A 144,179-nucleotide genomic window follows, 5' to 3' on the forward strand; every position below is an offset into this window, starting at 1 on the left:
TCAACAGTTACTTAGGGAAAGCCACTGATGAAAAGAAAAGATCCCCAATGGGATAGGTAGCCCAATGATAGAAGCACATGCTTAGCATGAGGTTCAATCCCTCGAACATCAAATTACAAGAGTAAGGTAGCAGTTAATATGGAAGATCTCTGCCTGAGATCCCAGAGATCCGTTGCTAGTCAGAAATAGACAATACTAGGCTAGATGGACAAATAATGACTGTCTAAAAGAAGTTTCCTATGATATTACATGCCACTTGTAATCCTTAGGCAAGAAATGGAGATAACAATATATGTGTACAGTGGTACCTCGGGTTACATACGCTTCAGGTTACAGACTCCGCTAACTCAGAAATAGTGCTTCAGGTTAAGAACTTTGCTTCAGGGTGAGAACAGAAATCGTGCTCCGACAGCATGGCGGCAGCAGGAAGCCCCATTAGCTAAAGTGGTGCTTCAGGTTAAGAACAGTTTCAGGTTAAGAATGGATCTCCGGAACGAATTACGTACTTAACTCGAGGTACCACTGTATCATAATTTGTTCTTGTTTCACACATCCTCTTCCATATTAGAATTACAGCTGAAATAACAACTTTCCATTACTTTGTAACTGACATGATTCATTCTTTACCTGTAGGCCTCCCTTTTCATATGCAAGCTTTTTAGTTCAATTCTTCATGTTAATGCAGAATATCTCTCTAGATACTGTCAACACAGAAACCAATTAGAGTCAATCATTATTAACTTTCTGTTATTTCCCTTTTCTGACAATGGGAAGGTCTAGCTTACACTTATCTTGTAAGCTTCACAGAAAAGCCAAGAGCAATCTTTAAGTTGTCATTGAGCTTGCCTTCCTCAAACATTGCTAGAGATGCAAATTATCCCACCCACCCATTTCCAAAAAAGTGGGAGGTGGGAGGGTTTTCCAAACCTAAAGGTAGGCCAAAAAGTCTCGATGTGAAAAATAAAATTGCCTTCTTTATTTTCCTTGTTTTAAGATTGCTACCCTATTACACTCAGCAACCTACCATTATTGGGAAAAAGGTTTGCTGTTTTGCCTACTTAAACCAAGGTTATCCAAACAATAAGCATGAACATTACTGAAAATCAGCATGCTGAACAATGCTGTTGACCTCATGAGGACACAGTGGCTTTCCTTCTCTTGTGCATCTGGAAAGAGCATCACAGGAATGTTCACCTCCTCACAGGAGAGCTATGCTGAGCTCATTCATTTGGAAATCAGTGCACACTGTTAGTTGTTCTTGTCTTGATTGGCTTTTTTAGTTGTCTTTAATCATTTTGGCTTGGAATTTCATAATAGAGTTTAATATAGCTTTGAAATTCTTCCTATTGAAGGCAATGGCAGAACTCCTACTGGCTAAGAACACAGAAACAGGAAAGAGAACTGCAAGCATATTACTGAAAGTTGAAGAAGTGTTATCCCGATTAAAATCTTTTTTGAGTGCTTTCACACAGACAACACTGGCTCTAGTGCAACTCAACTTTGACATCATGCGCTATATGGTTGGGAAAACAGATGTCGTGGACTTCCTTGCCCAGAACAAAATTGAATTTAGGCATTGATATGGAGATTTGGTGAGCGCCATTTTCAAAGGGAAACTGACGGTAACTTTATTCCAAAATGTAGGTGATGTTTGGGCCTCATCCACTTAGTTAAAAAAGATATCACCTGGAGCAAGTTACCTCCTATAAATATTGAGGTATACAGTGGTACCTCGGGTTACATACACTTCAGGTTACAGACTCCGCTAACCCAGAAATAGTGCTTCAGGTTAAGAACTTTGCTTCAGGATGAGAACAGAAATCGTGCTCCGGCGGCGTGGCAGCAGCAGGAGGCCCCATTAGCTAAAGTGGTGCTTCAGGTTAAGAACAGATTCAGGTTAAGAACAGATCTCCGGAATGAATTAAGTACTTAACCCGAAGTACCACTGTACACTTTACAGAGAAGAGAAGCTGGAGAGCCTACACTGAACACATCAAGCTATAAGATGAAGAATGCCTCTAAACAATAATTAAATTTTCCAGTAGCAAAAGACAGAATTTGATTAATGCTGCATTGCATTGCCTTCATTCTGAACTTCCACAACTGCAGACAGGAGTGACAGTGGATCCATATAGATTGCAAAATACTCCATCCTGCACTTGAATTAGAAGAAAGTAGCAGGGCAACTAGTGTCTGGGAAGGTAGCTTCAGTATTATAAATATTCACAGAGTTTCACTCCCCCACACTATTCAGACCACTCACTGGCTGCATTCCTATGTGATGATAAATTAGAGGTTTGGAACCTGGGGCCCCCAGATATAAAACACCCATTATCTCTAAGGATTGGCTATGCCAGCTGAGGCTGAAGGAAATTATAGAGCCCAACAATATCTGAAGAGCTGAACGATGTTTGTTGGGGGACGTGGGTGGTGCTGTGGTCTAAACCACTGAGCTCCCGTTGCTCTGTCCCAGCACCTGCCTTACCTAGCAGTTTGAAGTAGTAAGTAGATATATAGGCACTGCTGTGGTGGGAAGGTAAGCGGCGTTTCTGTTCACTCTGGCTTATGTCACAGTGTTCCATTGCACCAAAAGTGGTTTCGTCATGCTGGCCACATGACCTGGAAAGCTATCTGTGGACAAACACCGGCTCCCTTGGCCTGAAAGCAAGATAAGTGCCACAACCCCATAGTCGCCTTTGACTGTCCTTTACCTTTCAGTGTTTGTATAAAAGCAGTTAAAATTGCATAAAGAAAAATATGGGTAGTTTGGAAGGTTTCTCTCTGTTGTCTGTTGTTTTGTCCTAAACAACAAACAGTGACTCTTTCAAGCTTATTCATGTCGTGCTAAACTATTTTTTGGAATGTGTGAACGTAGCAACTGATAAAGTGAACTGCAAGCCCATTAAAATTATTGTTGCCTGCAAAGTGTAAAGGAAATATTTCTGGTACATCACCTTCTCGCTTACTCATATGTATTCCCAGCAATAGCATGTGCTAACTTGCTTCAAAATCTAAAGGGTTTTTTTTGTTTTACATACGCTATGGCATGTTACACTACTACCATCTGCTGGACACGCTTTAAAATACGCTTTCATAAATAAGGCCTTCTCATTTAATTGTATCGAAACAAGAGCTTTTCACTGTAATTAGTAATACAACAAATATCCATAGTTTTCCATTCTCAAACAAAAATGCAATATTCCCAGCTACATATAAGTATTCTGCGCGAAACAACAAATTTCTGAACAGTTATTGTAGATAATCAAAAAGCCCAAGAAAAGCAGTGACTTCTGCAAAGGGTTCCAGTTAAGCCAACTACAAATAATAGAGATGGGTGTATAATGATCTGTGACTTATGATCAGATGATGAAATATCAAGCTGGTCTGAACTTTGATGGGAAAATAATAAAACATAGCCTAGGGGCATAGCTAACTGTGAACAAGTCAGCGCTTTGAATAGCGAACAATCCATGTAGTTATGTGAAGGTTGTTGGCATCCGTCTGTCTTGAGAGACAATGGAGTGTGCCTCCTGGGGCACAAGCCTGGGCAATGTGTATCCAGATCCTGAGCTGCCTTTATCTGGCTGTACCAAGTGTCCAGAAAGGTGGAGTCTCTGTGATATTGTTATGTACTGAGCTTGGATCCTAGAACAATAGGCACACTCCATTAGAGTAGAATCGTAGAATGCAACAACTGAATGGCTTGCAGGAAAAGACCAATCAGGCTCCAGGAGGAAGTTAATCAGCCTATTAGGCTGGTAGGATCGTAGAATGCAACAACTGACTGGCTTGCAGGAAAAGACCAATCAGGCTCCAGGAGGGAAGCAGAATCAGCCAATCAGACGGGACTCATTGTGTAAATAATGTATATAAAAGCCTGAGGTTTGGTGGCAATTCAATCACTGTTTCACAAGCTGCAATAAAGAGCATGAAATTACTACAGGACTCCGAGTATATTTCAGATATACAGTGGTACCTCGGATTACATATGCTTCAGGTTACAGACTCCGCTAACCCAGAAATAGTACCTCAGGTTAAGAACTTTGCTTCAGGATGAGAACAGAAACTGTGCTCCGGCGGCGCGACAGCAGCAGGAGGCCCCATTAGCTAAAGTGGTGCTACAGGTTAAGAACAGTTTCAGGTTAAGAACAGACCTCCGGAACGAATTAAGTACTTAACTCGAGGTACCACTCTACAGGCAACCCACGATTTGTGTGGGGATTGTGTATGTATGATGGAGGTGCATGTATAAGCCTGCCCACTTTGCCCTTTTTCCCTGCTACTTCCAGGTTCTTGGCGATGTCCGCGTGCAGAGTTGCATGTGCTTTGAACACAGACAAAATGCTCATTGCCTGTATTTGTTAATGTTACAATTTTGGTTCTCTCCCTTTGCTACTTTGAAATTGGTGTGGGAGACAGACCCTATAGGCAAACGGAAAGATTCTCAATGGCTTAAGATTTGGTCCACCCATCAGGTCCAGGTCAGAATTCCTCATCCAGAGATTCCCCCCACCCCCAATGGGAAACTCAGTGCTTCAGACAAGGAGGAGTACAGCACATACTTTGCATTCGTGATAAACCAGGCTCTCCAGTTTAAAAGGATCGCAAATCAAAATCTGGGTATCAGTTGTTGACAGTCCTGTTCTACATGAATTGTCTGATCTGCTCCTGAAGATGCCTTAAACTAAAAAAGAAAAAGAAAAAAAGCCTTAGCAAATAGTTTAGTATATCTTTCAGAATAAACACAAATAGAAATTTTGAGGACAGGAGCCAAAAATAATTGCTAACTGGATTAAACAAAGCAGAAAACCAATGGGCAGATATACAATGGTGCCTCGCAAGACGAAAATAATCCGTTCTGCGAGTCTCTTCATCTAGCGGTTTTTTCGTCTTGCGAAGCAACCCTATTAGCGGCTTAGCGCTATTAGCGGTTTAGCGGCTATTAAAGGCTTAGCGGCTTAAAGGCTATTAGCGGCTTAGCAGCTTAGAAAAAGGGGGGAGCGAAAAAACTCGCAAGACTCGCAAGACGTTTTCGTCTTGCGAAGCAAGCCCATAGGGAAATTCGTCTTGCGAAGCGCATCGAAAAACGGAAAACCCTTTCGTCTAGTGGGTTTTTCGTCTTGCGAGGCATTCGTCTTGCGGGGCACCACTGTAGTGGCATAAGATTGCTGGACTTAAAAGTAGGTCTTGTGGTTGGTTGGTTGGCTGATTGATGGCTGGTTTTCAGCATATTGTATTAGACCTACACTGAATAATTGGATAATCCCTATAAAATGCAATGATTTTTCCAAAAGGTTTGTAAAGTTAACACCAAACAGTAGAATGGAAACAGGAATCTGGTTGCAGAAATTATTGGCAGAAATGTATAATGAGCAGGTTTCAGTTAACAGAAGCTTGTAGGAGAAATATATGGAGGACATAAAAAGAAAGGAAATTAAAAATACTGCTGAAATAGCAGAGTTTCTGATCTCATGCCAAGCTTTGTGACTGTTGATTTCGTAGTGCATGATTCAACATCCTTTTTTATGGGCATAAAATTTGGAACCGAGTATCTTTATGACACCCGTTAAATCCAACAAAATTTAAGGCTGCATCAATTTTTTTTACAAGTTTCAATACTTCCCTGCATCACTGAAACCTTATTTAAAAATATCTGGGTATGATCCAGGTTGAGTTAAGCACTTCCACATCCCATTGATTTCAAAAGAGGATGGATATACTGTAAAATCATGGGCATAAACTCTTTTGGATAATGTTTTCAGAACACATTAAGGTCCTTTGCTTTTTTGATTGAAAGATGACGATCGTAAAACAAATTTAACATCAAGTTCAATAGTACTTATCACTAAACCATGTATTTAGAATTGCATTTCAAAATGGGCACGTAGGAGATACTGTCTTTAAAATATCCATCATAAATTCACAAACTGTGAACATTAAAGAAAATCCATAATTTACTGTTTATTATTATTTTCTATAAAACCACTTAATTTTACAATTGAAACCTAACATTTTAAAATTTAAATTCAAAAGGAAAAACTTTACAAAAATTATCTAATTAAATCTAGAAACAAAAAATAAATATTAAAAAGGCATTATAGTTTGCATGGATGACTTAGTATGTTATATGGAACCTCACAGTTCTGTTGTTTATTTTTGTAATATGTGTCAATAGTTTATATGCTGTCTATTATTATGTTTGTGTGTAATACATACTACACACTACATCCAAATACTATATATAGTATATATGCTGGGCTGGATCCAGAGTTCCACCCATGAAAGTGGGTGTGTGGAGGGGTTATAAGATGCTCTGGGTTGCCCTGGGCAAGATAAAGTGACCAACCAATTTAATAAACAATAGAATAATAGAAAGGTGATCTTCCTGCATCCTCTCCCTCACAGATCTACACGCCTCGCCCTCCCCCCTGCATCTCCCAAAAGTCAGGGAACCCTGCTGAATGGACTGGACTGTGGCAGGGAAGATGACAGAACATTGAGTGGAGGCAGTTACTGTGAGTGGGTAAAGAGCAGAGGTCGGCAACCTAAATCCCACCTATGGCCCACGGGGGTCGTTTAACTGGCCCCCAAGCCACCCCTGAACCCTGCCACCCGCTCGCAAGTCCCGGCGCGCTGTGCTAAAGCGGCACAGTACGGCTCAGGGACTCACTTCTGCAGCACTGGCGGGGCGGAGCCAGTGTGGTGTAGTGGTTAAGAGTGGTAGACTCGTAATCTGGGGAACTGGGTTCGCTTCCCCGCTCCTCCACATGCAGCTGCTGGGTGACCTTGGGCTAGTCACACTTCTCTGAAGTCTCTCAGCCCCACTCACCTCACAGAGTGTTTGTTGTGGGGGAGGAAGTGAAAGGAGAATGTTAGCCGCTTTTGAGACTCCTTCGGGTAGTGATAAAGCGGGATATCAAATCCAAACTCCTCCTCCTCCTCCTCCTCCTCTTCTTCTTCTTCCTCCGCACCGGAAATATTGTCTGCGCATGCGCATGTCTCCTCTGCACTGTAACGCAAGTATACGCGTGTGTGATCCAGCCCAGAGAGAGATCTCTGAGGGAGTGAAGCGGCCCAGGCTGCTTAAGCCTTGCTGACCCCTGGTATAGAGCATGCAGTATCCTGGCTCCCAGTTATCAGGGTAAAGTTGCCTTTTAAAGAAGAAAGTAGTGAGGCATAAGTGTGAACTGAAGTCGCAACGTACAACTGAGATGCTTTTACAATTTCTAAAGCAAAGTCAGAATTTTGTTTTATGAAATCAGATGCAGTACTCCTGTGTATTAAGTTCACAAGCTTCTCAACCTGGCAATGTCCCACATTTGTTATCTCCCCCCACGCAAAAGAAACTGAACTCAGATCCCCCAAAACCAAATTGTTATTGTATCAATTAAGACCAACAAATCCCCCCCCCCCCGCTCCAACAGTCTACGCAAATAAATAATAGGAATAAAACTTTACATTTTGTGGAAATCACAAAAGCTGTTTGTAATTTGTTGTTGGGTCAGTTCCATGGGTGCAAGAAAACAGTTGGAAGTTCTTTGAGACAAATCATGAAAGAATGTATTAAACAAATAAATTATAATACATTGCATAATGCAATCAAGTTTCACAGTCCTGAAACAGCTCTCAGATATGCCCTGCCCAAAGACAATTTGCGATGAAAGGCTAGTTGATATTTCCTTAGTAATCGCTGTAACTTTTGATTAGATTAAATATAATAGTTTCCATTGACCTAATTGTATCCAAGATCTTTGAATGTCCCTATAGAAAAATCCTATTAAACTTACTCCGTGCAAACAGGAGAGGAAAGAAAAACATTTATGTTGAAATGGTTTGAAAGTTTAACCTTTGGGAACAGTGATCAAGGACAAACCTCGTCTTTTGCAGTAAAAACAATTTTCTGGCATATCCCTTAGCCTCAGACTGAATATTTTGCTATATTATCCCTTGGTAGACACATAATAGCTTGTTGTTTAAGCAGCTGCAGCTGATTCTCCTGCAGATAAGCGGGGAGAAACACTATCAACAGGACAGAGGTCCCAATGTGATTCCTAGTCCCTCTTCACCCCAACCCGAGAATCAGCAGAGACAGAATTCCTGTCCACTATAGCTAGCAGGATGGGACACAGGTGGCGCTGTGGTCTAAACCACTGAGCCTACTAGGGCTTGCTGATCAAAAGGTCAGCGGTTTGAATCCCTGTGATGTCATTACATGTATCTGAATCAGAATTGTTTCTGGAAAATATTTTTATTTTTATTTGCTACCTTGTAGAAATATGTGCATAAAAACCACAGCATGTGTACATCCTAAAAATGTGGCATGTTCAATAGGACAAGCTTTTTGTGTGTGTTTGTGGAATTAAGAGCTTTTAGTAAGCGGGATTTTTTTTCTTTTTGTAACGTGAGTTTAAATTATTTAAATCATCAGCTAAGGCTTGACACCATTTGACTGTGAATTATATCTGAGTTGTTTTTTCCTTTTCTAATGCTTTATTATGACAATCACATTTTGTAAGACTTACGCTGTAACACACATCTAGATTATGCATTTTAATGTTCCACAAATAAACTGAATGAATTTGAAATTAGAATTTGACTTTTTTCTAAATCAAAATGTAAACACATTTTTTATGAATGATGAAATGTTATTGAAATGTTTAGATTACTAGAAATGAAATATTTATTAAGTGATGAAAACAGAAGCTTCAAGGAAGTTGTAGAAATTCCCTAAGTTTGGTAATAATAATACCCCACCCATCTGGCTGTTTCCCTAGCTACTTTGGCTGGCTCCCAACAGAATATTAAAAACACGATAAAACATCAAACACTAAAAACTTCCCTAAGAAGTTACTAAGCATTTAACCGTCCCCACCTTTCAGTTCAATGAAGCCCACTACAGAAATAGCATACCTCAATATTATCTTAAAACATACTGCTTTGCTAAGTGAATGCCTGCAAAGAGATCACATTCTGTCTTGCTGCACATCTCTGTGATGAAACAGAATCGCCCTCTTCAAGCACTTCTGCTTAAGAGATCTTCACTGTGCTAGAGTCCTTTGTTTCTGTCCTTCTTCAGCAGTGCTCCATACATTCCTTTGAAATAATTCCCTCACTAGGTTCGTCACGCAGCCTGAACCTGCTTGAGTACTGCTGGAAGTAAGCCCCACTGAGTTCCATGCAATAAGCTTGCAGCCTTGGTTCAGAACTTGTGGTCCCTGTCATATTTCCAGTAGTTTGTTTTACATTTCACTTCTATCTGTAAAGTACTGATAAACGTTTATTTCATACAGGCATCCAAAACATTGTGAGCCACTGCACAAAGAGTAACTGCAGTCATTAATTAATAAGGAAAAGCATGTTTAGCTCTATAAGAAAAAAACCCCACTGGGTGCTCTGTCATTCTAAGCAGCTCACTATATTACTGAATTCACTTACTTTGGGCACAATCAATCTGAAGTTGGAAAACTTGAGCATATATTTAACAATCAGTCCCACTGAAATCAAAGGGACTTAATAATCCTGTTTAACGTCAGCTGAAATGCAACCATTATTTAATTCTGCATTCCCTACTTCCAACTGTTTACATGAAAACGGCTTTGAGAGCTGTTTTTATTAGAGTTCCAGCCGTAGCCTTAGCTCTGTGCTTCATTATTTCAAAAGATTTATTTAATTTTATAACACATGTCCCAATCAATGTTAATACATGCTTTAAGCATTTATGTTTATTGTCCTTTAAGCAGTTAGACACACATTTTCATTAATTCAGTTACAAATACAATGCATTTGCACACGTGAGAGATTTTAGCTTGCAAACTTTCTGACAAGTTACTGGAAAAGTTTCTTAGTGGTATGCTACGACATTGTATATCTGTAGTAAATGTTATTTTAAAATTGTAGCACAGTTCCCATAAAATTGGTGTGGTTGGTTTATTCGCAAGGATTTTGGATAACGATCAGAAGATATTCCTTATCTGTGGAAAAAGATAATAAACAACTTGTTACAGCTTGTTCTATTTTGGCTATTCCTTATTTTTACAATATACATTTCAAAATAGTTCTATAAGCCAAATATTTTCATAGTTATAATGTTTTGTTGTATTTGGTGAATCCTTTTCCCAATATTGATTGTTAACTATTTTGGGGGATTGATCTTGGGCAAAATAATAAAGACCACTGCCTGTGCCCACTCAGTAGACAACATGAAACACTTCAAAAAATAGTAACAGCCATTGTTTATCAAATACCATCTTGATGTACAAACGCAAGTACTAAAAGCTAAAATCAAATCTGTCTTATGTTAGATTGGTGGTTTGGGAGTCATTTGTCACCAACAGTAAGTAGCTGCAGTTTTATGTGCTTATTGGCCAAATCCAGCTTTGGAAAAATGGTTGTTCCTCACATCTAGGAAATAGTCTTATACCAGGATCTAACAATTTTCTCGTCTAGTCAGGCACAGCAATCAGCTATAGTCTGGCCTTGCCACACAACATGATAGATGGATAAATGCTGGGCCCTCCCTATTTAAGCCCGGGGTGCCCATACTTTTTTCAAAGAGGGCCAGATTTGATGAAGTGAGGGCCAACCAAAGTTGTTTTTAGGATTGAAGTTGCTGAGCTTTTTTTTAACCCCAGGACATATATACTGCCACGGGGGCTGGATTGGGCCCCGAAACGGACTTTGGACATGCCTGATTTAAGCAATTAAAGGATCTGAAGGCAAGCACATCCCTTATGCTTTTATCTTCCTAGCTGAAACAGGAAGACGGATATTTAACATCAGCATTGGAGCAATGAAAGGGACCTCAAAAGCTACCCACACAGCAGTAAGAGCAATATTTTCTTTTGGAAGACAAAATATATTACCTGGGGCAACCATGATTTCATGTTTCTTTGATCTAATCCTGAGAAAGGTCAGATCATTCTGAGGATCGATATCTCTCACTGTGCTTTTTGCTTTCATCGTGAGCTGATGAAGGAGACCTGCGTATTGTACTGTAGTTGAGTTGTCGAGAGTGGTTCTGATTGGGATGCCTGAAAAGGAAGTCATTTGCTGCTTTAGGATTAAACAGGGCAACATCAGAACCAAACTGCATCTAAGGTTAAGGACACTTCTAAAAAACCATTTTTACTCTGGGGAAAGAACAGCCAATCAGCAACTGTTACAGGTGAGGAGAGACACTTAAACCAAAAAGAAGGGACGCCTAGTTGGGAAGTAAGCTGCCAGACCCTACTACATGCATTTTAATGAGATTTCAGTAGCCTAGGAGACAAAGGTTGTAGACCAAGATTGTCAGGCTGTAAGCAAAATTACTTGGGCAAACCCTATGAAAAATAGTTTTCAACAACCTTCTCCATGCAGCTTGATATCCACTACTGCTTAAACTGAATAACTATTACCAATGGTTACTAGCCAAAATAAGTATGTTTTACCTCCACTGTCAGAGGAATTATGCTTTTAAATATTAGTTTCTGAGAATCACAACCAGAGTGTGTGATATTGTACTCAGGTCCTGCTTACAAGCTTCCCACAGGCATCTAGTTGGCCACTGTGAAAAGGATGCTGGTCTAGAAGGGTTATTTGCCTGATCCAGAAGGTTGCTCTTACAGACCTTCCAGGTGTCCATATTTTCCAGGGCAGTCCAAGATTTTCAGAAGCCATCCAGGTTTCTGATCTGATCCCAGAATGCCCCACTTTTCCTTAGGATGTCCCTATTTTCATCGGAGAAATGTTGGAGGGTATGAAGTTATGCAACTCCTGAGCCAAGGAAATAACTATATAACCTCTATAAGACATCTGAAGGAAGTTATTTAATGTTTAATTGGTGGTGTATGTATGTATAAATAAATAAATAAATAAATAAAGGAATAGGACATCCCTATTTTCATTGGAGAAATGTTGGAGGGTATGCCCTTATGTTCATTGGGGAGAGACATCTGGAGATACTGTAAAACCTACTACTGGAGTAGGCATGTGAATCTTTCCTCAAGAATCTCAGTATTTTGGTTAACTAGACAAATAGCTACAAAAATAATAAATGCTCACAGACACTTGAGATCATTAGAGTAGTTACATACTGGGTGAAACCCCAACTTCCAGTAAATGGGAATGCTGCCACCAATTTAAAAAAAAACATAATTTTATCCAGTGCTTTTAAATATGTGTGTGTGTGTGTGTGTGCTGGTACTCCCCATGAAGTTGTTAAAGTAAGTGCCACACTTTTAACATTGGTGGAAAGGGAAGTGCCGGTACTGTGTACCCTTTAGTACCCCCAGAAAAAAGCACTGGTTTTATCCACTGTGTTAAAGTGGCAAAAGTATCTTACAAAACAGCATTTGTGAACTTGAAGAAAATGCTGAGGCCTCACACACAAATCACAAAGTCCCCATCAGCCTCTTGATATCAAATAAACTATTCACACTGATGACTTCTGCAGATTAAAAGAAACCAGTCCTCAGCTTTAGATTCAAATTGTAAATTAGAATAACCAACTTAGCTTAAAGTAGATTTCAAATAGCAAAAGAAAAATTCCAAAAAGCATCTTTTTGTACAAAGCGTTGAATGAACTTCTGAGAACACCCAAAAGGCAGATCTTTACCTTCTGCATTTACGACAATAGTTCCAATAACTCCTTTATGTGACTGGATCCTCTTTAAAGTTTCTTCTACCTCTGCCTGCAAAAGAAGCAAAATCACTGTAACAAAATGTGAGCACTAGCCCGTAAAATTTGGGCAGCAGCCAATATTTCTAACCAATTTGGTCTCCAGCTCCAGAACATGGGATAGTATCCCACTAAATCAAAATCAGAGCAGACTCACTGAAATTAATAAAGTTAGTCATAACCATTAATTTCATTGGGTCTCCTCTAACATTGGATCCAGCCCACTGAACTAGCTACTAAATTAACAGCAATGGAGCACTTGTGGAGGGAGCCCTGTTGCAGATTATGGCATCCTGCTGAAGGCACTAGGGAACGAGGCTGCTCTGCATTAGTGGGGCAAGTCAGAAGGGACATGCTAATAGTGAAGCAAGAGAGGTGCTATGTTAAAGGGTAGGTGGTAAAATGGAGGCTTAAAATGCCATCTATATTTTTCTTTAAAACTCAACATTAAGACAGCCACCTGCAGCACCCTCTACTCCCACATATAGTAGTCTGCTCATGTGGGGTTTCCTGCTACCAACACCCTGATAGCAGCAATACTGAGAGCAGAAAGCCGCACTCACAAGTTGATAAGAAACCAGATGGGTTGACTCCTTAAAATCCAAGTTAAACTCAAGCTTTGGTTGATTTACCCAGGCAAGAACCAGCATACAGTGGTACCTCGGGTTACATACGCTTCAGGTTACATACACTTCAGGTTACAGACTCCGCTAATCCAGAAATATTACCTCGGGTTAAGAACTTTGCTTCAGGATGAGAACAGAAATCGTGCAGTGGTGGCGCAGCGGCAGCGGGAGGGCCCATTAGCTAAAGTGATGCTTCAGGTTAAGAACAAGTTCAGGTTAAGAACAGACCTCCAGAACGAATTAAGTTCTTAACCCGAGGTACCACTGTACCTGCTTACACAAATAACTTGTGTTCAGTTTGCTCCTGGATGCAAAAAAATTACATGACTCATAAATAGAAGGATGGAACCCGCCCCCCCCCCCAAAAAAAATTAAGCAATGGTTCCACAAGATTTGAGAGAGAGTAGTCCTATAATAAGTAATCCATCAGTGATGGCACTGTTCTTATTTATAATTTTCTGAAAGACTGAATATCAACTGAGAAAAGTGCCAGCACATTATAAAGCAGGCTTCCTCAAACTTGGCCCTCCAGATGTGTTGAGACTACAATTCCCATCATCCCTGACCACTGGTCCTGCTAGCTAGGGATCCTGGGAGTTGTAGGCCAAAAACATCTGGAGGGCTGAGTTTGAGGAAGCCTGTTATAAAGCAATGGTAATAACTGTAAAAGTCTAATCCAGTTTACAGGAAAGGTGTGTGTGTGTGGGGGGGGGTGTTATCTATCTCTTATACAGTGGTGCCTCGCAAGACGAAATTAATTCGTTCCGCAAGTCTCTTCGTCTTGCGGTTTTTTCGTCTTGCGATGCACGGTTTCCCATAGGAATGCATTGAAAATCAATTAATGCGTTCCTAGGGAAACCGCCTTCGGACCAGGTCCGGGGACAGTCTGCCCCCGGACCTCTTCTGAAGGCTTGGGGGGGGACAAGGGCTTTTCTTCCCACCCCCAGCATTTTAAAAAACCCTGGGACAGCGGAGGACTTCTCCGCTGTCCGGGGCGATCTTAAAATGCTGGCGGGCGGCATTTTAAAATCGCCCCGGGACAGCGGAGGACTTCTCCGCTGTCCGGGGCGATTTAAAAGCCCCTGGGAAGGCAGGCAGGGGGGACAAAGACTTTCGCCCCCTGCCCGCCTTCAGAAGGTGTTCCCGCCCCCCGCCCCACTTCGGAACAGCTTTTTCAGAAGAGGTCCTCTTCTGAAGGCCGGCTGTGGGCGAAAGTCTTTGCTCCCGACCGCCAGCATTTCCCTATGGGCTTTCGTCTTGCGATGCAAGCCCATAGGGAAATTCGTCTTGCGAAGCGCCTCCAAAACAGAAAACCCTTTCGTCTTGCGGGTTTTCCGTCTTGCGAGGCATTCGTCTTGCGGGGTACCACTGTATCTGTAAGTCCCAAAGTAGCTTACAAGTTAAAGGCAATAAAAACAGCAAGTATCAAAACAATTATGTCAATAATGTCTTTAATATTTTTTCATCTTCCCTCCCAATCCCTCTTTCTTTTTAGTGAGCCTCAGAGCAGGGACTGTCTTATGGCTGTTATCTGCAAGCCATGTTGAAAGCCTCATTTGTCCTTCTACACAACTATTAAAAAGCTGGAGAAGCCCCGCCCTCGTTGTTTGCACTTCGCCATCCTAACAGTTGAGCTCAAGAAGACCTACCTGCCCTGTTCTTCACTCTACATCAGGTCACAGGCCACCGGTCCATCTAATACAGTGTGGTTCACCCCCACCCCACCCCACCCCGTTTCCAGGCGGGGGACCAACAACCTTTCCCCACCTGGAGATGCCAGAGGCTAAACCTAGAGCGTTCTGCATGCTAAGCTGATGCTGTACCAGAGAGCTCAGGCCTTTCCCCTATATAGGAACCCAGGTACCGAGTCAGACCATGGATCCACGTCAGCTCGGTGTTACCTGCACTGATCGGCAGCGGCTCTCCAAGGTTTCTGACAGGAGCCTCTCCCAACCCTCCTTGGAGATGTGGGGAGGGGGCAGGTGCCCTTCTCCTCCCACTCGCTCGAAATCTCCAGATCTGCCTTGGCTCCCCCCACCCCCCCTTTTCCCCTACATATACAAACCCGGCAAGATCGCCGCCTCTCCCCTGAACCCCATCGCAGCATAAGCTCCCCCTTCCCTCACCATGGCTCCGCTGGGAAGGCTCAAAGGCGGCAGCGCTCCAGCAGGCCTCCGTTGCTATGGGGCTCTGCCTGCAAGCGCAGGGCTGGGCGAGAGGAAGGGCCCGGAAGTGAGGGGGCGGGTCCTACAGAGCCGTCATTCTCAGAGTTCTGCTGCGCCTGCCTGTTTCCAGCCTCCCCATCGGGGCGCTTTCGCTTGCTTTGCAAGGAGGGAGGGAGGGAAAACTGTGCTTATTTAGGGAGCAGCGGAGCTTCTTTGTTGCAGTTTGCCTTTTCCCTTAAAGGGGGTCCACTCCCCTTTTTTCTTTTTGGAAAGGGAAATGTTTTCGCGCGCTGTTCTATTTCCCCCCTTCCTTCCTTCTTTCCCTCCCTTGCCTGCTTTCTCCTTTCCCTTACAGGGAGGAAAAACAGCCTAGAAAATGGACTTGTTCTCCTTTCTCGCGCGATAAAGCCAACTTCCTTGTTAGGAAGCCTCCGTGTAAAACAAAAAAAAAAAGCACCTACAGTGGTTCCTCTAGGGCTCCTCCGTGGAGCTGCCTTGAGACTTCCCTTCCCTCTCCCGGACAGAGACGCTTGCTTAGAAGTTAAGAGAGGGTGGAAATTGCCATGCCTTTAAAGCCCCGTTTGCTCCATTCTCTGTGTTTGTCCTCCCTTCCCTTCCTCCCTTCTCTCTGTGTTCTCTGTCTCTACTATTTTCTCCTCCTCACCCTTGAACTCTCCTCAAGTCTCCCCTTGTCCCTTTGCTTTATCACACATCTGTTCCCTCAACCCTAAACATCATTATTTGCTGCTGTTTCATTTTTCTTCCCTCGCACCCACCCCACTGGCAGAAAAGAAAAGGGGGGGGGAGTGTTTTTGTTTTTATTTACTGATGTTGTTTATATTGTTGGTTTCCCCTAAATAGCTTCCCTGTTCCCTCCATGTTAAAAATGAAAAATAAAATAAAGGAGGCTAGCTCTTTGCTTGTTTGTCCCCCCCCCTTCAGTAAAAAAGTAGGACTGGGGCTTTCAAGGGGCATCGTCTGTGTTGCAATAGGGGTTAATGGAGGAGGAAGATTTAACTGGCTGCCTTATACTTTCTTAACTTGAGGCTGCTTGAGTTGAGGTACCTCCATTGCAGGGGGTTGGACTAGATGACCCTCTGAGGTTTCTTCCAAATCTGTGATTCTGTGATAATCTCACAGTAGTAGTCTCAAACTCCGCTTCCAACTCTGCCCTCAGCTTTCTATCTCTCTTTCTCTCCTCTTCTTGACTTCTCAAGACAGCAAAACAGTTTTTCTGCACTGCTAGGATGCTTCCCATTTCCCCTTTAAAGCAGCTCCTTGGGCAAAAAACTACACACTTTCAAAAGTTAGGATTGCCTCAAAAATGGGAGACAGCTCTGCCAACGTTTGAGGCAAAACACTGGATGGGATAGATGGGATGGGATGGAGGGGGAGCTTCTGACAGGACACTGCAACCCTCGCCCAATCTACTCAGAAGTGAATCCCATTCACTTCAGTGGGACTCACTGCCACTAGGATTGTAGGTTTTGCAAAGAAGATAGGAAGTGGGGAAAGCAAACCAGGGAGGCAGTGAAGAAAGAAAAATGGGGGAGACACGAAGACTGAAGTAGCCCGTGTGTGTGTGTGTGTGTGTGTGTGTGTGTGTGTTTGTTGGCTCTTGTGGATTCATGACAACTGAAACTGCCATCCTGAGTGAAAGTGGAAGATGCCGGGGACCAAACAGCTAGTGAAGGGTGAGTATTAGACATCTGAAGTCACAGTGCAAGCCTAGCCATGTTTACTAGGAAGCCGGGGGGGGGGGGTACGGGACCTCGGGTAACTGAGTTACTTTACCTTAAAAAATTTTAATTATATACAGGGTGAGTCCTTTAAAAGAGGCCCTGTGAGTACACATGTTCCATGGGGCCTCTTCTAAAAGACTCACCCTGTATATTGTATGGAACAGATATACACCCAATGCCCAAGGCAAAAATCCACCTGTATCTCTAATCAATAAAGTTGTTGGCCAGATCATTGTCTGCTTGTGTTTATTAATCACATCTTATATTTAGCCACTGCCCGGAGTGTGGGTTTGTGACACTACAACTGGGCCCAGAATCAATCAGTATCTGTCTATCTATCTATCACCTTGTGGTAGAAGAAGAAGAAGAAGAGTTTGGATTTGATATCCCGCCTTTCACTCCCTTTAAGGAGTCTCAAAACGGCTAACATTCTCCTTTCCCTTCCTCCCCCACAACAAACACTCTGTGAGGTGAGTGGGGCTGAGAAGTGTGACTGGCCCAAGGTCACCCAGCAGCTGCAGGTGGAGGAGCGGAGACGCGAACCCGGTTCCCCAGATTATGAGAGTACCGCTCTTAACCACTACACCACACTGGCTCTCAAGTTTCCCCATCTTTTTTTCCAGAAAAAAAGCACTGCTCAGAACTCGCCTTGAAGCCTGCCCATATCTCCAGCAACCATCTTTTCCAGCAACCATTTTTTGGTATTGCTAGCCTTAGCAAGAATATCCATCTCTCTCTGTGTTTGTCAGCCTACCTTTCTTTAAAAAATATATAAAATAGCAATCCAATTCAAAACATAAAACCCAAAATATACTTAAAAGCTGTTATGTAAATCATTGCTGATGGCAACTTAAGAGTCAACGTGACTTTGGTGATAAATGGTTAAGTTTCTTTTGAGAATATTGGTCTTGAGGTAATTTTAAGCTGTCAGATTCAAGAGCAGATCCAGCCCAGTCTCTGAGTTGTGGCTTGGCCTAGCAGCACTGAAAGGTGCTCCACATTGCAGTGGTGTAGGTAGGGGGGGAAGCAGCCCAGGAGCACGGGGCAATGGCCCACCGCCCATGACTCCCAAGCCTCCCCTGAGCTGTGAAAACATCTGGAAGAGCTTTCTAGCAGGCAGAGCTGTTCGACAGTGGAAATAACTCCCTCAGCAGGTGGTGGCTTCTCCTTTATTGGAGGTCTTAAACAGAGGCTGGATGGCCATTGGTCAGGGATGGTCTAGTTGAGATTCCTGCATTGCCCCAGAGGGTTGGCTAGATGACCCTCAGGGGTCCCTTCTAACTCTACAATTCTCTGGTGCAGGTTTGTGCAGATTTTTAGGTGAAAGTTGGTTGCAAGGGGTGCATAGGATTGCAGCCAGTCTTATGTACCGTCAACTCAGGAATAAGTCCAACTGATCATTATGAGACTCTCGGGCAAGTAGATTGCTGCTGTGCAGTCCTGCTTTTTAAATAAATGTTTTCTTTTTCAGATAATACAGAGCATGGTGAAATCACAATAAATAAAACCTTCCCTTCAGTAGTTTCAAACACTATTACAGGTTTCACATAATGTCTGTACTGCATTGTTTAGTGTGGCAGCGCCTGCACTTTGGAACTCCCAGCCTATTCCAATAAAGCACGTGGCTTTGCTATACTCTTTTCAGACACCTGCTAAAAGCATTGTTTAGGCAAGCATATCCAGATGCTTAGGAAGTTGAAGTAATATTAATCTGTTTTTAATATTTTAGCTTTTGTATGTTTTAAAGTAGAGTTGTTATTTTTTCTTGATTTTACTGCTATGGTGTTCCTTTGTTTTTGTAAACCACTTTGCAGGTTGGTTTTTTTAAAATAAATTTTATTAAATAAATAAACAATCAAAATAAATAAAATAACAAGCCAAAACACAATCCACCCTGTAGATTTAAGTATCTGTCCAGTCGCCCACTTGTTATCAGAGGCCCAGAATCCACATTCCTTTGTAAGAGAATATGAAATAAAGTCAAACCATTTTTGCAGGCAAATAAAATAAAATTTCAATGGTGACAAGGAATTTTCTGCACCCGGTACCACCTGACCTTGCTACGCCACTGGCTGAAACGCTGAGCCAGGGAGGCAGATAGAGCCATGTTGAGTCGGCGTCACCCAGGCCTTGTCTCATTTCCCAAGAGATCTTCATTATAGGGATTTTTAAAAAGAGGGTTCCCAGTAATGAAGGGCAGCTCCTTGGTTAGGGAACTGCAGTAGTATGAACAGGTCTAAGTTGCAATCTACAATTCCCCTACCTCTTGAGCTGCTCCTTCTCTTTTGAATAGGGTTACTCGTGAGAAAGCAGCTCCTGTCTCTGGAGTGCTCAGGGCTTTAGAATTGGGTCTTAGCTGTTTGCCTTTGGGAGTAAATTCAACCCCAAAGGAATGGGCTGTGCGGTTCCCAGTCTCTGCGTTAACTTCACACTTCTTTCCTAAGCTCATTTAGGGAGAAGTTCTTTGAGTGAAATTCTTAGTAAATTTTAAAAGGGTGGAATGGGGCAGAACCAGGGTGACAGTCTGCTATCTAAACCTAAAGACTATTTTTTGTTGTGGATTTTTAATAATGCTGCAGTATATATATGAGCGCTGACCATTCATATTTTTTTCAAACTATAGTCCGGCCCCCAACAGTGTCTGAGGGACAGTGAACCGGCCCCCTGTTTAAAAAGTTTGAGGACCCCTGGTTTAGGCATTTCATATTATTTATTTTGTTTACTTTCTCTCCTATTCTTGCTTATCTGTTCAAAATATTATATTGCATTGGATCATTTGCTGGGTTTGATTATGGAAAAATGCAGCAGCTTGGAGCCCATAAATGGTAAGTAGGAAAAAAAGCAATCTCTGGTTATAAAGGTGCTGCTTTGGCCTGCCTTGACAAGGTGCTTTCTGGTGGCGGATTGCTAGAAATCAAGTCTGCTCGCAAAACTGAGCAGAGTTCAAGGGGGTTTAGTGGCAGAGATGCACCCACAAGGGAAACTAATCAGGTATGGGGTACTGGAGGTGTGGATGTGACCGAGTCACCCTCATCAGCAGAAGCTGTGGTGCCACCCATTCATTCAGTAACATTCACCAGCTATGGGGAGACAGGAAGGGGAGCAGGCGAGTCCACATTATCAGTGCTGCCCCACCCTGATCCATTGGGTGCAATTTAGAGGGATGCCATCCCATTTTCAGAGCCATCAGCCCCACTGGGTTTTCATCTTCTCCCAGCTACGAAGGAGAGGATTTGGAAAGGAGAATATGTTTATGTGTTTTCAACGAGAAAATCCTTCAGAGGACCAAAACGTGGCAAATATCTGGAACTCAAAGCTAAGGTTCTTTCCTACGTGCAAGATACGAGAAAAGTCGGGATGTCTATTTCATGAGATGTAATCCAACTGAAGGCCTTGGAAATTGCAAGGACTGTAAACATACAGCAGAGGGTATTCCAGGTAAGTATTAGTTGGTGCTGTCGGTTTATGCGGAGAAATGGTCTCACTCTTTGACGAAGCACTGCATTAGCACAGAGACTGCCAGCACATTTTGAGGAGATACGGACTAATTTCCAGCGGTACGTCATCAAAATGCAGCAGCATCACTCATACCCATTACACCAATCAGTAATGCTGAAAAGATGCCCGTATTTTTCGACATGCCAAGCAATACAACAGTAGGCTTTGGTTACCAGACATCCCCGTTTCCTGGGGACAGTCCCTGGATTTGCAAATCTGTCCCCGGACAAATTCAATCCCTGGAATGTCCCCGTATTTCATTAAATGCCCCGGGAAACATGGGAGCAGCAGCGGCAGCAGTCTCAGCAGCCTGGTAGTGCACTTGGCTCTGGAGTCTGGCTGGCTTCAGGAGCTGCTTGGGGTGCCCACCATTTTTCCTCGCCGGAAGTCCCCACATCATGTGTCTTGTGCGCAACACATCATATGGGGACTTCCAGCGAGGAAAAATGGTGGGCGCCGCAAGCGGCTCCTGAAGCCAGCCAGACTCCAGAGCCAAGTGCACTACCAGGCTGGCTACGGGCTGCTGAGATTGCCGCTGCTACTGCCACGTTTCCCAGGCACATTTAATGAAATCCGGGGACATTCTGGGGATGGAATTTGTCCGAGGACAGATTTGCAAATTCGGGGGCTGTCCCCGGGAAACAGGGACGTCTGGTATCCCTATTTCTAATCTAAAATGTATATAGATTAAAGCACATCAAAACTTTGAGGAGAGAAGAGATGAATTGTAAATGAACTTCTAGATTAAGGATAAGAAACCTCCAGTTTGATTACTCTCAGTTGAGATGCTCCCCTTCTTAAATTTGCACACTTACGGGATATTCCCCACATCACTTTTGCACATGTCAGCTTTGGGGGGCTTGGCCCTCCCCCCCCCGCACCTATTTACCAGGTTAGACAGTTGCCTTACTCTCTTCCTGTGGCATTGGCAACCTTTCTGTATGTTTTTTTAGTTTGGAATTAAGACGGTGCTTGAAACGGAGGAGGGGACCCTGCTTTTGACAAGAGCAGTTGACCCAAGTCCCATCCATGATGATTGATGCTATCACGCTACTGTTTGCCCTCTGTATTCTGCCTCAGCCTGTGGATAGGTAAGTGATTTATCTTTTGGTTTAGTTGTATTTCATAGATGGGCAGTCTAGCACTTGGGATGCTTTTAAAAATACATTAAAAACTGGAAGGCTACATCTAAATTGCAAGCTTTAATGTGCATGTAATCTGCACAATGGCCTGAAGCCGAAGAAGCACAAGCTGAACAAAGCTTGTGTAAGGTTTGGGGTCATCCCCGCTTTGAAGCACCACATCTTACTCCATATTGCTTAGGAGGGTTTTTGGTCCCCTGGATCCAAGGCAACATTGGTTCTTAACAGTTTTTAGTACAATTGATCAAACTCTTACATAGTTTCCTGTTGCGAGCGTATGAAAGTCAGACTGCCATCTTTAAGGCACCTGGGAGTGCATCTCATTGAACTCATTGGGACTAGCAAGTAGACATGGATAGCACTGCACTGTCAGATAATCTGTTACTGATTTGTTTTCCTTACTCTTACATAGGCATGAGCAGGTTCTGGCAGCATTGACACAACTAGCAGAAATGGATGAAATGGAATGATTCAAACCCATCTTGGATGGCCTGAAGAGTGACACTCAGTGCCATTAAAGGTAACAAGTAGGGCCTGCAGCAAAAAAAGGCTTTTATGTACTTCTGCAGACCTCAAGGTTCTGCTGATACCACTTTATTATTTCTCAGTCCTCATTTTGTCCATATAGCCACCGGTACTTATATCTTGAATTTGCTACTTATTATACCAGCTTCTTGAATTTTTTTGTACAGCTTTGGTATGAGTTAAGGAGTGAGTGTGTTTGTTTGTTTGTTAACACACACACACACACACACACCGCAGACAGTCTTAATTGGCAAACTTCTTTGTCAGGTTTACTGCAAGGGCTTAGCCTGCTATTTCTGAGAATGCTTGGCTAGATCTGACATGGAATCTCTCTTCAGTATTTCTTAGGTTGCCTACCTACAGTTGATCAATGCCCTAATCATTCCATGAGATGAACTTGACTTCAGAGTTCGCATCCGCAGTGAACTCATGCGTTCTGGACTCCAGCAGATCCTCAAGGTGGGGCACATCTTTCTTTTCTGCTGCCAGGTGTTGCTGTTTTTAGGGACATCTGATGTCTCAGTGCTTTGTTTGAAGTGTGAAAGAAGTGAGAGCAGCTGTGGGTTGTCTTGAATATGCTGAAGATATTTTTGCAAGAATTTGCAAGAATTTTTAACACCACCTTGTTTACAGTCCCCCAATTGAGTTTGCTTCAGCAGTTGCAGAGCCTTTTATTTCTTAAGGGATAACGGATCCCTTAATGGTAAACTGGCACGGTGTGGGTGGCAAATTAGCTCCACTTGGGGACTGACTTCCAGCAAGCAGCCACGGCTTCCTATTAGGAATAGGAAGCCAATAGGAAGCCGCAAACGCCGGCTCCCCCCCCCCCATGGCTCCGAAAGCCAGTGGGGAAAGAACAGGTTTTGGAGCCATGGGGAGGGGGGAGATGTCTGCAGCTTCCTATTGGCTGCAGGAGCTTCCTGAAACCAATAGGAAGCTGCAAACGCCGCCTCCCCACCCATGGCTCTGAAAGCCAGCATATAAAGAGCGGTGTGTGTCCGCGCACACTCCTGCCTGCTGGCAGAAAAGTTGTCGATCCCTGCTTTATAGGCTTGGTCTCAGGATGACTCAAGCAAACCTGCACTCTTGCACATCAGCACCAACACTCTTTTCCGTTTCCTTTCTCCTGCCTTATGCCTCAGTATTTTAAGCTGATTGATGAATGTATTTCTCAGATAGTCCTGCACAAGAATGGTGCTGATCCAGATTTCAAGTGCAAGCACCTTGACCTTAATATTAAAAGGTCTGGTAGGTGGACCAGGGGCCAGCAAACTTTTTCAGCAGGGGGCCAGTCCACAGTCCCTCAGACCTTGTGGGGGGCCAGACTATATATGGGGGGGGGGTGAACGAATGCCTATGCCACACAAATAACCCAGAGGTGCATTTTAAATAAAAGGACACATTCTACTCATGTAAAAAACACACTGATTCCCAGACCGTCCGCAGGCTGGATTTAGAAGGCGATTGGGCAAACTAAGGCCCGGGAGCCAGATCTGGTCCAATCACCTTCTAAATCTGCCCTGCAGACAGTCCGGGAATCAGCGTAGAATGTGGGGCAGATGGCATTGCACAAAGTAACACTGCATGTAAGTTAAATCTTCTTAAATTAGGCAGACCAGTCCCAGACCAGACACACATCAGAATTGATGGAATGGAAGGAGCCTTCAAACCCAAACCCCAGTGCTTTGGGATAAATCACACATTCACATACATAAACGTGATCTCTCATCACTTGGTAATTCACAGCTATCCGTGCAAACTGGATGCATTTGAAAGTACTGCATTTGAGTTAATGTCAGGTGATATGAAAGTCTGTATTGTAATGTTTGATCTGGGATGGTTATCTTAAACTTACAGGTCATTACTTGATGATGCATTGCAGTCATCAAATGATGAATGTGCATGCATGAAAATGTCTACACACAGGATTTAAAATATCCTTCACAGATCTCTTAAAGACCCTCTTGTGATGTATTTTTAAACTATCTCATCCTGGCAAATCCTTCTGCCAACAACGTCTGGAATTCAACTCTCTCTAGGAAAGCTAGGAAAGTTTATTAGAGGTGTCTTTGCAACAGTTATATTTGAAACATTTTCTGTTTCATGTAAAGAACGCAATCTCCTTTTTCAGAGAGAGACTTTCAAGATACAGCAGCCTGTCTGTGGCAAATCACTCCTCAAATGCCTGGAGAGTGTATTTGATAACTCAGAGTCCCAACTGTCTATAGAAATGGAGAAAAATGAAAGGCAACTAACAACTAGGGAAGACCTGATGATTTGAGAAGTCTGCTAAATATCAAATTAAGTTTAGGAAGATATTCCAGCATTGTTGTGACTGAGAACTTTTGCATGTATATCCTTTGCATCTTTTGTAGACAGGATAAAGGAAACAAACTAATCCTGATGTAAATAGTTAAAACTTCATGTGTTGTGGTGAAATCGTTCAATTCATTGAGGTTTGAAATAACATTTTTTGGAGTTAATAGATTTGAGAAATTTTAAAATGCTGCTCCCTGTTCTAAGTTTCTAATATGAGGCACTAACTAGAGCAAAGCTTTCTAAACTGTGGGTCATGACACTTTAGTGTGTTAGTTACAGTGTGTAGGTGTGTTGCACAAATGCTCCCTGCACTCCTCCCAGGGCAGGCAAAGGGTTAGTTTAACTTCTGGTTTGCTAGTAAAACTGAATTACCATGTCATGAAATGATGCATGTCTATAAACTGTGTCACTAATACGAAAAGTTTGGAAAGCTCTGCACTAGAGCTTATGTACTGTGTATGCAATCTTTCCCTCATCTGCCTATGTGGAAGCTAGCTGTGGCTGCTCAAGGATAAGGGAAAGACACATGACAGATGTTCTATGTGCAGAGGACAGTGTCACTTCAACTGAACACCAACCAGGCAACTATTTTTCTATTTGCTACTACTTGCTTATGTGTCACTTATGAGCATTGGCGTAGCGTGGGGGGTGCAGGGGGGGCCCGGCTGTAACATCTGGGGGGGCGCGCTCGCACTCGCAGCTCTCTGCCCCTACCTGACTCACTCACTCTCTCTCAGCGCTGTCACAGATTTCGCAAAAATTTCACTATTGTCACACGGATCCTCCTCCTAGCCAATCAGGAAGTGGGATCCACTTCCTCATTGGCCGAAAGGCGAATGCATGCAATTGGCTGAGCTGCTGAGCAGGAGGCAGGAGGACTCGAGGAGATGCGGGGAACTGAGTAGAAGCCGCTGCTGCAGGTAAGTCTCTCTACATTGAAAGAGGGCACACTGGTCATTCTGCAATGAAAGGGGGCACGCTGGTCATTCTGCATGTTGAGCTGACCAGATGGATTGAAGTTTGGTTGGTTCAACAGTGACGAGACAGATTTCGATCCATATGTAGCTGCTCCAGCTCAACATAAGTTGATGTAAGCCATTGGGTCTAGCAACCTTTAATTTATTTTTATTTTTTTGCTGAAAGAGTAAGGCAATAGGCATGAAGGTGAATAAACATTATGTTAAGAGCAAAGAAATGGTTATACAATGAAGGGGTGCTAAAACTGCAGCAATGCAAGAAAGTTGATTTTCTTTTTTTTTTCCAAAGAAGATGGATGGTGCGAAGAGTTGCGATGCTGGCTTGACCTTAATACAGGAAACAGGCAGAGAACAACTGGAAGCAATTGATCAGCTTCAGGCAAAAATTCAAAAAACGTACTACGCAGATGAATACGCTTCACCAGCGATTTGCTTTTTTGCAAATCCAAACATTGTTGGATACTGGAAAAGATGATTTTATTAAGAAACAAATTCAGCACACGTGTGCTCAGTACACAGAATTGAATGCTGCATCTATGCTCACTGAAATAACTCGACTTCGGCACCACATTATCTTGTATAAGGAGGTCAATCCTGATGAGCAGGTTGCAAACTGGTCAGCTTTAGATTTGCTTCGCTGGGTGTATAAGTGGAAGCTGCAAGAAAGTTTAACTAACTTTGTTGTCACATTAAAAATCTTTCTTACTATCACTGTTTTTACAGTGAGTTGTGAAAGAAGTTTCTCAAAACTTAAACTAATTAAAACATATCAGAGATCTACAATGAGCCAAGAAAGACTGAGTAATCTAGCAATACTGTCCATTGAGACTTTAATGTAGATTTCAATTCCGTTGTTGAAAAATTTGCGCCAATTAAAAGCAGGCGAATTTAAATTAATCTGTATATACAGATTGATATCTTGCACTTCTATTAAAGAATTGCAATTAGAGGTACAGGATTGAGGAAGTTGGCTCCATCTAGCCCAGTCTTGGATCATCTCCAGGGTATGGTTCCATTTTGCTGTTTAGTTTTTGTTCTTGATATTTTTTGTCGTTTACGATGGTTGTGAGACAACATATAATAGCATGGCCCATGCTAGGTTACTACATTTGTAGATTTGTATTCATAGATGTCAGAGCTGCCCGAGGTCCCAGCTCACAAAGGACCAACGCCACTTCGTTGTTATATACAAAAGTCTTTATTGAAGTTCATTTCGCTTTCACAGCCGCAGCGTGCAGCTCTACGTCTGAAACTCTAGACCGCTGAAGCTCTGTCTGAATCTCCTCCCCCCAGACACCAGTTTAAGACTCTAGCCTTGCTCCACCTCTTCCTTTGCTCTTTCCTCCTCTGGGTCCGCCTGTCAGCTGGGGTCTCGCCCTTCCTAGACTCTTCTGACGCTGAGTCCCCTGAGTCTTCCCCCTGCTTCCAGCGGGCTTTAGGACCTGGTTCCCAATCCGGGTTTTCTGCTGTCCCGCGCGCCTGTACATTCGAACTTGGCACGCGCGCCCAGCCGGTAACCTTCCTCCTGACCGTTACACTGCTCCCGTCACTGCTCCCCCCTTCGGGGAGGCTAGCTGGACCTGACCTCCCCTCCGTTCCCCCACTCTCCGATAGAGGCGTGGTCAGCCCTGACTCATATTCTCTCCCTGCTGGAGGAGACGCTGGCCCTGACACATGTGACTCTTCCCCCCCCCCACTACGCTCTGGTGGGGAAGCTGGTCCTGATCTCCAGCTGCTGCTTTGGGAGTCCCCGCTGCCCGCTTGTTTCTGGTGCGTTCCCCCTGGGACCCCCCTTGCCCTGACCATCGGCGCCTCCTTCTGGGAATCTTCTGATTCGCTGGAGAAGCTCATGGAATCTCTCGGGTCACTGTCATACTCCCCTACGCTGCCCTCAGATCCTTCCCCTTCACTCTCCATTTCCTCTCTCCCCTGTGCCTCTGTTCCTGAGCCCCTGACAATAGACCTGCTGAAAATGTGGAGAATGTGTAATGCATGTTCGCACTCAATAAAGTGTTTGAAAATAAACTTGTATTTAGATGCATTTTACTTTAATTACATCAGTATCTTCATAACAAACAATACATGTGCTTAGGGGGTAAGGGTTTCTTTAACTAATCTAGTGGAAGAGACTCGAGTGCTAAAATCCACGGGTTAGGTGGTGCAAATTACTTGCCTTGCCCCGGGTGCTGACAACCCACGCTACGCCACTGCTTATGAGCATGGCTGCTGTTATGTACTGAGCTGAATCCTAGAATAGGATCCAGAATGCAGCAGTCTGATTGGTCCGCAGGAGCCACCCAATCCAGCTCCAGGTAGAAGTGAATCAGTGACCTGATTGGCCTGCAGGAGCAGCCAATCAGGCTTCTGGAGGAGGTGAATCTGCAACCTGACTGGCCTACAGGAGCAGCCCGGAATCAGCCAATCACGCGGGGCTCATTGTGTAAATAATGTATATATAGCTAGACGTTTTGGGGAAAATTTCATTCATTGCTACTATGAGCTGAATATAGAGCATGAAATTCACACTCGACTCTGAGTATATTTCCACTGCCTACTTGGCTACTTCAGCCTGTCTCCCCTCCAGATGTCTCAGGCACATTTAAATCCAGTAACATAGGCCAAATGGTTCACAGCAACCATACATGCATGTGTGTTCAACCACCCCTTGAGGGTGCCCAGAAACCAGTACAGCCCAGAAATCCAATTAAGCAGTTTATTCAAAAGGTGTATAGAAAACAGAGTAAGGGGCAGAGATCAAAATGAAAATAAAACACTACCAGAATGTTGGAGAAGCAACACATGGTTTTTAGAATGCCCTTGTGTTGTTAATTTATCCATTATTTGCCAGTTTGTGGCTGAGAATCAATAGTACTTTCTTTACTTTCCAATCTCTGTAAACAATAGCCTGTTGGTTTCCATCATCCTTTCCCACTGACTCAGGTCATTTTTTCTGGGATGTCTCAAAATTAGACATTCAAGTCATATTGTCCTGGTTTATACCAAATGAGGATGAGGCCTTGAGTTTTCACCTGGCCATTAGAAGAAAATGGGATTCCTTTTTGAGGGGAATGGGGCTGTGCTACTAACACTTTTAATGCTGTTCTCAAGGGATCAGTGAATTGGAAATGTGCTCTTAATGAAAAGTTTCTCAGCCACTGATTCAATACATTTCAGACACACTTATTATCTGAACCAATGCACACAGGAGCACCTAATGTAGTTCCTTTCATGGGAAATAGAAATTTTGATGTGTCTTTCATGTTGCACAATTCCATCAAAGTCATATATTTTGAAGCCATTATACTCCTGAAAATAATTGAACTTATCATTACTATAGAGAGATGTTGAACCAGTTCATAAAATCTCAGGAAGAGAAGCAGCAGTTTACATGCCGTGTCTACTATATATGTTGGAAAATGGTTTGCCCTGTGTTTTTCGGAGGCCTCTTGAACTGTTGTTACCAAACTTGGCATGAGGGTTCCCAAGGTAGGCACAGTGGTTTTCGCCAATGCTAGGATACCAGGATGTTAGGATATTTCCGTTCCACCTTAAAAGGGAGCAGGCTTTGTAAGTAACAGAGTCTGCGCATGTCCTAGTCACAGGATGTTTATGTTCTGCTATTGTTCCTTTCGGTTTTGCCAGTTGGTCAGAGATGCTGACTGAGAACGGACGTGTTTTCTTTGTTCTGTTCATGTCCTAAATAAAGTCTGTAAATATGCTCTTCTGCTCTTCTGCGGTGCAAGCTTTTGGCTGAGTTTCTGCTGATAAAAAGTGTACACAAGCCTGGAATGTGGCAATCCGTTTCCAGAACGGCTTTGTGTCGCTAACTGCTGGATCTGCCTGTCTACGGGAGATCAATGGATCGTCCGGCAGCCGGCTTGGGGGCTCAGATGGACACTATCTCCCTGGCAGTTTCCCAACAAGGTTATGGGCCCAGATTCACGGCACCTACAGGAGAGTAAAGCTGCAACAGACTGCGTTTGAGAGGTATGAAGTGGGGAAAGCGAAAGGAAGGGACGCTTTTCTGTTTTACCTCGGCAAGGAGCCTTTGATCTCCGGCAAGGCTTAATTGGCCTGGGAGCTGCGCCAAAAAGGCTTCGTGATTAATGGCTGCCAAGATAAGGAGTCTCTGAAGTTAAAAAAAGACTCACGGCTAAAGCAAAAGCTGGAAATGGAGTTTTTCCAAGCTTCTGGAAATGCTGACTGTCCTAAGTTAGATGGGCAGAATTATGAAACCTGGGCAAAATGGTGTGAAAGTTTGCTGCGTCAGTTTCGGGTATGGCATACCGTGAGTGAGGCCCCCCCCCAGTTCCTCTGACAGAGAGATGGAAAGCCCATGATTCGAAAGCGATAGACGTAATAGTCCTATCCGTATCTCTTGAGGAAATTAAGACGCTGGCTGGCAACACCACTGCACGTGGAATGTGGAATGCTTTGGAAAAATCTCACAAGGCAAAAATCCCAGCCCAGAGTTTGACTGCATCGGAGGTCCTAGCTGTTTCCCAGAATGCGAGTGATTGCAGGGATGCTGAGGGCACCGGTTGCAAGCTGCAGGGGGAGCTGACCGTCACGTCATCCCAGGCAGCATACCAGCCTCCAGGGGGAGCCAAGGAGTCGGCAGCTGAGAGCTCTGTTTCTCGTGAGAACCAAGGTCAACACCTTTGCAGAGGCCGGAAAGGCAAAGGTAAACAGACGCAGCCGCCTGCAGATGGCCAGGAGCAGAGGGAGGGTGAAGAGCCCACGCCAGGGAAAAACAAAGCGTTGTTTGCTGGCACAGCTTCACCAAAGGCTAAAGGCACGTCTGCTGACCAGAAGCAGGGGGGCAAGCTGCAAAAGCCTACGCCAGTGGAAAGCAAGGTTTTGCTTGCTGGCACAGCTTCACCAAAGGCTAAAGGCAAGTCTGCTGGCCAGGAGCAGCAGGGGGGCAAGCTGCAAAAGCCCACAAACAAGGGTTTGCTTGCTGTAAAGACTGCTCCAACAGCCAAAGGCAGCTTTGTTGTTGATTCAGGCTGCACGCGCCACATCTCGAAGGATCGCCATCTCTTTATCTCCTTCAAGCCTCAGGAAGGTGAGATCCACCTGGCTGATGGAAGGACGTTGCAAATTGCAGGAGAAGGGACTGTGAAACTTGCAAGTCTGCACACTACCATCAGTAATGTACTTTATGTTCCAGGAGCGGCGAGCAACTTGTTGAGTGTCCCACAGCTTACTGGGCGTGGTTTTCAGATTTCCTTCAAGAGGAGCGTCTGTGTCATCAGTAAAGGCAAAGAGGACTATTTGCATGCAAAGTTTATGGATGGTTTGTTCCATATAACTTATGATGACACTGCTGTTGTATCTAAAGCTGATTCTTGTTGTGTTGCACAAACTAACAAAGTTCTTCATGCAGGTTGCATTCACGATGCACATCGAAGGTTTTGTCACCTCTCTTGGAAGGCACTGGCCAAGATGCCAGAGGTGGTTGAAGGTTTGAACATCAAACCCTGTAAATTTCACATGAAATGTGTATCTTGTGCAGAGAACAAGGTGAAGGTTGCTCCAAAAGGCAAGGAGTCTAGCAGGCAGGCTTCCAAGCCCTACCAGCTAGTGCATGCGGACCTGGTTGGGCCACTTGCGCCCTCTATAGGAGGAGCAAGGTACTTCATGATTCTGATTGATTCTTTTTCGAGGTACATTCATGTGTTTTTGCTCGAACAGAAATCGCAAGCGTTTCCAAAGTTTAAGGCATTCTGTGCTTGGTTGGAGAATGTGCACGGTAAACGTATTTCTTGTTTTTTTACTGATCGGGGCGGGGAGTTTACTTCTCAGCAGTTTGAAGCTTTCCTGACTGAGAAGGGAATCCAGCATGACATGTCAACGCCCAGATCGCCATGGATGAATGGTCTTGCGGAGAGAGCAAATCAGACATTGCTGCAAGGAATAAAAACCTTGTTGCATGATGCCAATCTCCCTGATAAGTTTTGGGGGGAGGCTCTGGGGAATTTGGTTTATACCGTTAATCGCAGATTGTCATCACCCATTGGCTGTACCCCCTATGAGAAGATGTTTGGCAAGAAACCCAACACCAAACACATGAAAATCTTCGGTTCTGACATGTGGGTACATTCCCCACAAACCAACAAGCTTGGGAAGCGTGGGGCACATGGTTTGTTCATGGGGTACGAAAAAGGTGCATACAGGGTATAGATGACTAACTCTAAGTCCATTAAGTTCACAAGGAGTGTTGAGTACAATCCTAAGTGGGGGGAAAATGTGGGAATTTTCCAGAGTTACCCAGAGGAGGATGAAGGTGATGTCAAGCAAGCAGCTAAAGCTGAGGCTGCTGCTGCTGATGATGATGAGGATGATGATGATGATGGGACTTCCGGTCGGCGCCAGTGCTTAATGGCGGTCCTTGCCTCGAGCTCCGAGGGAGGACTGCTCCGCAAGTTCGGGTCTGACCCGCTACGGCGAGCGGGGGACCCCTAAAATCTCAGGCGCTGAAGCCTGAGAACAAGGAGACTCGGCGGGCACCCTTCGCGCCCCCCGGTACTGCGAAAGAGCCTTTTTAAAGGCTACGGAACGGCATCGGGTGTGAGCGCGGTGCTGAGAGTCGCTACCCAGCCTGCGGAGTGAAGCCGCGTCGCCATTGAGCAGAGAGCGCCGATTTCTTCCCGAAACTGAATTTGGACTGTAAAACCCGTGAGTAAGACCGACAGAAGGAACGGGACATTTAAATTGTTTTTGAGAAATTTGGCTGAAAACGGGGAAGGCATAAAGTAAGGAAGTCTGCCTCCTCGGACTGCATGATAAACAAAGCAACGAAACAGCAAAGCTGCATTTAAATGAAGGTTAACCTTTAAGCTGTCAAAACCTGACATCGGACTTAAACTTCCCCCCAGTAAGCAGGAGAAGGGGGGAAGTAAAATTGGGAATTTACAAACCTGTTTGAAAGAAGTGGAAGGAAAAAGATCTTCCATTGTCAAAAACCCTGAGACGGGCTGCCGGAGCAAGGCACCGGGGAACTGAACTGTCAAGTTAAAATGGATACAAAGCCAGATGGAGAGGTCGAAATTAGAAACAGAATTGTTAGAATCCAATACTAAGAACTTGTCGAGAATGTACAATTTGCTGCTGAAGTGGAATACACAAGAGGTAACTGTAAAACCAGCTATGATCAAATGGGCAAAAGACATAGGTCATGATATAATGCTTGATGACTGGGAACAACTATGGAATATAGGTGTTAAGTTTACGGCTTGTAATGCATTGAGAGAGAATATAATGAAAATGACCTATAGGTGGTATATGACCCCAGTCAAACTTGCAAAAATTTATCATTTGCCCAGTAATAAATGTTGGAAATGTAATGAGACTGAAGGAACCTTCTACCACCTTTGGTGGACCTGCCCGAGGGTAAAGGCCTACTGGGAAATGATCTATAATGAAATTAAAAAAGTCCTTAAAGGGACATTTTTGAAAAAACCAGAGGCCTTTCTCCTGGGCATGGTGGGCCAATTGGTGTCAAGGAGGGATAAAACATTTTTTATGTATGCTACTACAGCGGCAAGAATTCTTCTGGCAAAGTATTGGAAGACGCAGCAGCTACCCACTCTGGAAGAATGGCAAGCGAAGGTGATCGAGTACATGGGAATGGCAGAGATGACCGGCAGAATCCGTGACCAGGGGAGTGAGACGGTGGAAGAAGATTGGAAGAAATTCAAAAAATATCTTAAAGACTGTTGTAAGATTGATGATGGATGAGATGTTATGGTCATAAGAAATAGAGAATTGCAGCTGTAAATAATAACCTTAAAGAATGGAAAATGAAAATAGCGAATTAATTGAACGAAGGGTTGCTGAAAAAGGGATAACAGAAGGATGCAGAAGGAGGGAGGTATGAGGAAGTCCGGGAAATAAGATGTATGAAAATAAGTTTAAGAAATTATACATGTTTATTTGTTTGTATGTTTGGTATGGTTTTGTCTTTTTTTTTTTTGTTTTATTATATGTTTGGAAAATCAATAAAAATTATTATTAAAAAAAAAAAAGATGATGATGATCAGAGTTCAGATTCCAGTTCAGTGGGCGGCGCTGCTGCTGCTGCTGGTGTCAGTGACAGTGATGACACAGCAGACTGCAAGAGCGCACAGGCCTCAGTCAGACCATCTGATGCGTCTGACAATGAACTGGAAGAACCACTGTTCACCATTGGTCATTTTTCTCCAAAGAAAGAGGAGATGAGTCCAGAAGACTTGCGTCTAGTACGTAGATCTGAAAGAGCGACCAAGGGCAGACCTCCAAAGAGGTATGCTGATGAGTTTGCTAAGACAGCAACTGCTGTTCTTAGTAGCTCAGAGAAGGTGTGGGAACCTTCAAGCTTCAAAGAGGTTCAGGAGTTAACCTCTAAAGATGCTGAGCCTTGGCTTAATGCCATGAAGGCTGAAGTTGATTCCTTGAACAGGAACCAAACTTGGGAACTGGTACCGGTAGTCCCAGGAATGAGACTGGTTGGCAGCAAATGGGTCTTCAAGGCCAAGACAGACCAGAATGGCAAGGTAGTCAGACACAAAGCCAGATTGGTTGCCAGAGGTTTTTCACAGGTACCAGGACAGGATTACCACGAGACCTACTCACCCACAGTCAAATATGAGAGCATTCGGCTGATGCTCAAGATTGCTGCGGAGGAGAAACTGCATGTTTCCCACCATGACATTAATACAGCTTTTTTGTACAGGGTTTTGGGGGAGGAGCTGTACATGCTTCCACCTGATGGGATGCAGATACAGCAGGGAATGGTCTGTAAACTGCGGAAATCCTTATATGGTCTCAAGCAGAGTGCCAGGTGTTGGAACACAAAACTCACTGAGACATTGCTTTCTCTAGGTTTTCACCAGGGCAAAGCTGATCCATGTGTGTTTGTCAAGGAGGAGGGGCAAAACAAACTGTATTGTTTATGTTTTGTTGATGATCTTCTGATGTTTTGGAAGAATCAGGCTTTTTATCAAAGCACCCTAGCTCAGCTGAAGGAGCACTTTGACATGAAGGATCTTGGTGAGGTATCCAACTATCTTTCTCTGCAGGTGGAGAAGGACCATGCAGGTAATTTTCTGGTACACCAAACACAGAAAATTGCTGATGTATTAACCAGGTTGAATTTGGTTGATGCAAACCCAGCAGACACACCGATGGTGACAGGTTACCAGGTAGACAGTACTGCTGAAGCGTTTTCTGACACAACGCTATACAGATGCATTCTAGGCAAGCTGAATTTCATTGCCAGATGTTCAAGACCTGACATAGCTGTAAGCTGTAATTTGCTTAGCAGACATGCCAACAATCCTACGGTTCAGGATTGGAAAGCTCTGAAGCGCATAGCCCGCTATTTGAAAGGGACTATGCACTACAGGCTGAGGTTCACCAGTCAGAAGACTGGAGGTCTTGAAATCTTTGCTGATGCAAGTTTTGGAAGTGACACCACGGATGGTACAAGCACTTCTGGAGTATGCTACATGTACAACCACTGCCTGTTTGACTGGTTGTGCAAGAAGCAAACAACAGTGAGCCTAAGTTCCTGTGAAGCAGAACTCAATGCTCTGTCATTTTCACTCATGGATTGTGAATGGTTGGTGCAACTATTTAAGGACATCGGGGTTTCTGTGAAAATGTCCTATACAAGTGTATCAAGACAATAGATCTTGTTTGGCTTTGCTGAACTCGGAGAGTTGCAAGCAGAGAACCAAGTACTTGCAGATTAAGCTACATCGTGCAAGAGAGTGTATTCAGAAAGGACTGATTCGGGTGTCCTATATGCCAGGAAATGAAATTCCTGCTGATCTGTTGTCTAAGGTTGTTAACAGAGAACAACATAAGGTTTATGTACAAAGGTTGCAATTGGGTGAACCACAGGTACAACAGGTTACACGGAAAGGGGGAGGATGTTAGGATATTTCCGTTCCACCTTAAAAGGGAGCAGGCTTTGTAAGTAACAGAGTCTGCGCATGTCCTAGTCACAGGATGTTTATGTTCTGCTATTGTTCCTTTCGGTTTTGCCAGTTGGTCAGAGATGCTGACTGAGAATGGACGTGTTTTCTTTGTTCTGTTCATGTCCTAAATAAAGTCTGTAAATATGCTCTTCTGCTCTTCAAGCTTTTGGCTGAGTTTCTGCTGATAAAAAGTGTACACAAGCCTGGAATGTGGCAATCCGTTTCCAGAACGGCTTCGTGTCGCTAACTGCTGGATCTGCCTGTCTACGGGAGATCAATGGATCGTCCGGCAGCCGGCTTGGGGGCTCAGATGGACACTATCTCCCTGGCAGTTTCCCAACACAGCTGCCATTCTGAATCAAGATGGCAGTTCAATATATGGCCTGGAGTGACTTTGCCCATATTTCGACATGGCATGATAGGTCCAAACTGCACCAATTGCAAACTTGGCATGAGATGGAGGCAGGGTTTTTTTTGTCAATATTGGGCTGCTGGGTGCCATTTTAAATTAAGATGGTGGACGAAAACATACTTTGGCAAGACTTTGCCCGACTTTTGGCATGACAGGTCCACATTGCATTGATTTGGTTACCTCTGACGATACTGTCGCATCTGAAGGGACACTGCCAAATTTTGTGTGACAGGCCCAACCTGTGCCAATTTTGATACCCCTTAAGATATTGTCACTCAACTCAACATGAGGTTTCCTGTGTGGGAGGTGGTGATCTTCATCTAAATTTGGATGCAGAGCACCCATTCTGAAACAAGGTGTTTGACTGAAATATGACTTTGCTCAATTTTTGGTGTGATGGGTCCTAACTGTGGTGTGGGTGCCCCTTATGTAGATATAATCCCCTTAATAACCCCAGTTTTTTTCCTGCCTCTTGTGGTGCAGTCCATCTCATGACCAAGCCTAATAAACCCCTTTACAATGAGGTTTTGAAGCCTTCCGAGGGAACCGGCGGCAGCAAAGAACTTAAAGAAACAAGACACAGCTACTTCAGACAAGTGAAGCTGAGGGACCAGGTCCCTGACACTGTAGTAGAGACAGGATTTCTCCATTAAGATTTTACATTCTTATAAAAGACCCTTTTGGGTTAATGTCCTTTCAGCCACAATAACAAAAAGCAATTTTTTTCATGGCAATTTAAAGTTATGTTGTCTTATGCATACCTCTAAAACCTGTGGGTATTTTCTGAAGTGTAATAAATGGATAACCTTTTTTAAAAATAAGACCACTAGCTATGGTATTCTTTCTCAGTTATCTATATTGAATTTATCTCATTGTAATACATTTTAATTTATTGCTTTGCTTCCTACTCATCTGTAATTTTTTTCAACTGGTTCTCCACTTCTTGCACAAATGCTGGGAAGCTCTGATCCAAGAGACACAATCGAATGAAACTGCCTAGATCTTCAGCATTCCACTGGGAGTGTTGATATGCAAGAGGAAGCTCTATGTTTGATGTCAACACATACTGCAGAAGCAAGAAGATATGGTCAACTGCTTACAAATAAAATAACAATGCTTTCTACCAATTTTGCTCTGTCTAATTAAGTCTTTCTCTTGATGAAATGCAAAGGCATTGGAACAACTTATGTACTCTTTCAGAATTATCCTTTCCCTATTTACTCAGAATGGCCGTTTACCATCCTCCCGGTGAGCACTAGTTGTGGCACCTCCTCTTTCACCTGAATGTGACACAACATCTTAGTTGATCTTCCCCCTTGGCCCTTCTTGTGCTTAAGGGCTGCAATACATAGCCTGCTGCAGCTAATTCCTATATAGATTATAGACATGTATATACAGTGTGCATAAAGGGTTTGCATCACTTGAACATTAAGGCACTTGCTGCAGTTATAGAGATGTTGGGCTGCCTTAATATGCAGGAACATTAAATCAGATAGGTCAGTGGTTGGAGCTTGAGACTCTTAATCTCAGGGTCATGGATATATATCTATATCTATATATCTATTTCTCTATATCTGTATCACTGTGTTCTGCAGTGTTTACTTCCAAATAAGCATGCACAGGATTGAAGATTTTGTCTTCTAAATATGCCATTAAAAATAATAAACTGCTTAAAATGCAGAAAACAAGAGCAGAGAAACTCTGCATTATGGTCTTATTATATTGTTTGCTTGTTTGTAATTGTATTTTTTATATTGTCTTCTTCTTGGGTGTTTTTTTGAGGGGGTTTAGTTGGTCTAGCCCTTTTGTCTCTAGGGGAGTTAATAAGAACATGTAGCTCTCTTTTTTGCCTTTTACTAGGGTTTCTGGTTCCTCTGAGCTGGCAGTTTTGTCTCCCCCCCCCTCCCACTGCTCCATTTACAGAGAGCACCAGGTTAACTTAACATAAGATAGGGCAGGGCAATGGCCATCCATAGCTGTAATGGGAATTGGGCGTTGCTCGTGGGTAAGTTGCCGCCACTCTTGGTGAGGTTGCCTGGATAAACCTTTCCCTGGCTGGACAGTCCTGATTCCGCGTCTGTCTCAGTCACTGGCAGAATCCGTCAGTGGGCGTTTCCTGAACTTATTCCAACATAAAAGTTCCTTGACGGATAGTCTCCGCCTAGCCTCCCTGCGCGGAAGTCTTCTGCGCAGGGTGGGTGTGGGCAGTGGAGGACCAATGCTCTCCCCGCTGGTCTCTGGCGAAGAGTCCTGGAGCCATCCCTCCGAAGCCCGCCTCTGCCCGCCTTTCTCCCTGGTGTAACGCCGATTTCCTTCCCCGGTGAGTCCCCTCTTTTCCTGCTGGGACCTTCTCCGGCATCGCTCGGGAGCCCTTCCTCCACTCCTGACTGCGATGGCAGTTCCCTGACAATAGCCAATCATAATAAAATCTGTGAGCATGTCTAATGTTGTCTTTCTCTTTTCAGTGCACCATGTTCTCAAAGCGAGGCAGACAGGTATCTTGCTCACAGTCAGGAGGGGGTTCTGAAGATGGAGGGGTGATTCTTGCCCTTTTGGCTGCCGCCAGTGTTTTGATTTTCCCCTTACTTATTAGGGGGTATGTTGTTATTATATGTGTCCTTAGATGAATGTCTGTGTTGTTATCATCAGTTTCATTATTCTGCTCTGTCAGAGACATTATATGTCCTGTGCTCAACTATTTACCTGTGCTAGCTCTGCTACAGATGCTCTTTCTTGTGCTGGAGGTTGATTTACAATCTAAAAAGTATTGAAGATAAATTCAATGAAATGTATATTGCCAAAGAACGAAAATAACAGAAAAATGGAATGAGCATTTTTTCCAGTTTGTGTGATCCAAAATATTTAGAATTTGTGTGCTCTAAAAATTACTAAAATCAGAAGAGCCTTCTAAAGCATCACTCCAGTAGCATGTTTGTATTTCACAGCAAACAGCTGGTGTCAATGTGATCTGAAAATGATCAGAATCCCATGACATTTGATACCTAAGGGCAATAAAAGTATAAAAAGGTAATCAAAAGAATAGGCAAACATGCATTCCTGGCTGAAGCCCATGGGACAACAGTTGGCTATTCCTGCAGGGCCAGCCCTTACATTAGGCACGCTGAGACAACCCCATGAGGCGAGGGTGGGGGCGGCGGCAATCTATTTTGCTAACCCTGTATTCCTTTTTTATATAAGAAATGTAAACAATACACAAAAGTGACAGCAGTACTTTTCCGTTCCTTCTGTCAATCCACCCCCTACTTACACCCCATCACCTTACAATGTGCTCCATTAGTGAATTTTGCTCAGCATCTTTCATCTGACGCTCATTATCTAGCAGCAGGCTGTGAACTGGTTGCAATTCCTGTCTTGCTGCATCCATTACTTGAACGGGAACATAATCAGCAAGCTTCTGCACACAGTTATTGCAGTTCTCCTCTGCCTGTGTTTTGGAGTCTCCAATAAACTGAACACGAAACATACGGTGTTTGCTCTACAAAGAGAAAATGAAACTAACTTTCCAGCTCCTTAATTTAATTCATGCTGCCTGCCTGTTCTAGGTGTTTAAAGATGTAGTGCTAAAACCATCAACCTAGGTATATACATACCTCTACAGTTGTGATATATTACTATCATTATCTAATGAAAACTAAGGAGTAGCTAGCAATAGCTTGCACATCTAATACTAGCTTTTTCGGACCAATAGCTCATTTTTTTAAAAGAAAAGCTTTTCTTTTAGATCTTACTGAATTGGTGCACAAGTGACAACACAACTCACAATGGCCACTTACTTTAAGACCCCTGGGAGTAGTGGTTTGTTGCCTGGCACAACTGTGGCTCAGCTAGGCGCCCTCTTCCCATCCTGTGCAGTTGTTGGGGGACAAAATCCTCCTGTGGCTGCACAAGTGGATGGGAGCCTGCCTGTTTCAACAGGCCAATGACGGGCAGGCTAGTGGGTATGGCTGCATCATTCATAAAGGAGAGCTCCCAGTGCATTCGGTGGTGGGCAAGGCATTGGGTTGGATCCTGGGGGGGGGGGGCAGTGTTGGGAATCCCATCCCTGCCACTAAAAATATTTAGTACCCCAATAAAGGGGTCCAGGAGGCAGTGCCTGTCCTGATACCCAGACGGGAGCTAACTAGCCATGGCACACCTCCTGAGTGGAAGTTCTGGATGGAATGCTCTGATCTGATGTATGTCATAAGGTGACCCTTAATCCAAGGTTGACCCAGCAAAAACAATCAATCACCAGTTGGGCTACCAAAACCTAGTTACAATGAAGTTGTGGCCTATTCAAACCCAAGACCTCGTTCTGTGTCCATTCATCTTTCACTCTTCCGGTGGTCGTTGGGTACTGGCAGTATGCACCCAGTGCCTGAGCCTACAATCCCCAACTCCCCCAAGAGCCTTTCGCAAACCATTCAAATTTAACGAGGTATTGTAATTGTGTATCTCATGTGAGCCTGTGTTGTTTATTAACAGGCAATGCTGCTTTTTCTTGTCTACCTTACAGCTGCATAGGCATTATCTGCTTAAATCCCAGCTAGGTCATCCTTTTTTCAATTTGGATCAAAGCTGGTTTGAGGAAAAACACATCAAAACACAGTATTTCATAAGAAACAACAGACTCTCGGGTGTGGAGAGACTTTTTGGCTCACATTCTGATGGGTGGGATAGTGATAAAACTTATCGCATTTATTTGAATAGAACTTAAATGTAACTTGCTTTTTCCAACCTCAGAGCTTCTTTTTCAGGTATTTATTATTTAAAAATCAGTGTTGTATTTAATGTGACTATATTAAGACCTTTATTGAAAACACTGTAGGCTGCTTCATCTGGTCATTTTTTGCCATACAAATAATTACCAGTCACACAACTTTATGAAGCAAAGTATTTTGTGAATGGTGATTGTTGCGACAGTATTCACAGCTGGCACAATTCTTTAGCAAGGTCTTCAGATATATAAAAAAAGAGGACTTGAATATATAAATAAATATGACACCTGAATAAGTACATCAAAATATGACATCTAAGTAAATGATTTCTTCTTGAGTGTACCAGATTGCACATAGGAACTCCAAATTGTATTTTTAATAAAATAAAATAAAACCACTTCTAATAGTTGTGATGAACTATTATAAACCTTTTCCAAAGCATGTAATCCTATTATTTCCATGTTTCTTTGGCATAAAGTTGTCAGGAAGGTAGATTTATAATCAGGCAGCAGAAAACCAAAGAGCACAGAAATTATGGAGGGTTTTTCCCCCCATATAGCATCTGATAGCATTCTTCAGCAAGAAATGCAGTAGTTCCAGATCTGTGCAAGCTGTCAAATTTTCTGTGGTACTGTGGATGGTAAGGAAGGAGGGGGCTACCAGGCAACATACAGCGCAAAACAGAAGGGTTTTCTTTAAATTGGATTTTGTGTGCACATAATCTTAAAATGCCAACAAAATAGATGTGTAAGAAGCACACACATACCTGGAACTATACAAGGTTTATTAAGTGAAAATAATTAAAGTATAGAATAACGAGGGGAAAGTAATCTAGACAACTGTGTCAGAGAACACCAAAGAAAGATATATATAAAAACATGCTAAGAAAATAATTTTGAAGCATGAAACAGCATACCTTTGTTTTTGAACCAAACAAAATGCAATCTGCATTTCTAACTATCTTCAGCCATTGAGAAGCATCAATTAATGAAAAACCTTCCTGGGGGGAAGAAACATGGCTCAATTTATCTACAGAAAAGCTCTGAAGCAGGAATACGTCTTACAGTCTATTTCAAGGGCTATCTGATCCAAGTCCAGTCTAAAGATAAAGAACCATAAGAAGGAAGAGCAGGGGCCTTGAAGTTGCTCATAAACAATTAACAGTTTGACAGGTGTATTAGCATATATACAGTAATGATTAGGATTGTTCTGCAGGGACGTTGGATTTTTTTAAAAGTGTATTAGAGGGGAGTAAGCAGAAAACACCCTCCTCAAAAGAAAGAAAAAAACCCAAATAGCAGAAACAAACTCCATTGTTCCATTTTGGAATTATTGTTCAATCACAGTGGTGTTGTTGTTTTTCTCAGTGGAGAAAACAGGAGCTTGCAAGGTGAGCCTGTGAGCCACTTTGCACACGTAGAAGACATCTAAATGTTAAATATTTTTATTTCATTGGCAAACTACTGAGATCAAAGCCATCAATGAAGGATTCATTTTTAAAGGGAAAGGGAAATATTTCAAACAAGGAGTTTCCTGCACAATGTGGGGAAAGTAGGCTGCAAGTTATGTTTGACTTAAATAATTTCATATTCCTCCCCAGTTTATTCTCATCTTTATATTACATTTTGGATGGTAAGCTCTTTAGGGCAGGGACCTGTTATCTTATACTTGATAATGCACAGTGCACACTGATGGTACAATAATACTACTGACAAGCACAGCAATCACTATCATTAGCATGGGTCTGGAGATCAAAGTGTATTCAGAGCAGTCAAGAGCCCTTAAATGGTTACAGCATCCTGGGGTGGGTGGCTAGGGCATTATTCTGTTTTATTTTGTATTCCAGCTAACATTTAGTCCATCCAGATCAGGACCATGGCATTGGGGAGACTTTCTGTAAATTCTATTTTACAGCTGGATCTAAATTACAAACTCTATGGCTAAAATATCCAGCCAACTTTGTTTTTTCTCCTGCACCCCCTAAACTGCTGGGCACCCTTTCTGAGTGCTTGAAAGCTTTCTCACTGTTTTGTGATACTGGGTTTGTCCTAATAAATTATTGCCCAACTGTGAACTTTTAACTGGACCATATGACTTTCTTTGCATTTTGTGCAAATTTGAAAGCATCTAGCAAAGTTCTTACACTTGCAAACCATTTAAGCAGTGCTTAGTAAAACCAATATAACATTCCTACAATGGACACTGTGAAACTGAAGGGACACAATTACTTATGAAAATGAATACTCACCATTACTTCCTTTCCTCTGGAAATGAAGAAATGGCCGGAAATAACTATGGTAAGAACAAGGAAGCCGGATTCCTTGTTTGATTCCAAAACCTTATTTATAACGACAATGAAAAAGACAATGTGTATGAGGAATTTATCTTTTGCTTCAAAGCAGCTATTTTTACAACATATACAAATTACTTAAATCTATTGGTGCCTATTGTAAAAAAAACCATAGTTTTATTCCTTTTGTGTGTAGAAGCAAGAAATAAATAAATAGATAGATAGATAGATAGATAGATAGATAGATAGATAGATAGATAGATAGATAAATGGAAAGCTTCTCTTATTTAGGTCTGACAGCCTTTCGTAAATCATGAGAGGTACTTAGAGATGAAAGTCTGGTCCAAAATCATGCTGGAAGCCTGCACTTCAATGCTAGAGATTTCACTGAATGGTGTAAGGATCAAAACTCTGAAACTAAAAACAAGTTTAAATCTAATTTAAGAACATAAAGCTTGCTGTATCAGGACCAAGGTCCACTTTCTGCATCCCAATTTCTGTGGCCAATCATATGTCTCTGGGTTAGGTCACAAATAGCATATAATGGTAAACCTATCAAGCCCTAAGCAGTAGCACATCTAGGACCTTCAACCAATGCTATTTTTCTAGAAAAAGAGTTGCCGGAACTCACCATGAACACCTCCCTCTTTCTCTTACAATGGCAATGGCGCTCACCTGAGAGGTGCTGGAACTGAGTTCCTATGAGTTCCCCATGAAAAAAGCCCTGCCTACAATAAAAGTAGATTATAGACACTGGCAGTAGCCCAGTAGGTACAACATCGATTTCCGTAACAGCGATGATCTCGCTTCCCATCACAGCATACAGACAAGGTTGAAGTTTTATAGGTGCAGAATTTTCTTGAACTTTCTAGATTTCTCAAAAACACATTCTGCAGCTATTGTTTACTTATGTTAAGTCTCTCAGACTCAAGATCAATGCTCAGGGGCAGACAGTTTATTGTTACAAAAGTCTGGTACCTGCCCAGTGCCCCTCTCTCGGCCGAGCAGTGGCAAAAGCCCATGGAGTTCCAATCACACAATCTCTGTGTCTTTTTGGAGAATGAAATACACGGAGACTGCCATGCATGGATGGCATATTTTATTGACATACAGGGTCCTCCATATAGGCTCAGCTAAATTCAGCTTACCTTCCAAGAGCCTGAGGAACTGCCTGATGTTCCAGGTATGAATGTGCCATAACGTCTCAGCATCCATTCTGCAGCGTTAAGGCAGGAAGCAGCATCCCGTGACTGTTCTGTTTCGGGAATTTGGCCTGTCAGTGGTTGCTCTACTTCAGAGCATGAAGCTGGCTCACAACTGACCCACCCAATTTTGGGGAAACAATCCGCAGGGTGAACAATATGGAAATAAAACAAAACGGGAGTGTGGGGGAAGTCCAGGGGAGGAGGGTGGAAATATGAAAAATGGTTAAAGGCATGTTGTTAGAAAACTCAGTAAGAAATATTTAAAAAACAAACAAACAAACAACTGACCCACCCATGGCTGTTACTGCTGCCTGTCGCCATCTTCTAGGCTACAGTCACTTGAGAGGAAAGCACAAAATGGGGGAACCTAGCAAAATCAACACGATCATAAGATTTAGGCAATGGTCCGATGAAGCCTGTCCATCTTAATACTGGAGGGGCCACAAAAGTGGCTTTAGTCCACATTGCTTAAAAAATCTGGGACTAGTAGACCCAGTTTGAGTTGCACAACTCAAACTGATTAAATTTTTTTGGCATATATTTCAACAATCCCAAAGTTTGAGACATACGTTGTAATTTGCCTGTAAGGTTTCAATACCTATCCCCTTTGGATTAAAGAAATAAAATGATTACAGAACTGAGGAAAGCTGGAAGTTTGTGGAGCTAAAACTGAAGTTTGGAACACTGGAAAATATTGATGAGAACAGGATGGAATAATATCAGGAAAAAGCAGATTTATCCATATAGTGGTGAACTTTTAAAATTCAGTGACTGGATGCATTGGTTTGAGTATGCCTGTTTTAAGGGGACAGCAACTAAGATTCATTTGTCAATGTTCTCAAGGAAATATGTTCTGCCTTTTTATGACGTAATGGGATGTTTGCTATGAAGACAGCTGTGGGGAAATACCTTAAGCCAGATGATCAGCCTTGAAATTCCTGTTTTAAAATGTTCAAATTGGAGATACATGGATTGAAAATTAAAGAGGATTTTGAATGGGAGAATTCTGGAAATAGTGGACTGTGCTGTTAAGAAGTAAAAGGAAAACATCTAGTGAAAGAGAACTATTGGGTTCTACTGTACATTAGATGTCAAATCCACCTATTTTTAATCTAAGGATGAGCAAGCTAGTAACTAACTGTAGATCACCTGGCACATGACAAAATTTATGTATAATATTTTGACAGCATGGATAAAACAGAAAACTATACTTGATTGATTTGCATTAAATTATGCCTCAGTGCTCACTGTCGCTCTCTCCTTTTGATGCTACTTTCTATAAGAAAATGAAATGAAAGTATCATTTTGAAATGCGTATTAAGTCAACAAGCTACTATTACAGAACTTTATTTTGGTGTTCTCTAACACAAACAATTTACGTAACCACAGCAATCTTTAAAATTCTCTTAAAACCTTCTCGAATGTTTTTCTTGTTAAGGGTCACGTCATTTTTGTTTAGCCAACTTGTTATAATTTTGAGAGACTTCAAGTACAAAAAAGGAGGTAATAAAAGTTATTGTTGTCCATGTAAGCCCCACCCCCGAAAGTCACTTCTCTCTCCTCTTCCCACCCTATTTTGTTCAAAAGTCTGTCATGGCAGAAATTCTGTGCAAGGTACTACCAAACTCTGTGAATACCCTTTGCGATGTTCAAATTGTAGGATCAAGGCCCAAATTCAGTTTGAAGAAAAGAGCACAAGGGCAGCGTGCCCAAATACGTACAGCAGGTCTTCAGTGCAACTGTTTGTTTGAACAATTATTTCACAAGTGCAACTGCATTGCCTCATGGGCGGTGGGGGTGTTTCAATTTTTGACTATTATTTACAAACATACACCACAATTCTATTGTCAGATCAAAGTTGTACGCTGCTTTCTTAGTCCAAAAATAGGCTTCTCAGTGGGTTTAGAAAACAATAATGGCAAAACAGATTAACAACAGAAATCATAATTATAGACGAGCTGCCTCATAAAAAGGAAAAAAGCAGTCAGGAACTGAGGCACTTGGTTAGGCATTGGGGGGGGGACTCTTTAGAAAATATGCCTCCTCCAAATTAAAAATCCCAGTGATTTGGATGCCTACCCCAGCCGTTTCCCATATTTTGTCTCACAGGCCTGAACTAACATCCATTTACAGAACCTGTGCAATTTCCTCAGCTGAGGAGGCCTAAGAGATGAGGGCCTGCATCCAGTCAAAAAGCCTGCTGAAAATATGAACAGTGGCTTGACAAGACAGGCTCTTGAAGGAGCAAAGCGAAGTCACCTCAAAAAGCAACCCCTCTATTCTGTCTGAGGGTTAGATACTGTTGAGAACTCAGAAGGGATGGTGTTAAGATATTGATTTTTAAGATTTTCCACAACAACCGTTTGAAAAAGCAGTCTGGAATCCTTTCTATTTCCTCACTTCTTATAGTGCTTAGCTTCCCCAAGACATCCCAACTGTTTCATTCTTGTCCTTAACACAGATTATTTATGTTCTATTTCTATGCCTTTCGCCTTTCAAATATTTCTTCAGTCATGTAAATTTTTGGTTTGTCTGTAGTAGATGTAGGGGAGTGTTATGGTGTTTCCAGATAGGGAGTTAATATTGCATAAAGCGTAGTTGAGGCATCACAAATACGAAATCTAGGAGTATGGAATTGTTAACCATTTTTAAAGAAGGGTAATTTGACCTTTGTTATAAAGAATTAATTTCTGTAATAGTGGCATGAATTGGAAAAGATTGGAAACAGCAGGCAGAAAAACTGGGATGGACTGTCCTGAGTGGTAAGGAGGGAGGAAATATGGTGTGTACAGGAGATGGGGATATGAGTTTATGATTTAGTGTCACCCAGTCGTGTAGCTGGGGGGGGGTGTGCATTGGGTGGCATTTACGTTGGGGGCAACATGCCAGAGCCCAAAGTGACGCCCAAGTCCAGGACACCCCAGAGCACGGTGCGCCACTCCCCAAAGCAGTGCAGCCTGGGGCTGTGCTTGCAGGGCACTCAACTGCTGAGGGCGGCTAAGAAGGACACAACTGGGACGTGCTGGCCCTGTAGCACATCTGAGCCATGGTGTCTCCCCTGGGAGTGATGCACTAGCTTGGACACCTGCAAGTACTGTATGGCCAGAAAAAGCAGCGTGGGGCTGGCCCTGCTGCTCAAGCTGCTGTGCTATGCTCAGGCACTTTGATTTCAGTAGTGCGCCCTGCCCCACAGGTGGCTTGCCTTGCTCCCTAGCAGCTAGCTATGCCGCTGGTGTCCCCAGAAATTACTGGGTTTTGCTTCTTTTGTTATCTTTCCTTCCCCCTCTTCCCACAACTTCACTGCTTTTGAGGCTTCCCTATCTGTGCCCAATCCTATGCATGTTTACTCAGAAGTGTATCCCATTGCAATTAATAATAATATTCAGTGAGGTTATGTATAGAGGATTTGCCACCTCAGTTGGGGGTAAGGGCTCGCCTCCTAATTTTCTGCTATGTACTCATTTGTGTTAGCCTTTAGCATTCCTCCCAAGGAGTTCAGGGTTCTCCCCCTCTTCAACTTACCCTCACAACAATCAGGTATATAAGTTGAGAGCCAGCTAGCAAGGGGATTCTGCAAGCTGGTGGGAGCCCAAAGTCTGAAGATATCATGGGAGCACCCGGACAAATTCAAATATTTCACCATAATTAGAGTAGGTGTATTACACAAAATATGCACTTTTTGGGCCTCCACTAGTGCATGGTTTCAGGACCAGGATTGCATGGTTTATGCATTGAATAGACAAAATTGCAGATGTTTCAGTAGCAGGAGTAATGTAATGGATGGTCACAAGAATAACCATGCAGTGAGACTGACATGCATGCAGAAGACATTGTATGTTTGGATGACACAATGAACAGCATAAGCAACCTGTCAACATATATGCACTTTCGTAACCTAAGAAAATCTTTAATAAAAACTTATTTTTTAAAATAGCAATCCTTTTGAAGAATAAAAAAGCTCTTTGACGAGTACCATTAAAGCAAGGAAAGGGGGGCCACCCTTATGCTATTCATATAATCAGTTATCAGTAATCAATATATTCACATATGCTCACACATAATCAGGGCTTACAGTATTTTTATAATCCATTTTGAATCAAGAAAGCTTTTTGCCTTAGCTAACTGCAAACTGCTTGGAACTGCAAGTCTAGAACCAACCTTTCACCTAGTAACATCCTGTACCCTATAGGAAAGGGGAAGCCATGAATCACAAGGCGCTGGTAAAACCCCTCAACTACAGGCTAAAATGGTCCACAAAACAGGAAGGGCCTAACCGCAAAAATCCCTACAGAGCAGATGCGTAAGGGGGAGGTAGCACCAGGAGATTCCCTCCCTAAGCCTTATTTCCCTGTTCTGTCAGAAGTAGGGAAAAGGTCAAACTGTACATCATTGTGCATCATTGTACACACAATGGAAAGCAGAAGTTAGGAGTAAAACTCTGCGTAGGATCAGGAGCATGGCAAGAAGCACGCTAATTGGCTATTTTTCGCTGGCGTTCGTGACTGTCTCATGATCTGTGATTTGCTCAGGTATATAACCTCAGGACCTGTATCTCTCTGGGTCCCAGTCCTTTTGGAAAAGATTCCAACTGGGTCCTTATTGCTCAGCAATAAAACCTCACCTTCTTTTTCTCCAAAAGCTGTGTCTGTCTGATCCTTGTTTCACTCTAAGTGGGTACCACTCTACTTTCACGTGCTTCATTATAACTACCCAAGATGTTAGACATGGTGGAAATTATCATGAGAAAGTGATTGGTTGTTTCACCTGACATGCTGCATCCAAGGAATGACAGACTAGTATTGTCAAGGACTGGACAGAGGAGGAATGGTGGAGACCACCTCCCCAGCTTGAACCTTCCAGAGAAGAGGAAGACAGGTTTTAGTCTGTCTAACCAGTTTTTCTTTGTGCCTCCTGATCTTGCTATGCTTGTTGTATTTGGAGCCAGGAAGGTATTTGCTTGTAGACAAATTGGCCAGTCTAGAGGTTTTGCCTTCCCTATAGCAAAATATCACAACTTTTGGCCATTAAGACACTGAGTGGAATCCTAGTCTTCAAGCTTTGGGTGAAGAGGGTTTATCTGCTTAAAATAATTTTAAGTCGCAGGTTTCTGTGGCAAAAAAGCAATTAACAAATTCAATAAATAAAGTAATAGCCCTATTCAATTATGTATTCTGGGAAATTGACAGGGAAAGGCAATGTAGCAACGTGCTCAGTGAAGCCATTTTGAGAGTTAAAATGTTAAGCAAGGAAGCCATTTTGTTGATCTAGGCCAGGCCCCCATATCCAGTAAATACACTCAGACACCCACTACCCAGAGACACACAGAGATAGGCTGATAAGGATTACCAAACAAAGACATGGAACGGTAATGTCCTACTCCTCATGCCCTGTCTCTAGGCAGAACCTATTGTATCTATCAGAGTATATGTAATTAGATTGGATAAAGACCTGATTCAAGAATGTATAAAGGGAAGCCTCCCCTGTTGGGGAGGGCCGGACTTCGGAACTTATTCCTCCGTGCCATTCCTTGCTGCTGGCAAGCAATTAAAACTTTCTTGCTTTATTTTTCTGTTGCTGTGTGGTCATTTGACTAGCCTGACCGTTTGCTACATGCTATCCTTTGATATGCCATTTAATAGGACTGTTGATCTGAAAGGTGCCAAAACTATCAACATGAAAATCTCCGGACATGAGAAAACCCATTACACAGCTGTGTTGTCTTGCTGTGCAGACGGCACCAAATTGCCACCCATGTTAATTTTCATAAGGAAAACATTTCCAAAAGAAGTGATTCCAAGAGGAATTGTTGTACATGTTCAGTGAAAGCATGGATGGATGAAAATGGAATGAGAGTATGGCTTCGAAAAGTGTGGTCCAAACGTCCTGGAGGGCCTCTGAAAAAACCTGCCTTATTAGTACTTGACCACTTTAGAGCACATATTAGCGAAACTACAAAAAAAGTGCTTTAAAGAAGTGAAGACTCACCTAGCTGTAATTCCTGGAGGTCTTACCAACCAGTTTCAACCTCTCGACATTTCCATCAACAAGCCATTTAAGTTCTTTATGCGAGAAGAATGGAACAAATGGATGGCTGCTGGTAATCATTATCTGGCACCTACTGGACAAATGAAGAGGCCCACTATCACTCAAGTTTGTGAATGGGTGAAAACATCAGATGTCCTCCAGATATACCAGGAGAGTTCACCCACCTGGGGTTAAAATCAAACAGTGTTCTCGATTATGTATTGGTTTCCCGGGATCTTTTTTTGAATGTCATCTCTTTTAAAATTGATAATGCCCAGTTTAGTGATCATCTTCCCTTGACAACCAAGTTATGTGTTGACTGGCAGTTGCTCGAGCGCTCCCACCCAATCCCGGTGATTGTAGAGTCGTCCACTAAAATAAAGGGGACTAGATGGTCCCCTGCCCTCGCCCATAAATATATGGATTTTATCCGAGAAAAGTTTTCTGGCGAGCTGCCGGACATAGGAATAGTCCGCGTGATCCTATTACTTGTATGAATTTTTTTTCTTGCCTGATAGAAGTTTTAACCTGCTTTTTTACTTCTCCAACCTATGGAGTTAAAAACGATTCTTGGTTTAACTCTGCTTGTAAACTAGCCAGACTCCATCTACATACAATATATAATGATTACAAACTTTCCGGCGCTCCGGCCTTACCTCCATCTTATTCCCTGGCTAAAAAAGCATACAAACAGGCCCAGAAATCGGCCAAACGGGAATGGCATTTAAATCGCTGGCAGACTATAATTTCTGCCTCAAAATCTCATAACTCCCGGAAATTTTGGTCCTTAAAAAAGGGAAGAAACACGAAATATCCCTTAACGGTGATCCCGGCCCCTACATGGGAGCAGTTCCTGAGAAAATATTTCTCAGTGGCAGAAGCTCCGGACACTCACTGGAGACCTTCTAATCCCCTTCCCATCTGGCCCAATACTGACCCTGCTGAAATCCTAGAATTGATAGCTGAGCTGAAAACTGGTAAGGCCCCTGGGCCAGATTTGGTCCCTGTTGAGGCTATAAAGCTACATTCTGCATGGTGGGCAGGGATTTTAGCTAAAACATTCGATGCAATAAATGCCACGGGCTTAATACCAGGAACGTGGAAGGAGGCCATTATAATTCCTATCTACAAAAAAGGTCCTCCCGGTGACACAGGGAATTACCGGAATATCAGTCTGCTCTCGTCCATTAGGAAAATATATGCCCGTTTTTTGCTGGCAAGGTTGATGAAGCGGTCAGTTGAGGCTGACCTGATTGGGCATGAGCAAGCTGGATTTAGATTAAACCGATCCACAACAGACCAGGCAATTATTCTTTTTCACTTAGCCCGGAAATACTCGACACCTCGACGGGGCCAACTTTGCGCAGCTTTCATAGATTTGAAAGCTGTGTTTGATAGTATTCCGAGGAAATTACTATGGGATAAACTTGCCTGCTGGGGAATAGATAGAAGGCTCCTGTGGCTTTATCTCCCAACTTCATGCCGGGTCCATGGCCAGGGTGAGATTATCCCCTGCTGGAGACCTAACTAACCCAGTGCCAGTAAATAAGGGTGTTCGCCAGGGTTGTATTTTAGTGCCACTTCTTTTTAACCTATTTATTAGTGATATGAGGAACCCATTAGTCGACTCACAAAAATTTATCCACACCCCTCGTATAGCAGATTATCGTTGTCCTTTACTTCTCTACGCAGATGATGCGGTACTACTCTCTTACTCCAGAGTGGGTTTAAGGAGGGCACTAAAGATTTTTTGCGACATATTGCCATTCTAATCATCTGTCTATCAACCACACCAAGTCTAAAGTATTGATATTCTCAAGGAGTCGAAAACTTTATTCATGGAAATTGGAGGGCACGAAAATCGAACAAGTACATAAATTTAAATATTTAGGTATTTACTTTCAATATAATTTAGGGTGGAAAGCGCACGTTGAATACCTTCAAAACAAGGCAAAAGCCCTAACACACTCTCTCCTCCGTTTTTTCTACTCTGAGGGGGCCTTATTCATCCCTGCGGCCTTGAAGGTGTATAGCATCAAAGTGATGGCCACAATGGCCTATGCTGCACCTTTATGGGCTGCCTTTGCAAACCTCTCACCTTTAGAGTCGCTTCAAAGCCAATTCTTACGCCGAATTCTAAAATTACCAACATGCGTAAGTAATGCGGCTATTCGTTTAGAAATGAAGATCCCTTCAGTGGAGTTAGTTCTATGGAGGAGAGTTTTGATTTATTGGATATCCCTATGGCACAAACTCCCGAACCACTATCTCATTCAATGCATGTGGCAGGATGATTTCACAAATTTGTGGTCAGGAAAAATCCATGCCAAATTGCTGTCCTATGAGATCTCGTCCCACTGAATTGCTCAAACTGGATCTAAATGTGGCAAAAAGGTGTATAAATCAAAGGCTGGATGATGCGGAGCTATACCAAAATTTCCTAGCTGCTGGTGGAGTCTGCTCGCCGTTAAATTTCGGCATAATCCCTATCTACCGTGCTCCGTCCTACTTAACATCGCTTATGACCACGTCTCACCGATATGCCTTCATTAGAGCTAGGTTCAATGTTTTTCCAACAAATGTCCTGAGACATAGATTCACTAAGGGCCAAGTCCCTTCAAAGTGTGCTTGTGATATGAAAACATCTGAATCTCTACAGCATGTCATGTTTATCTGCCCTATGTACAGTTCAGTTTGTGCTGGTATACTAAACTCTGTAATTCAGCCTATGGCTGACAAACCAGTAGACCTACAGCTTGCCTGGGTTCTTCAAGATGTGGATCCTTATATTACCTACAGGTTGCTAAATTCCTAACAGCCGTCCTCTCGTATAAGAGACGGAATGGAATGTTAGCCGATTATTGATAGTTATAAGAATTTTCTATAATGACATCAGATATTGATTTTAGTGTAGTGTCGAAATCTTAATCTTAAATTTTTCTTTTGATTTGCTAATATCTGTCCTTGTGAGCTGTGAATTGTGTTATATTATTGGTGGCCTGTACGAGTCCAGTGTTTTATTTGTTTTGCTTTGTTTTGTTGTGTTGTGCTTCATGATGGGCGTAAAGCCAAATAAACATTTTCGTTTGTTCGTTCCTGAAGCAAAGTTCTTAACCTGAAGCAGTATTTCTGGGTTAGCAGAGTCTGTAACCTGAAGAGTATGTAACCTGAAGCGTATGTAATCCGAGGTACCACTGTATCCACATTGGCTGAAAGCGTCCTGAAGAAGTTTACTCAAGCCTGAGAACTGGGGAAAGGATCTGGAGTGGAAGCATTTTTGGTTCCCCCATTCCCTGTAGTGAGATGGGCCTCTTGATAAATTCTAGATTGCACGTTTAAAAGTCAGTATAAGATACAGAGACCACTAACTTTAAGACTGCCTCATAAAATAAGGGGCTCCAATGCCTCTCTCTATTCCACAAGGCCTTCCTCATCATCTGTGTTTGCTCTTATTGTGTACATACTTCCTGATAAAGTTCAGTAGAAAAGCCATTTCTTTCCTGCAGTTGCACCTTGTTAGGTCATGTTTGTCACATCTAGTTTCCAATTGCTTTTTATCTGGAATACTAACTTTCATTGGCATAGGTATCTGAGTTGGTTTTGTCATGATGCTTGTACTCTTCTCATGCGTTTATGTTCATTCCCCCACCCCTTGCTAATAAGATGCTGACCTTTGCCAGACATTCCTCTTTGATTTATAGAGCTTCAATCTTCCCATTCCCAAGAGCAATTTTTCTGCTTTTTACTAAATTATTTAATATTATTTAAATGATCTTACTAGATTTTGGCTGAAGAACCCTATTTTCCCTAATGGAGGGAAGTGAGCTTGAGAGCATTGTGTTTCTTTCCCTTGTTATAAACCTTGTCCAGATTGAGAACTTCTCATCACAAGGGTATTTAGAATGATTGGGGGGAAGTGGGACTGCTCAGTGATTGGCACAACCCTATTTTGCTTCAATACATCTGGCTCATCTCAATCTTATTATTATTCAGAATAAAATCTCTGTATTTTTCTCATCAACTTTGTTTCTGCAATAATGAAGTTTGAAAGGAAGTGAAAGTCCCAAGCCCATCGTCTTTAAGATAGGAAGCTGCCTTGTAACAAGCCAGAACAAGGAGCAGTGTGGTGGGACAGTACAACATCTGGCCTGTGTGCATGGGGATGTAGTCTGGACATGGATATAAGAAGCATCTACTGGATCAGGCCAATGGGCCATCTAACCCAACACCTATCCTGTTCTCAGACACTTGTAGAAAACGTGCAGGCAGGACCAAGCAGAAGAGTGATCTCCCCTCCTGAGGTTTCCCGCAACTGGTAAAAAAATCTCCATCCACTTTCTTCATGCCTTGCTTAATTTAATACATCTTGTTGGCTCTTTCTTGCCTTTTTTATACGTACACTCCAGGAAAAAATGTTTAAGACTAGGTAAGACATACATTAATGAGAAAGCAGCAAAACAGTTTGTGCATTTCATTCTTTGTGTGCCTCCTTCCACAACAGGTCCGGAGGGTGGCAGCATGAAACAGGCCATTTCTGCAGTTGCTCCCCGTTTGTGGAATGCTCACCCCCAGGGAGGTTTGACTGAAGCCTTCATTATACACGTTTAGGAGCCAGGCAAAAATGTTCCTCTTTAACCAATAATAATAATAATAATATTGCAGAAAGTCTGTGTCTAAGTCAAGGACAAACTGAGTAAAGCAAATTTCTTTGAGTGAATATGAAAGAGGATTCTCTCAGGTAAATCTTATACTAACTTTCATCGCCTCTGCTTATAAGGACAATTTATTCATGGATGTTCATCAGGATGGTAGGACCCTCCCTTACTCAGTTCAACCCTACCCAATATGTGGAATCATGGTCGCCACATGAACGACATTCTGCAGTTGATACAAAAAGCAGGAAGCTATCTAAAGACGAAGTACATTGCAGGATGTTTAAAATGTGACACTTACTAAAAGAACTTCATGGTAATGATACCTTTTTTTCTTACAAAAAAAGCACTATTAGGGTGGTTACCCTCAGAGGTGGATGGATCCAATGGGTTTCCAAACAGTTCTGGGGGATTTTCTGGCTGATATAACTGGTGCTCCTGTCTAAGATGTGGCCGACCTCTGGGACATCCAAATGGCTCAGGTTGTTGAGCACCATCTCCCACTTTATGGAGCCCGTTTAGGCTCCTTGGTATACTCCTGACCTTTAGGCACAGAAACAAGCTGGGGGATAGCTTGAATACAAGCAGATGAAAATCCATTCAAATACAATCAAACACGGGTGAGGGCTCATCACTTTATCTTGTGGCAGTGCAGTGAAGTCAGCAAAGACTGTGTTGACTTGCTTCAAGAATCCAAGTCTAATAAGCAACACTACTAGTGTTATTTCTCTATGAAATGGTATTTGGATATAATAATGTAGGAACAATATGTAACTAGAAACAGCTCAGAAATTACAGAAAAGCATCTCATAATATTGAGGGAACATGGTAGACAAGAACTTCTAGGTAAACACTGCCATCTTGTGGGTAATTCAAAGGGGAAGCTACCAAAAAATCATACTAATTCAAATGGCAAATATTTTTGGATAAATCACTTTGTGACTGTGTTTGATTAATGACTTAACTGTAATAATATTAATGACTTAACTGTAATACTAATTCAGATAATTCTGCAGTTACTATTCTTTCTATTCACTATGTAGAGGAAAAAATCCTTCAGGAAAAATACAGAATTTCCCCCGCTTCACAGTATGTTCTCAATCTTCCACCAGGACCATTGAGATAAAGCAGAAAACAAACAGACTCCTTGTGATTTCTATATCGATTAAAGGTAAAGGGACCCCTGACCATTAGGTCTAGTCGTGACCGACTCTGGGGTTGCGGCGCTCATCTCGCTTTATTGGCCGAGGGAGCCAGCGTACAGCTTCCGGGTCATGTGGCCAGCATGACTAAGCCACTTCTGGCAAACCAGAGCAGCGCACGGAAACACCGTTTACCTTCCCACCGTAGCGGTACCTATTTATCTACTTGCACTTTGACGTGCTTTCGAACTGCTAGGTTGGCAGGAGCAGGGACTGAGGAATGGGAGCTCACCCTGTCGCGGGGATTCGAACCGCCGACCTTCTGATCGGCAGTGGTTTAACCCACAGCGCCACCCGCATCCCATCTATATTGATTAGTGTGGTCTAAATGTCCATGACCATTAAAAGTTTATTTTCTTCAATATATTTCAAGACCACTGCCCAAACTGTCAATGGGCAGCCATGTTAGATACCCTTGCAGCAAACAATGAGCCTCATAGTACCTTACAGACTCGATTTCTTTTATCAAAGGTGGACTTTTTGTTGATTAAAGCCCACATCATTATATCCTGTTATTAGATATACACTTAAGTCCCGAAGAAAATAAACTGTGGCACCAAACAACCTTGATATAAAAGGCTATTACCATTTGTTTACTGGGGTGTGAAAAGGATGTATCACAATTCTTGCACTGAATACTAAGCAATGCATTATTGTTGTTAAATGGCAAGAACTCTCTTCCCAGAGCATTAGTTATGCCTTCCAAATGCACCCAATATGCACTCTTACTTGAAGAATGTAAAACCCCTTGGTGGACTACAAATACTCTAATATTTTTATCTAGAAATCTATTAAACACAACTCTGGAACCCATTGAAGAGCTTTAAAAAAATATTTTAAATAAACATTCTGCTACTCCACATGAGGCTCTCAAGCCTAGTTTCCTTTTTATTCTATGTTACTGCATTTTGAACATATAGAGAAGTATCGCCTGTTTTCATTTTATATTTTTAATCAACCCACTAAGTATTCCTGGGGCATTTTTAATTCCTGAGATTTTAGGGGCTGTGGCTGAATACCTGCCTTACTATGACAACCCAGTCAGATGGGTGTGGTACAAATTTGTTGTTGTTGTTGCTAATGCAGTGTTTCCCAAACTTAAAATAACCATATACTCCTTTTGAAAGTTTAGACTTAATGGTGTACCTCTTCTTGGAAGGTTAATTGGAAGGTTATCCAGCCTAAATTCTGCCACATATCCTTTTGAAACCCTTTTGTGTACCCCTGTAGGTACAGCATTTCCCCCAAAAGACTTCATGAAGCCCCAAAATACTTCAGCAGCCTTACAACCTCTAAATAAAAAGTGGCAAATAATATAATTGTTGTTAATAATAATAAAAAGCTGACCTTTATGTTTATTAGTTACCCACCCTTAACGATAAGGTCCCAGGTGGGATCCAACGACAAAAGAAGACCCCATGTTGCAAATGATTTAACACAGAAGAATAAAGCGGGCTCCTAAAATACACATCTCCAGTAGCAAAAGCAAGGATAAAGAGGTGCGCTGAAGGTGCAGGATTGAGACCCACCTCGCTCCTAGAACAATGCCTAGTTCAAAAAGTAGGCTTTTTAAAAATCGTAAAATATATTAAGGGAATTTAATTGAAATCTAAAAAGGGGAAGTGGCAATCACACTGCACAGAAGTTTACATTGATTTTATTTGCTAATAAGCCTCAGCGTACAGTATTTTCTTTTTTTTGCCACGTGCTCCAGCGCTCTAACTTTTAAAGCTGAAACGCCTGCATGTTTCAAGTAAGGTTTGAGTTTGCACCAACCCCTTCCCTAGAGAGAAAAAAAAATACACCCCAAACAATAAAAACCTCTCCTTATGAGAAACAAGAATGGATCCCCGCTTCTCCCCGTTATTAACAAAAACCCACGGAGCTCCCTAATCAACCACCATGAAGGGACGTGGGGGCGGAATAGCTCAAAGATTTCACGCATGCGCGTTTCCATAGGCTAGAGGCACCAGAACGCTTTATCGGGGATAACGACGCTTGCATTGCTGTTGGCCCCACCCCCTTTCCTGCTGCGCACGCGCAACGGGGGTGCGCCCTCTGTTGCCTTGTACTCTCGCGCGACGCGAAGGAGGCGGAACTGGATTTTGAATCAGGTGGCGGGAAGATCGCCCGGAGTCCGAGCTCAACCCCCGTCGCCTCGTCCTCTTCGAATGGCGAAGCAGCAGAGCCGGGAGCAGGGCATCACCTTGCGGGGCAGCGCCGAGATCGTCGCCGAGTTTTTCTGTGAGTTAGCCGGGAAAGGAGAGAGGAGGGACTCGGCTGAGCGGGCTGCTCCCAGGGGAGCCGCTTACTCTGGAGTAAGCCCCGCCGAATCCAAGGGGCTTTACTTCCGAGTAGGGACGCCCGCTTAGGATCGGGAGGAGGAGATGCTGCTGCGAGGGAATGAGGGCGCCCGAGCTGGAGGGGAAGGAGCGGGACGCAGCATAGGCCAGCCATCCTTTCTTCTCTTTTCCTTTACTTCCCCCCACGTTAATTCATTTGCTTTACACAAACATCCTGTCGCTGAGGGTATAGCGCCCCACAGCGTGCCAGCAAAAGTTTGCATCGCAATATAAAAGAGAGAGAAAAACCTTAGTGGCTATGCGTGGAGTAGCTTTCCAAGGTAAGGAGCTCCAGGCTGCAATCCTGCACTCGTTTGCCCGGGAGTAAGCGCCCTTGAAAAGAACGTGCTTCTGAGCAGGCACCTGTAGTATGGCGCCGTCAACCTCCTTGGTTGTGTAGTTCACAGAAGCTTATAGCTGTAATAAATATAAGGTACCACAAGACTTTGTTGTTTTAGATGTTGATAGTCACACACATGTCTGTAGCACCGCGCTGGTGAGTTTTCCCAGCTTTGTGGACAAAGCACTGGATTGCACTGCCTGTTCTCCTTAGAGTCCTTATCTGCTTTCATTTTAAACTTTATATCGGAAAAAGGGTAACTCTTTAAAATAAGCATGCTTATTCCAATTTGTCCACTCTTGGGCCAGTTATGAGCATTTGTGGTTTGGCTTAAGCTTCCCTTCAAGTTAGTATCCCTCAGCCATAAGCCCTTGTAGACATTGATTTACAAACGCTTGCCACATTACTTCATCTAATTGAGGTATTATGAGAGAGCAGCATTACCTGTTTCACATTTTGCATAAGTCCACCTGATATCATTTAATCAAGTATTCTATGAGCTGTGCAATTTCAGTTCTAGGTGTTAGGAAAAATTATGATACAGATAGCAAACATAAAGTTGGAGGTGTACAAATAACCTTCGACACAAACTTAGGTCTAAAGATGATTGCTTTCATTAAAAAATAAACAATGTGAAGTTACGTTTTAAAGGTAACAATGTAAGATTTTTGGCAAGTGTAGCTTTAACCTACCCACTGTAGTATTAAATTAGAAGTTGCCCTGACCAAAATAAAAGCACATGTGCAATTATTAGAGTCCTTATCTGCTTTCATTTTGAACTTTTAAACTGTATGTCGAAAAAAGGGTGACTCTTTAAAGTAAGCATGCTATGTGTGTTACTGGTTTGTAGCCAGAATAAAATAATAGACTGCTAATTCCAATTTTGTCGGCCAATAGCTTTGGCACCTGGCATGAACTCTGCCCCTTGAGCCATTATCTCTGCCCTGCAGAGAAGATTGCCACTTATAAAAACAGGCACATGCTATGCTTTCTGCTGGAAGCAACTGAAGGAATTTAAAAGTAAGGTGATGGTCCTTGTATTGTTAACACTTGAATATTTTTTCCCTTCTAGCATATGGTATCAACAGTATCTTATACCAGCGTGGGATCTATCCTGCTGAAACATTTACACGTGTTCAGAAATATGGACTTACTATGCTTGTAACTGCAGACTCTGAACTTAAAAATTATCTGAACAATGTGGTGGGACAGCTAAAAGGTATTTTTTATTATTTCCTGACAGTTTTCTTATTACTGCATAGAGATTAAGAAAACAACACAGTCCCTGTCCTCAGACTTACAATAATTTAAAATGACCCTAGTAGCTCAACAAATTGGCCAAAACGTAGTTTTAAAACTTTCAGCAGTTTCCCTTAAAGAAAATATTGTTGTCAAAATTGCACAAAGTAGATGAATACAAGATCTTTCTTTGGATGACAGGGCCTATGTGCTCTCAGCAAAATCTTATGCCACCTCTTGTTTCTTTTCTATTCAATCACTTAAAGGGCAGGCATCAGAAAAGCAGGATTACTAACCTTTAAAATCATAACAGAAGAAAAATGTATTGTCTGCCTGCCTAAAAACCATAAAATATAGGTTCAGTTAGACTTACGTAGGAGAGGGTTCCACAACTAGGGTCCTGCCAGTGAAAAAACCTGTTAGCTTTTACGGCCAAACATTCCCTCCTTGGTTGTGGAGCTCAGAACAGGCCTTCTGGTGGTTCATTTATTAAATTTATATTCCTTCCAAAGGAACCCAGGGTGACTGATTACTACAACTGAGGTCCTGGTTCATATGGGAGCAGGAGGCCCTGCAGATACCCTGCCCTCAAACCAGGACTTTACAGGTAATAGCCAGCACCTTGAATTAGACCTAGAAACAAACTGGAAGCAGTGCTGATGGAATAAGACTGGTAACATGATCTGAATAGTGAGCACCAGAAGGCATTCTGGCCACCAAATTTTGCACTGACTGTAGTTTCTAAATGCTCTTATAAGGGCAGCTCCTTTCAGTAATCTAACCTGGATGCAGCAATTGGCCAGATTTGTGTTCTTTAGGAAGGGACATAATTGGAGAATCAGTTGAAGCTGAGCAGACACTTCCTTTTTAAAGAAATGGAAAGGTAGATAAACTCATCTTTACTGGGCTTTTGCATCAGTGAAGTGCTGTTTCTGCAGTCTCCAGAAGATAGTACAAAGGTAAACACTCCTTTATTCTTAGAGTCCTTTTTCATGATGGGAGCAGTTAGCAGCAACCTCAATAATGGGTGTTGGTAATACATTTGTATTACCTTTCTAATTTGTATATACCTTGCATATATGTTCCAGAACTCTGAAATCACTACTGCTAGATGGGAACAACTGGTAAAGCCTGAAGCCATATAAGGAGATAAGTTTGTGTGGCAAAACATACTGTGGACTCCCAAGCAATTTAGAAAAACAGGTCCACTACCAAGAATACAGAAGTTGGCCATTCCTCGTGTATAAAATTAAGTCACCTCATTTATGTCCAGTCAAACCTCAGTTGTTGAACGTAATCTGTTCCGGAAGACCTTTCGACTTCCAAAACATTTGACAACCAAGGATCAAAGGGCAAAGTCAATGGAGAAAACCGGAGCAGTTACTTCCGGGTTTTTGGCATTTGGGAGCCAAGTATTGACTATATAGGAATACTGTTTGAAATTTTTATTTAGTTGAAGTTCTGGCATAATTCTTGCACATCAGGCTTCCTACATCAAATGTACCATGTGTATCCTATAAACTGCAGGTTGCCTGTATGGTTAATAGTTTGCAGAAAGACAGTAGTAGTGTTTATTTCAGGTGGTTTAAAATGTTTTAAGGGTGTGTAACACTGGGACTTCTGGGAAGCTATTTTTCGTCTTGGTTTTTTCCCCAGAATGGCTCTATGAATGCCTAGTTCAGCGGCTAGTAGTGGTGATCTCCAGTAAAGAAACCAGTGAAGTTCTGGAAAGGTGGCAGTTTGACATTGAATGTGACAAAGCTGCAAAGGATGAAAGGTAAGTGCATTCAAACACCATTGTTTCAAACAACGCAAAATGTAGGCATTTATTCAGCTTTGTATTCAAAATATGCTCTTCCCTCACCCCAGGTCCAAAAAAGCATATGGTAAATTGTGGTGACAACTTAATTCTCTTGTAGAGATGGATGATATGGATATGCTTGTGGATATAGAGATATGTAGCTGCCTCCTTCACAATGGGGACTTCCAAAGGGGGAGACGTGGCTTGCAAATGAGTAAAGCAAGGGTTGTCGTTGCAAAGTGGTCAGCTACTGCATTCTAAGGCCTAGGGTGTCAGTAGCAAATGCACATAAGTAAAATGCTATAGATGTAGGCCAGGAGTGGGGAAAAAGATTTGACGGGCAGACCAGCTCCTGACCTCCGCCACCCTACCCCACCCTCGTGGATCATTCTGACAGATGGGTATGTCCTGTCAATTGCATGACATCAAGTGCATGACCCAAAGTAAGCTTTTCCCTTTCATCACTGCTCTGAATTCACCAAGCCACAATTTTTAGTCAGGTATTGACTGCGCTTGGAGTAAAAAGCCCAAAATTCTATAGCCTAGCACATACCTGCCTGAAGTGGGCTTGCCAGAAGTGTAACTGTAAGGCTGCTAATTGTTCCTGTCCCACCTCTGGTGTTGCATAGGACATCAGATGTGGAGTAGGTTTAGGGTCTGCCAGGCCTAACTTGGCCTGTAAGCCAATGGTTCTGCCTCCCTGTCATAGGCAATGGAAACCTGCAAAGCAACCACACCAAACATGGCATATAATTTGGACCAGTAGATATTTACTATGTAAAATACTAATGGCTTTGTTAATTTATGATGTCAGACTTGTTTAATGACAGCTTTTGATTGCTATTTTAGTGCACCGAGAGAGAAATCTCAGAAAGCTATACAGGATGAAATAAAATCTGTTATCAGACAGATAACAGCCACAGTAACTTTCCTTCCTTTACTAGAAACAACATGTAAGTATCTTGTCACTTGATGCTCTTGACAGAATGCAGCAAATCTATTTGGGGGCTTATTCATAGTATAGGCTACAGAGCAAGGAAATGAGTACTGCAACTTGATACATTTTCACATACAACCTAATTTCTGTAAAGAAGTGCATTGCCAAACGTTTAAGGGATGTAAACAATTTATCTGGCATAAGGTAAACAATGAGTTAATGTCAGGGGTACAGGGACAGAGGCACAGGGAAGGCAGGGAATGGAGAGCGATGGAGATGAATCCTAGGACAGCGAGGAAGAGGATGGCAATGACGCAAGGGATTCTATGAGTCTCTCCAGCGAATCAGAGGATTCCCAGAAGGGGGCGCCTGTGGTCAGGAGAAGGGGAGTCCCAGGGGGGACGCATCAGGAGCAGGGGGCCAGCAGGGGACCCCAAAGTGGCAGCTGGGAATCAGGGCCAGCTTCCCCACCAGAGCGCAGCGAAGGGGGGGGAGGTTCCAGTGTGTCAGGGGGAAACAGCTCCGGCAGCAGAGAAGGAGGAGGGGTCAGAACAAGCCATCATCCCGGAAGGGGAGGAGGGCAGTGAAGGGAGTAATGTAACTGTCAAAAGGAAGGTTGGAGGTTGGGTGCGCGCGCCAAGTTCAAATGTGGAGGCGCGCGGAAGAACAGGGAGCCCGGAGGAGGAGCCAGGTCCCAAAGCCCGCAGGAGGGGGGAAGAGCAGTCTGGGGATTCCGCGTCAGGGGAATCCAGGAGGGGCGGAACCCCAGCGGGCAAAAAGACCCTGCGGAAAAGGAAGGAGAGGAAGAGGTGGAGCAGCGTAAGCCTCTTAAACTGGTGTAGGGGAGGGACTGATTCAGAGGGGACTTCAACGGTCTAAGCGTAACAGACGTGGGGGCTGCGCGCCTCGGCTGTGGAGCGGAAAATGAACTGCAATAAACTTCTTTGTATATAAAGGAAACCTGGCGTTGGTCCTTTGTGAGCTAGGACCTGAGGCAGCCCTGACAGTTAATTTTCAGATGATGCCATATTATTTTATAAAATCTGAGTGGGCTGAACAGCTGCAAAATAGTGTCTTCAAACTGGATGGTGCTGTATCTTTCCCTGCCCATGCTCTCCCCAGCCTTTTCTCAGTGGTGCTCTGAGATCAGGTGTAACACCTGTTGGAAAGAAAATAGGGTGGGATAGCAGGAACAGTTATAGGGTGGAAGGGAAGAGGTTTATCACCCTCATCCCGCCCACTTACACTTCACAGCAATTCAAACAAGCAGACTGCTGCTGTTTGCAGAAAATGCTGTCAAAGGTTCAATGAAAGTGATTCACATTAATAATAATTTTATTATTTATACCCCACCCATCTGGCTGAGTTTCCCCAGCCACTCTGGGCGGCTTCCAATCAAATGTTAAAAACAATACAGCATTAAATATTAAAAACTTCCCTAAACAGGGCTGCCTTCAGATGTCTTTTAAAAAGAAGATAGCTGCTTATTTCCTTCACATCTGAAGGAAGGGCGTTCCACAGGGCGGGCGCCACAACCGAGAAGGCCCTCTGTCTGGTTCCTTGTAACCTCACTTTAAGTTGACATAACATAGATGGGGTCTTTCATGGGAAGGAAGGCTGTAAGTGTAGCGGGCTACATCAGTAAAATTGTTTGGAGGCATTAAAACTAGTAGTATGACAATGACCCTAAATCTGGTTAACACTCGTTCAGTAAACTGCAGTTCTGATAATCCAATTTCAACATATTGTAGTTAGCCATCAAGTGATGGATATGAATGAATGATCCAGTCCTAATTTGGTTCAATTAATGTATTATTGCAGCATTAATACAGAAAAAGTATGAATGTGCTTGAATTTTAAATACAAGCATACAATTTTATTCTACCCTTAAAAATGAATTTAGAATACAGGCATGCAATATAAATCTAGTAACACTGGGTTTTTCCTTGCAGGTGCATTTGACCTGCTGATTTTCACAGACAAAGACTTAGCTGTTCCAGAAAAATGGGAAGAGTCTGGTCCACAGTTCATTGCTAACTCTGAAGAAGTTCGTCTTCGTTCCTTCACAACTACAATACACAAAGTCAACAGTATGGTGGCCTACAAAAAGGACAGCTTCCCCTGACTCTGCAAATAAGACTGTACATAAGCTTCCTCTTAACTTCTTTAGCAAATAGTAATTACATTCTGCATAGATCCTTTGTGTCCCAGTAAAACTAACAGGGAAAACATACTTTGTACATAGCTTAAATATACTGTGGATATATTTCTAAGAATGAATGCTGAAATTCTGTTCTTTGATATGCGACTGAATTTCCTCACTCTGGTTATTACAGGAGTGTGGACTGAATGTTTTTAATTGTATTTTGTAGGATAAAAAAATAAAGTAGAACTTCAACTGATCTTTGTATCATAAGTGTCCTGTATAACTGCCTATATTTACTTAAAGGTGAGTCTACTGCCAATAAACTACTTAATTTTGTCTGTGTTGTGGTTGTGGCGAAGGTTAGCAAGAATATCACAAGACCTCAGGGACTGGAAACGTCAGCTTGATCTGGCTCACAGCCCTGCACATAGCTGTTAGGCTTAAGACACCTAGGATTGGCACCAATGAAAGTTTTTCCTACTGATTTTAATTGCTGTGGAGTGTTTTCACTAGAATATTGGCATCTATATATACACAGCCATACCTTGGTTCTTGAACTGAATCTGTTCGACTTTCGAAAACGAAGGCGTGGCTTCGGATTGGATGCAAGAGCTTCCTGCACTCAATCGGAAGCAGCATCAGACATTCGAATTCCAAAGAATGTTTGCAAACCGGAACACTCACTTCCAGGTTTGCAGCATTCGGAAGCCAAAACATTCGCCTCACAAGGCATTTGACAACCCAGGTACGACTACTGCCATCCTGACAAATTGTCTCTAGCTTAATGTTTCCCTCTGCAGCTCTACTAATGGCTAATGAAAAAATTGTTTTTCCCCCCCAAGTTTATTTATGTCAGGAGGGTGGACAAGGGGAGATAGTTGATAGTATATAAGCAAGCCCCACAAAGCAAAAATTTAATAAATCTTTTTATTCGAGACTTTACATACAAAAGAAGTTCGAGAACTATGTTCAAAGTGGCTATTTTAGGCATGGGTTGACCAAAGGGTTTGACAGGAGAATTTAAGGCATCAACTACTTGCCAGCCAATTCAAGCAATCTGGGAAGAGGATCCCAATGTCAGGGAAGAGTTAGAGTTAGGAGATTCCAGTTTCCCAGGGGAAGAAAGCATTCCCCAAGGGGGGGAGGAGAGCAGTGAATTGAAGAGAAGAGAGCAACAGGGAGGGACCGGCTGTTCCCAGGAAAGGCAAGGGTTAAGTTCTAGCTCAGATTCGGAGGAGGGGAGATACAGGCCAGCTCTGGCCAGGAGGTTAGAAAAAAGAGCGGGAAAACGAAGGGAAGGGCGCCTTCGCCATTTTGAGAGTGGCTGGTCATGGAGAAGCAGAGCTCAGAAGGTATCTGAAAGAAGTGACTCTGAGGAATAATATTTAAGAACAGTTTATAAGATTGTTTTGTTAATACACAATAAAAAGTTATAAAAGAACAAGAAGCGTTTGTGTGGTGAACTGAAGAGGGCAACGACCAGTCCTGACAGAATACCTTCTGCTCTGCGCCTCTTCACTATAAGTAAAGAAGGAGAAGCCAAAATGGAGGGAGCTGTGGCGCCAGTTGGGCAAGGAGAAACCCCAGCACTCCAGCTAACATTGCAGGACTTATGGCAACAGAACTTACAGTTGAAAAGTCAAGTCGACATACTATCAGCAGCATTGGGAGAACATAGAGCCATGTTGCAAGCGACGCAGGGAGATAGAGTGAGTAAAACATTTACTGTACGTCCGCGTAGCTTCAAGGGAGAAAGCTCTGAATACATGGCTTTCAAGACAGAAATTTCTTACATAATAGAGATAAAGGATAAAGAATTTCAATCTGAGCAAGAGAAGGTTGCTTATGTGATTAATTTCTTGGAAGGGAGGGCTAAGGACTGTGTTATACCCCTAATATCTCGAAGGGATGCCGCCCTAGGAAATCTACAAATGTTTCTGCAGTATCTAGACACGATTTTCTTAGACCCTGCACATGAAACAACCACAGCTAGGCAGCTGTTGAGAATGAGACAAGGAAAGGACACTGTGGGAGTTTATTGGTCCAACTTTAGTTTGCTGGTGCAGAAATTAAAATGGGATCTGAATTCCCCAACAGTTGCAGCCCTTTTTAGGGAAGGACTGAATAATGAGATTTTAGACCAATTGGCCCAAATGCCAGAACCTAGTTCCTTGGACTCTCTGGTCCGAACATGCCTGCAATTGAGCCTACGCGTGGAACGGAGGGCTAGTGAAAAGAAGGAACAATGGCGAGCACGGTGGCGGGAAAACAATATTATTGAAGGTACAGAGAGCAGAGCGGGCAACGTGCCAGGACGAGAGTGGCCAGAGCCCATGGAATTAGGAGCAGCCAGACCCCTCCCAGTGACTACCACTTCCATAGTAAGAGGAAATGCAGGGAGAGGAAGAGACACAAGACGTTGCTTTGTCTGTGGAAAACCAGGGCATCTGGCACGACAATGTCGCAATCGTAAAGGATGGGAGTCTCTATCTGGAGCAGACATGAGAGAAGAAAATTGCCCAAAGGAACTGCATCAGGGAAACGAATGTCCCCGGCTGGAAATGGGAGCTTGCAGCCGGGTGGAGAAGCAATAGAAGGCTCTCACGCGGAACCACCTATCCCAGGGCTAACAGTGAAGGTGCAACTACAACTAACCAATGGACATAGGGTCCAGGTAGAGGCGCTGTTAGACTCAGGAGCATCAGCAGATTTCATAGACCAGAAATTGGTACAGGAACACAAAATCGCTTTGTTACCTTTGAATTTCCCACTGCGAGTGAAAACAATCGACGGCAGACCGCTATTGTCAGGAGAAGTGACTCACGAGACTCCCCCAATGAGAATGGATATGGGTCATCACTCAGAGACCAGGGCATTTCATGTGACCAAACTAGCTGGGTACCCAATGGTGCTGGGCATGAGTTGGCTCAATCGTCACAATCCGGTGATTGCCTGGCATCAAAGGTCTTTGGTTTTTGGTTCAATCTATTGTATGACACATTGTTTGGGGCAAAAGGGAAAAATCTCAGTGGAAGTAATGGGAACAGAGGTGGAAGGGAAGTTGATGGGGAATGAAAGTGAGATTCCGTCACAATATATTGCTTATCGGGATGTTTTTTGTGAAAAAGAAGCGGATAAACTTCCGCCACATAGGCCCTATGATTGCAAGATAGATCTTGTCCCTGGGGCACAGTTGCCACCAAGCAAGATATATGCCATGTCGGAAGTAGAATCTGCAGCATTGAGGGAGTTCCTGCAAAAGAATTTGCAGAGAGGTTTTATTAGAGAGTCCACGGCCTCGGGGGGTGCTCCTGTCTTTTTTGTCAAAAAGAAAGGGGAGGAAGGGGCACCGAGATTAGTATGTGACTTCAGAATCCTTAACAGCCAAATGAAGCCTCGCGTGTGCCCACTGCCACGTATAGATGACCTCTTAGAAAGAGTAAGGTCAGCCAAAGTCTTTACCAAGCTTGATCTACGAGGAGCATATAATCTGATAAGGGTCAGAGAAGGGGATGAGTGGAAAACCAGTTTTTGTACTAAGTATGGTGCATTTGAATTCTTGGTAATGCCTTTCGGCTTACAAAATGGCTCAGGGGTATTTCAAACCTTCATCAATCACGTCTTAGCAGGTATACTGGATCAGTTCTGTGTCTCTTATTTAGATGACCTCTTAATATATAGTGAAAGTATGGAGGAACACGTAAAACATGTCACGCAGGTGTTAGAGAGATTGAGGACCAACAGGTTATATGTGAAGTTAGAGAAGTGTAAGTTCCACACACAAAAGGTGGAGTTCCTGGGATATTGCATTTCCCACAAAGGGGTGCACATGGACCCCAGTAAAGTTCAGGCAGTGGTGGAATGGGAGGCACCTAAAACTAAGAAAGATCTACAGAGGTTTTTAGGATTTGCTAATTTCTATCGTAAATTCATAGGTAATTACTCCAAAATCACAACGCCACTGACTGACTGTCTAAGAGGCAAGGGCCCATTCAGATGGTCTGAGGAAGCACAGAAGGCCTTTGATAAATTAAAGGCGGTGTTTGCTTCAGAAAAATATCTTATGCACCTAGATCCAAGTAAACGTATGAAGGTAGAAACTGATGCCTCTGATAGAGCTATTGGGGCCATTCTGCTGCAACAGGACAAGGAAGGGGACTGGAGACCCTGTGCATTCTACTCTAGAAAATTAAATCAATCAGAACAAAACTACACCATATTTGATAAGGAACTTTTAGCTGTGCATGCTGCCTTTAAAGTGTGGAGGCATTTTTTGGAAGGGGCGTCACATCAGGTGGTGGTACAAACAGATCATAAGAATTTAGAGTATTGGAGAACTGCTAGACAGCTAAACCAAAGGCAAATTAGGTGGGCGGAGTTTTTTGCTGGGTTTAATTTTAGGATTGAGTACATACCTGGGCATCAAAATGTTCGTGCAGATGCGCTATCGCGCAAACCTGAGTATATGGAAGGGGAAGCACCTCCCAAGTTGCGAGAAATGCTGAGATCGGATCAGTGGGGATGTGCAGCCGCAGTAGTGGACGGCAGGGAATTCCAGCAATTGACAGTAACAGATGAGTTTGCACAAAAGAAAATGGAGGAACTGAGAAAAGGTAGAGGGGAAGAGGAAGGTTTCAAGGAAAAAGGTGGATTGTTGTACAGGAGAGGGATGCTGTATGTACCTGCAGGTGAATTAAGAGGTAAAGTGTTGAGGCAACATCATGATAACCCGACTGCAGGACATTTTGGTAGAGAAAAAACCCTGTATCAGATAACACGGCAGTTCTGGTGGCCAAAGTTGAGGGAGGAGGTAACGCAATATGTAAGAGGCTGTGAAGTATGTCAACGAGCTAAGGCACCTAGAGCAGCTCCCGCAGGGTTGTTGCAACCTATGCCCACGCCGGGAAGGCCTTGGGATATGGTGTCTATGGATTTTATAACGGATCTACCATCATCGCATAGGCAAACAGTGATCTTTGTGGTGGTTGACATGCTAACCAAGATGGCGCATTTCATACCATGTGCCAAAATTCCGACCGCGCAGGAAACTGCAAAGATGTTTTTAGATAATATTTTTAGGTTGCATGGTATGCCATCACAAATCATTTCAGATAGAGGGGCCCAATTTACATCACAATTTTGGAGAAGGTTAATGCAGTTACTAGATGTGGAGCTAAGCCTCACATCGGCGAGACACCCGCAAACCAATGGGGAAGCTGAAAGAACGAATGCAACACTACAACAATATCTGAGGTGTTATGCTGGTTGTCAGCAAAGCGGGTGGTTAGAGAAGTTGAGTCTAGCAGAGTTTGCGTATAATAATGCACTGCATGTGTCTACGGGCAGAGCCCCATTTGTGGCAAACTATGGCTTGCACCCAAGGGCATTCCCAGGTCAAGAGGAGCAGTTAGCAGTACCAGCAGCAGAACAAATGATAGAGGAGTTGAGGTGCATTCATGAGATATTAAAAGAGGATTTGGAAGAAGCTAAAGAGGCTTACAAGAGAGCTGTAGACAAGCACCGGCGCGTTGGGGAAGAAATACAAGTAGGGAGCTGGGTATGGCTGTCTACCAAGGGACTACCAATACGAGGGAGGTGTAAAAAGCTAGAACCAAGGAGATTGGGACCTTTCCAAGTAAAGGCTCAAATTAACCCAGTTGCTTTCAAGCTTCATTTACCTGAAAATATGAGAATACACCCTGTATTTCATAGATCTTTATTGTCAGTGTTTGTACCAGCGCATAAGTATCAAATTTCAAGGGAACCACCTCCTTTTCCCACCATGATGGGGGAAGAGGAGGCTGAAGTGGAAGAGATATTAGACTCGAGAAAAAGTAGGAGGAAATTACAGTATTTGGTTGCATGGAAAGGGTTAGATGAGTCTGAGAACTCATGGGAACCAGCAGAAAAAATTAACGTTCTGGAATTGCAGAGAGAATTTCATAGAAAATATCCCCACAAGCCAAAACCCCATAACTGGCATATTCAAGAAAATTTTGAAGAGACAGATAGCGAGGAAGAGGAGTTCATAGGGTTCGGTCCTTCAGAAACAGAGGAGAGCGAGGAGGAGGAAGGGGGGCTTAGGGGAGGGGGTGATGTCAGGGAAGAGTTAGAGTTAGGAGATTCCAGTTTCCCAGGGGAAGAAAGCATTCCCCAAGGGGGGGAGGAGAGCAGTGAATTGAAGAGAAGAGAGCAACAGGGAGGGACCGGCTGTTCCCAGGAAAGGCAAGGGTTAAGTTCTAGCTCAGATTCGGAGGAGGGGAGATACAGGCCAGCTCTGGCCAGGAGGTTAGAAAAAAGAGCGGGAAAACGAAGGGAAGGGCGCCTTCGCCATTTTGAGAGTGGCTGGTCATGGAGAAGCAGAGCTCAGAAGGTATCTGAAAGAAGTGACTCTGAGGAATAATATTTAAGAACAGTTTATAAGATTGTTTTGTTAATACACAATAAAAAGTTATAAAAGAACAAGAAGCGTTTGTGTGGTGAACTGAAGAGGGCAACGACCAGTCCTGACACCCAACATGTTCAGGATATTCCTGCAGAAGATGATCACCAGGTTTAGATCATATTAGGTTTCCTACTCCCAAGTGTGCATCTTAAAAATGCCAAGTTTTCCCACTTTTGTATTCAAAATGCATAATGAAACTCCATGCAAAAAGCATTGCTGGGTTTCAAAACATCCCCGCTGTCTTTGTAAGCAATATATTAATTTCAGAGGGCTGTGCAAGTGGAATTTTAGGAGTTCTTCCATTCTTTTTCCATTCTATGTGCAGGATAACATTTAAATCACATCTTGGATCTCTTTCAACTCAACTATGGAAGTGTAGTTTCACCATCACACAGTGAGACAGAAAAAGGAACAGAAGTAATGTCATGTTGCAGTCTCAGGCGTCTCTGAAGAGCCAATGTACATCATGGAGTACAAATAAATATCTTCCAGAACATCCTTAATAACGTTCATAACCTGTTAGAAAAAGTAAAAAGAAATCACTATAATTATGTTTAGTGCCTACTGAAGAAAGCTGTTGGAAAAATATTAAGAGCAAATGTTATTTTTATGACTGAGCTGGAAAAAAAGTATACAAGGAAGTTGCTGTTGAGAGTTAAACTCATTACTGTCTAGCACACAAACATGCAGTGTAACTGGAGATGGAATCCTGAACAGTTTAAAAAACCCACCTCAAAACACTGAGAACTTAAGATGCTGCTTGGAATTAACTGCTCTTTGAATGAATTGGGGTTATGAATTGCCAGTTAGTTATGCTTTCATAGTATGTAAGAACCTAAACTACTATTACTACTGACGGGAATTTTCTCCACCTTTCTCTGAAGCATATGACATAATATACACAAACCATGTGGATTTTTATAAAGTATGATCCACTGCAGAGTAAACTTAGTCCTGCTCTTTTTTTTTGAATACAACTTACTGGAATCTACCAGAAGCTGCCAAACATGAGGACAACTGAATATGAAGTCACACGAACTTGTCTCATTCTGGCCCTGACCATCAGCTCATCCGTCTCTGTACTCTACAGGAGGTCCAACTCTGCTACCCAATCCTGCAAATTTAAGATGCTGAGGAGTCAAACTTCAGATCACTCCCATCTTCTGGTTTTATACCCCGAGATTGAAACTTGATGGTTTTGGCTTCCTTATCTTCCTATAATTTCACAATCCAACAGCAGAATGAATAATTTGAGATGTCCACTTTTCTGAACTATGGCCATTCTTCGTAAGGAACTCCAAGACCATTTTAAACATATAACTAAGCAGTAATTGAAATCCATAAAAGCCGGTGTTAGAGCACCCACCTGAGCCTAGTTCAAATGACGGATGAGTTTGTTGATTCCACTACCTCGGAATCCAGTATCACCAATCTCTTTGTGGAACCCCGCTTTATTGCGGGCGGCGTGGCGAGCTACTGACAGGTGGAATGGCCACAAGAAGTTGTTGACTTCATGAAAATGTTTCCCAGCTGAGTAAATTTCATGAATAAGATCTTCCAAACAAATAATACCAGAGTTTCCTAAGAGGGAGAAATGATTTTAGAAACACAGTAGCATCCAATTTCTTTGGTCATTTCACTACCCTTTTCTTAGATCACAATAAAGCACATGCTGCCCCAAAGCTTAGTGTCCTCCCCTACATAAAATCTCTTACCCAAATGCTCCTCTATCAGAATGTTGTCTGTCAAAGCAAGCTTTTTCTTATTGACCTTTGCATGGCCTCGTTTCAGGATCAACTCTCGAATAGATTTCAGGTTCGGATAACTGTGTAAACAAAATTAGTGGTGATGTTGCTGGAGAATTTTTCAAAAACTACAAGATCCTTCCAAAATGGCAACTTACTTGGTAAGTAACTGCTATTTAGCTCCTATAGAATGGCCACAACACTAGTCATTTTAAAGCACAGTATGTAACAGTTTCCTACTTGTTTTTAATACTCCCGCCATCCTTAGAACATACCTCTTCTCAATGGGACTCAAGGTATAGAACTAGTCAAGATTTGTGCAAGCTACTGCTCCAAGACAGAATGCATTGTGGCATGTATTTTTATAATATAAGTTTTGTTATTGTATTAACAGCCTATTTTATAGTTCAGTTACGAAGTGGATTATTGCAGCAGATTCATGCCTAAATTGTTTTCAGAAGACAAATGCACAAAATCTTCTTTGAAGCAGACTGCAAATGCCGCCTGATCTGAGCCCAACCTGTGTTGCATAATTAACCCCCTGCACAAATGTATATTATGCTGTTAACCCACCTTCATACAAAACGTCTATTGATGTCAACAGATAAAAAGACCCACACTAAACATATTAAATGTATATATAGCTATATTTAAAGTCAGGCTAATAAGCCCTGGATGATTGTACCATTTCCAAAGGCAGCAGTAACACACACACACAGGGGAGGGGGAGAGAGATCCCATCCCCATCCTCAAAAAGGTCACAGAAAAATAGATTGAGAGCAGTTTTGTATTTGCCAGTTCATCTTTCCTGACATGCCAGTATTAGCATGCAAAAAAGAAATCTACTTAACTTTTTCGAAGTTATGGTGCCTTTTATATTAATTTCATTGCCTTTAACCATCCCTCCCACACACAAAAATAAAAGTTGTACTAACCCCCATGCCACATAAGGCTCCACAGTACGCAGCATTTTCAGAGATGTTGGTGACAATTTAACAAACGTGCCACTGTAAATCTTTCTCAACCGTAGCCTATGTATGACATGCCGCACACGTTGGCTCACACCTTTAATTCTAAAGCAAAGTAGAAGAAATCAGCCAAATTCTCCCCTTGGACAGAAAGCTCCATAGTAAGCAGAAACAAATATAGATATGCATCAACAATCACCTTTTTACATTTTCTTGAAAGTTGTGTCCTAAAGCTACAACCCAATGTTTCATTTCTCCCTTCAGCAGGAAGCAACAAACTATGAGCCCTGGGCTTAGCGGAGGCATAGGGAACCTCCAGCCCACAGGTCATATTTGGCCCACAAGGCTGTTTTTCTCTAGCCAGAGCTACTCCTTTGCCATCAGTTGTGGAGTGGGTAAAATCATAACTGTAAAGGGACAATAAGAGGCCTGTTTCTCTGCAAACCGGATTTGACAGCAGTAAGTGCAGGCCCCAATTGTCGAAGCAAGAAGTGCTTTGTTGTCCAAAGGTCCATTGAAATCAAGCCCTTCTGTAAAGGAAAAAAGCTTCACCTGGTGTCATAATGACGTCTGATGGGTGCCCCTGCTTACATTTTGAAGTGCAACTATGGGTGTGGGAGGGGGGACATCAGGAACCTGTCACATCGTTGGATCAAATCCCCTACCCTTGGGCTTAGCACAATGTCCAAACCAGTGCTCATGGGTTGCTTCACTCAAACAAACCAAAAGCAGGAAGCCAAGGTTTGCTGTTATTGCTTTTATTCAGTGTTCAGTTCAAGAAGGTTTTTTGTTCTGTCATAATTCACAAATACCACCAATTCACTCTTCTGCAAACATGTCCATGGACGGTAACTTATTTTTTAAAAAAACAATCCACATAATCTGCACAAATCGGAAAACTAGAATGAGCAAAGCAGTGGAAACCAGCAGATTGCTGGAAAACTAAGTTACATATGACAAACAGATGCTTACTCTGCAATCCGTACTGCGAAAGCCAGTTTGTGTCCCTCAGGCATTAGCAGCAGCCGGGGCTTATGTTCCATGCGCCTCAAACGGACATCATCTCTGTGTTTCCGATGAGAATCCCGCAAAAATGTCTCAAGACGTTTGAATCTGATTTGTTTTCCTTTCTGATGCTACAATAAGGAAATTAAATTTTAGAAGACATGCCTTTATTTTAAGTCACTATCTGCATGCTACTCAGTTCAGTACATAATGGTAAACATGCTCAGCATGTTTTTTCAATACAAAATGTTCAGTACAATGACATGCCAGCTGTTGTACAGCAATGAAGAGCATCACAGTTTTGTATCTTTGGGGTTATGCCCTAAAATACAGGGAAACTGTTATAAACAAAATAAAGCAATAAGAGGATATGAACTTCCAATACATCTATTCATAATGTGTTTTATCAGCAGCCGCAAAACACATAATATACCTGGCTAACATGTGGCCTACTGTTATAACTGGAAAAAACACTTACTCCCTTCCTGGATGACAGCATAAGAATATGGGAGCAAGCACACCTGAGTGTCTGATAATATAAAGGTCAAATAATTTATTGGAAAACTGAGCATTTTCAATTGTATCAATACAATAAGTTACAGGGCGATGTTTAACCCCAAATTTGTTGGAAACGGTATAGCAACAGATTATCTTAATTTAACCTAACCTTATTTCTGCTATCTGAACTGAAATACTTATGTGGTTACTTCTTTTTCCTTTTAGAAAAAGGGCTGGATTTCAGTTTAAGGAGCTTAATCTACAATTGGGGCAGGCAAGTTACCATGGAAAAGTAGATGGGATGTGATAGAATCTGGAACTTTATATCAAAGTGAGCATTCTAGTTTGATTCAGCCACAAAATGGTTCAAGCAAGTCTTGGTTACAGAGTCATACAGAGGTACTTCAAGAAAAAGGTTTGATAAAGGATGGACAGAAAAAAGTCATTCTAAGAATACGTTGTGAGGGAGTACCTATTCTTACAATACTGGAGAGGTGAAAAGGGTGATAATGTTTCCTACAAATCCAAGTAAGCAAGACTACATCCTTCTAAAGCAAAAAGATATACACCCTTGATTTCTACCACTTCTCTTTTCCCAAGGATTTTAACTGAAACCCGATTTTACATTACATGCATCATTTCTCTAACATTTATTACAGCTGGCCTGATCAAGGGAATTCCTGCCTGAGCTGATCAGGGGAGCGTACAATGTCCTGACCTACAATATGCCTCCCCTACCTTTCTTTTGTCCAACAGCGCCTGCTTTGCTTGGGTGGCTTTGATTGCTTGATATGCCTTTCTTTTTTTCAGCAGATTTTCTGGCACCCGGGGAATCTTCTTTGGTGGTCTAAAACACAAGAGTTTGAACGGGTCAGACAGAACACAAAAACAGATCTAATGGAAAGCGATTTTCACACATTCATATACATAATGCATTGCACAAATGGGTCCTATGCAAGGACTTAATTCGTTCTAGTAAACATGCACACAGAATCCTAGAAGCAGTCCTTTTCCATATCGTACGATCTCCCTCCACCGATCCAGTACAAAGCACTGTGACCCGTATCTATTGTTCTTACAGGCCTCTGACTATAACTCCATCCAACAAACAAAGCAGAAGCCCAAGCCCTCCCCGAGGATGGACACGGATTCTCCCCCGGTCTACTTCTTCCCCCTCGAAAACTCACTCAGGCTCCGCCATGTTTCCTCGCCACCTGTGTCCCGTTTCGATCCACTACGCATGCGTACCCCTTCCGGAAGGAAGCGTTTCGCATCTCACTCACAGGCGCGTCGAGGCGCTGCCCTTAAATGGCATGGTTTAATCCGCTCTAGAGTCTATCTCTATGGTTCTCGTCCTCAAGAGATATACGGTAACCCTAGCGTTATAGAGCTAAGAAAATTGAGTGACCCATCTCATTGTGCGAACTTCCGGGTTCATTTTTAAACATAGGTTCCATCCTGGGGAGAGCAGTGAGAGCTGTCCATAAAAGCAAATACGCGGAGAATTCCAGGGTTTAGGGTAGCTGTCATAAAGCAGCAGCGCTCAGAAGAAGAAAAAACCCAGTACAAAATGCAGTTCCCTCCCCTTCGTGTCTTATTTCGTGTTGAAAAAATGATCTTCAGTTTTAAACCCCTTTTAAAATGTTCATGCTGATGCCTTGCGAGAGTGGGGCGAGGGGCGGTGAATGACACATGGGTTACAACAGCCTTGTAATGTAGTCTAGTATGGATATGTTCTATTTATGCATGTTAAAAAATACCCCCCCCAAAAAAAAAAAAGTTCCCCACTACTGTGTACAAGAAAGAAGAGCTGAATTATAAGAATGAAGAAAAAACTCCTGAGTTTTGCTGCTGTCTTTGTGGCAGCGGAGAAGGGGGCTTGTAAAATGAGAGCGTTTTCCATGGATGTCCATTCGCAACTCTCCCAGTTGGATTATTAAAATGGGGAGCTGTCCTCCTCAGTGACATCCACCAGGCAACATCCCAGGGAGGGAGGTGAGAGAAGAGTTCAATCCTGTGGCGTCCAAATTGTGATTTGAAAATTGTGGTGTGGCTGCTGGTGTGCAGGGCAGCATTCTAGGAAATTAAGTTATTGAACTTGGAAGTGGAATATCTCATTTCATTGGAGAAAACAGGAGTGGTGATTATTCTAACACTTGAGGCCCAATTTATTTTTATCGATTGACGGTCGTTTTATATATGTGTGTGTGTGTGTGTAATGGGATTTTGAGAGGGACGCGGGTGGCGCTGTGGGTTAAACCACAGAGCAAGGACTTGCCGATCAGAAGGTCAGCAGCACTTTACATACACAGTTTTTCAGGTATCAAGATTAATAGAAGGAGGATCTTGGTAGACCCTCTTAAGTGTCGGAAATCATGGCCAAGGAGACGGTTTTCTCTGTGGCATCTCCTAAACCCCATTCCCAACTGGGGCAGGTGGAGCTATGCATCATTCTCACAGGGATACTAATCCAAATATAGTGTACATATTTAAGATCTAGTATGTGTTTTCTGTAGATTGATGGACTGCTGGATGGCCGGCCATGGTGAAGGCTAGGACAACATGCCAACTCCATCCAGTGGACCAGATTGGTGCTCTCACATATTCATACAAGCTAAAAGATATTTTTATCCTATTATGTTAGACCACATTATGTAATCGCATAATAACTCTTCTTATATCACAGCCAAATAAACAAATGTGATAATGATTCATTGCTGATGCAGCTTTATGGGCAGAAAAGCTGTGATGCAGTGCAGCATCATTCCAAATAGGCAACTGAACTTTAAAACCACAAGATCCTTGATGCAATGCAACAGCAATCAGAATCCTGTACATGCTGTACATTACAATATTATGGAGAGCTTGAACTGTGTCAAACTTTTTTTAAAAAACAAGTAATTATAAACATGGACATATAATTGGGCAAACTTTGTCATAACCAGTGGATTTTCTATCGAAACCATCTGCAAGTCATCCCAGTGACTTAACAAATGATCAAAAAATAAAAAATAAATCCCCATCTCATTATGGTAACTGCTGGGAGCATTAAGCACTGATAATGGTTAGATCTCGGTTGCTTGTGCTATAAGCTTCTTCCTAGGAATGTATTTTAATCATGGACACACCTTTTAAATTAGCTTTAAGAAAGGTTTACTTGCGGGTGTTCCACCTTTATTTTCTTAACACTTAGAGATGTGTTTTCCAAGCATTGTTTCTACCCAAAATGTTAATGAAGTTCAATATCTCACTTTGCAGGTGGAAATTAAATCCAGTTGCTCTCTGCAATGTCTCCTCTCACAGTATATGTAACTAAGGAAAATTCGGATCTCCATAAGTGTGACCATAGTAGCCTCATGCGATGAGATTAAATGCTTGTGCAGTAAGTCTCATAAAATATACTGTAATCAAATGGTAGAATTAAGTATGCTTAAGTTATAGCTGTCAAGTGTCCCTTATTTGAAGGGACAGTCCCTTATTCCAGCGCCATGTCCCGCTGCTGTCCCTTATTGACGGATGTCCCTTAAATGTCCCTTAAATGATGTCCCTTAAATTTCAAAGGAAGCAGCTCCACTCCCTCCCTCTCTGCCGGCCAGGGAGGAGGGAGGCTCCAACTGTGTTGCTTGGCTGTGTTGCTCACTCAATAAGAAGTCTAAGAACGACTGGGGGGTGCAGCTTGCATGCCTTGTGTGTGACTAGTTAATGCAAGCTGAGGGGGGTTTTGAATGCTGGACGCCATTTTGTTGCACGTGCTGCTGCAAACTTTGCAGTGCAAAGCCAGGCCGGGGAGCCATCTTAAGTTGAGGCTGCATAGGCCTTGTGGTGCATGTGATTCAGATTCTATTCAGTTGAACCTCTGGTTACAAAGTTGTTTGGACAGTGTTCTCGAAGCTACCAGCATGAGTTTGACCAGACTGCAGGAGGACAGGAAGACTGGAGTGCCTGGAACAGGTGAGGCTGCAGGTCCCTTATTTTGGCTGCTGGTCCCTTATTTTCAAAGCTGCTGATCCCTTATTTTCAAATCTGTAAGTTGACAGCTATGTCTTAAGTCCATTAAAATCAATTGACTTAAATATACTTAACTCTTGTGTTGGGAGTATGGCTTTAGTTATGTCTGCAGTATTCATCTTCAAAACTCCCATCTTGGATACCGTATTTTTCGCCCCATAAGACGCACTTTTTCCCCTCCAAAAATGAAGGGGAAATGTGCCTGCGTCTTATGGGGCGAATGCAGGCTTTCGCTGAAGCCTGGAGAGCAAGGTGCGCACCGACCCCTCTCGCTCTCCAGGCTTCAGGAAGCTCTGCGCAACCCTCGGGAAACCGTCTCCGAGGGTTGCGCAGAGCTGCCTGCAGTCCTGGGACCAGCGCAGCTCTGCCCGGCCACCGGGAGCCGGGGGAGAAGCTCCGCCCCGCTCCCGGTGGCCGCGCAGAGCTGCCTGCGGTCCTGGGACCAGCGCAGCTCTGCGCCGCCATCCGGAGCGGGGCGCTAAGTCCCGCCCCGCTCCAGATGGTGGCGCAGAGCTGCCTGCCATCCCAGGATCAGCACAGCTCTGCCCATCGCCAGCCCCACAAGCTCGGGGGACAGCGGGGAGGCAGAGCGTGCCTTCCCACTGTTCCCCGACCTGGTTCTTCCAGCCCCGCACCTGGGGGGGAAATAAAAAAAATTTTCTTTATTTTCCCCCCAAAAAACTATTTGCGTCTTATGGGCCGGAGCGTCTTATGGGGCGCAAAATACGGTAATTTTGAAGCAGGGTGAGGAGTGATAGCAGTTAGCAAACTACTGTGGGGTTTTGTTGGGAGCTGAGAGAATTTCTCTCCTTAACAATTTTGCTTTAAGTAGGATTTGATTTGATTACATATTCCCGGTCTCTTTGATTAATTGATGTAAATTTGTATAAACATATCTGGTGTAAGAGCTCTGTCATAAATTAACTTTATCCTTAGAGACATGTAATCGTAATATAAATATTATATTACAAATATTGACATTATAGTCAATGCAGGTATCAGGGTCACTTGCACAGCTGTGTATATATTTCTGCTCCTTCCAACAAATCTGTGATATTCATTGAGCAATTTTGGGGGGGGAAACAATACATGTGCTATGTTATGAAAATTAATAGTTTCATTCTGTAGTGTTTCCTTCATCTTAAGTTATTCTTCCATGCTGTGCAAGTAATCTCATATCCTTTGTTTTGTGGGACAAGAGTTTAGATATTGATTCTCACAGGAGAGCTAAACAGGCAATAGTATCTGGCTAATGTTTGTGAACATATATAATTCACACTAAAATATGGTTTTGAATATATTAATGCATTGGCAAGGCGTAATCACTGTAAAACAATTACAAAATCTCCCATTGGTTTGAAAGCCATCAGGATTTGGTGTAAATGCCAAGAGACAGAAATGACAAATACTAAATATTTAAAAATTAAAAGCAATAGCATCAGAGAATCTTGAGTCAGGGCATTTTTAAACTCATCCTAAGTACCGTATTTTTCGTCCTATAAGGCGCACCGGCCCATAAGACGCACCTCATTTTTTTTGGGGGGGGAATGAATTTTAAAAAATTATTCCCCCCCCCCAGCCCTGGCTGCCACCCCAAGCCTTACGCTCACCTGCCCGAAGCAGGGGAAGCCCTCCAGAGGGCTCCCCGTGCTTCGGGCGACAGGCTGCCGCCCCAAGCCTCGCGCACCCGGCGGGACCTCCTGCCGGGCGCACCAGGCTTGCAGACACTCGCCCGAAGCAGGTGGAGCCCTCCGGAGGGCTCCCCATGCTTCGGGCGACAGGCTGCCGCCCCAAGCCTCGCGCACCCGGTGGGACTTCCTGCCGGGCGCGCGAGGCTTGCAGACACTCGCCCGAAGCAGGGGGAGCCCTCCGGAGGGCTTCCCGTGCTTCGGGCGACAGGCTGCCGCCCCAAGCCTCGCGCACCCGGCGGGACCTCCTGCCGGGTGCACCAGGCTTGCAGACACTCGCCCGAAGCAGGGGGAGCCCTCCGGAGGGCTTCCCGTGCTTCGGGCGACAGGCTGCCGCCCCAAGCCTCGCGCACCCGGTGGGACCTCCTGCCGGGCGCACAAGGCTTGCGGACACTCGCGGGGGCTGCAGGCTGCTGCCCGCAAGCCTTGTGAGCCCGCGGGTACTCCCACCGGGCTTGCAAGGCTTGCGGATAGCTTCCTGAAGCCTGGAGAGCGAGAGGCATCGGTGCGCACCGACCCCTCTCGCTCTCCAGGCTTCAGCGAAAGCCTGCATTCGCCCCATAGGACGCACCCAGATTTCCCCTTCATTTTTGGAGGGGAAAAAGTGCGTCTTATGGGGCGAAAAATACGGTAAACTTGAAGCAATACAATTCTTTTTGCTTTGGATATTTTAAAATCTAGGACAGCTGATCAAAAACTAATCATGGAAGACCCGCATTAAAACAAGTACATGGTTGCCTTCTCCATGAGCAGGTAAGGAGTTCTCTTGGGGGGGGGAGGGGGACCAGTCAAATATGTGCACCAACTAGACAGCAGATAGCCAAATATTTGAAGGCAAAGCTGGAACAGACGCATTGCATGTACAAGTTCTTCTATTCAATCCCTGTTTTTAACTCATTGTAACCCACTCTGGCTGGAACCTGCTGGTGAAAAACAGATCATCATAATACCCACCACCATCTCCAGTTTAGGAGGTTCTCTGATGGCAGAACCGAGAAAGATTTCTTCCTAAAACCTTCGATAGCTGATGCCAGAGAACATAAGCAGTGCAGTACTTGGCTAGATAGACTAAGGATCTGACCATGTACATTCACCTGTACTCTGTTGCCTGAGTACATAAGGTGTAAGTAATTTGTAGAGTTGATTGGTGCCTGTTTGTTGCTTACAGAGTGGGGTTGCTAGTGTGGGGGTTACTGGGCTTGTAGGGTTGAAGGGGAGCTTTGTAATACATATATGTGTAGATACGCATGGGGTTGCATAGGATGTATCCATTAGGTGGCTCCCTCTACAAACATTAAAGTCCTGACAAATTTTCGCTTCATAATTTACAATGCATGCACACCGTATCGTTTTGCCAGCAATTGTTTCCAGAAGCTTTAAGGGGGCAGAAGAACTTTAGGAACTTTTGAGCTGTTGCTTAGAACTTCACTAACCCAGAAAACTTTTCACAGTCTGCCATCTCACCTCCCTGCTCACGTTTCTCTCACCTTCCACCCATGTGCACGAAGACCTGCCAACTGAGGCAGGCTTTTCTTACATCTAATGTAGAGGATGTGAATATGTCCAAGCTGCCTTAAGGACACAGTCAGCTGGCTATATCCCAGCTTGTGTCTGCCACCACCTCTCCACTCACCTGGATTCCTGAGAAAAAGAAACCCATATTAAGAGCTCCCCAGTCATCACTAAGGATGGAAGGCCACATTCATTTCAGCTCTGTTTTTCATTTTGCCAGCCTCAAATTCAGTTCTCCATATTTCTTGTGAATAATTATTTTTTAATCCTCATACAAATTATTCAGCATTTTAGCGTGAATTTCTCTTAAACACATTTTTACCTGCTGTTTTGACTAATATACACATTGTTGCTAGCAAACTATCCTAGAATACAAATACACTTTGTATGATAATTTCACTAATACATTCATTACTGCACTGCAAAATTTGGATTTATTTGGTTCTCATCTTGATAATGATAATGATAATGATAATAATATTTATACCCCATCCATCTGACTGGGTTTCCCCAGCCACTCTGGGCTGCTTCCAGAAAAATATAAAAAATAATAAAATGTCAGGCATTAAAAACTTCCCTGAACTGGGCTGCCTTCAGATGTTTTCTAATAGTTGTGTAATTCTTTATCTCCCTGACATCTGATTGGAGGGCATTCTACAGGGAGGGCGTCACTGCTGAAAAGGATGTTGAGAAGTTGGGATGTGTTCGGAGGGTGACCAAGATGATAAATGGGGTGGAAACCAAGCCTTATGATAAATGATTGAGGGAGCTGGGTATGTTTAGTCTGGAGAAGAGAATAATAATAGCCATCTTCAAATGGTTGAAGGGCTGTCACATGAACGATGGGGTGAGCTTGTTTTCTGCTGCTCCAGAGGGTAGGACCCAAGCCAATTGATTCAAATTGCAAGAAAGCAGATTCTGACTAAATACTAGGAAGAACTTTCTGACGGTAAGTGCTTTTCAACAGTGGAACAGACTACCTACGTAGGAAGGTGGTAGGCTCTACTTCATTGGACGTTTTAAAGCAGCGGTTGGATGGCCATCTGTCAGGAATTCTTTAGCTGTGATTCCTGCATTGCAGGGAGTTGGGATAACCCTTGGGATCTCCTTCCAACTCCACAATTCTGTGATTCTACGATTTGGTGTATAGGATAATAATGTACAGTTTTGGTTACCCCATCTCAAAGAATATATTTTTGATGGACAAAATACAGAACAGAGTGACTAGCAAATCAGATATGCTTGCTCCTAAGTAAGTCCCACTGAGTCAAATGGGCCATACTCGAAAGGGTGCTTAGGACTGCAGGCTGAAATTGATCATTAGGGTGGAGCTTTGTTCATATTTACACAGAAGTATGTTGTACTGTGAGTCTCCTCCCAGATAAGTATACCTAGGATTGTAGACTTAGGTTCTTATCCATATCTTTCCTTCTGTTTCTCCAAAAATGGTCATACTTTCTAGTTTCTTTTGATTAATATACAGAACAATTCTTTGGATACCTTTGAGGTTCGCCCACTCTCTTGCCAGAAACTACTTTGAAGCTACAGACGGCTGAAGTGGTTACCCTGCAGCTGCAGAGTTATATAAGCTCAACCCCATAAATTCAATGCTGCTTTAATAAGCAAGGATTTGGACCTGTCATTCAGCAGAGAATATCGAGGGTGGCTGCATTTCTTTGGGGGAGAAAAGAGAAGTGTGCTCTTTGCATGGAGTACATTAATCAGAAATTGTACTCTTTATATTAGGTCTGTTCAAATCATGTAAATCCAAATTAGTAAATTTGTTAAAACAAACAGGTGAACAGATCAGGTTTCGCTTGGCACCCAAAATGACAGCACCAAGCAAATTTGCCATGGGAAGGAAGTTCACAAATGGGTGCCCCCACATAAAAAAAAAACCCTCTCTTTGGTAGCCTGCCATCTGAAGGTGGTAGGATCTCTTTTAAGGACTTACTGGAGGAGATTTTTTAGAATATTATTGCTACTATTCATTACCACCATTGGTAGTATTTTGTCCTCTATTTAAAGCCTAAGATAACAAGAATGGTGAGTTTCTGCTTTCTGGAGCAATATTTTTGTCTGCCTGTCTATATTTCATTCTATTTTAGCCATCATTAAACCAATTACCAATTTCAATGTGAGTTGGACTTGCATTCTGCTTTGACTAGAGCTATTGCACTAATGGGCTACTCACAAGATTTTCTGAACCAGTAAACAAGTGCTTAGGATGAGATACACTGAATGCTTTTAAAGCTGAGGAAGTAGAAGGAAATCCACGGTGTTCATTTTTATTATTCTGAAATAGAAGGTTAAGGAAATATGATGTGCTCTTCAAAAGTGTGACTTTGGTACTGTGTGAAATAAATCATCATTAGCAGTTTGGTGCCAATTAACAAAGGAAATGAGTTGTGAGGACATGCTGGTACTTGGCACTTTAGGGGAGAATTAATTACAAGTGCTTAGATCACCTCTGACCCATACTAGCAAAAAGTTTGAAACTATGGTTAATATGTGCAGAGGCGGACAATCTTTTTGTTCTTGTTGAGGAACACTATCCCTCAGGAGTAATTTGACAGGGGCAAGTTACCTACAGTGAGCAGGGCTGCCAATGAAACTTGGGAGGAAGTTAAGAGCAATGGGTCCTTTTCTATCTCTTTATTCATTTCCTCTCTCCCTTTCTGCCATCTCCTTTCCCTCCTTTTTACCATGAAATTGTGCCAAGAGGACTTCATGGAATTCGGCTAACACCACAGGTTGGCTGCCTCAGCTTTCCAAGAACTTGATGAAATGTTAAAATGTTGTCTTTTACTCCAGTATATGAAAATGATGTCCTTCAAAGTTATTTCCCCATAATTGTCTAGTCTCACCCATTACCCATTACTAGGCTGCTACCTGACCTAAGATAGGTTGCAGTGGCACTACAACCACCAAAGCATAGTAAATTCCCCAAACAGCCTAGGTTGAAGACCACCAAAACTGAATTAGTCCCAATTCTAGGACAATGACTTGTTGTTATGGGTTCCTTTGCTTTAAGCTTTCTTCTACATATTGTTAGCAGCCTCGGGTCAGGAAAAAATAATTGTACCCTAGAGATACTGCCACGTTATGCTGGGTGTGGTGCTTGCCTCTGGTGAGTAATTTCTAATGTCCTTTGCAATTTAACAACTCAGCTGCTATGAGTGGAATTATGCATTGTGAGGCAAACGTAAGTGCTTTGTTAAAGTTAATGAAGAGCATTCAACAATATGCCTTGCCTACCATAATGGAGTGAATTCAGGAACACCAAGCCTTCCATGTCACGTGTGAAACACATGATGCACAAGGCTCGGGAAATGGTTGAAATCTGAATTATATGGATTTCTTCTGGCTTGATGGCAATTTGGTTGTGAAAGAGCATATTTGCAAAATCCAGAGGCTGGGGATTCAGATTGTTTAAGTTTTTCATTTTGTTTTGTTTTCTTCCACATCAAAGGACTGCCTTCCTTTATTTGTTGTGGACTTATGGCGATTACTGGGGAAAGCAAGCCTGTATTCAATTCTAATAATTTTGCAGGATAGAAGAAATAGAAAATGCATGGATCTGTGACATTTGCAGGGAGGTTTATATTAGAAGATACTTCATCTCCTGATGATTGTTTTCTTCTTGTAAACGGAGACATGGACCACCCAGTCTATCTCTCAATTAATCCACTGGCATGTTTTTGTGTATATAGCTGTCGGTAGGTCTCCTTCCAAATTATATAAACTCACCTCTCATAAATGACCAAAAGTGGTTATAATTGAAGTTCACAAGGTGTTTTTCTTCATAGAGTATTCCACATCAGAACATAGCAAAATAAATCAAGTTTAGTTCTTTGGGTGTCTGAATACAGGAAATTAACTACAAAATGGTTTCACTTGATGTTACTGGAACCTCGGTCGTAAGGTGATATACCCTTATGTTAAACACTTGTAATTATATTACAACGCTAAAGAAAGTGCACGGTTTTACATAGAACCTGAACCTGTTTAAAAGAAGCGCAGACCTTATGGCATACGTATTTGTGCAGTTACAAATCCTCAAAAAATGCATTCAGATATATAGATATATATTTACATATATGCACACATATAGTTGACATGAGGATGGCTATTTTTTATTCCTCTCCTTTTATTGATGTCAATGAAAGGGAAATCCTTTTCACCAGGAAGGGCTCACAAGTTGTGCTGTCAGCAGGACTGTGGACTGAAGGCCTATTGGGTACAACATGCATTTGCATCTCTCTTACGCTGCACACATCCCTTTGCCATGCCAGTCAAATGTGTGGCTAGAGGAGGATACATGCTATGGCACATACTGTCAGGTGGTAGGGCCAGTTCATGCACCCTCTCCTCCTACATTTCTTTCACCATGTTTACAGGTGGGAGTGTTGCCTGAACCCATGCGCTCTGTGGTGGTTCAAATCTACACAGTGAGTTCTCCTGGGTAACAGAGACTACAGGCTTTTGACATTATAGATCAGGCAATGTTTCCCTTGCATCCCTTGCCCAAGGTCTCCAGGCCCTCTGCCCAACTTTTAACATGTTACAGGACACAATGTATTTGTTGAAAATGAGACTGAAATAATGGCACAGCCTTTTTACGAAACCGAATTCTTATACTGTATGTTGGAGGCTCCAATGTTTGCATCATGCACGGGCCTCAATCTTAGAAGACTGCTCCTAGCTAATCTAGTTAAAAGGGAAACCATTCCTGCCCCTGTAATTGACAAAGTTAGAAGTCTATCCCTGCCTAACATAATTAGAAAGGGAAATGGCTTTATTTATAATTGACGAAGGCTGCAATTCATTACATAGTTATATGAGCATGAGGTTTAAGCATGCATAATTGTGCTCTGGCCTGCAGCCAAGCATATTATATTTCTGTTCCAGGCATATTCAAGTGTCTATGCAAGTGCTTTGTAAAGAGACTAGGATTAATTTTCAGTTCATTTCTTACAGGGGTATTAGTATTAGAAACATTCCCGTAGAATCAGCTTTGTTTAAATTGGAAATAAGAGTAGAGTTAAATGGTTGTCTCTGAAGTCCATAATTAAAATACATATTTATATTAAAAGTATGGGTTCTCTATTATGAGCTGTAACAACCAATGGTCTGGTTCACATGTAGTGCTCCGCCAAACCTTGGTTTATCATGAACAAGCAAATAAGTGGGCTCCCAGAGAGGAGACTGCTGCTGTGCTATGTGGTTGTCCAAATCTGGCCTCATGGTTTAACACAGGTATAGGCAAACTCGGCCCTCCAGACGTTTTGGGACTACAACTCCCATCATCCCTAGCTAACGGGACCAGTGGTCAGGGATGATGGGAGTTGTAGTCCCAAAACATCTGGAGGGCCGAGTTTGCCTATGCCTGGTTTAACTCTCTTAGACAAAACAAAGCTGTAAACCAGGGGTCAGCAAACTTTTTCAGCAGGGGGCCGGTCCACTGTCCCTCAGACCTTGTGGGGGGCTGGACTATATTTTTTTGGGGGGGAGAATGAACAAATTCCTATGCCGCACAAATAACCCAGAGATGCATTTTAAATAAAAGCACACATTCTACTCATGTAAAAACACACTGATTCCCGGACTGTGCGCGGGCTGGATTTAGAAGGCGATTGGGCCGGATCTGGCCCCCGGGCCTTAGTTTGCCTACCCATGCTGTAAACCTTGGTTAGCTCATGGATTGTCTGGAGATTGCTAAACCGTGGCTTAGCAAAGCACAGCAGCCACAGAGGAGCAGAATATGTTAAAAAATGCCTAACTGTATGTAACTAACTGTATTATAATGATGATTGAGCAAGTGATAGGGAAGAAAATGTGGTTTCTAGCTTATCTTCTAAAATCAAACATATCCATAAGGAATTACAATTAAAGTTAGCTGCTCTTCTTCTTAGTGCTATACATACAAAGCATATGCCTCATTCTGTACTATTGTATTTGGACAATTGCTTCAAGTGATGGTGTTTTGTACGAATTGCTGTACATTAGGGTCAAATAAAATACTTTAACAGCTCTTTACCAAATATACATAATCATGAGGCCATATCAGTATTTTGTCCTGTCCCAGAATAAACATCTGTTGGTGTGAATATTTGCAGTAGCTTTTGTAGTTGGAAATATCATCAAAGCATCTGTGCTTTTTATCTGCACAAATGTTTGAGAATATTTTCCATGGCCTTCGTCCAGCTCTAATTAAAATTAAAATTAATGTGTATGGATGAAACATACCAAAGTAAAATTGTGGGGAACTCAACAGTTAGAATCTTCCTGCTGTGTTGCTTCGATACTGTGCTGCACACTTGATGTTCCTGATAAAGGACCATATGGATTATAGCAGTAGGAAGCCCAGTTGTGTAGTGCTGATTCTCAATTTCTTTTTCTAATCACACAGCATTCCAGTCTGAACATGTTTTTAGCTTGTTCATTTTAATTAATGCTCTTTTTTTCAGAATTAATGTGCCATCCCTACAATGACGGTTGTTGCAATTCTCTGCTTTAATGCTGGTACAACTTTCTTTAAACAGGAGGCAACAGTTTGCCATGTAAGCTTCTTACTACAGAAATGGCCATTTATAAATTCTCTTCAAAGGAAGGTCTCTAGACAGACAGATTTGCATTCCATGACTACAGCTCTCCTTCCACTCAAGAAGCAACAACACTGGATGCCTCCCCATGACTGGCTTGCCCTATGGTAGTCAAGCTCACTCGGATGGGCTAAAGAATGTAAGATAAACCTGGCTGGATCAAGCCAGAGTAAGGTTACCAGATTTTTTTCAATGAATCCGGGGACACTTTAAATAAATAAATAAATAAATAAATAAATAAATAATACACGTTTGGGACATTGATGCTGCAGCGATGGCGGTGGCTGAGGGGCAGCTGCTGCTTTGACCTCAACCGCCACATTTCCCCTTCCTCCGAGGCTTCTATCTGCTTTCTCCGTGAGCCTGGGCAGCCCCTGAGTTGTTAGTTCTTCGGTGGTGGTGGTGGTGTGGAAGCGGTGCACAGTGGGTCAAGCATGGAAGGCGGAGAAGGAGGGCCGAGAGCAGCGGCAGCGGTGAGGCTCAGGCAGCATAATGCCTCCCTTCCCATCAGAGCAGCCCCAATCCCATTCCTACTTGCGTGCAAGCAGGAGGGGGCAGGGATCCCTCAGCTGGGAAGCAAGGCTTCCCACTGCCTAACTGAGAGATCCCTGCTCCTTCCTGCTTGCACGCAAGCTCTGATAGGCAGCTTGAAGCCTCTCTTCACAGCTGAGAGATCCCCGCCCCACTCCTGCTTGCACGCAAGTAGGAGTTGGGAGGCTGCTCCTATAGGCAGCATGAAGCCTCCCTTCACAGCTTAGTTGCTGGGGTCAAGGAAGGTGGAGGCAGCCCGAAAGCTGTATCTTAGAGCCCCTGCACCACCATCATATGGGGACTTCGAGCAGTTCCTGAAGCCAGCCAGAGCCTACAGCTCCAGGCTGCTGAGACTGCCGCTGCTGTGTTTCCTGGGGACAGTAGATGAAATCTGGGGATATTCCAGGGATGAAATTTGTCTGGGGACTTATTCGCAAATCCAGGGACTGTCTCCAGGAAACGGGGACGTCTGGTAACCCTAAGCCAGAGGCCCATCTAGTCCACCATCTTGTTCTCTCCTTTTTAGTTGCATCTATCTGTCTTGAGAAACATTGGAGTGTGCCTCTGGGGGTGAAGCCAAATCACTGCATTAGCATCACTGAAGTGACCTCTCTGGGACACAAGCCCTAGCAGTATATATAGTGGTCTTGGGCTGCCCAGATGACAAGACTCTCAGCCTCACTGATGTGCTCCAAAGGAAACAGTGCAATGCATATGGCACCAGTTTGGCTGCAGAAGATCCATCAGCTACCCTCATCTGGTTTAGCCGGCCAGTCAAGGCCATTTCCTGGGGTGTGGCTGCTGTTACATGTTGACAGCTTCTAGGAGCCACAGATGAGCTGAGTGCAGGGTAGAGACCAAAGGTGGGCAAACTACCCCAGAAGGAGCATGGCATGTCCCCCACCAGAGGTATTGCCCCTCCCCTAACACCCCATACACCCTAGCATAGTGGCAAAGTAGAAGCCTATGGGAAGTCTACAAGCAGGACTTCGGTGCAATAGCATTCTTTCCACTTGTGATACCCAGCAATAAGTATTCAGCGAGGTGTACTGCCAGACCTTATCAAAATCAGCTGGAAATTATTATTAAATTCTTTTATCCAGGAAGAGCCAAGTACTAATGATTTTCAAAGCTGGAGAATTCTCTAGCAAACTGTTAGACACCATCTGGTTTCTATTTTGGATTTGAAATTGTTTTCATATATGTAATTAGCTGTCATTATATACATAATTGCTTTAACTATTTTTATACAAGAGATGGGCAGACTTTGAGTCTATAATTGATCTACTGGGTGGACAAGAGAAATAAACACTTTTTGACACTTTTTGTCACTAACAAATGAGAGGATAAAATTCTTAAGAAAGAATGATATCTCCTGCCATGGAGACAGGAATTCAGAATTCTAGGTTTGTTTTATGCTTTCACTCATTTAGGGTTTATGTAATTTGATTCAGATTGTCATTGTACTTTGTTGCATTTTAATATTTGTTTGAAAAGGAGCCATTTTTCCTCTTTAACGGAGCATGCTGTGATTTGCCAGGCAAATCCAGCATTTCAAGCTTGTTTATGTTGTAGTTTATTTGGGTCTGAGTTAAACTTCTCTTTGTTACTTTGTGTTACTTTCATTCTGTTAAAGCTTTGTTTTATAATGGTCTGATGATCAAATGCAAATAAACAAATCTGAATCTGTTTGTATCTTCGAATCATAGAATTGTAAAGTTGGAAGGGACCATGAGGGTCATCTAGTCCAACTCCTTGCAATGAAAATATAAAAATATATTCGGTAGTTTCCAAAACAATTTTGTGACATTTGCACTTTCTCAGCTCCTTTGCTGCTGTTATGTTCAATAGTGGCTTCCTGAAAGAAGACCACACAGGCTTAATTGCCCAGCCAGAAGCTCCCAAGATGGCAGGGTCTAGAGTGTGAACTTTAGCAACTTCAATTTGTTCCTAAGTCTCTGTGCTTCCTAGATACTCTTGCTGTTTACTTTGGACAGCTTTTGGGGGGAACAGTATTTGAGTCACCCTAAGTCTGTGATCCGAGTTACACAGGATTGCACTACTGCAAAGGGTGGCAGGGGTTGTATGCACTTAAATCTTTGATATAACAAAATTTATAGAGGGACAGTTGTTCCAAATTACATGAAGAAACCTTTCAATCGGGGGGCCGCTAGGGGCGCCTTGGAAGATGGCTGACAATACCATCTTTCCGGCTCGCACGAGGTAATTAGAGGCTGATTATGGGGAGTATATCAGCCTCCCTTCTTCTTCCCAGGGGGTGGGAAGATGCTGCCTTGCCCGTGGTTCCCCATAAATCACCCCCGAGTTCGAAAGAAGGAGGGGGTAGGGGCACTGGGCAGAAAGCCCTCACGCGAGTTCCAGAGCTCCCAGACGCCGCTTTCAGGAGCGAAACTAGTTGCATGGCTTAATAAAAAAAAAAATTGGAGTAAGTAAATGCACATGTTTTGAGCGAAGTCAGGGGTGTATTATCTGCTAAATAAATCTACCACTGAGAAGATAAGCAAGAGTGATGGGACGGAATGAACAGAAGACTACATCAAGGAATCACAGCCATGTCGGTATGTTGAACGGAACGGAAAGGGGGGGACTTTCTTTCTTTTTCACTATGATTTACCTAATAACACCCCCCCCCCAGAAGAACCGTCACAATGACTGATAGCAAGTGAGACTGAAAAATAAACCGTGTGGAAACAAAAAATACTAACAAAAGGTTTTACTTTGTGAAAGATCTGGAAAAAAAAGAGGCTTTCTTGTGGCGTAGTTACAAATGCGATCCGCCATTACGAGTCAGACTTTGTTGCAAGATCTACAGTTATGGGGGGGGTGAGCCACTGTTCTGTTATCAGGTTTGGATCGTAAATTTGAAAGGGCAATAACCCTTCTGGAAAGACTGATTTATGGTGCAACTGGTCTGGGAAAATTAAGGAGCGGACGCCTAGACTGTATTTCATCAGAACTGACTAAAATGGCGACGGCAGCTTGAACGGGACTTTTGGATTTTTGGATCTATGTGAGATGAATTACGGGAGAGCATTACAAAGTTCACACAGAAATATAAACAATGTTGTTCCTTTCAACTCACTTGTGGAAACAACTCGGAGGTTATTAAGGAGAAAAATGATAACAACAAGGAGATGAGAAGATGGGATTTGTGAATTTCAAAGCAGCAGAAATATAAGATGATTGGACCCCTACCGAACTCGAAGCATGGGTACCCCCCACAAAAATTCAAAATTTGGTTAAAATTTGGACTTTGTGATATGTATTGATATAAAGGTAAAGGTAAAGGTACCCCTGCCCGTACGGGCCAGTCTTGCCAGACTCTAGGGTTGTGCGCCCATCTCACTCAAGAGGCCGGGGGCCAGCGCTGTCCGAAGACACTTCCGGGTCACGTGGCCAGCGTGACATCGCTGCTCTGGCGAACCAGAGCCGCACACGGAAACGCCGTTTACCTTCCCGCTTGTAAGCGGTCCCTATTTATCTACTTGCACCCGGGGGTGCTTTCGAACTGCTAGGTTGGCAGGCGCTGGGACCGAACGACGGGAGCGCACCCCGCCGCAGGGATTCGAACCGCCAACCTTTCGATCGGCAAGCCCTAGGCGCTGAGGCTTTTACCCACAGCGCCACCTGCGACCCATGTATTGATATACTTTGGAATAATTAATATGATATGATTGGTTTGTTAAATGGAATTTTAATAAAAATTATTTGGCAAAAAAGAAGAAGAAACCTTTCAATCTTCTTGAAGTTTGTGAATGTGTGTGTGTGTGTGTGTGTGTGTGTGTGTCCAGAATTAATCAAATGCCCCATCCCTTAGAGAAACAGGTCAGCTTCTTCTTTTTCCCCTATGGCAGAAATCTTTTTTCACATGCATTCCCCCCCCCCACTTCTTTCTTCTGCTTATACCTTAACAAAGCACTTTAGTTCCGCTTTGTAAGCTTCATGCCAATTAGTGAGGTGTAACACCTTTCCCTGGGAGATTTCCTGGACATCATGGCCAATGCATGAAAAAACTGAATGTGTAAATTTACCTTCTCATGAGTTCAATCTATTTTAGGGGCGATGGGGATTGTTGTTTATGTTGCCTGTCCCTGCACATTAATCTTCCTCAACGATAGATGTTTATCCTTTTCATAACCCTATTGTGTGTGCTTTAAAATATCTTTGTATAGTCCTGCTTGAGCCACTGGACAACTTTTAACTGAATCCAAAATTACCATGTCACTGGCAATACTTTTTTGATTTATCATCATTTTCTTCAAAGGTAATTGTTTAATGGCCACAGTTCCTTTCATTTGAACGAATGCAGCGATGAACAAAGTCTTTACTGTACCTTAATAATCCAAGTGACAAAATGTGGGTGGATTATGTCTCCCCATCACCATCACTACCTGTTTCTTTCTCAATTCCTTCTTGTAGGTCTGCAGTGGTAATTTTCCAGCACCCTTAAGAAGTTTCCAAAGTTGAACACAAACAAATTGCTGTCAACCTGGTACACCTTCCCTGATGTCAATGATTAAGAAAGATATTCAAGAGGTGTTTTTTTTTTTAAGAGAATTTGGTTCAGTTATCATTGTTCAGGAGACAGAAATAAAACAGCCTTCCTGTTTAGAAGAACTCTTTGTCATGAACTCTTAACAAGATGAACAACATAGAATAACACTGAGCTTCCAAAGACTACAACATGGAAGAAGTTCAAAGCACATTCCTTTACTATCCAAAAGAAAACAAGATTTCAAAATAAGACTCTCCTGGGATAATTTCTAATCTATCCTGGGTTTGAATGGGCTAGCAGCTGTTCCAGCAAAGATTTTCCCTAAATTGGTTGGAGGTGTAGTCCTATACATTTCTGAAATGTCTGAAGAGGGCCATTTTTTATATATAACTACGTGGGATTTGGGGACCACGGAGCCTAGGACTTGCCAATCAGAAAGTCGGCGGTTTGAATCCCCGCGACAGGGTGAGCTCCCATTGCTCAGTCCCTGCTCCTGCCAACCTAACAGTTCAAAAGCACATCAAAGTGCAAGTAGATAAATAGGCTGGAAGGTAAACGGCATTTCTGTGCACTGCTCTGGTTTGCCAGAAGGGGCTTAGTCATGCTGGCCACATGGCCCGGAAGCTGTACGCCAGCTCCCTCGGCCAGTAAAGCAAGAAAAGCGCCGCAACCCCAGAGTTGGTCATGACTGGACCTAATGGTCAGGGGTCCCGTTACCTTTACTTACATGGGATTTGGGGGGGGGGGGGAGTGGTCTGCTAAGGTGGTCAAATGAGTTTTTCTAAAATAAATAGATTAGCTGGGTCTGTTAAGTATCTTCTTCGTAATGGGTTATCACAGAAACTATTAGATCAGTGTTTCCCAAACGTTTTTGGGCAACGGCACACCTGCTTACCGGAAAAAAATCTCGCGGCACACCACCATTAAAGCCCCGCCCCGTGACGTCAGCGCGCAGCGTCACGCCGGGAGGGACGCACAAAAGTGAACGTTTTTTCCCTCCCCCTTGCCGGGGTGGGAGGAGGCAGCAGAGCGAGGGCAGCTGAGGCGGCGGCGGCAGCTGAGGCGGCGGCGGCTGCGATAGCGGGCGGAGGAGGAGCCGTCGCCGGGAGTTGCTGCTGCTGCTGTTGCTGCTGCTGCCTGGACATGCCGGCCTCCTCCTCCTCTGCTGTCTCGCGCTCCTCCCTTTTGCGCGCGCTGCCCCGCCGCTCGGCACCACCACCGCGGAGCCGCCCCCGGCTCGACGCGGATCCTCGCCGCCGCCGCCTCTCGCCGCCGCCTCTCGCCCGCCTCCCTCCCACGGCACACCAGCCGGTGTCTCACGGCACACTAGTGTGCCGCGGAACACCGGTTGGGAAACACTGTATTAGATAAGGCATAAAGGTATTTCTGGAAGTTGAACATGCCTTTCCCTTCCCAATCCTGGGTGGAGGTGGTATCTGTGAGGTGTCTGTGTTGGTATGAGAACAAAGGATCGCCAGTTTTGGGATTGGATCTGAAAAGAGATGCACTCTATGCACTCTTGCACTCTATGCTGGATCCAATTCTACAGCAATGCAGGGCCCCCAACCCCTAACAGGGAGCAGAGGCTGTGGGAATGTTAATGCTGTGAACTTGGTGGCCAGAAGTTGTGGCTAACCTGGCAACTTGCTTCTACCGGCTTACCTGGACCGACTCTTCATCCAAATTGACAATGATGGCAGCAGTGGATCCCCAGGCCAGCTTGCTGCTAGTTGTGATGTTGCATAATAGTCCTCTGAACCCCTTCTTTGCAGAAAAACAAAGAACACACAGGAAATAGGCAAATTACAGGAAGTTCCTAGTGAAAGAGGGCTCTAATGCATGGGCATAGACAAGTGGGGCAGGGAGGGGCAAATGCCCCCCCATCAATAAAAATCAATATAAATCAATATAGCTAACTGAGGTTCTGCCCCCTCCAACAAAAGACTTGCCCCCCCCCAACAAAAGTCCTGGCTATAGGACTTCCGGTCGGTGCCAGCGCTTAATGGCGGTCCTACCTCCGAGCTCCGGAGAAGGACTGCTTCGCAAGTTCGGGTCTTACCCGCTACGGCGAGCGGGGGACCCCTAAAATCCCAGGCGCTGAAGCCTGAGAACAAGGAGACTCGGTGGGCACCTTCGCGCCCCCCGGTACCGTGAAAGAGCCTTTTTAAAGGCTACGGATCGACATCGGGAGAGAGCGCGGTGCTGAGAGTCGCTACCCAGCCTGCGAAGTGAAGCCGCGTCGCCATAAGCGGAGAGCGCCGATTCCTTCCTGAAAAGAAAATTTGGACTGAATTCCCGTGAGTAAGAGCTGGAAAATAATCGGGACCCTTTAAATTTTAGAAATTGGGCTAAAAACGGGGAGATTTAAACAAAGGAAGTCTGCCTCCCCCCGACTGCATGAAAGTGAAAGCAACGGAACTCTAAACTTGCATCCGTTTAGACCTGCTCTTTGATCATATAAACCGGACATTTAGACTCTTGATCTCCCCTCTAGCAAGCAGGGCAGAGGGGAGGTGAATTTGACCAACAACTGCATGATTTATTTGGAGGAAAAAACCTCTGCTATCTCACCCATTTGAAAGCTTGAAACGGTCTGCCTTTTTAGCACACTGAACTGAACTGACTTTTCCCTGTGAAGTGATACTTTGATACAAAGTTTCCACAGTGCCTGACTATTGTATATTATAAGAAGAAACAGTATAAACTGGGCAACTGTGGCAATTTGAAGTTATAAGCCTTTAGCAACATTGACTTTGACTGTGTTAATCTCCTTTTTTTTTACATCTTGGACTGTCTCCTTTGTTCTTGTATTTGGAAACTTCCTTCTATGGCCATTTTGATTTGCTCCCTCTAGAGGATAAAGTAAAGTCCGGCACGGCCTAAGACAGTGGAATTTTCCAAGGGAGAATAAATCCCGTGGGAATTGACCTTGACATGAGTGGCCCACAAGAAGAGATAGTTACAAGAGCCAAGATTAAGCAACAACAACAACAACAACAGTTGCAGCTGCAACAGGCAAAGAAAAGAGGCTCAATCTCAGGCGCTTCAGGCGCAACAGCCGGATTAGCAGGAACAACAGGACAAGACAAAGGAGCAGCCGTTTCTATGGAAGCTGTGACAGAAGCCTTGCTTAAGATAAACCAGACTCTGGAGTCTTTGACAAAACAGACTTCAGAGAACACACAAAAATTAACAGAAATATCAACAAGATTAAACCAGAATACAGAATCTATAAACAAACTGGTCGAGGAAAACGCCACCACGCGCCAAATTGCCGAAGAGGCCAAAGCCACTGCTGGAGAGACGCAGGAGAAATTAGAGCCACTTGCCAAGAAGGTCTATGAGCATGATGCAACTTTGGCCTTGTGGGAGTTACAGAGGAAAGAGAGAAATTTAAAATTAAGACTGATTCCGGAGAATGAAAGAGACAACCTTGTGGAATATTTGACACGGGAGTTTGCGGATTGCTGGGACCTTGAGGAAGACGAATTCAAAATTACAACTGCCTTCAGCCTGGGTAAAAAGCAAGATAGAAAGACACCGAGAGATTGTCTGATTACACTTAGATCCAAGGAGGAAAGAGATAAAATATTAGGACTACACTTTGAAAAGGCCTTGCAAATTGGAAATTCAGCTGTACAGATCTTTAAAGACATACCAAAATACATTTTGGATTTAAGAAACTTCTACAAGGATTTGGTTCTTTTGTTAAAGAAAAATTCTATCCGCTTCAGGTGGGAGTTCCCACAAGGACTGTCATTTGACTACAAGGCAAAGAAAGTGAAAATAAAGACAATTCAAGACAAAGACAAATTTTTGGCAAGATACCAGGAGGACCTACAGAAGGGGACTGTGGACGTACTTGCAGAACAGAGGAGAGCACTGGATATCCTGAATCTCTCGATTGGACAAAAACCACCACCATCAGAAGAAGAGCAACAACTTGGAGCTGTTGGAGGAGCCTTAGGAAAATAGCAAGATGGCTCTGCAATTCCTTAGCTGGAATTGTAATGGGCTCAATGGGCCTTTGAAGAGAAGACAAGTATTTCATATATTGAATAGAGAACAACTGGACTTGATATGTTTACAAGAAACTCACATAACCAGAGCCCACAGGAGATTACTTACAAATAAAAGGCTAGGACAAGAATTTATTTCATCAGACAAAGTTAAGAAGAGAGGAGTGGTAATATATGTGAAGGAGAAATGGGCTCCAAAAATGATATTCAAAGATGAACAAGGGAGATACTTGGCTGTGGAGATACAAGCACAAGGAGAAAAATTCCTAGTTGTGGGAATTTATGCACCAAATGAAGGCAAATCTGACTTCTTTAAGAAACTTCATGAAATTTTGATGGACTATCTGGATTATAATATGATAATTATGGGAGACATGAATGGCGTGGTCTCCACTAATATGGACAAGGCACAAAGACTAACAGTCACCAAAGAAGGGAGACTCCCTAAGACTTTTTTTGAAATGACTGAAAACATGGATTTGATAGACATTTGGAGAACAAGGAACCCTCTGGAGAGAGAGGGAACCTTTTTCTCCCAAGCAATGATGACCTGGACCAGAATTGATCAAATTTGGGTTACTAGTGGAATGGCTCCAAAGATTAAGAAAGTGGAAATCTGCCCAAAAACTTGCTCCGACCATAACGCCGTGAAGATGGAGATGAAACTCACAATAACTGGTCAATTTAGATGGAGAATGAATGACACCCTCTTTCGAGATAAGGAGATTCTCACGAAGGCCCAAAAGACCCTAAAAGACTATTTTGAAATAAATTTGAGGACCGACGTGGAGAAAAGAGTGATCTGGGACGCAAGTAAAGCGGTTATGAGAGGATTTTTGATTCAACAAAATTCAATAAAGAGGAAAAAACAAAACGAGAAAAAAGAGAAGATTTTGGAAATGATAAAGGAAGGAGAGAGGAAATTAAGAACAAAACCAAAGTCTCAGGACATTTTAAGAGAGATCAAGTTATATCAAACACAATATATGGAATTGATGAATCAAGAGATTGAATGGAAGATAAAGCAAATGAAGCAAAAGACTTTTGAATCAGCAAATAAATGTGGCAAACTTTTGGCATGGCAACTGAAGAAAAGGCAGAAACTAAATACAGTTACAAGCCTAGAGGTGGATGGAAAGAACATATCTAAACCCAATGAAATTAGAAATTGCTTTTTAAGTTATTTCAAAAAACTCTACACTCAAGGCCCGCAAAATGAAGAAGATATAGACAAATTCCTTGGAAGATATGGACTACAAAATATCTCTCATCAAAGTAAGATGGACTTGAACCAGAGAATCTCAGAACAAGAGATAGAGGCTGCCATTCAGAATATGCAACTGGGCAAATCTCCGGGACCAGATGGACTGACTTCCAGATACTACAAATCGCTGAAGGAATGGTTGATTCAACCACTAAGAGAAGTCTGTAATGAGATTCTTGAGGGAAAGAGGGCACCTGAATCGTGGAAAGAGGCATATATTTCACTCATACCAAAGTCAGAGACTGAAAAGACCCAACTCAAGAACTACCGCCCAATATCATTGCTTAATGTGGATTACAAAATTTTTGCAGACATTTTGGCAAAAAGATTTAAAAGAGTCTTGATGGAGAAGATTCATAAAGACCAAGCAGGCTTTCTCCCTAGAAGACACCTAGCAGATAATGTAAGGAATGTAATAGACATCTTGGAGAAGCTGGAGGTGAATATAAACACTAAAGCAGTATTGATCTTTGTGGATGCGGAGAAAGCCTTTGATAACATCTCTTGGAGTTTTATGAGGAAGAATCTTCATGGGATGGGGGTAGGCCAGGGTTTTGAGAATGGTATGGTTGCAATATATTCTGAACAAAAAGCCAAACTGATTGTAAATAATGTTGTGACTGAGGAACTTAAGATAGAAAAAGGAACACGACAGGGGTGCCCAATTTCCCCATTACTTTTCATTTCAGTTCTGGAGGTGTTGCTGAATATGATAAGAAATGACCAGCAGGTCAAAGGTGTGCAGGTCGGAGCTAAACATTATAAGTTAAGAGCGTATGCAGATGACCTAGTATTGACTTTGCAAGAGCCAAACACTAGTACGAAAAAGGTCCTAGAAATAATACAACAATTTGGCCAGGTAGCTGGATTTAAGCTGAATAAGCAAAAAACTAAAGTTTTAGGGAAAAACCTAACAGATATGGAAAAGGAGAAATTTCAAGAGGAAACAGGTTTGACTGTGGTCAAGAAGGTGAAATACCTAGGGGTTTACTTAACATCTAAGAATGTGAATTTGTATAAGGACAACTATGAAAAATGTTGGTCTGAAATTAAAAAAGATTTAGAAATATGGTGAAATCTGAAACTGTCAATGTTAGGCCGAATTGCAGTAATTAAAATGAATGTATTGCCTAGAATGTTATTTTTGTTTCAGACCTTGCAGATTCTCGACAAGATGGAATGTTTTAAGAGGTGGCACAAAGACATTTCGAAATTTGTCTGGCAGGGCAAAAAGCCCCGAATTAAATTTAAAATACTGACTGACGCTAAAGAAAGAGGGGGTTTTGCCCTGCCGGACCTAAAATTGTACTATGAGGCAGCAGCTTTTTGCTGGCTGAAAGAATGGATGCTCCTCGAGAACACGGACATCTTGGATCTGGAAGGTTTCAATAATGCTTTTGGTTGGCATGCATATCTTTGGTATGACAAAGTTAACAGTACTTTCAAAAATCACATTGTTAGAAAAGCATTATTTAATGTTTGGATAAGATATAAAGACCTATTGGAAAATAAAACCCCTAGATGGGTGTCACCAGTGGAGGCTAAAGCAGTGAAGAAACTCAATATGGAGGTCGGATGGCCGAAGTATTGGGAAATTTTAGAACAGGATGGAGACAAGTTCAAACTACAAAGTCAGGAGAAATTGAAGCACAAAGTAGAAAATTGGTTTCAATACCGCCAAATAATGGAATTTTTTAAACAGGATAGGAAAATCGGTTTCCAGGTGGAAAAATCAAAACTAGAGACCGAATTGTTAGAACCCAATACTAAGAATCTATCTAGAATGTATAACTTGTTGTTGAAATGGAACACACAGGATGAAACAGTTAAATCGGCTATGATTAAGTGGGCTCAGGATGTTGGACATAACATTATGTCAGCTGACTGGGAATGGTTATGGAACACCGGTATTAAATTTACGGCATGTAATGCCTTAAAGGAAAACATTATGAAAATGGTTTATAGGTGGTACATGACCCCAGTCAAACTGGCAAAAATCTATCATTTGCCCGATAATAAATGTTGGAAGTGTAAAGAGACTGAAGGTACTTTCTATCACCTTTGGTGGACATGCCCGAAGATAAAGGCCTTCTGGGAAATGATCTATAATGAAATGAAAAAGGTACTTAAATGTACCTTTCCTAAAAAACCAGAGGCCTTTCTCTTGGGCATTGTCGGTCAATTGGTGACAAAGAAAGATAGAAATTTCTTTATGTATGCCACAACAGCAGCAAGAATACTCATCGCAAAGTATTGGAAGACACAAGATTTACCCACTCTGGAAGAATGGCAGATGAAAGTGATGGACTATATGACATTGGCTGAGATGACAGGCAGAATCCGTGATCAACGAAAAGAGACGGTGGAAGAAGAATGGAGAAAATTTAAAAGCTATCTTAAGGACTACTATAAACTTAATGAATGTTAAAATGTTGTGGTTGCCAGAAGCAAAAGGGTACAGGGATACAAGGTTAGACTATAAAAGAGGACTAAGATGATAGAGATTAGAAAGTAACAATTGGGAGTTGCTAGTTGAAATATGGACATTGGGATGCAGAGAGGGGGGGTATGGGGAAGTCCAAGAAAAGAGGTTTATGAAAATATGTTTGAAACTATTCGTGTATGTTTGTCACTTTTTATGTTTGTTTGTTTTTTCTTAAAAATGTTGTAAAACCAATAAAAAATTTATTAAAAAAAAAAAAAACAAAAGTCCTGGCTATACCCATGCTCTGATGGAGCAATTGCCTGTCTGTAGGGAGAAGCTGTAGTATTGCAAAGATGTGCATTTGGCTGCATACCAGGAATGTTAAACCCTTGGCGAAGGCTGAGGGTTAAAGGGAAGAACTGAGAAATGTAGGTTTATTTGTTCCTATCTGATGTAGGGTTGCCATATTTCAAAAAGTGAAAATCCAGACACAAAAAAGTTATAAGCTTTTTTTGGCAAAGTTTCCATAATAAAGTTTCCATAATAAAAGACAAAAGTGGAAAGACCTAACAGAAGCAGAAGACATCAAGAAGAGGTGGCAAGAATACAAAGAGGAACTATACCAGAAAGAAATGGATGTCTCGTATACCCCAGGTAGTGTGGTTGCTGACCTTGAGCCAGACATCCTGGAGAGTGAAGTCAAATGGGCCTTAGAAATCACTGCTAATAACAAGGCCAGTGGAAGTCATGATATTCCAGCTGAACTATTTAAAATTTTAAAAGATGATGCTGTTAAGGTGCTACACTCAATATGCCAGCAAATTTGGAAAACTCAGTGGCCAGAGGATTGGAGAAGATCAGTCTACATCCCAATCCCAAAGAAGGGAAGTGCCAAAGAATGCTCCAACTACTGTACAATTGCACTCATTTCACACGCTAGCAAGGTTATGCTTAAAATTCTACAAGGCAGGCTTAAGCAGTATGTGGACCGAGAACTCCCAGAAGTGCAAGCTGGATTTCGAAGGGGCAGAGGAACCAGAGACCAAATTGCAAACATGCGCTGGATTATGGAGAAAGCTAGAGAGTTCCAGAAAGACATCTACTTCTGCTTCATTGACTATGCAAAAGCCTTTGACTGTGTTGACCACAGCAAACTACGGCAAGTTCTTAAAGAAATGGGAGTGCCTGATCACCTCATCTGTCTCCTGAGAAATCTCTATGTGGGACAAGAAGCTACAGTTAGAACTGGATATGGAACAACTGGTTGGTTCAAAATTGGGAAAGGAGTACAGCAAGGCTGTATATTGTCTCCCTACTTATTTAACTTATATGCAGAATTCATCATGCGAAAGGCTGGGCTGGATGAATCCCAAGCCTGAATTAAGACTGCCGGAAGAAATATCAACAACCTGAGATATGCAGATGACACAACCTTGATGGCAGAAAGTGAGGAGGAATTAAATAACCTTTTAATGAGGGTGAAAGAGGAGAGCGCAAAATATGGTCTGAAGCTCAACATCAAAAAAACGAAGATCATGGCCACTGGGCCCATCACCTCCTGGCAAATAGAAGGGGAAGAAATGGAGGCAGTGAGAGATTTTACTTTCTTGGGCTCCATGATCACTGCAGATGGTGACAGCAGTCACGAAATTAAAAGACGCCTGCTCCTTGGGAGAAAGGCGATGGCAAACCTAGACAGCATCTTAAAAAGCAGAGACATCACCTTACCAACAAAGGTCCGTATAGTTAAAGCCACGGTTTTCCCAGTAGTGATGTATGGAAGTGAGAGCTGGACCACAAAGAAGGGTGATCGCCAAAGAATTGATGCTTTTGAATTATGGTGCTGGAGGAGACTCTTGAGAGTCCCATGGACTGCAAGAAGATCAAACGTATCCATTCTTAAGGAAATCAGCCCTGAGTGCTCACTGGAAGGACAGATCGTGAAGCTGAGGCTCCAATACTTTGGCCACCTCATGAGAAGAGAAGACTCCCTGGAAAAGACCCTGATGTTGGGAAAGATTGAGGGCACAAGAAGAAGGGGAAGACAGAGGACGAGATGGTTGGACAGTGTTCTCGAAGCTACAAACATGAGTCTGATCAAACTGCGGGAGGCAGTGGAAGTCAGGAGTGCCTGGCGTGCTCTGGTCCATGGGGTCACAAAGAGTCGGACACGACTAAACGACTAAACAACAACAATCTGATGTAGGGTTGCCATATTTCAAAAAGTGAAAATCCAGATGGAAAAAAAATTATAAGCTTTTTTTGGCAAAGTTTCAGCAAATTCCGTGCATATGGTAAGCCCATGATGGGAGATGGGCATGATGAAGTTATCTTTCCCTCCCCTTGGTGATATCAGTAGCATATTGGCTCCTCTGCCTTCCCTTGAAACACTTCCTTCTCAAGAGCATGAGAGAATTTTGAGGCCAGGAGGACAAGGCAACTCCTGCCACATTATCTCAACCTTGATGGCCAGTTTAGTGAAGACACATGGAAGCTGTAAGGCCAAATGAGAGAAGATGGCCATTTGATAGAAGAGTACAAAGGGTACACAAGAGAAAGAAGATACAACCAGCACTACCACCACCACATATTTCTATCCCACTCTTCTCCCAATAAGGACAGATTGCAAAAGGAGGGGAGGGAGAACCAATAGTGCATTACAAAACTGTATCTTTTGTTCTAATGGCCACATCAGGACATTCTGCTCTGCTGGAGGCAGAATCTAACCGGGGAGAGAGAAATAAACATGCTGTTCTGATCACAGCTATCCAATAATGGAAAAACTAAAATGTGAAGAGGGGAAAAAAAGAAAGAATGCCAGAAATCACATGCCTGTACGCTGCAGCTTTTAGCTGAGCCCTAAAAGAAATAAATATATTATTAGAGGGCATACATTACTATCCGAATGAGTGCTTGTAGGGGTACACCTTTAGAAGAAGGCATTCATATTTCCTAGTACTCAAGTATCTTTTTCTAGTTCAGTTGTGCTGTAAGGAGTTCTGCAGGATGGCAGACCTATACCATCGGTGCTCCAAGGAGCTCTTCTTCTTCTTCTTCTGTGATCACTCATAGCTGAGCAAGATTGTCTTCCATAAACACAGTTTTAACAATGAGTCCGTAAGTGACTGTGGAGGCCAATTCTGGATCCACACGTCCTTCCACAGTGGGGACATTGGTTTCTGGGCGGGAGTTGATCATGGTGTGGATTTGCCAAGTGTGCCTTCCTCTTAGCATGTTTCTCCCTTGCTTCCTGAGTTTGAGTGTCTTCAAAGCCCATGACACCTTTGGTAAAGGCTGTTCTCCAACTGGAGCGCTCGCAGGCCAGTGTTTCCCAGTTGTCAATGTTTATACTACATTTTTTAAGATTTCCCTTGAGACAGTCTTTAAACCTCTTTTGTTGACCACCAACATTACGCTTTCCATTTTTAAGTTTGGAATAGAGTAGTTGCTTTGGAAGACAATCATCAGGCATCCACACAACATGACCAGTCCAACACAGCTGATGTTGAAGAATCATTGCTTCAACACTGGTGATCTTTGCTTCTTCCAGTACACTGATATTAGTTTTCCTGTCTTCCCAAGTGATGTGTAAAAAATTTTCGGAGACACCGTTGATGGAATCTTTCGAGGAGTTGGAGATGGCGTTTATAAGTGGTCCATGTTTCAAAAGCATATAGTAAGGTTGGTAGTACAATAGCTTTGTAAACGAGCATTTTGGTTTCCCTGCGAATGTCCTCAAACACTCTGCACTTCAATCAGGAGAAAGCCACACTCGCAGTGCTCAGGCAATGCTGGATTTCGGCATCAGTGTTGGCCCTTGTGGAAAGATAACTGCCCAGGTAGGAGAAGTGATTGACATTTTCCAACATTACACCATTGAGTTGGATTTGTGGCACAGGCAGAGTTAAATTGTGGTATTTCTAGACAGGAGCAAGAAGCCAGAACCTGGCTTTGGCATAGAAGGAGATTTATACTTTTGCCTGGGCTATTCCTCACCCTGAAGCATGAGGGGCTGAATCCGTACTGTGTTACACACTGGAGTTGCTATGATTTATGGGATTTACTTACCTAAAGGACTGACTATCGCCCATTAATCTACAAGGAGTGAAATATAAATATTCTGGCATGATCCTGTATTTTGACAAGCTACATCTGAGCAAAGAACACTGTTGTACTAAAAGAGCTGCAGTTACAGAAAATATCAAAATGACTACTGGACTCCCTAAGAGAGTGTTTTCCTCCAGAAAATAATGATAACAGTGGAGGTGGGGGTGATGACTAAAATGGTATTTATGAGAGCCAAGATTGCTCTCTTACAAATCGACTTTATTACTTTTTCTACTTTTTCATTATTTTTTTGCAAAGCTGAACTCTTGAATAGTCACTCCCAAACAACTTGGGCCCAATGTAAGATACCATCTTAACTTTATTACAGTCCCTTATATAAGCATTCTTAGATCAGTAATAGCCTTGGACTGTTGTATAACCAGTACCTTGGTTACTTAGTGTTGACATGGTCTGTTTATATATGTGGGCCAAATTTATCCTTCATCTTTTGCTTTCTTTGCTCTCTGTTGCCCAAAATAACTGGAGTGTGTGTGTTTTGCTTTTAAAGGATTTTTATTCTTTACAGTGAAAACAGAAATGCCAAACCAGACAAGATATTAGAGAGCCATGGCTGAATCTCCCATCTCTTTAAATAACTTTTGAACAATATCTGCTGGTGTGTTTGTGTGTGCAAATTGGATCAGCACTATGGCACCAGGAACTGGGTATTCAGACGCTCTCTGCGCACAGTTTTTCTGATGTAAATTGCCTTCCAGAGCTAATAATTGCTGCACCAGAGAAAATGCACAGATGTGACTGTTGGTAAGAGGTATTGGTGAGCTCTGCTTCTCTCCCCAGTTCTATAGGAACAATGGGATTATGGTAGTAGTCATAGACATAGAAGTGGGGCTTTTTTCCATCTGGAACTCACCTCTCAGGTGAGCATGATTGCCATTATAAGAGAACAAGGGAGGCATTTGTGGTGAGTTCTGGCACCTCTTTATATAGACAAATTGCACTGAGTAGTAGTAATAGGAAATGGCTGTAGCATAGTGGTTATGGATTTGCTTGGCAAGCATATGGTACCCAATTCAATCCCTAACATCTCTAGGTAGGGTTGGGAATTTTCCCTATCTGAAACCCTGAAAGCTATTGTGCCAGTGCAGACATTAGTGTGCTAGATAGGCCAATAAATCTGACATTCCTACTAAGATTTTTACATTGCATAAATAAATAAAAATAAGCAAAGTAAAAAACATTTTACTACAGATCAATGAGAACAAAGAAGAATATTTACATTTAAAATACTTGTAAACTCATTGTTTGGAAACTGCAGGTTTGGAAACTGCATATTTCAACCCCTTTTTTGATAGGGAGCCACTTTCAGTGCAATGTTGATTTTTAAAGATTTTTTATTTAAGGATAAAGCTGTTAGTTTATATCATGGATTTTGATAAACTTTTCCTGGGTGGCCATACTTTATATGGTTATCTTCAAGCAGAAATGATTCACTTTTTTCTTACATAGTTCTGGAGGCTTTAACTTCCCCCTTTCCTAAGAATCACCGCCTAGTCTCTTCAGGAATTTAATAACATATTTTTCTGAAGAGTGTGTGTGTGTTTTAAGATATTTAGATTCTCTGGTAATGGCAAGGAACAGCTGCATAAGCTGCATAGTTCTACTTTAAATCACTTATCCAGGAACAGCATATTTTTCTGTTGCTACAAGTAAATGTCTGCCTGTCTTATCCACAAGCACCACCTTAATATAGAGAAGCCCATCTCTTTGGTCACAGGTGTTTAAAAGGGGTGTCCTCACTACCACAGTGACCATCTGTTTTGGAAGGAGAAACGGTAAGCCGATACGCTGTCAGATGCACGTTGGCCATCTGCATTTCAAGACTAGCAACAAGATGAACAGATTAGGGGTAGAGTTGCACATTGACAATGGCAACAGTCCTCTATTTTTCTACTTGCCCTGTGACTTTGAATCCTTAAATGTTACAACTGCTGTACTTAGGAACTGATTTTCTCTATTTTGAAGTTGAAAGCAAAAATGATGGGTGTGGCGTTTGCCTCCTAGGATGGGTCATAAGGAAAGGGTTAAAATGGGTGTGATGTGATTGGCCAGTGAGAATGCAGGGAGGGGGGAGAGTAAAAGTTAGAGTGGGAGGTTTTGAAAGTGAGTTGAGGTTTGGGAGTTGAGAGTTGAGGTTTGGGAGTTGAAGAAGGAAGAGGGAGGAATAGGCAGTGGGTTGGTCGAGTTGTATTGTGAGAGAGTGAGAGGAATTGTTAGGTTGAGTCAGATAGATGGTTGGAAAAATCAGTTTGGAGTTGTTAGGAACTAAGATTAAGAAACTGACAAGAGAAAAATAAACTGAAACCATACGCTTGTTCCTGCATTTAAAAATAAACTTGATTATTTGTTAATGTTAACAACTGTCTGGACTCCGTGTGTCCCCGTGAGAAGCGGGGTGGCGGCAGCGAAGTAAGCAATCATAGTGGTGGCACAGGGTCAATAGACCGTCAAACGTCCGGGGGCCCTGTGTGATCGCCACAATGGGACAGTATATTAAACAAGAGTTGATGGATTTTGACAGATTTGGAGCTCAATCCAATGAGAAGTACTCCTGTTGTACAGGATTCATCAAAAAGACTGTGTTCATGAACAGTTCATGAAGTGTTAAATGATGGCTTGGGGAAACCTAGATTCACTAGGATGTGTGTTATGTACTGAGTTCAATAGGATCCAAACTGCAGCAGGCTGATTGGTCCTAGAACAATAGGATCCAAAAGGCAGCAGTCTGATTGGTCCTAGAACAATAGGATTCAGAATGCAGCAGTTTGATTGGTCCTAGAACAATGCAGCAGTATGATTGGTTGGCAGGAACCACCCAATCCTGCTCCAGATAGAAGTGAATCCACAACCTGATTGGCTTACAGTAGAATTCCGGAATTAGCCAATCATGGGCAGCCTATTGTGTAAATAATGTATATAAAGCAGATACTGTGAGGGGACTTTTATTCATTCCTCCTCACCACTATGAGCTGAATAAAGAGCATGAAATCACTTTGCGACTCTGAGTATATTTCAATGTGGGAAATTTGTCAATGTCAATTTTTCTTATTTGCCAATACTTGGTTCAGTTTTCATCATTTCAAAATCAGCTCGCAACTTTTTAAATATATTTTTTTAAAATCCTCAATGAAATTCATCACCATTTTAGCGTGAATTTATCCTAACATGCATGTTTTTGTGTCTGCAATTTTTCCTAATCAGCATATTTTTTGCAAAACCCTTTCCCCTATTTCCCCCCATGGATATACCATATTTACTCAAATCTAACGCTCACCTTTTTTGGCCACAGGATGCAGTGAAGGCCACCAGCTTGTATAGCTTTAAAAGAGGATTAGAAAAATTAATGGAGGACAAGGCTATGTCTTGCCTCCACGGTCAGAAGAATTATGCCTCTGAATGGCAGCTGCTGGGAAGTACAGCTGGGCAGAGTGCTGTTGCATTCATGTCCTGCTTGCTGGCTTACCATAAACATCTGGTTGGGGGCTGTGGGAACGGGACGCTGGACTAGATGGGCCATTGGCCTCATCCAGTAGGCTCATCTTACGTTCTTAGCAAGAGACACATTAAAGCTGACCCCCAAGAATCGCTAGCTTATTAAGGGAAACAAAAATTGGCCTGTTGATTCAGTCTGAAAGTAACCCAAGCCAGTACTGTACCCTGGACTGGAATTTATGCTCCCACCTGCTATCCATCCACAAAATTATGCTAACTGCCTTTGACTTATAGTAACTGTCAAGAGTTCTGTTTAGGCTCAAGCGTATTCCTTCATCTTTGCCTTTCAAATCTGATTAGAAATATGATACCGCGGCTTTCTGATGTTTCCTGGCTTGCGCTTTTGCACGGGGACTTTTTAAACTGGTGGAATCCAATTCATTTTTTATTTTTAAAACGCGTCACCATAGATGCCCCTTAACACTGGAGCAAGGAACAGGGTCACGCTGAGTAGCCCTGCCCCAACGTTGCATGCTTGCCCTCCCCATCTTCTATGTTTATAGCAGCAGGAATATGTGCAGGGATTAGTGCCTTCCACATATAGTTGTATGTGAAGGTTTCTCTGGTATCTAAAACCCCAAACCCGGAAGAACATTGGCATGTGCAGTCATATGTGTGATGACCCTCTCCCTACAGATGTTCATGCTGTATGCATAGACATAAGTGGTAGGGCTCCTTGCTCCTATGTTGTACACCGTAGCTAAAAACACCCAAGTACGGCCGTATTGTATGGCTTTTTTTATATAGTTGCACTTATGGGACAGGAACCAGTGTAGCATAATGTGCTCAGTGGAGAGAACTTGATACGCAGCTTTGCTCATTGTTTTCCCTACAGCAATTCCCTTTGTGAGAGATGATGCCATTCTGCGTGAAAAAGTGGTCCACCACATCAGTAAGCAGTGAGTGCTGCAAGGAAAACAAGAAGTACAAGAGTATCACTTAGTTGAACCATGCCCATAATTTCCAGTCGTCACTGATCAGGGCTGGCTCCATGATTTTGAGTGCTTGGCATCTGGCAGGGTGGAAGTTCTATTTGCAGGGCATTATGGTTTTTTTTAAAAAACAACACAAGGCTGTTATCGCAAAAAAGCAGCCCCTATTTATCATGGTGGAGGCCATAGGGTGTTTTTTTTACCCACAATGCACTGGAACCAGAACTTCCAGTTCACTGCATTTTGTGGAAATAAAGATGGCAACCACAGCTGATAAAGTGTTTGGATGGGGGGGCAGCTTAGGCAGCTGTGACCTCTGCTTGAAGGCATCACCAATGGGGTGGCATAGACTCGAGCATTTGCCGAAGCAGGCTGTATGGTGGTACTAGAGCTGTGGCTGATCTCTTGAGTTATCCAACCTGCATCATCTGTTAAGAAAACTTTTAAAATGTGGGCTAAGCCAGGAGGTTGTGAACACTGAACTTAATGCATGTCCGACATATACACATTGAAGGAAAAAAAGAGAGGAAATGCAACACCCAGGGCACAGGTGTGCAAATAATTAGTATATGCTAAGCTATTTGTATAGATGCAATAAATTACTGTAATTGAAGTATAATATAATAAAATATTATAGATACTAATAGACTGAAATAGAAATAAAACACGTCTCACCCAGTGGTGGCTGCTGCCCAATGGGCCTGGTGGGTCTGCTAGCGTCTTCCAAGGGTGTGGCCAATAACAGGTCATAGGGGTGTGGCCAAGTTGTTCTCTGCGTGCTCCTTGATCACAGATACTGAACCATTGCAGTACTGTAAGCAGCGAGCACCTAACCAGACAGAAAAGTATCTTATGGTTCAAAAGGGGTCTTTTCTGCTGGGACAAACAAGTCCTGGAACAGAAATCTCCTTTAAATAAACAACTGTCTCGTAAAACAGGACACACAGCCTGTGACGTTAACATATGAGAGTGTTGGAGGTGAAATAATTAAACAGGTTACCCAATCAGGACCCAGGGGGGTGGAGTCAGAGGGACTATAAAACCAGTTCTGGGAGGGGCGAAGGAGGAGTTCATTGGGAGTTGGGTGGTTGGTTGGAGTGGGAGTGAATTGAGATAGAGTCTGTGGGTAGGCTGAGTTAGTGTAGCGAAATAAGCTGAGTCAGGAACAGTTAGGAGCTAGGAAGACAAGTAAATATCTGAGAGGTGGTTTCGTGAGTGAGAGCAAGTAGCGGAAGTTATAGGTCTGGATAGGCATCCCATGACTGTAATTGACTGAGACTGTTTATGAAACCACAGGCTTGTTAAACTGCAATAAATAAACAGAAGTTATGTTCCAATTTAACCCTGACTGGATTCAGTATTTTACCAGGCAGGGCCTGGGTGGTGGCAGTGAGAAATAAAGTGGTGGCCCAGGGATCAATAGACAGTGAAACGTCCAGGGACCTTGTGTGATCGCCACACAGCCACACTCATTTGCACATTGCAAGCTGTTTCCTCCTTCACAGGAGACAACAGTATAAATGACACAAGCTGGAAAGTGCCAGGGTGCTCACTGGAATTTGAACATCCAATTCAAGCATTTCTTTTTAAAACAACAACGATACCTTTCAACATTCCTGAATATTTGTAGCACTTTGGGGGAAGTTTGAAGCCTTCACTTTCAGCTAGCCACTGTGGATGCAGGGCTGATTGCCTCTTGAACAGGCTTTTGTTTTCAACGTCCTCACTTTATTTCATCACTGGATTGGAGCAATGTTGGCTGACTCAGGTGTCTTGGTGAGGGGGGTTGTTTTCCGCTTCTCTATCTTTTCCAGTTAACATAGCTTTAATTAGTGAAGTGACAACTGCTAGGATTGTCATGGTCCAGATCAGTAGTGTTTCTGTCAGTGATTGTGCAACTGTTATAACACACCAGCATTTTGGGGCATGCTAGCAATTTGGGCACATAAACCTCAAAGTCCTGCTGACATCCGTGTGAATTGAATGTGAGAGGTAGCATGCAGGATTGCAACCCTTGTTGTTGTTTTTTTATGTATCCAGTTCTGGCCAAGCTATACCACAATCTCACTTTTTACTGGGGATAAAATGTGGGGAGACTTGCTGCATGCTTCCTTAAAATACAATCCTCTTCAAATGTTTCTTGCTTAGTTAGGAGTTGCACAAGACCACAAACTCAAATAATTTCAGTGGACGATAGACAGAGTGAACAAAAATACCCAAAGCTCTAAAAGGTAAAGGTACCCCTGCCCGTACGGGCCAGTCTTGACAGACTCTAGGGTTGTGCCCTCATCTCACTCTAGAGGCCGGGAGCCAGGGCTGTCCGCAGACCCTTCCAGGTCACGTGGCCAGCGTGACGAAGCTGCTCTGGCGAGCCAGCGCAGCACACGGAAACGCCGTTTACCTTCCCGCTAGTAAGGGGTCCCTATTTATCTACTTGCACCCGAGGGTGCTTTTGAACTGCTAGGTTGGCAGGCGCTGGGACCGAGCAATGGGAGCGCACCCCGCCACGGGGATTCGAACCGCCGACCATGCGATCGGCAAGTCCTAGGCGCTGAGGTTTTACCCACAGCGCCACCCACGTCCCTACCACCCAAAGCTCTAGTCAATAATTAATTTTAGAAATGGGCCATATTTCTGAACTGAGCAGAGACTTGAGAGGGGAAGCAGTACCACCTCAACTTAGGCACAACCAAAGGGATTTTTAAACCTTCCCAGCTCCCAGGAATGAACAACAGAGGCTTTGGCACCATTCTGCCACTCATTGCATTTGCCTGTATTTTGACTAACGCTTGGGAACCTGCATTTTCAGTGAATAATGAGGTAGAGCTCTTGCAAAGCCATTCTGGATCTAGCGAGTGGGAATAATAAAGGAAGAGATCTGCCCAAATTCCTCTGCTGCTGTTCACACTGACTTTGATCTATCTTGTGACATACATTTGCTTTTTTGGAGGGATGGTGTTATTTTGATTAATATTTAAATCTGGGTGGGTTTCCTTCCCTGTCCCATTAGGCATTGGGTGATGTTTTATTGACCTGAGCTTTCTTCTGTGTTCAAAGGGAAATAGGCCTTTCTAAGGCCACTGCCCTGCAGTCTGTTTTATCATTTATGCTTCTGCAGCCTTCAGCGGTTCTCATGAAGCCAAATAAAACGAAGTGCTGACTGCAGTTTCCCAGCTCCCCCTCCCTCTCCAGTGTTACATAACATCTCACTATTCCTGACAGACATAAAAATGAGAGACGACAGCACAGTCTCTCCATGTTGGGTTAGCCCTCCCTCAACTGACTGACTGAAAACCAAGGTCATCTTACATAGCATAATCAAAGTTAATTATGTCCAGCGACAGTTTTGGGGAAGGATATTCCAGAACTATGGGACTCATAAGGGCAACACAGTACTCCTAAACTCCACAAATGTACTTATGAGGGTGGTAGAATCACCAACTCATTTTTGGGACGGATATTCCAGAACTATGGATCTCACAGGTGCACATAGCACCTCTCATCTTCACAAATTTATTTATGAGGGTGATGGAGCCCACCAGCATTATCTTCCTTAGCTTCTCAAGTATCAGAAAATTGCAGCAATCATCTTCCCCTTATTGGCATGTGAGTTTCCACTTTCCAGGAGGTCATCTATAAAGCCTACCCTCGGGAAGAGGAGGGAACTGAAGAAACAGTTCCTTTCTTATCATCATTATCATTTAATTTGTATGTCTTATTTCCATACTTAACACCATGCTCAAGGCAGCATTACAACATGAAAAGATTTAAATAATTACAAATGTAACAAAAGTAGTCACACACAACAAATAAAGCACATTGAAAAGTACACAACCATAATGGAACTGTGTGTGTGTGTGTGTGTGGGTGGGTGGGTGGGTGTGTACACACACACACACACACACACAACATTCCCACCTAAACAATACCCCAACCCAAGGGTCAGTTCAGCAGTCTCAGCTTCTGTAGTCAGAGTCAGTCAGTCAGGGCCCAGTCCTCCCAAGCCAGGTGGGAAAAGGCCAGCAAGGCAGGGAGCAGGTCTTCCAGACCTCACAGCCAAGACTTTAAAGGGGGATTGGGCCTATTTAGGAAGAATAGGTCTATCAAGGGCTACTCATCTTAATGTCTGTATACTATACTCCAGGATCAATGGCAGAGTGAATACAAGTCACTGGGCAACAAGAAGAGAGGGCCATTGTTTTTATGTTCTTCTTATGGGCTTCCTATTGGTATCCGTTTGGTCCTTATGGGAAACAGGATGCTGCATCCCATAAGACTTTGGTCTCATCCAGCACAGCTCTTCCTATGATCTTTCAGACACTCAATTAATGCACATGGAGAGAAGGGTGGGAAGGTGGCAGTCTCCACTGCTGACCTGCTACATGCATCCATTCAGAAAGTTTGGAAAGAAACAAGAATTTAAACCTACATGGATGTTTAACATTTTTCTACCATGGTGGCTATGTTGAAATCTTAATAGGCTTTTTTATCCAATGATACCCATTCCTTGTAGTATAAAGTAATATGTGAATGAATGCATACTAAAATATAAACAGAACATGGTATTTATATCACACTTTACTTTCCTGCTGAAAGCACTTCACGTACATTATGTATTCTTTACAACCACTCCCCTGAAGGGTATAGCTATCCTCCATCTTGTGATAACTTATGAGACAAATACGATTTACCTCAAGCTATTCGGTAGATTTACATATGAGCTGAGATTAAAATGTGAACTTCTAGTTTATAGCTCTTGACAACGGCACTGAATCATCTCAACAATTTTCAACAACCAATGACAAATCATCGCATTGGCACAATATTGTAAAAATAAAATTGAGGCATTTAGAAGCATCCTACAGAACTGTTTCATACTCACTGACACATTTGGTTCGGATTTGGAAAGGATTTTGGTTGGATTGCCAAGCGCTTTGTACAAACAATCATTTTTGGGGATTACTCGCTCCACTAGTGCTATATTTGGACTGGAAAGTGATCCTGGGTGAGGATGAGGAGCCACTGGGAAGCAACAGGACGGTCTCAAACAGATGACAGTATGTGCAAGGAAGGAGCAACTTAAAAGTATCTGGGCAAATTTCCACATTGACTCAACTAACACTTTTTCCCATGACATCACATTCAAAACAATCTCCATATTACAGACCATATGCTGATTAAAGAGAAACCCCCGCATTGCAGAAGCATAGAAGAGCTTACGAAAGACTGAGTGTACCCCAGCTGCATGACTGACAAACTACGGATGTTAATGCAAACAATAAAAAATCCCAAAGCATGCAGAAGAAGGAGCTGTCTCTGACATCTCAGCAAGATGATGCGAATCAAGAGGTAAGATTAAGCACTAAACTGATATGCGTAGGTAGAATCTCTAAATGGCAAATGGAATGAACAAAAATAAACAATTTACAAGAAAAGTAGGAAGAGGTCAGAATGGGTGATGCAATTAGCAAACAGGATTATGTTTATGAAGGCATTTGAGTTCCTCATGTAAATAACTAGAAGATGAAGCCATAGTGCTTCGCCCAGTTCAGAAGGTCACACAAAAGTCTTAAGGAGGAAAAATGCAGGAAAAATAAATGATACTGTTTTTGCAAAGAAATATTTCTTTCTTTCTTTCTTTCTTTCTTTTTCTTTCTTTCTTTCTTTCTTTCTTTCTTTCTTTCTTTCTTTCTTTCTTTCTTTCTTTCTACTCCTCTTTCGAAATAAGAAATTTGAATTTAGTTTAACTCTGCATAAGTGTTAATAGTTCACTGTAACAGCCAGCAGCTGACATAGTAATAACAGCATTATGCCTAAAGAGGAGCAGCAGAAGCAGGGAAGTAGACTCTGTACAATTGTCCATTGATTTAGGCCATTATAAGCAAATATGTAGTAGAAATCATTGTCTGTTTATTCATTGGATTCTTAAATATGTTGCTATGAATTGTGTATTTGTCCACAATCCACCCAAAGTTCCATGGGGACGATTTCTTACCCACTCATAAGTTCCCAGGACGGGTTACAGCAATTTATAAATACAATATTAAAATCAGTTTAAAACTGCAGTCAAGAGAATAGGGATAGATAGACAAACAGACAGACAGATAATGTCAAATGCCAGGGTAAAGTATTGACTGTGTGCAAAACACTGACAGTTGCCATCCCTTATTCCAGACACCAGCCCAAGACCTTTCAGAACAGCAGCAGGCAGCTGCACCAACCAGCTAATTCCCTGGTCCTGGCATGTGCCCACTTGCTGTGGCATGCAGATCTCCAGGTGTGCCTTATGACTGGGAAAGGTGATGGGCAGAGGACAGAAAGACTGAGACAATAAGAAGTGATGGAATCCACTTCATCGGGAGATTTAAATGTCCCTGTGGCAAACCAAGCATAGCCTAAGACACTTGACTTTAGCTGGACTATACCCATAGCCATGAGACTACAAGCTGCCTTTATGCTGGAAGTGAGAGGGATATTTTCATCTTGATTTTAAATCCATATCTCTGTTATTATGCCTCCTCTGACTTAGCTAAACCCAAGGCCTTGTAGCTATCTTGCAGGAAGTTTTCATCTTCTGCCATCATCTTCTGCCTCCAAAAGCGGTCTTGGACTGATGCATTATCCTTCTTGCCATTAGATTGGCAGATGGTTATGGGATCTGCTGCAGCAATGGCCACTTACTTCGGGGTGAGCAGTGGTTATGGCTCACCACAGCACCTCCACAGCGCCACTGTGAGCTGTGCCATTTTCTCTGTGGTTGTTGCTGCTTCCCCAGCTGCTGTGGAGGCTCTTGGGTCCCCGTCAGGCCCTATATTCCATCCAGCCATTCCACAGTGGTTGGCAGTCTTCATTCAGGTCCACTCCATGGCTATTGCCTGCACAAAACAGGAGAGTTCCCATCTATTTTTCCAAGAGTTTCCTATTGCTGTGATAGGGGTTAGTTGGCAGAGTAGGAGAGAGATTGGGGGGGGGGGGTTACTATTTGATCTTTGTATGGAAATCCCAAATAATATACGTACTTGGAAAGACCCTGTAAAATCTTCTGTCTATTTTGCTTTGTTTCTACCTTTGTTTTCTTTATGAGTCACAACAACTAGTTTCATATCTCTGCTCCTTCTTGAATTTGCAGTGGTGCAAAGTTGGACATGCTTGTTCCTCTTAAAAATAGTAACCTCTCCACAAGGCTTGGGAATATAAGATTATCTTGCTCACAGGGAGGCCAACGGAACATTGCCTATTAAAATTGCTAGTCTCAGGTGGAGCATTTAAATATAGTTCTGGCACAACAATAGGAAAAAATTAGATCAAAGTTTTGCGTATCCTCAGAACCAATGAGATCCCATGTAGTCTGCTAGCATAATTTGATAATCAGAAAGATAGTTTTGGTAGTAATCCCATTACAGAAATCTAATATAAATACCGCTAAGAAGTTCTCTCATGTTCAGCTGAAGTCCAGGATGACCACTGTTAAAATAATATGTAGCTGGGCTAGCTGTTTCCAAATCAAAAGCAAAGACAGGTGAGTCATCTTCAACTTTCTGTTAAAGCCTGCTTATATTTTTCATATTTAGCTGTTCAGAGCATGTCTGTTAACTCCTGGTTCTTTCTCAGAATGCTCCTAGAAATATTTGTGCATAAATGATTTATCGTATCTTTCAAATACAGATTTTTCATAAACAATGAACTTGTGAAAACACCTTTGAAGGGTCTCACAATTGCTCTGCTCATTAAGATAAGAACAAAACACAAAAGATTCAAATCTGTTGGGTTCTTTTGCACACAATTAGCAGTGTGCAGCTGTTCCATGAGTGCCACTCTCCACACACAGGTGGGCTATCAGTTTGCAGGAATGGGCGGTTGTGAGGAGGGAGTCAGCAGCAGAAAACGTCCTCAGGCAATAGGAGGCAGAAGATGAATGGATTGTGCCCACAGACTACAAGTGGAATTGTGAGATATTAAAGATGCTGATAATAACTTTGATGTAGAACAAATAATTCATATTTCTTTTGCACCGTAACATCTTGTGGCATTTTAGTCCCAACTGTGAAGCCTACGCTTTTCACATACTTTAAGGTGGTTGATGGAAATAAGAGTGAGGGAAATGAAGTCACTGAACTTTAACTTTAGGCCAATTTTAAAGTCCCTTGGTTGTAACGCAATGTACGCTTCATGGGAAATAAGTCCCATTGAACATAGCTGGAGTAATTGTGAATAAGATCATATTGTACATGGTGGCCAACGGTGGAACTGGAATAGGAACTAAAGAAGGCTTCTGCTTATAACTTGCCAAGTAGATACTTCTTTAATGAATGATGTTAGATGAATTTGGCAATATTTGCTTCTTTGCTTATTAGGGTTCACTTCCAGTAACCACACTTTTTTTTATCCTAGTAGCTTGTACAAATTGATAGTTCTGTCATTTGTACAAACAGCCTTCTAAGAATAAAAGTAAAGCTAGCTAAATTATAACGTTCTGGTATTTCTTTGTTAAGAGAGGCAGACAGTGGAGAGGGAGGAAACCTACAAGACCCAACTAGGTATTGCTGACCCTTTAAAACCATATATTACTTGCTTTTGTAAAGTGTGTTATGTTGCTGTTTAGGAAACTGCCCGCCTTTCCATTCCTGGAATTAGGGACAGTAGAAGTATTTTGAGAAAATATATCTCTTTTAAAATAATTATCAGGCAGTTTTAACATGCAGTTTTGAAGCTGGGAACGAATCAGTAAAACAAGGAACAAGAAAAAACTGATATTGGGAATACCTATAGAGATAATGTCAATAAGTACTGGGTGCTTCCCACTGTACTTCCATATTTCTCATTACCATTTCTGAACTTTGGACTTCTGAAACTCCTATATCGCAAAGAGCTTTGAAGCAAGATGAATCCAAATGCCTCACCTCCACAATAGGTTAAATAAATAAACAGCTGCTGTACCTACTTGTTCATTCAAAGCAACTCTCATACAAGCTTCTGACCTGCTTGTAAGTAGGTAGGGCTTCTGAGGATTTTTGCTAGGCATTCAGCAGTGGAATAGCACACAGAAATGCGGCTTTGCTTGGCACAAAGATGCAATAATGAGTAAAAGGTTTGCCTTTTGGATGTTTGCTTGTCAGGAAACTGCTGAAAGTACAGTAGCCTTGCCAAGACAAAAGAAACATCTACAGCACTGGCAGCCCTAATTGTATTGTATTCAGACACAACCTTTAGACTCTTCTTTCCCAAGGCTTGTGTTTTAGAGCCCTGCTTGGACCTTGCATATAGCCCTCTTAAACCAACCATGTTTGCTAGCAACCCCTGTGTAAGTTTAATCCTGTAGCCAAAGTTCAGCAAAGAGAGCACAGATGATGTTAACACAGCAATCTTGTGTGTAGAATACTGTAATACCTTCCAAAATCCCAGGTAGACAACCTACAGACAGCCTTGAGCACAACGGTGGACAGAGATTACTGAGATGGCCTTGGCTTCCCACAATAAATAGACAGAAAGGAAAAGGAATGTGGTAGAGAGCAATATTTGTTTCTTTTCTACTGGCACACCTGTTAACAGAAAAGGCAAGGCAATAAATGTAAAGATGCAAACTGTCGTCCTCTTAAGAGTATCTCCAGAATGTGTGTTTGAGAGTAAATAAATATTTTAAGAAATGTTTCTTTTCATGACTAGGGAATGCCCTTGTACAGTAACAGCATTCTCAAACATAGCCATGATGCAGAAGGCAGTGCATGCCTTCCTTAGGCTTAAATTAATGTCTTGTTTGTCTTGTTAAAGAAAATTAATGGAGTTGAGGAGCTGCATTAGAAGCCCAGCATTTCCAGACTCCTGTCTTTATGGTATGAGTATTATGCTATTCCTATGTTCCTAATGATTTAACAATCATGATAAGCAGCTAAGGTTGCCAAACAACTGATTTTTACTGGAGTTGATTCCTGACCACTTTCAGTCAATGCATAATCCAAATGTCTGGGTAAAACTGGAAAATACATTTTTTTCTGGTCATTGTTAAACCACTACAAAGAAGGAGGATGATTGCCATGAAACAGTACAGATTGAAATTTCTCCATCAAAAGAATTAATTGAAATATAGCCTTCAGTTATCAAAACACTGCCCATGCTTGAATGATCCTCCAAGCCCATGGCTCCAAGGCTAGATAAACTGTAGACAAATGCCATAACCACATGCTCTTCCCTCACCCTTCCCCGCCTCACATCTTGATTTATTTCCCTGGTTTGTTAATCAACATTCAGACCACATCTGCACTGTACTTTTAAAGCTGCATTATATCCATTTAATAGGCATACCTTCCCCCAAAGAATTATGGGAGCTGTGGTTTGTTAAGGGTGTTGAGAATTGTTAGGAGACCCCTATTCCCCTCCCAGAGCTATAAGAGTTCCCTGTGAAGAGGGACTGATTGCTAAGCACTCTGAAAATTGCAACTCTGGGAGGGTAGTCAGAGCCTCCCAACAAGTCTAAACACCTTTAACAGACTGCAACTCCTAGCAGGGCCAGCACAGCCATTAGGTGGGGTGAGGTCTCTGCCTCAGGTGGCAGAAGCCCCCAAATCAGCACTGTGCCTGCCCCACTACTGGCAGAGGAGTGTCATTGATTTTGGGCAAATTGCACTGATCTTGCTGGAAATTGGCACAATCACACTGGAAATTGGCACTGATGCCTGCGCCACTTCTCTGCCAGTGGTGGAGGTGATGGGGTGAGCAGCACAGGCGGAGGTATTGGCAGCAGGTCAGGGTGGCATTTCCCGTTTTGCCTTAAACTGTGAAATGGGACGTGCTACCCCTGACTCCCATAATTATTTGGTGGAAGCCCTGAGTATTGAAATCATGCATGGCCAAACTTGGCCCTCCAGATGTTTTGGGACTACAATTCCAATTCATCCCTGATCACTGGTCCTGCTAGCTAGGGATGATGGGAATTGTAGTTCCAAAACATCTGGTGGGCCAAGCTTGGCCATGCCTTGCTTAAAGTTGTATCTTGGGGCTTAAAATGTATTGTATGAATGTGGCCTCATTCTCTGCTGCACCAGAGAGCAGTACTAGAACCAGTGGGTGAAGACTGCAAATAAGTTGTTTTAGGATAAACATTAGGAGAAAATTCTGAAGACTATGAGCTGTTCAACAGTGGAACAGACTGCTTCAGAGGTGGTGGACTCTCATCCTCTGGAGATATTTAAGCAGAGGCTGGATGGGTATCTGTTAGGGGCTGCTGTAGTTGCCTCGTGTTCAGATCCTGGATGGTATGTGGCTAGCTTGTCCCATTAAAGTAAGGATTTCTGCTTGTTTAATGGAACTTCATTTTTTCCCCTGTGCACCTCCTACATCTTTTCCAAGGGTATCCCACAAAGCAGAATGTTAGAAAGGAACAGGTAATCTGATCATAACCAGTTTGGCCTTCATTCACAAATGCAAGGCACCATTTGATGCTGCAGTCATTAAGTAACGAACTGGCATATGTGAGCCAGGACTTAATCTGGATAATGTATTTAAATGCTGTCGCCTGTAGATGCAAATCTAGCCTATTAAAATTTGCTAAAGTTATGTAATTGACCTCAAGGGCGTTGTTCTTGTTATTCGTGGTAGACAATTATCTCCCTAAGAGTCCCTTTCTGCAAATTCCTTCTTCCAGATGGTACTGTATGAAATGCAAACTTATTGCGTGGACTTAAAAAGCTGTGTGTTGCAATTAATGATCTTTTCCAGAATCTCTGTTATTTACAAGTTGCTAATGAAACCTGCTGTTCTTCCTCATTCAAAAATAATTTCGGACTGCTTCTATTTACATATAGTGCAATGAAGGAGTTAGTTTTTAGCTTTGCATTTCCTTTTGGTTTTGAAGGGTAAAGATAGACAAATCACCTAACAAACTCAGTTAAAACCTTGTGCAAGGGGGCTTTACACAGTGTGGCTTTCTCCTCTCCCCCCAAAAAAAATATTGGCTTGAGCAGGGTTGGGGGAAAACCCAGAACAGCAAGTGTTGGGGGGGGGCTATTACATCTAGCAAACTGTCAGAACTTTTGTAATACCACAGTGTTGAATTCAACCCTACAATTCTAACTTAAGTTGGTTTTCATACAGAGCAAGAAGTGGGGTGGTGAAGCATGTATTTCTATAGAAGTTCTGTAGGCAGTTAGATCCAGAAAAAGTGGTCTTTCTTTAAGGCAGCCTTCCTCAGACTGATGCCCTGCAGGACTACAACCCCTAAAGAAGTTCTCAACACATTCTTCTTGTGATGTCAGCAATGAAGTAATAACTATGTGACTTAGATAGGGCATTTAAAAAACCTCCCAAAATTAAACTCTCTTAATTCCATCCCTCTCCCCATAAGAGGAATGTCAAATGCATTCTGTTGAAATCATTGGGAGGTAAATCAGTTCTACCTTAGCTAGCTTGTGCCCATGTTTCTCATGTTCCATGAGCACAGCAGTCTGTGGTATTTACCTTATGCACTAATCTTGTTAGTGCAGCATGCATTTTAGTAATCTCAGTATGGTTCAATCTGAGCAGCAATGCACCTGCTTATTGAAACCTCTGCTTATTGCTTTTCATTTCACTTTTTAAATCACCACCATGGCCTGTCAGGAGAAACCATTTTCTATTCAATTTTCATATAATGTAAGGAAAGGAGAAAGTACAATTGTATGCAGTGGACTAGACTCAACAGCAGGAACTTCTCTGCCCAGCCCATCACCTTTTCCAAATGATTTAGTATGCCACTTCAATATCATTTTCTTCTTATTTTCCAACTCTTTCCCTCTGCCCCTATAAAATGCTTTCCTCTTTCCAGCATTAGACCTTAATGTCTGAGGTTTTAAAGGAAAAGACAGGCTTCCCCAGCAAAGCCGTTGACCTCATAGCAAGACTCTCGCATCATTACACTACGGTTATAAGTGGTTATGCCAACATACTTTATTACAGTATATTTACTGAAGCAGAAGAGGGGCTACATAGCCAGCTAAGTAGGATCAGGGAAATTAGTCTGAAATAATTGCATCTGTACACAGCCTGAGTCAGCTTCTAGTCATGAGTAAGTCTCTCAGAATTTAGGCCTTGTTTACTCATTTCATTTTTCTTCCACTTGTATTAAATAGAATAATTCCCCTAATGAGCACAGCCCTTCCTAATTAGCAATTACCAAACCCATTTCCAATAAAATCCAAGTGGTTGGTTATGGGATGCACAGCTCATGGGGTTTGTATAGAAGTGCCTATGAGCCCAGTCTGATACCCTTGGGTTGTCTAGCCACATGTTTTTCTCTCACACACCGTCTGTTGTCACAAATAGGTACTAATTGGGATAGTTCTGTTTACTGCCTCATCAGAAAGCTTCAAGCTTTAAAATATGTACAAGAGAAAAGATTGTTGTTAACAGGCAATCTCGGTTAGATATGTCATGGGAGAATAGAAAATTGTAGTGGACCTGTACATTCTACTTTACTGCATCAGAACAATACAGTACAGTATTCCAAATATGAGGACTAAATTGTGAGTAAATGTGACCTTTAGTCTTCCCAGTTAAAAAGTGAACAAACTCTTTTTCATTGAGCCTTGAAGCATTTGATTAATTTTTCTCTGTTCATCTTTCCGTGCAGGGTTGCATTCCATGATTGCATTTAGGGCCAAAAGGAAAGTGTTAAGCTCTAGTTCCTGTTATATTTCCAGGCTAATAGAAAACAGGCACCATCATAAATTGTGTTGTAACTGTTCTTCTGCTATTTTTTTTAGCCTGCAACAGAATCTTGTGGTTCTTATCAAGATGAACTGTCTGAAACTACATTTGTATAGCTTTTTAAAATGTAGGAGTTATTAAAAAAAAATCCTCCAAAGAATGTAGCCTTTTTATACAACTGTCTGACCACACACTCTTGAATCTCAATAATGGCTAGACAAAAAGGAAACCATGCTAGTTCATGCATCTGTGGTGTGCAGAAAATGTACGAAGCTGCTATGCATTATTAAGGAATGCATATTTTGGAATGTCCATGTGGACAAAAAGTCCAGGACCCGCTTTTGAGGTGTGATAATAGAGTCTTAGTCATTGGCAATTCAAGCTGTACACATGAAGTAAGGTCAGTGCCATGCATGGTCACAAGAACATGGCTGGAATGTACCACCCTGCTTTCATTTCCATGCCTAAGGGGCTAAATGTGGTAGAAAATATGATATTCAGTGGAAAACATTAGCATAAACCTATGCAGTTAAGTCGTGGCTTTTGGGTGAAGCATGGCTGAGCTTTAGCCCAATATTCTGAGTGCTGGGGGAAAACTTCCTGAGCACATATTTTCTCTTATCTTCTGTGGGTGCCATGAACTATAAACTCTAGGCAAATGTGTAGCCAAAAACATAAAGAAGCCAAAAAGACAGGCAGAAAGAGAGTGTTGGGGCTTGTCCAGCCGCTGCAATCCCCCCACCTCACACATTAACTGAACATGTGAGGGGATGCTGTTATAAGCTCTTCTGTCATCTCCAACCTTAGTTGCATGCAAGTGCTTAATTGTGAAAACTATAGGTAAGTTTTATCTACTGCATAATGCATGCAATTAAACTCTGCAGATCAATGGCATTTGTCCTGATCTTGATGCATTTGCAGGAAGGATCCTGGCACAGTCATGTCGTCCACCCAAGCATCTAGGCAACGCTTATCGGTCAAATAAGGCTGAAATTGATTTCTATCTCTAGATTCAGATCGGAGAGCGGTATTCTGAGAGCCGGCGTGGGTGGGAGTAGATGAGAAATGTATCATGAAGGGTTTGACATTTGACAAGTTTTTACATTTTATTTTGGTTTCAGTTGTGTGTTTAAATTACTGTAACCAGCTTAGAGCCTCTGGGACTGATGGGATAAACATCCAAATAAGTGAATAGCATTCTAAGGAGTCTTCTTAGGGGATCTTTATCTGTTTACAGTTTGGCTGTAACATAAGTGTTTGCAGTTGTCATGTACTGAAATGAGTGGGCTGTTACGGAGATCCCAGGATCACTATAGAGATTTGTGATATTTACTTCTCACACTATAGCAGAAGCAGAGAAAGAACGCATTTTCCTTTCATTGTGTGGGATAAAGGAACCCGCTCTTAGGCTTGCCAGATTTAAGCGTCGAGCTCAACAATACTGTGAGCAATATGTGAGCCCAGACAATATAGGTAAATGGATACTGTCAGGTTGACGATTGGCTAATACGTGCCAGATTCAGATCAATTTCAGATTGTAGGTATAAGGTGTAATGTTGGATTGTTCTTTGATAGGCAGAGGGCTAGATTCTGTGACTTCAAAGTGCATGAACAGCATAAACCGGGATAATTCTACAATGATGCCAAGTGGAAGCATGGGGGGGTTTTTACATCTTGGGGAGGGGGAGGGGGAGGGGCGCAGAACCAAAACACCACATGCCAGAATAAAACTTTGACTGTCTTCTAAGTCAACCAGCATATGGTTATTGAAAGGGCTATGAAGTGATTCTGGAAGCTTCCATGTATTATATAAATGAAGCTGTTTACATTTGGACTGAACCAGAAATTCCCTCAGTGACCTCTAGCAAGTGTCTTGTCCTTACTGTTTCTCAATCAACACAGCTGGAAAACTCCACAGAGAAAAACCCCACATTTCAATGAGAACCAGATGCCATTAAAAAGTTCAGATTTTTCTGAGAAATACATTCCAGAATATACTCCTAATGGAAGCAGAGGGGGGGGGGAGCACCTTCCAAGTGGGATTTAAATATGATTTTACAATTTCATGCATTTAAATCTGGTGATAATGTTTTGATTTCTAAAGACAGTTGATTAGAATATCAGTTTGGCTTAGTGGTTTTAATATAGCTAGAGATTAATATAGCTGATCTCTCTCTCACACACACACTTGTGATTCTTAATATTTTTTAGAATTCAAGGTCTATGGACCTTCTTGCCATAATAACACAGGAATCCCCAATGTGATCCTTTCCCACTACCACCAGCAGCAGACTTTGTGTTCCCAAATTTCAGTGGCGCCCTGTGCAATGCTAAAATTTGGTGCCCCCACCCTCTCACACTTCATTCTACAGCACTGTGCGTAGTCCAAAATTGTGCACCAAAAATTCCTCTCCTGCAGACTCCACCCACATCAGCTTCTCACGATGGGCTTTATTAAAGCAAAAAGGCTAATTGAACAGCATCTGAAGGACTTAGAGCAACAGAACAATCTGGCCATTATACAGAAACTCTGTCCTTGGTATGCCTCCCCCCCCCCCCAGTTTGATTTCCTGGCACCATATTTGTATAAATTAACTATCCCAAAATACAGACGTGCCTTCACACTGGCCAGATTGGATGTGATGCCCTCTGCCATACTTGAGGGCAGATGCCAAAAGATTCCAACTGGGAAACGACTGCCCCTGTGGAGATGGCAATCTGGAAACAGTGGCTCATGTTCTCCTGTCCTGTCCCCTTTATAAAGACCGGAGGAATGAGATCATCACCCCACTCCTACTCACCATCCCAGGCCACCCATCTGTGGCCACATTGTTCTTTCTGTTATCAGATCAAAATGATCAGACAACAGCAAAGGTTGCTAGGTTTATCGAGGGTGCAATGAGATTAAGGGCCACTATCTTGATCATTTGATTGTCCTTTTTATTCATTGTTGGTCTTTTTAATTGTATATATCACTTGTTTTATGTTGCTATGGCTGTTGGCTAAGGCAAATAAAGTATCTATCTATCTACAGCACTGTTGTGGTGCCCCCAGCAGCTCAGTGTCTAGTTTTATCTAAAAACCGCCTCTGCTGCCAACCTTTTTCATAGATTGCTTTTAAAACCTCCTAGTAGTATGACAGGTTTAGGTACACTATTGACACCTACACTGGAGACAGAATAAACTGTTAAATAAGGTTGTTTATTAAAATGAAATTTTGTACTGAAATCCAAGACTGTCTGGACCAAATTATTTAACACTTTCTTTGTGCTTTCTCTATATTTGAAGTTAAAATCAAAGCACAGATAAATGCAGCTGTATGAAAGGCATTTGCAGTGACTGCTAAATAACCTCTGCAAATGATGAGAAGATGTAAACAGTTGTCCATCTGCATCTCCCTGCTCCCCCTTTTTGCACTAAAAAAAGCAAGCTTCTGGATAATGGATGGCTTTCCACAGATTCTCTCTGAGTGGGAAAAACCTTACAGATTTAATATTTCAGACAAGAGTCTTTGTGTAGAAAGTCTGTGATAAAATGCAGCTGTTTAGCTAAAATATTTACAGTGTGTCATCCATTCCCCCCCCCCAAAAGACTGCAAACTACACATGTCATCCTGTGCATGTTTACTCAGAAGCTAGTCCCATTGTATTCAATGGGTTGGCTCATCAGGAAGTGACCTTTGGATTGGAGCTTTAATCAGCTTAATTGGTTCATGAATCAACAAATCTTTAATCACAACAGACTGAAAACCCTCTCCATTTTATTGGTGGTACCAAGACTGGAGGGTACACAACCATGTAGACATCCTTGCTTCTTCAGCTGTGTGTCATGAAGAATGGGGGGGGGGGAATTAAAGATGGCTTTTCTTTCTAATTCATATCTATCCAAAGCTAGCAGGGACAAACACAAAAGTAATGATGTCTACTGATATGAACGGGAAATACCAAAACTGTTCCACCTATGTAGAATCAAATACATGCACGGGTGGACTGCTCCAGTCTACTTTGAATGGGGGCAAGGTGGAAGTGGATTAACAGCTAAATGATGTTCGAATGTGGACAACATTTAAACATTCACGATGCTTTGTACAAGTAATAAGAGCACTGAATCACAATGCATACATTGCCTTAGAGATCTGTGCAATGGACCTGTTTGCTAGGCCTGCGTTACCATCCTTGCTCTTCTACTGATGGGAGACAGAGGGACAGTGGGTTGTTTTGAGTTGTGGCCATCTGGCAAGAACATTCATGAGCCGAGATTTCAAATGGGGACAATTTCAACTGGCTTCACACCAGTTCTTAGAAAACAAGTGAGTGACTCAGGGAAAACTGTACGAAGCATTTAGAGGTGTCTTGGGGAAACAATGTTATTCTTTCAAAATATGCTTTTTGTCCCACTAAAAATAATGAGATGCTTTGCTTTGGATAAAATAATTAACTTTATGCATTTGTTCCAGACGGGGAATTTGCCATTTTGGCATAATAAAATAGCTTTTGGCATTGGCCTGAGAGATTTCCTGTCTTTGGATAGAGAGGCAGGGGAGATGATTTCAAGGGAGGTTATAGTCTTTTAAATTCAGTGAGATTCAGTCAAGATTGCACTTGGCCTTGTGCATTTGGCCTTTATCTGGTTTTATGAAGGTATCATATTTTATTCAGCTCCATATCACTGAAATAGGATTATGCAAGCATAAAAGGAACAGGAAGCCCTTTCTTATTTCTAATGTACCTGGTAGAAAGAATAAAAAGATGAAAGTAATAACAGCTAATGCAATTTTCTCTTACAGCCTTAATGCAAATGCTCTTTTAGATGTTGCTTATCGTACACAGGCAGTGAAAGAGTACAAAAAGCAGGGGGCACAGCTGTTCTCTTCAGTTCCTCTGTTATGACATGCTCTTATGCTCAGATCACAAGACAATCAATGTGAAGGCACTTTTAATTATTCCTCCTCCAGCCATGTGAATGTGGAAGAGGAGTGAAGGATGCTATGATACACTGAATGTGCAGCACCAAAGACTAAATTAATAGGAACTTTGGCAGTTGTCAACCATTATATCTAAATGAGAACCCTCATTTTTAGTGCCCCTATGTGCCTCATTACAAAATGCTAGGGACAAAAGAACAAGAGAGGACTATATCATTTTCGACACTGATCTTTTTAGGGGTGTGTGGCTACCTACTCTCAGAAAAAAAATGTTGGATGACTAGCTGGAGCCTTAGTCCTAATAATAATAATAATAATAATAATAATAATAATAATAATAATAATTTTTTGTACCCTGCCCATCTGACTGGATTGCTCCAGCCACTCTGGGTGGCTTCCACCAGGGTATACAAAAACACCACCACCACCACCAGAACAACAAAATAAAACATCACACATTAAAAACTTCCTGATACAGGGCTGCCTTCAGATGTCTACAGAAGGTTGTAATTTTTTTTATCTCTTTGACATCTGATGGGAGGGTGTTCCATCGGGCGGGTGCAACTACCAAGAAGGTCCACTGCCTGGTTCCCTGTAATTTTACTTGTCACAATGAGGGAACTACCAGAAGACCCTGGGAGCTAGACCTGGACTGAACAATGGGGACAGAGATGCTCCTTCAGGTATACAGGGCCTTTAAGGCATTCCTATTTTCTAAAGAGCATAGTGAGTAAATGTCAATGAAATGGGGCTAAATTCACTGCTAGCTTAACTATCGGTTGAAATAAATTCTCTTATATATTTATTTATTTGTCATCTGTTCGTTTAAATTTTATCCAGCATTATTCCAAGAGATCCAGATGAATGACATTATTTTATATCAAGCATGGTCTGATAGTCTACTGCGCATAACCTGATGTATTATGTGCAGTTTGTGGGGAGAAATTCCTCTCCCCTAAAGCAAGTGATCATATATTTGAAGGATCCTCAACAGTAAGATATACTCTTCACAAGACAGATAGTAACCAAGACACTTTATTTAGAACAAACTCAAGCACACATTAGACATGAGAAAAGCTTGACAGAAATCTTATGTTTTCAGTTGCCTCAAGGCCTGGACTGGAAATCCTCCAGACTCTGGTGAACTGGAACACATAAAATGCAGACTGGATTTCCTCCACATTACAGATTTGATCCGTGATTTTTTTAACACTTCCAAATATGAAGATTCTACAACATCTCTAGGCACTTATTCTCTTTACTTAGTGACTTTTCCTTTGGCTTTAACATGTCTAAGAGCTTATCCACACTTCCTCTTGTCCCGCTGCTTCCCCCTTGGGGAAACCTGCTCTTTAGCACTCAGTTGGAGCAAACAACAATTCAGGTTTCCCCCAGATTGCCGTTTCTTCTGATCTATCACTAAATAGTGGGTTTTCCCTTGAAAAGGAATGGGGCAAGGGGAAACCACTCTGAGCCATGCTTTCTAGGCACTGCACACACGGAAGTGTGAGTGCACAAAGTTGACCTGATGACTTGTTCTCTCCTGGAAGTTTAGGGTCCATAATTGCACAGGAGCCTACTCAAGTCCAGCAAGCTTCCCACTTTAGATATTCAGCCCCCAACATGGGTGCTGCTGCTGCAGGAATGGCAATGGGGACATTCAGAAGGGAGAAAGGACAGTTAACTCTCCCACACTCTCCCCTTCACATGATGGTAATAACATTGCTTTCTGCACATACCTGCAAACGTGTTTGCCATCATCACACAATACATTTTTAGGTGTTGGCTTAGATTTATCATGTGACATTTATTGTTGTTGTTTAGTCATTTAGTCATGTCCAACTCTTCGTGACCCCATGGATCAAAGCAAGCCAGGCACTCCTGTCTTCCACGGCCTCCCGCAGTTTGGTCAAACTCATGTTGGTATCTTCGAGAACACTGTCCAACCATCTCGTCCTCTGTCGTCCCCTTCTCCTTGTTCCCTCAGTCTTTCCCAACATTAGGGTCTTTTCCAGGGAGTCTTCTCTTCTCATGAGGTGGCCAAAGTATTGGAGCCTCGGCTTCACGATCTGTCCTTCCAGTGAGCACTCAGGGCTGATTTCCTTAAGAATGGATAGGTTTGATCTTCTTGCAGTCCATGGGACTCTCAAGAGTCTCCTCCTGCACCATAATTCAAAAGCATCAATTCTTTGGCGATCAACCTTCTTTATGGTCCAGCTCTCACTTCCATACATCACTACTGGGAAAACCATGGTTTTAACTATACGGACCTTTGTTGGCAAGGTGATGTCTCTGCTTTTTAAGATGCTGTCTATGTTTGTCATCGCCTTTCTCCCAAGGAGCAGGCGTCTTTTAATTTTGTGACGGCTGTCACCATCTGCAGTGATCATGGAGCCCAAGAAAGTAAAATCTCTCACTGCTTCCATTTTCCCCCCTTCTGTTTGCCAGGAGGTGATGGGCCCAGTGGCCATGATCTTCATTTTTTTGATGTTGAGCTTTAGACCATATTTTGCACTCTCCTCTTTCACCCTCATTAAAAGGTTCTTTAATTCTTCCTCACCTTCTGCCATCAAGGTTGTGTCATCTGCTTATCTGAGGTTGTTGATATTTCTTCCGGCAATCTTAATTCTGGCTTGGGATTCATCCAGCCCAGCCCTTCGCATGATGAATTCTGCATATAAGTTAAATAAGCAGGGAGACAATATACAGCCTTGCCGTACTCCTTTCCCAATTTTGAACCAATCAGTTGTTCCATATCCAGTTCTAACTGTAGCTTCTTGTCCCACATAGAGATTTCTCAGGAGACGGATGAGGTGATCAGGCACTCCCATTTCTTTAAGAACTTGCCATAGTGACATTTATATATCTGTGCAGAATCTGTAACAGGGAATGGTAGTGAGTTCTGTCCAACTGGATGTTGCTATTAATGTACACTGCACAAGAAGGAAGTAAGGTAGATTTCTTTGTTGGCTACACCTTTTTATGATTAAATGGGCTCCGACTCAGCCTGATAAACATAACAAATCTTCTCCTGCTAAGAAAACATTCACTTAGAAGGCTGTAAAAATGCAAGGTTGTTAGTTCTCCTTGTTTAATGTCATTGTTTCTTTGAAACTACATGAGAACATATTTTGTTGATAGGTTATAAACAAGAGCAAAATAGCTCCATTTAGACTGGAGCTATTAGATTTATAACAGCTGTAAAGCATTAAAGCACATCTCAATGATTCCAAGGAGCATTTATTTTGCAGATGGTAGGAAGATGAACTTCAGGATCAAGATCTTGGCACCCACAGTCATTGTGAAGGGTATATAAAGCAGTGATGGAAGTTTTTGGCTTTTTTGCCATACATCTGAATAATTTAATTAAGTAATGCTACTGAGATTTGGGACATCAGTAAAGGGTGGTATTTAGCTTTTATATGTGTGCCATTATTTCAGTATCCCAGACTAAGAATGTAGTGATGAAATAAAACCTTGTGGATATACTTACTCACTATAATATATTCACTGAACTATTAATCACAGACTTCAACTTCTGTCTTCTTTTATTTATAATAATTTGTTGTAGCTAGCATTGCTATAGCTCATGAACAATAGGATATATTAGCAATGATTAACTCCTCTGTGGCCATTCAGTAGCAAGTTGGTCAGCTCAGGTAATGAACAATTTCACTGGAAGAATTAATCCTTGTCAAACTGTATGTGTGGGATTTTTCAGTCTTGATTGAATTGGGTTTTGGAACAACAACTGGGCTTGTCCAGGCATTCCTGTGCAGCACCCATTCATTTTAATGGGGTTTCTGCATGTAAACTTCACTTCATTGTGTCCTGGGTCATCTTTGTGTATCTTCCACTCTGGTTTAATGACACCAAATTTCTGCCATTGGTGACTTTAACTTCTGCATCCCAGGAGACAATGATACGACATGTACAGTGAGTTAAGTAGATTACAATTATGCTTCTCTTCAAACCACTCATTGCCAAACTGTGCCACTGACTCCTACTCCTTGCTGCAAATTGGCCTTCCACAGCCTCCTCTAGCCCTCTTTGCCCGGGACCATCTCCCTTCCCCAGCCTCATCCCCTCTTCTGAGGCCACAACACTCACCAGCTCTGTTTCATGCCCTCCTTGGAAGTTTATTTTGCCTGGCTGGAATGTGTATTTGCACACTGATAATGCTTCCTACATGCCTAGATAGAGGATAGACATGGGTGTGTGGGTACATGTAAAGTTAGTCTACTGTACAAAGGTAAACTTCGGATTCATTGCCCTGCCCAATGTTGCCACTGGCATGTGACCTCTTCAAGACTGTCCAGAAGTGAATGTCGCCCTCAGGCTGAAAGAGATTCCTAACCCTTGATGTTGTTGTTTAGTCGTTTAGTCGTGTCTGACTCTTCGTGACCCCATGGACCAGAGCATGCCAGGCACTCCTGTCTTCCACTGCCTCCCGCAGTTTAGTCAAACTCATGCTGGTAGCTTCGAGAACACTGTCCAACCATCTCATCCTCTGTCGTCCCCTTCTCCTTGTGCCCTCCATCTTTCCCAACATCAGGGTCTTTTCCAGGGAGACTTCTCTTCTCCTGAGGTGGCCAAAGTATTGGAGTCTCAGCTTCAGGATCTGTCCTTCCAGTGAGCACTCAGGGCTGATTTCCTTAAGAATGGATAGGTTTGATCTTCTTGCAGTCCATGGGACTCTCAAGAGTCTCCTCCAGCACCAGAATTCAAAAGCATCAATTCTTCGGTGATCAGCCTTCTTTATGGCCCCTTGATAGTGGCCCTCATATTGTGTCTAGATGCATTCTTCTCCATGATGAATAATTTCAGGAAGGAAATAGTCACAACAGTGAATAATTTGCACGGGGTGGGGTGGGAAAATATCATTTTGAGAGGAGAAATATATTTCAGAAGATATAATATTGTATTAGACTTATTAATTTTTAGGGGTTGATTATACCCCATCACTGGGGGCAGGGGAATGGAATTCCCAGAGCAGCTTACAAAATTTCAAAACACAATAAAACAAGTAATTAGCATACACAAAATGCCAAAACTGAGAAATCCGCTTCCCTGCAACCACATGCCAAAGCTCTGGTGTCAGTGGATCCTGGAGGAAGGTCACAGATGAAGATCATAGCACAAGAACAGACACATGCAGAGACAGGCCTTCAAGGATCTCCTATGTAAATAGTTTGGATCTTATGCTGAAGTCCCTTAAGAGACTAACCAGTCTATGATGGCAGGGATTCCAAAATTATTCTGTTCTGTTAATATAATTAACCAAAGTAAATGAAGATAAATGGTGTATTTGGATTAAAGATAAAGCCTTCATATTGTCTGAGGGCAAGTGTATTGATGGAATAATGAGCATACCATGTAGACTCATAGACGCCCTGAAACAAGGGGCTAATTCATTCTAATAACATGAGGGAACCAGGCTCAAAAGATGTGGGAAAGAGGTATCTGTTGTGCTGTCCTGGGCAAGGAAAATAAGTGCAGCTTTTGGGATATAGAGCGGAATCTCAGTTTTCACTTGGCTCAAGGTGTGTGTGTGTGAGAGAGTTTAAGAAATTCTACTACATTCTAAACAGTTCTAGACTCTACCCCCTTGCTTCCTCAAGTGATTTCTTTCTGGAGTTGCTCCTATCTAGTCAGCTGCTGACATTCAAAAGAACTGTCTTTGGTGTTCTCATGTCATCAGGCAAGTAGAGGTGATAATGATGGATACCCTGAAGTTTTGAGTTTTCGGGTTGTTTAAAAAAAGAGGGTTGTACATGAGTTGTACATTTTGATTGCTTTAATTAGCCCACAATGTTGCATTTTGTCAAATGTTTTAAATGTTTGACTTCTGGGTTTGCGGCGTTCGGGAACCAATTTGTTTGACAACTAAGCCTTTCAAGAACCAAAGTATCTCTCTCTCTCTCTCTCTCTCTCTCTCTCTCTCTCTGTGTGTGTGTGTGTGTGTAAAAACATTTATACATAGAGCCATACAATAAAAGCCATATACAAAATTGAAATCAGCTATTATGGAAAACTGTGTTCTTAATTACCTGTATAAGCCTGAAGGGATCAAAGAGTTTTCAGCAGGCGCATAAAAGTTGAAACAGAAGGCGCCTTTGAAGCCGTGTTACGTAAATCACAAAAAATAGATTGGAACATTATTGATATGTAGAATGGGTTTGTATCCTGCCACTTCCAGTGACTGTCTCTCAGAACTGCTGACAAGTACTTTTTATTTAAAAAATAAAAATCGTAAAATACCCATACTGTCTATATAAGAACAACATAAAGCACAGCACAAACTACTGCCAGCAAAACAAAAATAGTCAGGTTAAAATGATTTATTGAACCAAAAATATAAAAAGCCTGAGTAAAATTGGAAAAAGGTATTTGCCTCCCCCCCCCCCACTGAAGTTGGTGCCAGAGAGTGCATTCCAAAGTTTGGGGCCACCACCAATAAAGCATTGTTTTGTGTTGCCGCCCACCCACCTCAGCTCTGATGCCCAGAACAGGGCCCCTGAGGCAGATCTGTGTAGTGAAGCAGGTTTTTGATGAAACAGGTGGTAATTTTGTGTGCCATGTCCAGTACTTTTTTTATGGGGGTATGAGGGTACTCAAGAGTATGCAATACCAGCACCTTTCTTTCTGGAAGAAAAGCACTGGCAACATCCATTTCACACTTCTTTGCAATCCATTAGTAATTGTGCAGGGCAACAGCGAAAGCTCATAGTGCTGAATAAAAGCACCATTAACTTTTCATAAATTCACTGGTGTGCATTGTGATGAAGGAAACATTAGCTGATATGGCTGATCAATATCTCTAGATTGCAATCTTGCCTGAATTCAGTGTAGCTTGGGTTGGGTGTCTAGCTGAAAGAAGAACTGCAGCCTTACTACAAGAGGAAAAAAAATATTTTCTTTTAAAAATACTTCTGTCTTTATGATCACTTGTCTAGATACTGTGTTACACTGTTGTTCTAGGAATTTCTATCTGTGGAGCACATGAAAGGAATTTTTCTTTTGGGGGGAGGGGGGAGATTGCAAAACAAACCACTTAATTTTTTTAAAAAACCTCCCCTATACCTGTTGAATTTGTCTGCAAATTCAACATATTAAATTCATGGTTGAGACTAGTGAAAGACTGCAGCTCTGTGATAGAATGTCTACCTTGCACGCAGAAGGTCTCAGGTTCAATCCGTAGCATCGCCAGGTAAGACTGGGAAATACTTCAGCCTGAAACCCTGGAATGTTTCTGCCTGTTGGTTCAGACATTACTGAGGTAGATGGTGTGACTCTGCATAAGGCAGCTTTTTATGATCCTAAGACTATAGAAAGGAAACATTTTAAAGTATGATAATGAGTGTATTATCAACTTCTAACTTAAAAAGTATTTATACACTTATTAACAAAGGAGTGTTCTGGGTTTCAGTTAGCGAAATGTATGAAAAAAGCAATCAGTTAATAACTTAAGTTATGACAGATTGAGTTAAAAAAAGTGGGCAGTGTAATTTTCCTGTATTTACCAGATGGCCATGTTCCTGATGCTGGCAGATAGGTTGGATTTTCTCTCTCTTTTTCAAATCCTCTATTTATATAGTTCCAAACAAAACACACAAAGTTGATAATTCAATAGGAATGTGAATTTATGTTCAGAAAGGGAACCAAAGAGCATCATACCAGTTTGCTAACCCCAGAATTAGTTTTGCCCTCCCAAATAGGTGTGTGTAGTGCAACATGCCTACTCAGAAGTAAGACTCATTTAGTTCAGTAGGACTACCTACATTCCACCAAAATGTATATAGGATTGCAGCCAAAGTTGCTCTAGGGGATCTTCCAGGGCAGGTTGGCAGGGTAAATGTTTTAAATGCAAACTACCGTGAAGAACATCCAAGAAGCAGCACTGGAGATCCAAAGAAAGAAACATGGGATGCAAGGTGAAAGGAACATGGAAGGAATATGATTTTACCCCCATAAGAGTAGGCAGCTTTGTACATTTATTATTGCTCCTCTTTCCCGCAGAATTTTTCCAGGAACATGTTGATAATAGGTGCTGGATTATCATCTTTTGCCAAATCGATTGCTTGCCAATAATGAGTTGATGTTCCCTGAAGAATGGGAGCTTGTAACTGGAAACTCACTTGTGCCCCTATCCCCAGCTTTTGGGATGTACTGCTCTTCAATTAGCAGGAGGGACAACTTTCAAAGATTGCTTAGCAATTTGCTCAGTTTGGGGGGGGGGCACACCCCAGAATTCATTGGCCACAACCAAGTGGTGGTTAAGAGGTTTCTGGGTATATTCAAGGAAGTACAATAAATTACTGCAGGAGACTGAACCCATATTAAATAACATCTATCTTCCTACCTACCTACAGCTATGCAACTTTGGCTCATATTATCTTTTCATCCTGCCTTACAGCAGATTTCAAAAGTAAATCACATAATGATCACAGCATAAAGAGAGTTCTTAAAGTTGTAGAAAATGTGCCTTACATCAAACCACTTCGTGACACATTTCAGATTCCAGCACTGGAATAAAATGATGATGACACACTTCGTCAGTGTTTAGTCCCATCTGCTAGTCCTCCTACTCTACTTCACAAAACTGTAGCAATTTCATATGCCCCACGGATAGACCACTGTCACGAATCTCACAGAAGTAGCCATCGTGATCTAAGTTATTTGAAGGATATAACGCAAGGGTCGGCAACCTAAGGCCCATGGGCCACAAGCAGCCCACGGGGGTCATTTAACTGGCCCACAAGCTGCCCCCAAATCAAGCCACCCACTCCGAGAGTCCCTGCACACTGCGCTAAAGTGGTGCAGCACAACACGGGGACTCACTTCCGTGGTGCCAAAAATTGTGTCTGTGCATGCTCAGACGCCGGAAATCGTGTCTGCACAGATGCAGACGCCGGAAATCGCAGCCACACGTGCTCATGCACGCGAGCGATCCAGCCCATGGAGGGATCTCCGCTGGAGTGAACCAGCCCAGGCAAGGTAAACCTTGCTGACCCCTGATATAACGTAAAAGAAATATGCCTTTATAGACTAATAGTCTCTTCTCTCCCTCTAGTGTTTTATTTGTCCAGTATTGTTGTACATAGTAGCTGAGGAGAACTCAGTTCCATTCACTGCATGAACTGAAGACTTTGTTAAAGTAGATAATTAAAGTAGTGAACTAAATAAAGTAGATAGATAGATAGATAGATGATAGATAGATGATAGATAGATAGATAGATAGATAGATAGATAGATAGATAGATACAGTGGTACCTCAGGTTAAGAACGTAAAAACAAAACAAAACAAAAAACCAAGAATGTAATTCGTTCTGGAAGTCCATTCTTAACCTGAAACTGTTCTTAACCTGAGGTACCACTTTAGCTAATGGGGCCTGCCACTGCGCCACTGCCGCACGATTTCTGTTCTCATCCTGAAGCAAAGTTCTTAACCCAAGGTACTATTTCTGGGTTAGCGGAGTCTGTAACCTGAAGCGCCTGTAACCTGAGGTACCACTGTAGATAGATAGATAGATGATAGATGTCTCCCAGATCTAGTAACACAGGTAGCCCAACACACACATGAGAAAGCATGCTCAAGCTACTGCATGAGTGGGCTTCTCCTCCAATCAAGTCACAGTAACATTTTTCATTGAAGTCAAAGGGGAACACCTTTCATCAGATCTCCTGTGGGTACAAGGTTCCATACTAGGTCATACAAGGCAGTACCAGGGACAGCTCCCAGTGCAAATTCCAGGAAGCAATGAAAGTTGCTTCCTGATTTGTCTGAGCTCAGTTGAATAGTGATGCAACTCCTGCTGGTTCCCCTAGCTCTGCCCAAGACTTTAAAGTGGCAAAACTCTGACTTGGAGCTTGGCCCTCAAATGTCTTCTGCTGCGCCCTCTGACTTCTTTGTCAACAGCTTTTAGGGGTGTGATTCCATTTTATACATCATAAACTACTGTTCCTTTGTAACTTCTGCACATGTCATGGAATACATCTGACTGCACCTTATCTAAGACTACAATTCCTTAAGGTTATTATAATGAATCACCACATTTAGATTCTTTAAGATGTAACGGGACATGGAACTCAGAATCTGACTGTGCAATTGAGTCTTCACATTAGAATAAGGTATTGAGAAAAATTCCTAAACCATCACAGGATCTGTACTGACAGGTGCAAAATTCTTGCATGTATCTATTGCTTCTTCCACAGCTCTTTTTAAAGCTATACCTCCACTCTACTTGTTCAAATTGATTTCACTCAGATATTATGAGAAAAAATTGATCAGAAGTGGCTAAGGAAATTAACTGATTTCACCTTAAAAACCCCTTTTTGCAATTAATTTGGAATTAGCAAATGTAATAATTGGCACAGATCCTTATCTCCCTATCTCTCCCAATTGACATTTTGCTTTGAAGCACCAATGGTCTGGACTACAAAGTGCAGTGTTGGGCTGTTTGAAAGCCCTTTTACAAACACCCCAAAACTGGTCTTTAAACCTCCAGTTTTGAGGCCCACACTGCTCTTTGAATCCTCTGAAAACCCATGGTTTAGAGAGCAGCACAGGGATGTTTATAAAAGGGCTTTCAAATAGCCCTATACTAAGCTTTGGCTGTGTGCAGTCAAACCAAGCAGAATTTAGCCACCACCCATTGATTATTAAACATATACAGTAAACAGTCTTAAGTCTGGAAGATACATGACTGCTGCTTCTGATCAATCACCAGCAGACATTAAGCAATGTTCAAGAGCAATGCCCGCCTGAACAATGTTTCCTTTTATTTGTACTGACATTTCAGAGTACAAATTCTCCTTCATAATGTAACTTAAACCATATCTTTTTAATGCAATATGATTGTGTGTAATCATAGTGCCCAGACTTTGACATAAAAAAACATAGCAAGCATTCTTCTTTTTCATGACTTTCTACAGTCCACATAGCTCGTAACAGCCTCAGCCCTCTGCTTTTAATTACAGAATGGTCTGCATGTTCTTCTTTTGGCACAAATTATAATCTGTTTTATGTCATAATTTAGCTTGTATAAACCACTGTGCATTTTCAACTTATTTTTGTTACTTTAAAATAAACCAAGCACACTGTACATATTATTATTATTATTAGACAAGGTGTCTGGTTTTCTTACTGTTTACATTAAATAATCCAATGTGCTTTTTATTTTATTTTAATCCAGTGCTTTTTTAAAAAAAATAAAAATATAAGGGAAATGTCTTCACTTTTTAAAAACCCATCATTTCCCAAGAAACAAGAAGGATCCTTAAACGCCTGCTGACATCTTTGTATTTCATCACACAAACACTTTAGTCTGTGGTGGTATGTTCAGTGTTAAGAATGGTTGCCCTGGGTCATAGAGCTTTAAAATATAGAGTGAACAGCACGGAGGTCATCTTCCAATGTTAGGTTTAGCCCTCAAGCCCACTGGGGCTGGGAGTGATATTCTTTCCTTGTTCTTATCACAGAGCCCTGAGAAGAATTTCTGCCACTAGTTTGTGGTGATGATCTCCTGACAACTCAGCAGAGAGAGGCCTACTCTCAGTGCATAATAATCATGGGGCACTTGAGTCTAACAAGCTGTATTGGAAGGACCTTTGCCAGTTGCCAGAATCACAGCCAGCCAGTTGTAAAGTATGTCTCACGGTTGAGGTCCAACCTTGCAGCTGCTACATTTCATTTTCACAAAGTTCATTTCACAAGCTGTGAGGTTAGCTAGCCAGACAGGGTTGGAGAGCAAACAACTACAAGAAGTCAGCTGTTTAATTAAGTTGAATTGCTCCAATTAATCGGAGGCACTTTCCCCGAGCAATCAAAAACTTTGTAAGCAAGGTGGTATTCTATAACGTACACAGTAGGATGTGCTTAGCTATAATAACACACTAGAATGATCAAGCAGCAGTTGATCAAGTGGCACAAGGGTGCCTCGGACGTCACTGCTGGAAGGACTGTTTGGCTAGCTTTCCCTGGCACTGACATGGGCTACAGTGGTGCCTCGCAAGACGAAAAGAATCCGTTCTGTGATTCTCTTCGTCTAGCGGTTTTTTCGTCTTGCGAAGAAAGCCCATTGACGGATTAGCGTATTAGCGGCTTTTAGCGGCTTTTAGCGGCTTATCGGATCAGCTGATAAGCGGTTTAGCGGCTTAGAAAAAAGGGGGGAGGAAAAAACCCCCGCAGGAACTCGCAAGACATTTTTGTCTTGCGAAGCAAGCCCATAGGAGATTTGTTTTGCGAAGCACCTCCAAAACGGAAAACTCTTTCGTCTAGCGAGTTTTCCGTCTTGCGAGGCATTCGTCTTGTGGGGCACCACTGTACTAACATCAACAAAGGCAGGCAGCCAGGAACTGCCGACTTGCATGGTACTAACCAAAGAGCCCCCTGCCTCCATTGCCACCCCCCTGTGGTACCAGTAAGGGTAGGGTTTTCTCTATCATTCTGCAGCAGTGTACTAATGGTTTCTACTAGTGGAGCCCTGTCATTGGCTGCTGGATCATTTACCTTAAAGGCTGCATTTGCATGTCACAGTAAGCCATGGCTAGTGGCTGATCAGGAAAATGCAGAGTATTCCTCCTTGCTAGTAAATGGAAGCAACAGTGATCCTTGGGTTTTGTTGCAATGGCATTAGAACAGGAATGAAATGTTAAACTTACGGGTAAAGAAAATAAGATGGTCTTCTTTTTTGAAAAAAAAAATGCAAATTGAAAAGGAGAAGGCAATAAAATTTGCTCAGGAAGCAGAAGAATCTGTAAAAATTGCAAACAGGGACAAGCTCCATTCAAGCTTCATCCATGATTTGTTGTACTACAAACAAATCACGATCAGCAAGTCAATGCTTGTTCTTGACTTACAAATCATGGTTTGTTTGAGTGAAACAAACCATAATTCCAGATTTGGGCAGAATGCCATGCCATGAAACATGATTTGTTGTTTCTGTCTACTAGTGGAAAGAAGCAAATTGAGAGGTATGTATGTATGTATGTGTTCACAGTAAGCTATTGACTGTGGCTTAATGTGATGTGTAAAAGCAAAGTAAAAGAAGGCAGATTTCTTTTCTGAGGGTGGGGTACTAGAATGAATTGCTTTGCACAGTTAAAAAGAGGACACAGTAATAAATAAATCAAAATATTTCTTTTTTATAGTTTAATTTATAAGTCTCTGGGGCCAGGGTTTACATTTTTTATAGAAACATGTTCTAGTTTTAATAGTAAATGTCGGAACTGAGGAGCCTTTTGCCTTCAGCTATAAAGCAAAAGAATTTGTGCTTTTTTGTAGGTACAGTACAAACTGATCTCAGAGTCTACAGCCATTCCACAATAGGATGAATGAACTCAAGGACATGCTTTCTTAGGGGGTCTCATAAAGGGCAGTTTTCCATGCTGTTAACATCTTACTTTAGCACAGGAAGGGATCCTTTGGCTTTAATACGTGCACGGAACAGTGTTTTTTGTCTGTCAAGTATAGATCATCATGCAAGAGTGATAAAAATGGCATGCACAGAAATTAGTTCCTTTTTTAAAGCTGGCTTGCCTTGTTTTCCTTTGCACATAATCCTAGTAGCATCTACCTTGCTCATGTTTCCACTGTGGACCTCAGTGCTTGAACAATCTTGCCACCCCAAAACTAGATCAATGTAGCCCAGAAAAGGTATGGCATGAAGATCCAAGTGTGCCCTAGCTCTTACCCAGGGAAGGGCTACAGCTCAGTTGTAGTGCAAATTATTTTCATGCAAAAAGATCCATGTTCAGTCCCTGGCATGTCCAGGTAGGGCTGGAAAAAACCTTTGTCCGCAGCCCTGGGGACTCACTGTGAAACACTGTATAGATAATACTGTGCTAGATGGGCCATGCTCTGAATTGGTATTAGGACAGTCAGCTTCCTATGCTTCACCTCTTCAATGAAGGTCAAGATTTCACATAATAAAACCAGGGCATGGAGCATAAACAGTGATGGATCGTGGGATGTATGTGACCTCTTCTCTCACAAATATCTGCAGTAGATTGTATGGAAAAACTGTTGCTCTGGAGGATTAGTGTGTGGCTACTGGAGTGTTGATGTCTCAGTATATGGGAATTTTTATTAGCTGCTGAGAACCTATACTTGTCCTGATGTTTATGGCTGCTGATGATTTTGGAAATAATCCCTATTGGGAATCTGACTGGAAATGCACTAAACTGACCCTCCATAGTGGTTTTGGGGAGCTACAGGGGGTGTGCTGAGTAGAAGATGTGGGTGGGGCACCCTGTAGGCTTCCACTAGCACACAGAGTCCGTTGAACCTTGGGGTTTTTTTAATACTTTTGTCCCAAACTGACTTAATGCAGGATGGAATTTTTGTTCACAGATAAGAGTAGTCTTGTAAAAATTTAATGATGATGCGGTCAGGAATTAAAGGTTTGCTTTCAACAAATCAATAACATTCTGATGGCTTCATCTATGGTTTGATAATCCTGACCAAACATAGGTCTCTGTCTATATCAGGGATGGCCAATGTTATACCCTCCAGATGTTGTTAGAGTAGAACTACCATCATCACTGGCCTTGCTAGTTGGAGTCAGTGTGAGATGAAGTTCACAACATCTGAGAGCCGCCACAATGGCTTCCCCTGATATATATTGTGTATCACTGACTGTCACTTAGTTTAATGTCGAAACGAGCCTGATTTGTAAAATATTGTAAGCAAATATTTTACCCCTGTAAAACCTCTGTAGGGTTTATCATACCAGTATTTTCCATTGTTGGAAATGTCAGGCTATTAGAGCTGGTTTTCTTCATTTATGGTGGAGCTGTACAAAATATTGGAAGACCATTTTGGAAGCAATTCAGCTGATTTTTGGCTATACTGTACAAGAACTCGACAAAATGA

At 42.5% G+C, this 144,179-nt stretch overlaps 4 protein-coding genes and 1 long non-coding RNA gene across 30 annotated transcripts; 2 read left to right on the forward strand and 3 right to left on the reverse strand.

Moving 5' to 3' along the window:
- Positions 1–9,707: 9,707 nt before the first annotated feature.
- On the reverse strand, positions 9,708–15,566 carry DYNLRB2 (dynein light chain roadblock-type 2). The gene is made up of 4 exons (XM_081208233.1): positions 15,411–15,566; positions 12,596–12,671; positions 10,863–11,030; positions 9,708–9,971 (listed from the first exon to the last, which is right to left on the reverse strand). The coding sequence occupies exons 1-4, from the start codon at positions 15,411–15,413 to the stop codon at positions 9,928–9,930; spliced, it is 291 nt and encodes a 96-aa protein (XP_081064359.1). The 5' UTR covers positions 15,414–15,566; the 3' UTR covers positions 9,708–9,927.
- A 21,299-nt stretch (positions 15,567–36,865) lies between these two features.
- Positions 36,866–58,046, reverse strand: REC114 (REC114 meiotic recombination protein). 26 transcript variants are annotated; one of them, XM_081208188.1, is made up of 9 exons: positions 46,379–46,488; positions 45,454–45,518; positions 44,535–44,609; positions 44,186–44,354; positions 42,996–43,085; positions 41,664–41,747; positions 39,313–39,525; positions 38,733–38,786; positions 36,866–37,095 (listed from the first exon to the last, which is right to left on the reverse strand). In XM_081208188.1, the coding sequence occupies exons 3-9, from the start codon at positions 44,561–44,563 to the stop codon at positions 36,934–36,936; spliced, it is 801 nt and encodes a 266-aa protein (XP_081064314.1). In that variant the 5' UTR covers positions 44,564–44,609; positions 45,454–45,518; positions 46,379–46,488; the 3' UTR covers positions 36,866–36,933. The 26 variants fall into 26 exon arrangements, with proteins under 26 accessions (XP_081064314.1, XP_081064311.1, XP_081064334.1 ...); XM_081208185.1 differs by lacking the exons at positions 45,454–45,518; positions 46,379–46,488 and adding an exon at positions 57,491–58,045; XM_081208208.1 differs by lacking the exons at positions 45,454–45,518; positions 46,379–46,488 and adding an exon at positions 57,468–58,003.
- A 109-nt stretch (positions 58,047–58,155) lies between these two features.
- On the forward strand, positions 58,156–65,261 carry MAD2L1 (mitotic arrest deficient 2 like 1). The gene is made up of 5 exons (XM_081208222.1): positions 58,156–58,364; positions 59,875–60,021; positions 61,698–61,818; positions 62,692–62,795; positions 64,732–65,261. Exons 1-5 carry the CDS (start codon positions 58,292–58,294, stop codon positions 64,902–64,904), a joined length of 618 nt encoding a protein of 205 aa, XP_081064348.1. The 5' UTR covers positions 58,156–58,291; the 3' UTR covers positions 64,905–65,261.
- Positions 65,262–71,554: 6,293 nt separating this feature from the next.
- On the reverse strand, positions 71,555–76,899 carry RPL7L1 (ribosomal protein L7 like 1). Its single transcript, XM_081209330.1, has 7 exons — positions 76,774–76,899; positions 76,325–76,433; positions 75,056–75,219; positions 74,051–74,188; positions 73,086–73,195; positions 72,737–72,951; positions 71,555–71,886 (listed from the first exon to the last, which is right to left on the reverse strand). The coding sequence occupies exons 1-6, from the start codon at positions 76,785–76,787 to the stop codon at positions 72,743–72,745; spliced, it is 744 nt and encodes a 247-aa protein (XP_081065456.1). The 5' UTR covers positions 76,788–76,899; the 3' UTR covers positions 71,555–71,886; positions 72,737–72,742.
- Positions 76,900–79,249: 2,350 nt separating this feature from the next.
- LOC308594789 lies at positions 79,250–118,941 on the forward strand. The gene is made up of 4 exons (XR_014011612.1): positions 79,250–79,537; positions 81,964–82,035; positions 115,869–116,052; positions 116,878–118,941. It is a non-coding gene; the product is annotated as an uncharacterized lncRNA (long non-coding RNA).
- Positions 118,942–144,179: the final 25,238 nt, after the last annotated feature.

The sequence above is a fragment of the Podarcis bocagei genome, assembly GCF_964188305.1.
Source record: "Podarcis bocagei genome assembly, chromosome: 9".
Classification (NCBI taxonomy): domain Eukaryota; kingdom Metazoa; phylum Chordata; class Lepidosauria; order Squamata; family Lacertidae; genus Podarcis; species Podarcis bocagei.

Coding starts and splice junctions, on each gene's coding strand:
- REC114 (XM_081208183.1), bottom strand. CDS start 46,028: ATGAGGCAATGCAGTTGCACTTGTGAAATAATTGTTCAAACAAACAGT. Junction 41,748..42,995: donor CCAGAGGAAAGGAAGTAATG/GTGAGTATTCAT, acceptor TCTTCCCCCCAG/GAAGGTTTTTCATTAATTGA. Junction 38,787..39,312: donor ATTCACTAATGGAGCACATT/GTAAGGTGATGG, acceptor AATACTTTTTAG/ATTGTAAATCAACCTCCAGC.
- DYNLRB2 (XM_081208233.1), bottom strand. Junction 11,031..12,595: donor TATTGTCGTAAATGCAGAAG/GTAAAGATCTGC, acceptor CTTCCTTTTCAG/GCATCCCAATCAGAACCACT. Junction 9,972..10,862: donor TGAAATCATGGTTGCCCCAG/GTAATATATTTT, acceptor CTTTTTCCACAG/ATAAGGAATATCTTCTGATC.
- MAD2L1 (XM_081208222.1), top strand. CDS start 58,292: ATGGCGAAGCAGCAGAGCCGGGAGCAGGGCATCACCTTGCGGGGCAGC. Junction 58,365..59,874: donor GATCGTCGCCGAGTTTTTCT/GTGAGTTAGCCG, acceptor TTTCCCTTCTAG/CATATGGTATCAACAGTATC. Junction 61,819..62,691: donor AAAGCTGCAAAGGATGAAAG/GTAAGTGCATTC, acceptor TTGCTATTTTAG/TGCACCGAGAGAGAAATCTC.
- RPL7L1 (XM_081209330.1), bottom strand. Junction 73,196..74,050: donor GAGCCTTATGTGGCATGGGG/GTTAGTACAACT, acceptor TTGTTTACACAG/TTATCCGAACCTGAAATCTA. Junction 72,952..73,085: donor TCTGATAGAGGAGCATTTGG/GTAAGAGATTTT, acceptor TCTCCCTCTTAG/GAAACTCTGGTATTATTTGT.